Consider the following 135,920-nt stretch of genomic DNA (forward strand, 5'->3'; position numbering starts at 1 on the left):
GACTTTGTCTCTTCGCCTGTCTCATTAGTGCGCTCTTGGAGCCTGTTGCGACCTGTAACGGAGTGTCTGTGTATGTGTGTGTGACTGTGAAATTGTGTAATCTGTGAATTTCCGTACTGGAAGCAGTAAATATTTTACACCGATATTTTTAAATTAAAAGTATCGTACTTATGAATCAAATTTAAATTTTTTACAAGGTTAGGTTAGGTTACGGGGGTTGCCATTCTCCCTAAGGCTCTAGAGGAGGCCCACTTAGGACTGGATAGCCATTGTGATACCACAAATTTACTCTGAAGTTCCCAATTAAATCTAATTCCCAATGAAGTGAAACCACTTCGTTTTTCTGATGCACAATTTTTTTTTTTTTTTTTTTTTTTTGGCGGTGGGGTTGGGTTAAAATGCCCGTTACTACGTGTGTGGTGATTCCTCTAAAATCATCCCTCCTTTTCCCTCGGATTTTTTGCTCAACCCCGGGTCTTCATTGCTTCAAGGTAAAGGTCCAAGGCAGCGTCCTAAGAAGGGCACTTACTTACTCACCCTGCGTCCAGGGTCGCCTGTTTCGAGAAACCTATGCTCAATGCTCTTCAGCATAAATTTCCATTTCACGCCTCTTTTATCGGATAATATCCTTTACGCAATTTGCGACGACATTCCATTTTCCTTCGCCTATAATTATTTTCTCAATTATTTCTTCGAGTGTAAATACACCGCTCGCATTTGAAGGAAGTGTTCTCCGCATCATCATATTCAGTATCTCCATAAATGCAGTTTGATAGGTTCACCTTTTCTATTCGCCACGAATACCCATGTTCGGACAAAAACTGTGTGACGTAATAGTTGGCCTCGGTTATTAGTCTCGCTCTTCAGAATTCCAACTTGTGTGCCAAAGTGTGAGCATTTCAATTCTAATGAGAATTCTTGAGATTTTTGCCTGCCATCTCCATTTGCGCTCTTGTGCTAGAAGATCAATATAGATAGCTCCGCTGATAAATAAATTCGCTGCTTCTGGTACAATTCTGTGGTTTCTTCACCACTCTGAGAGCGCAGATGCGTTGCATCGATTGCAGAGTTTTTTGCCGGCATTTAACTCTTAGCGAATCTGCCCATATTTCGCATCCGTACAGAAGAATCGAGTTCGTCGTGTCCATTAAAAGTTGGTGGTTGCTCTGAGTTGGACCTCCAAGGTTTGCCATGAGCTTACTTAGCATGCCGCTTGCTTTGGCAACTCGTATAGCAACATGATTTAGGTGCGCCCAATAAGGTGATCTTGAGTCTAGTTGCACTCCCAAGTATTTGACCACTCTTTTTGTCGATAAAGTGGCCTCGAGTACTTGCATATCTACTTCTATTGTGATACATCTGTAGGTTAGCAGGTTAAGCTCTGTTTTCTCTGTGGCCAGTTTTAATTCGTGGCCCTCTGGCCATGTCTGTACGCGGATCATCAATTGATTTAACTTCCTTTTAGCTTCCGTCAGTGTTCCGAGCAATTATTTCAGCTGCAATGTTGTGTGCGTATCCAATATCGTCTGCATATCAAGTCCGAGTATTGAACCTTGGGCCGCACCTGTTGTTATTTGTTTTGTCTTGCACCCTCGCGGGTTTCGTATAAGAGTATGCGAGCTGCAAATAATTTTCTATAGATTATTCGGAATCTTGAATTTTGCCTTTAAGGCTTCAATTACGTCGCCCCATTTTAAACTGTTGAGAGCAATTCCAATGTAAACGATAAAGTACTGTTGACAATTGCCAGTTTGTTAGACGTCCAAAGAAGTAAGAGCTTAGACAGCGATATCACATTCTGGCAAGAGCTCGGCATTGGCAGAGGATGTGTTCAACACTCTCCACCTCCTCCTCGTTTCTGCAGCCGCGACAGAAATCATTTGAGCGTCAAGCCGCAAACGTTACCCATGGGTTCCCATTAGCAGTGCCTGGTGATGAGACCGGCCACCGTACTATAGAAAGGCCGATCTATGATAAGTTGATGAAGGACCTAGTTCTGTGCTGATGCCATCTAAGCCAAGCCTGTGTAGTTAACTCACAAGTGGGGTCCATTTTTTTTCTTTTCTAGAAATCACCAAACAAATTATAAAACCAATACGCAAAGGATTTGGGATCCTACTTTACTTATTTAATGTAGTTTCGCCATCTTGTATGGCGAAAATGACACCCTCCATTTCGGTGAAAATCGGCCTATCGGGGCAAGCGATAAGTGCGACAAATTTTGATCAGCATGTGAGCTCAACAAGTATTTTCGATAAACGCCGTAAACAGCCATTTCAGACCAGCTTTGAATCAGTTTTATCTGTTGTTGTGGCACTCTTGTTTCCATAGAATTGACTCATTGGAAGCGGGCTGAATTATCATCCGCAGCTTTAACAGCCATGTGCAGTTTGAATTGGGAACACTTTAGTTATGTGACCTTTCGGCACTTGTATAGTCCGTTGGGAATTTTAATATCTTTGGAGAAGATTTCGACACATTTCAAAAGGTTTTCTAGATGTTTGAGTTTGCTGACGTAAAGCTTCAAATCGCCTACTTAGAAATGGGCCGCTTCCAGGGTGTCCATATTTTAGCAAAAACCACATTTCGTCTCATTCACGATGTTGCTTGGGGGATTCATGCTGAGTACAAACCAGAGCGAACTCAACGAATCACCTTGGGAGATGACATTTCGTATACTGATTTCGCTTGTGTATTGAAAATTTTCAGAGTCGTGCATTTTTATTCTTGTCCTCTAATACTCCCGAAAATGGATGATATTGGGATCGAAGTTATAAAGATGAAGTACGTCTATAAGCCAGGAATGTGGAACTGGCCCAGATCTTGACGTCAACCTACGCTTGAATATAAAGCAGCACCACGGCGTTCAGCTAGAAGCCTTCTTAGATGCAATAGGCAGCCCCACTTCAAAATAACTATTTGATTACGTAACAAAGGGTGGTTAAATTTCAAGGGCCGATGTTGAATGTGAACCACACCTAAACGTCAATGACACTGTTGGACTTCTTTCTTTTGGGTTATTTGAAAGAAAAGGTGTACGTCGATAAGCCAGCAACAATTCAAGAGCTAAAGGATGAGATAATTCGGCACATTAACGGCATAGAACCTCAATTATTCCTCAGTGTCATCGAAAATTTGGACCATCGGATGGAGGTGTGCCGCCGAGGCCGGCACATAGTAAAGATAAATGACAATAATTTCTTAAAAAAATTGTATTTTATTCAAAATAAACACCGACCCTTGAAACTTAACCACCCTTTAGATTAACGAGTCATCACAGCCCCAATGGACTCCCCTAGACATCATTCCCTGTACTGGTACGCCGCTTCCATCTCATATAATTCTGGCGCAAATTTTAATAGTAAAAATAGTTCGCCGCACTTAAATTTCAATCCACCACTACAAACACATACACACGCACATAGTAAGTACATGTACACTCATAAATAACAACTCATACACACAACTGCCAGCCACACGAGAGAAAATTTAATTAAACCCGCTCGAGCACAGCCAACCAAGTGAAATTTGTTGCAGTCTTATCTCTATGCCACGTTCTTCGTTCTTCGCTTTTATGCCAAAAACTTTTCGGCTTGAAAGGCAAAACCATTGACTTTTGGTTATTTTATTGCCATATCAAGAACTTTTGCAACCATGCATAATTTGTCTAGTTATTGTTACCGTTATGCATTGACAACCTTTTTGTGATAGCTGCGTGTGTGTGTGTATTGCTGTTTTATTTCTATTGTTATTTCTATTACTGTTGCCAAATTTGTCATAAACTAACGAAAGGATATTCCAGTTAACTGGTTGAAAAACATGTTGCGACAAAGATTTCATTGCCTTTGTATTGTAAGCTCGTGTTTGTGGAACTGTGCTGCTCAAAAATATGTACACACATACATATACACGTGCCAGCGTCAGTTGCTCGTAAATTTAAACATTTTCTTCATGTATTTCTGTTTTAAGTCGTCAACTCATGCCACTTAACCTCGGCACACACGCACACGCACAGACTCGCTACTCTTGTCAACTTTTTCTAGCACCCACAATCACCCACACATGCACACACACACATCTTGCTGGCCCACACACAGCGCTCGCTTAACGGAGAACACATTTCATAGCGTTTTAAACTATAACAGAACATTTGTTGTGGTCTAATTGTTGTCAACTGCTCGAAATGGTTACAGCTTCCATATATTTAAGCTAAATTTGTATGTCTTTTATGTAACTGCCTTGAATTCTTGCGGAATTACCGGGTTAAGTCTCTCTCTAAATAGGTTTGAATGCATGACAGTCAGAATTCTCACTCAAGGCGCATTAGCTAGTGATATATGGCCGAGTATCTAATTGCTTATGGAATAATGGAAGAAGCAGGCAATTTATTTTAGTATTTGTATGTAATTTGGGAGACAATTGAGGCTATTTTTGTAATGACTCCTATGTGATATTAGATAGTTTTGTGTACTTAATTAATACAGGTCATAACTTGAAGGATGCCTGTGTCTTCAGTCTATACATATAATTCGAATTGAAGCATCTAATTTTGAAATAGATACCATTTTAATACCAAATATTTATTCACAAGCGCCCACAGGTGACATACAGGCATTTTTTTCTCAATTTTTGTGATTTTTGATAAATATTGACAGGCCATTCCCTGAGATGGCCGAGCACATTTTAGAGCGACCTGTGGGCTATCTTTTGCTTAGTACACACGCTAGATGGCGCTGATGTCGATATGTTACGACTTCTTCTTCTTCTTAATTGGCGCGATAACCGCTTACGCGATTTTGGCCGAGATTAACAAAGCGCGCCAGTCGTTTCTCTCTCGTGCTAACCGGCGCCAATTGGACACACCAAGTGAAGCCAAGTCCTTCTCCACCTGATCTTTCCAACGCAGAGGAGGCCTTCCTCTTCCTCTGCTACCACCAGCTGGTACCGCATCGAATACTTTCAAAGCCGGAGCGTTTGTATCCATTCGGACGACATGACCCAGCCAACGAAGCCGCTGGATCTTTATTCGCTGCGCTATGTCTATGTCGTCGTAAAGCTCATACAGCTCATCGTTCCATCGTCTACGATATTCGCCATTGCCAACGTGCAAAGGTCCAAAAATCTTACGCAGAATCTTTCTCTCGAACACTCCAAGCGTCGCTTCATCGGATGTTGTCATCGTCCAAGCTTCTGCGCCATACGTTAGGACGGGCATGATGAGAGTCTTGTAGAGTGTTAGTTTTGTTCGTCGAGAGAGGACTTTACTGCTCAATTGCCTACTTAGTCCAAAGTAGCACTTGTTGGCAAGAGAGATTCTACGTTGGATTTCAAGGCTGACATTGTTATCGGTGTTAATGCTGGTTCCTAAATACACGAAGTCTTTTACAACCTCAAAATTATAACTGTCAACAGTGACGTGGGTGCCGATACGCGAGTGCGCCGACTGTTTGTTTGAAGACAGGAGGTACTTCGTTTTGTCCTCGTTCACCACCAAACCCATTCGCTTTGCCTCTTTATCCAGTTTGGAGAAGGCAGAACTAACAGCGCGGTTGTTAAGGCCGATGATGTCAATATCATCGGCATACGCCAGCAATTGTACGCTCTTATAAAAAATTGTGCCTGAGCGATTAAGTTCTGCGGCTCGTACGATGCTCTCCAACATCAGGTTAAAGAAGTCACACGACAGCGAGTCACCCTGTCTGAAACCTCGTTTGGTATCAAACGGCTCGGAGAGGTCCTTCCCAATTCTGACGGCGCTGCTGGTGTTGAGCAACGTCATCTTACATAGCCGTATTAGTTTTGCGGGGATACCAAATTCAGACATCGCGGCATACAGGTAACTCCTTTCCGTACTGTCGAATGCAGCTTTGAAGTCGACGAAAAGATGGTGTGTGTCGATTCTCCTTTCATGGGTCTTTTCCAGGATTTGGCGTATTGAGAATATTTGGTCAATGGTGGACTTTCCAGGTCTGAAGCCACACTGATAAGGTCCAATCAGTTGGTTGACGGTGGGCTTCAGCCTTTCACACAATACGCTCGCTAGAACCTTATAGGCGATATTTAGAAGACTAATCCCGCGACTAATCGTATTTAATACGTGGACTGAAAAGTCCCGGCCCTAACACGTTTTGTTTTTTGTTCAAAATTATATTTATTCCATCAAGAACAACGCAATCAATCCAGCACCGACGAGACACTGAACCGAGTAGCAGATAGACGGCGAAACTTATTCCATCAATTGACAAATGGGTACAAAGGAACTTCGAAGAAGTGAACTACTTCCTAACTCAGTTCCTCTCGAGCGACGGATACTTCCGGAGATATCTATACCGTATGGGTAAGGCAACCGATTCCAAGTGCATATACTGCGAAGCGCTGAGCGATGGTTGTGAGGATATATGTAAATGACAATGAATATATGGCCACCCAAAATCAGTAATCACCGAAAACTCCATCGAAATTGTTTGTAAACTTATCAAAACTGAACCGAAATTATCGTTGAAGTTCATGGAATCCGAGTTAAATATCTCCAAAACATCGATTTATCGCATTTTAACTGAACATTTGAGCTTACAAAAGGACTGCGCACGTTTCCGTCCCACAAGTTAACTGAGGACCAAAAATTGCTCAGAATTCAACATTCGAACGATCTCATTAAAGAGGCGAGAAAAGGCGAGAACTTCCTTTACAATATTGTAATTGGTGATAAAACGTGGTGTTTCCTACATGAACCTGAAACTAAGCGTCAAAATGCCCAGATGAAGGCCCCAGACGACCCACCACCCAATTGAAGAAGTCAAAAATCAAATCCATGCTCATTTGTTTTTACGATTCCAAGGAATTGTCCACAAAGAGTTCATGCCATGGGCCAGACCGTCAATGCGAATTTCTATCTTGGCGTTTTGAAGTGTTGCGATACAACAAACGCGTTCGTCGAGTTCGCTATGAAGGAGGAAGCTGGCCACATCTCATCGATCCACTCTTGTGACTAATTTTTTGACTAGCAATCGCTCCCTGTGACTTCTACCTATTCGGAAAATTGCATTTGGCCATGAAAGGAAAACGTTTTGCGTCCGTAGAGTCCATCCAAAAGGCTTTTACCGGTATCCTGAAGGACATTCCGGTCAATGACCTGAAACACTCTTTCGAAGAGCTTTTACATCACGCAAAACAGTGTATCGAGGGGACTATTTTGAATAAATAAACTCGAAGTTATCAGAACAAAGCTCCTGTCGTTGCTATTTTAGCGCAGTCTTGTTTATTTTGGACCTCACCTTGTAATTCTGCCACCGGACACTCTGTATTATAGCCATAAAATAACGCAACGAGGCGGTGTACTCTCTCTCTCTTGTGTTATAAAAAGTAGATGAACTTCTGATCACAAAAAGCGGGTGGAACTGTGACGTCCTAGGCTATGTTGAGACCTGGCAGTCATAAATAGTTGCAAGAATACTGGAAAGTAGTGTCCCAGGAGCGGTTACGAAGAAACTTCGGACACCCTTTACATAATTTTTTTTGTTGTAATAAGCACTAATTTGTATTCAAAACGTACTAGGTTGTTTTTCCGCTAAATGGTGTACCGCTAAATGTCTCTCTAAAAATATATTGCCCTGTGGTGCAGAAATTACCCAAGACTATTTTTACAATCCACTTTCCATTTTGGTTAGAATTCAGATTGCATTTTACTTACATACTTGGAAATGTATATTTCTTCAAAACATTTGCCCGCTCAACAGCGCCTCTTCGTTTGAGTGTAGACTGCAATGCAAGTGCAGACTTCGCTACGTCGTAGAATTTTGTTCAGTGAGCTGCAAACATAACTGAACGCTTTTGCTCTTGATCCAACGCAATCTTGCCTCTAAGTCGGTGTAATAAAAACTACGTATTCGCAGGTACTCTGCTTGCAAACAATTTATAAATTTATGCCACACTTCCCCCCCTACTTTTCTCTCTTATGCTTTGCCTTACAGCAGCTACGCTAACGTTTGTTGTGCCCCCTTTTACGGCTTGGTGTACCCGTACGTGCACGTGCACGCATTGCAAGCGTTGAAAATTCATTATATTCAGCATCATAAATTCCCACATCCTTCTGCCAGACCTCGCCGCTCTGCACTCCACGCTGCACAGCTCAATGCTATCGAATTTAAAGTTCAATTGAAATGGGTGCACTGCACTCGTGGTCGCGCTTGAAATTCCGAACAGCACTTAATAATTCCATGTTTCAGGTGGAGCATTCGCATATTTTTACTTTGTTTTTCTGTTTTTTTTTTTTGTGATTTTCTCTTAACACTTCTTGTTGTTGTATGCAACAATTGTAGCAAACGTCGATGGCTGCCAATGTTGAGTTTCCACAAATTTTTGCCCCACTGCCACTGCCACTGCTGCTGTTGCTGTTGTTATTGAATTCCCATTAATGGCAAATGGCAATGAATTTAATTCCAGTTGTTTTAGTAGTGCAAGTATTTTTGGAGATGAAAAGAAAAAAGCGGAATTGAAAGTGTTTTTTCATGTTTCTGCTTAACACACTTTCTGCCAGTTGTTATTTTTCTTTGTTGGCAGACTTATTGCAGTGATTGCCTCATTGCAGCGCAACATGGAAGTGCAGGCGTGTGAGTGTGCGAGTGCGTGTGTTGAAGTATTGTCGAGTTATTGATGAAAAGACATTCAAAATTTATGGTTTTTATTTCACGAAAAATGTATGTACCTGAAGTGCCAGCAATACGTTGTTGTTGTGATACTGTAGGAAGAGCATATTTATGTAGATTTGTGCATACACTTTTTTCGGCATCGAGTGAACACAATTTTTCCACATTTCCTTAAGAGCCTTTGCCAACATAGCAGGAATTCTGAAAGTCATCGACAAGATTTACTTGCACGAAGTCACCCACTCTCCAAACAAAATTTTTAGTTATATATAGAAAATGTAAATATATTTAAATATACAATAGTTCAATAAGATATACATATAGTAAATATAGCTAAGTATTTTTCTCATTGTATACTTTCAGGTGTAAACCCAACCAATGTCATTTATGTGAAACCATTACTTTTTATGGTAAGTTTAATGAATAATTCAAGAAAATATTTAGAATTAGGGACATTTTCGTCGGCAAACACTCACCCAAAAATACTTTATGGTGTTGAAGCAACTCCATATCAAATGATCTAAGTATTTTGCACATTGCCGTCAGTTTTTCTGCAAATTTATTTATTGTTAGGCTTGAGTATAAAAGCAGTAAACTGAAAAAAATTAAAAAAAAAATTTGGGATAATTTTAAAATATATTCATCGTTGAAATTTTTTTAAAGTGTAGTGATTGATTTGCCATTTGCAGGCTGAAACACAATGGGAACTGGTACGGCCCATGTCTGGCATTGCAAAACAGAGAAGGCCTCGTCATGCTCCTTGACCCCATGCCATCAAAAGTCGTACTTGAAAAGAGATACAGTGGAGTACTGCCAGAGGCTCAGTTGTGGTCAAACACTGTTTTCGCATTTTCACGGATGCCTCCAGGACCGAGCATGGCTCCGGCTCTGGGATCTACGTGGAATCCAGCACAACAAAACTGCACTTTGCTCTTGGAATGCATGCATCTGTGTTTCAAGCGTAGGTGTATGTAGTTCAGGAAGCGATAAACTTTGTTGTGGAAAACCGATGCAGAGGCAGATCTATATGTGTCTGCAGCAACACCCAAGATGCGCTCATGTCCTTAGACAGCCCCCCAACCACATCAGAGGTGGTCGTGTGCTGTAAATCCAGGCTGAACTACGTAGGTAGACACAATAGCCTGATGCTAACATGGGTCCCGGGGCACGTGGGTATCGCGGGTAACGAGACCTCTGACTCCTTAGCTAAGATGGGCTCTGAGGCCAACTTCTTTGGCCCAGAGCCCGCTTTGCCACTCCCCTCTGCGCCCATCACGGCCACGGCTAGCAAATGGGTAACTACTACCCACAAGCGAGCTTGGCAGGCTGAGAGAGGCTGCAGATGGACAAAACTGATGTTACCTGTCATGTCCGATCGACTGTCGCAAACCTTTCTGTCAATAAGCAGAGGGGAGTGCAGACGGCTGGTTGGACTGATGACGGGTCACTTTCTATGGGCAAAGCACATGGAAAGGTTGGGCATCTCAGACAGTGTACTCTGCCCAGCTTGTGAAGAGGAGGATGAGACGGCGGACCATTTTCTGTGCGTCTGCCCCGCCTTCGCTCGAATCAGGTTTGAGGTATTTGGCACTGATGTGTTAAGAAGCGACCACCTTGGCTCCTTGGCACCACAAGATATACTCAGATTTCTTCGGAGATCGGGTAGATTTAAAGAAAATTAAAAGGGAATCCAAGTGTAGTACAATGGACTTGATTAATGCCTGAGTGCTACACTTGCTAGTTGTCCCGACAAAAAACAAAAAAAAAAGTGTAGACTGCTGCAGCCGAATGGGTTAGTGTATGACTATTATATATAGAAACACACGATTTTTTCTCATAGCGATTGGTACTCGGCAAGCAACGGCAAACCTCCCATCGCATTTCTGAAAAAGCTCCTCATAAAAACCCGTTTGTTGTTCGAAGACGAACTACAGTTTCATTTGGGAAAACATCAATACCCATAGAACAAATAGGAAGAGCAGCTCGGCGAAACACCCAACGATGGGTGTAAGCGCCAATTATTTTTATTATTGTTATTATCTCCGGTTCTTTTTAACATTTTTATACATATTCTTTCTAGTTTTCTTATAACTTTTTATGACTGTCAACATAGCATATGACGTGGCGGTTGTACCCGCATATTGTGATCGGAAGCTTATCTGTTAAGTATTATACCTATAAGGGACCACAACAAATGAACTCGTCGCTATAAGTTTGCACCATAATCTGCATCAATCCGTGCGCACGAGGGCGGCAGCCCTTGGACCTGCAAAGATTATGTAAAATTCTGGAATAATTTTAGATTTTCGCCTTTTCAAAGTTCAAATTGTGCAAGCGCCGAATGAAGCCTAACGATTACAATTTGCATAAAAATAAAGAATTGGAATTGGATTTTTTTTACACTCGGCGAGTGCAAGCAAGTTCTGTGGACGGCTTCTCTTAATATCACATGATGAACGATTATCTTCTGCCAATAATCTGATTATCCTGCCTTCAGTGCACACTCATGGGATCAGCAAGGTGGCGCCAAACCACACATCGCCAGAGAGACATGGTCTCTCCATGGGCGATACTTCGTGGCTCGCTACAAACTGATTACCCGTTGCGGTAGCCCGATCTTGACCCTACGGACTGTTTTCTGGTACCCCCATCAAAAGTAAGTCTAAGCAAACCCAGCACTAAAAGAAATTATCATTCCCGAGGTAAATGGCATACTAACATCACTTCTGCAGTGAGTGGCTCGGAGTACGGAGGCCAGATTCCAGGAGTGTATCCCATGTAAAGATCAATATTTAAAAGAAATAATTTTAAAAGAAATAAACTTCACACTTGTCTTCTATCTAATAGTTGTTGAACTAAACGTTTTTCATTGATAAATATTTTTTAATTTTGCTTTTAATTCCTAATTCTGCCACCAGCCCTGTACTCAGAGAGGCGTTGCTCAGAAACAAAATCCTTGGGTGTATATTGAGTATAGTAGTAAAAATGCAGTCGGAAATAGATTTGTAAATACTCTTACATCCTTAGGTCAAGATCGATGGATTACAAGAGTGTGCGAATTCAAAACTATATAATACGAAAAAGTGACCAGAATTGATTGTCATACTATATACTACTTGTATAATACCAATAACATATTAATAAGAGTACTTTACTACGAAAGAACCGATTATTTCTCACTAGCTCTTTCTAATGGATCGTATCGTTTTTATCGAAGACTTTTATTTAAACAAAAACAGGAACCTCTTTGTTATCGAAGCTAACGCCCTTCAGGGAGCGGAAAAGATGGTAATCGGTCGGTGTAAGGTCCAGAGAGTACGGTGGATGCTGAAGGACCTCCTATTCGAGCTCTTGGAGTGCGGCTTTGATTGCATGTACAACATGGGGCCTGGCGTCGTCGTGAAGGAGTATGATTTGACCATGGCGATCTGGTCTTATCAGTCGAATAGCCTCATTCACGCCGTGTAGCTGGGCAATGTGGAGCTCCATGTTAACCGTGACATTCTTTTCGAGCATTTCCCAGTGCACCATGCTTTCCCAGTCCCACTAAACATATATCTTGGTCTTCTTTGGATGACGATCCGGCTTTATTCCCGGCTTTGGCGTATCTCCTGAAGCCACCCACTTCTTTCTTTGCTTCATATGTATGGGCACCATTTCTCATCTCCCGTAACGACTCGGTACAAAAAGCGCTGTTTATGCCCGCATGTTGCTCGGTGGCGGGCGAGATGCTGAGAAGCTGAGAAGCAATCTGAAGGCGACTTTCTTTGCTTTCTTTCATTGTGCTCGTGCGGCACACAGACTCCCAATTTTTCGGTAAATTCCATTGAATAGAGGTGACAGAGAATCGTTTAATGATCGCAGTTCATATTTTCCGCCAATTCACGATTGGTTTGGGGGGGACCGCTCTCCTTCGAAAATGATTTGAGACGTTATTCATCGAATTCAGAAGGCCTTCCGCTGCGGGATGTGTCATCGACGTCAAAGTCGCCATTTTAGAAATTTGCAAACCATTTTCGTGCTGTAGACGCGCCTATGCCCCCATCTCCATGCACGTCGCAAATGTCCCGGGCTGCTTCGGCAGCTTTTTGACCTCGAAGAAAACCGAAGAAGAGCAGGTGTCGAAAATGCACGTCGCAAATGTCCGGGACTGCTTCGGCAGCGTTTTGACCTCGATGAAAAGCGAAGAAGAGCAGGTGTCGAAAATGTTGATTTTTGCCTCGTGGATATTCCATTTCTAAGCCTCAAAACTAATAAAACATTAAATAACTTAAAAATACAATTAACATAGTTTTGTAGAGCAGAAAGAGTTCTGTCGAATGAATTCTTACCCTTTGCTTAACACCACACAAATCGGTGTAAAATTAAAAAAAATATAAAAACGCTATGAACTTGTTCCTCAGCCCAATATTATCAAAGTTCCTCTCAAATGTCAAAGCAGGAACACAGGGCAACCTCTTATTGGAGCTTTCGATTCTACTTACCAGAATCCATTGATTTGCCGTTGCCCAGGAAGAATTGATGACTGATGGTGCATGTAAATGGAGAGGAACTTATTTTGCACCCAATATGAGGATTCCGTAATCTTTCGCAAGTTCTTAGCCTTAAGAAAGAGTGGAAGGAAGGCACTAGTGGGTTCATATGTTTTGCGCAAGCCGAGGACTCTTTGAGCAAACGCAAATGGCAAATGTAATATTTTGTGGAATGTGTACATAAATATTTGTGTGTTGCATTTCACGAAACTACTTCGACCGCAAATACATTGTTCGAATTGCTTCTAGATATCTATTCACACACACACATACACGGACATACATGCCTAAAAGCATATCTGGGCAAGCGCATATGCATTTGTGTACAAAGCAGCCAAAGTTACAACGAAATTTCGTTAAAGGAATTCGTAGCATTCCACTATGTCAGCAAGCGTTTGCCTTTCTATGCCACATTGAAAATATATACACAAATACAAACACACACATGCACACACAGACAACTAAAAGCGTGCAAAAGTTATTGTAAAAATATTTTTTACCATTTTTCCAAAAGCAGTTGAGTCGTGTACAAAATGTGTAACTCTCCGGAATGCAAACTGCATTTGTGTGCAATTTGTTGGCTGTTTGTGTGACCGCAGGAGCTGTGGCGGCAGCCAAGTGCCAGCGGCAAACTACGCCAGGTATAGGTTGTGTGTGCGCTTGTGTTCGTGGTTAATGCACATAGTCGCTTGTATATGTATACACACACATATGTGTGTATACAAGCTTATATATGTGTATACATGCTTATACCTGCACATGTGTGTGTGTGTGTGCTTATAACGCTTAATGTAGCTTATGCGCCTTGAACTCTGCAATATTTCACAGCTTGTTCCATATCTTGCCGCGTCCATCGCCTTTGCGCTTCTCGGGTATTTCTTCCTTTGCTTTATTTCATTTATTTGAATGACTTCCTTATTGTTGTTGTATCACATTTGCTGCATACGAATGTTTTTAAGGGGGTAGTATGGTTAATTCGGTGTAAAACAAGCATATTTTTCGAAATTTTTTTTGTCGACACAGTTGATTTATTCAAAATTTTAAAATTACTTCATTATAAAGTCATATTTAAAGAATATTGTGTGAAATTTTCATTGATTTTTATGAAGAAATGAGTTGGTGGCAGCGAATCTTCGCGGACGTCTCATAAAAAAGTTTTATTGCGGTGTCCCTCAGAACTCATTACTGGATCAACTAAAATCAAAAAACCAAATTGATTTCATCAGCTAATAAAGTTTCGCAGGTAACAACGTCGAATTTCTTTTTTTTTTTTTTTTTTTTTTTTAAATTTTTTAAAGCGCTTTGAAGTCAAAACACCGATTTTTCATAAAAAAAACTTGAAAACTTTGTTGTTTTAAAATATGACAAAATTAAAAAAAAAAAAAACTCGACGTCATTACCCCGTGAATAAAGTAAAGAAACAAAAAAACCAAATTTGAAAAGAATCGGTGCAGTAGATATGAATCTACAGTGGACACCGACCGTAAAAAAGGCAAGTGTGAGAAAAACGCGTTTAAAGATTTTCGGCAGCGTGAAATCCGGTTGGAGAGGTAGATACTTAATCCTTTGTGTCTTTGTCAATTTTACTCTAATGCACTTCAAACTTTCACACAATAATCTTAAGATGTTATAGAATAATTTAAAAAAAAAAAAAAAAAAAATGAAAAAAAAAAATACCATACTACCCCCTTAAACGAAACAGCGGCAACCAGAATAGCAATAACAGCAAAGTGTAAAAATATGTATGTGTGCGTGTGTGTGTAGTTGTGGATTGGCGAAAAGAAAAATTCTTGCGAAATTTTGCGAATCATTGGCAGCAGGGTTTGTTGCATGTGTGTGTGTATGTGTGCACATACGTGTGAAATTTTATTGGTTTCGAGGCAAAATATTTGCTTAAGTTGTGTAAGAAATTTTCAAAAGCGTTTATTCTCCAACTTGTCGTTTGAACAACTCGAGCGCGTAAAACTCCTTGCCAGGCAAATGAATACAGAATAAAACTCGGAGCGTATCGGGTGTTTTTTTAGCTGCGTGCGAACTATCGATAACTATAATTTGAGAGCCGAGAATGGCAAACTCTGTTGATATTTCTGCTCATTAAGGGGTCCCGGTGGTGTAGAGCTCGAAAATTTATGATATTTTCAGGATTTTTTTTTCAATAAAAATATGAAAAACGATTTTTAAATTTGTAAGGCCTTTTATTTCACTTCTTTTACATACAAAAAATAAAAAAAAATTTAATAATTTAAAAAAATTACGCTGAAGTTGGCCCACCCAAAAATTGGGCTTGGACGGTGTTGCCCATTTTGGCTCGTCTATTAATGCGAAACACAAAAACCAAGAAACTTACTAATCAGTGCGACTGCAGCTATTTCCTGGCATTTGACACTCTAAAAATTGGGTTTTTTCAGTTTTTTATTAGGTGCGCAACTAAGTTCCCGCTGTTTGTCAATAGATGCCGCCAGCAGTGTGTGCTAGTCGATGCTAACATAACCTAAACGTCATAAACCAAGCTTAAACATATGGCAAACAAACTGCTTCGACACATTAGTGATTTTGTTTTAGTATCAAATACTTTTGGTTTTGTGAAAATGTCTGGTTTTGTGCCGAATAATCGTCATTTGCGGGAAGTGTTGATGTTCCTCTTTCTTTCGAAAAAAACGGCGCCTAAAGCTCATCGAGAGCTACAAAAAGCTTGTGGAGATACTGCTTTAAGTGAAACAACGTGCCGAGATTGATTCCGTCGCTTCAAAGACGGTGATTTTAAAGTTGACGACCGTCCGCGTGAAGGAAAGCCAAAACCTTAGAAGACGTTGAATTAGAGGCATTGCTCAAGGAGGATCCGTGTCAAACGCAAGAAGAGCTTGCTTCATTATTAGGAGTTACCCGCCTATCCCTTTCCAAGCGATTGCATGCTTTGGGAATGATTCAGAAACAGGGGACATGGATTCCTTATGAGTTAAAACCAAGGGATGTTGAACGTCGTTTTTTCGCCTGTGAACAACTGCTCCAGCGGCAAGAAAGGAAGGGATTTCGTCATCGCATCGTGACGGCTGATGAAAAATGGATTCATTACAGCAATCCAAAGAAAAGAAAATCATGGGGACTGAATATTCACGCTGCAAAGGTTATGCTATGTATTTGTAAAATGTCATCTCGCAGCGTGGAGTGGCTGACTGTGAAAGCCTAATTCAGGTGTAGTGTAGTGCTACTAGGGCAGTCCACTCGCAGGGGCAGTTTTGGTTAAGCCCATGGTTTATCCTCGGTCCTTATTTCTTACGAAATGAGGACGAAGCTACCGTTACGGTGAATGGCGTGTGCTATTGAGCCATGCTGACTGAATTTTTGTTTCCAAAAATTAGTCAGCTGAACATCGACAACATTTGGCCAGAACAGGACGACGCAACTTGCCATACCGCGCGCTTAACAATCGATTTATTGCAATATTCAAGCCACCATTGACGTCATACGGCCAGATTTATTAGAAAAATTAGTCAAAAATTTTACTGATCCAATGGACCATATAAACTGGTAACCGCGGCGGACATGTTCAGGGTATCATAACCAAAAAATAAATGCCATGTAATTTTAATATTTCTTTGATTATAAAAAAAAATCATTCCAAGAATATTTCCGTTTTGTATTATCGTATGAATTTATCAAGCCCTTTAAAAAACACCCTATATAATGTATGAAATGTGTACTCGTATGCAAATATTTAATTTTAATATACTGAGTACTTTTTATTTCATACACTGAGAAATTCTTAATTATTTTCCATTATGAGTGTGAATTCAATGTGTGAGTCAATTTTTTTTCCTTATTCACTCCGCTCGGAAGCATAAGACCTCGGAAAGACTCTTGCATCGTACACGGTTCTGGGTTGTTGTTTTTCCGCTATCCGATATGATGTCGGTATCTGCTAACGCGCGAGTTATGTGGAATGGCCCCGCTCCCACACATAAAATTATCAAAAAGAAAAGAACCATATTTTAATTGTAAAATGAGTATTAGTGAAAAAGAAAACAATCATATTCCAATAAAATTTATGATTGTAAAATGAACCTTAGGAATGCCACTCAGCACTTTAGAGTTAGAAATATAAATATACATAAATATGTATATGCTTAAGTATAATCCGCTCATTGCATATACGAATGACGTGAAGTCATACGTATATGCAGATAACAAACATACTGGTGTCAACACTCAAGTATGCAAAACATACTTGAGTGAAATAAGAGGACACAGTAAAACAATTGCTGCAAGTCTAAACAAAAAGTAGACTATTTGGATGGTGCTGAGTAACATCACAAACACACATATTTAAAATCTAAATATGTATATACTAAGGCTATATTTAAGACCTAAAGATCTAAGAAAAGCCAGTTGTGGCTGAACCGCGAAGGGCGACTGGCAAAAGTCGCAGAAACTCCGTAATCTAAATTTGCAATAAAAGTTTCCATAAACTTAATAAAAAGTATTTATTATTTAGAGGAAGGATATTAAAAGGGGTTATGGCCGCAACTCGAGGTTTCAAAAAATAGACGGAAACCATAACTGGGGAGTCTATAGAAACCATAACTGGCGCAGTCGCGATACGGATGGCACCACCCCATTCGGCTACGGTGGTTGCTTATTAAGGGATCTTTAAAGAAGGAAAGCATTTACACATAAAAATTTAAAAACTGCACTATAAAATAGCAGTGAAAGAAGCAGCAGCAACAGATATCTCTGTCATCAAAGAGGTCGCTTGTTTCCTTGATCGCTATCAAACGCAAAAGCAACATCAGCAGCAAAACAACAGCAGCAACATCAGCAGCAAAACAACAGCAGTAACATCAGCAGCAAAACAACAGCAGCAAAATAACAGCAGCAGAATAACAATTTCAACAAGTACCAGTGAGCACTCCGGAAACATCAACCAAACCACAGCAAATAAGTGAAGACCAAGCAGAGCAGAGATCCTGAAAATTTTGATCCATCCATTGACGAAAGGAGTCTATGTAAGTAGCTAGTGATACATATATTTTTTAACATTTTGCGAAAAGTTATGATACTTGAAAACGACAGTGAAAAAAAAATTTTTTTTTTTTTTGTGAAAAATTGTTAATGTAAAGAGAAAATATGAAACATAGAAGAAATACGAAGTAAAAGGAAAAGAAACAAAAAAAAAATATAGAAAATGTGTCAAATTTAAAGAGGTTTATAATTAGTTAAAAAAAAAAAAAAAAAAAAAAAAATGACGTACAGTAATTTACGCCAGGATAAGAATATGATTGAATGGCCAACCCTCACGGAGGTAGATCCTAGTGCCACAAGATTCAGGAGGATGGTTAATCGATTTGCGGGCAATAATCTTCGCACTAATAGAAACAGGTTTAATATGTTTAATATTGTGGAAAGAGCCCCAGTGCAGAAAAAAAAATAGAGCAAGCGTACTTAATGCTTGGGCACGTTAAATCAATTAAGAAATTTTCTCGAAGCAAGTAAGCAAAAACTAATAATCAGGCATGTGACGTATGCCAGTTCGGTAAAAGCAAATCAATAATAATAAAAAAAAATTGAATTATAAAATATATATTTTTTCTACTCCTTTGTTGATTCGAAAAGTAAATGGCCCAAAATATGGAGGCTTGTTTAGTAGCGATAACGCAACTATTGCAGCAAAATGCTATATATCAAAGAACCACCTTAAGACAAAAGGTGGAGAAAGACTTAAAATATCTACATCCTTTTGAAGGCAACACAAAGAAGTTGCCCTATTTTATTCAAACAATTGATAGGATTTTGGGGGACTACCCAGAGCAACAGGACCTAGTGTATAGAATAGTTTTCGATCTTAAGATATCAGGATCAGCAAAAAATTTTCTTTCTCTGACCCCACCAGAAAATTGGGAGGAGTGTAAAACAAAGTTAAAGCAACATTTTCGGTCAACTAAAGACCAAATGTCGATAACGAACGACATTACACATTTAAAAATAGGGAGTATAAGTGAACTTAATAAAAAAGCTAGGGATATAATTGATAATATCACCGAATTTAGTGTTTTAAGTGAAAATGGTGATGCGATGAAGGAGATATTCACGGGAATGCTCATTCAAAGAATAAAACAATTGGCGGCAGGTACGTTTGCTTGCACCATAAGAAACATAGTGTCATGGCCGCAGATGTCGGCTTGTATATACAATTTTATTGGCTTGGATGCTGGAAACCTGAATCCAATGCTCATATCCAAAAATATAAACAGACAGTCTGGAAATTTTAATCCTCGCCCTGTTTATAATAATAATAATATTAGACAGAATGCCAATTTTAGGCATAATAACGGCAACAATTCGCAAGCCAATAATTCAGGCAGGTATAGCAGCCGTTCGCAAAATAGCACTGCTCAAAACAATTACCGTGCACCCAATTTTTCACGACAAAATAATAGACAAAGTAATTCGCAACAGGTAAATGGCCGTCCTGTATATGAACAAGGCCAATATTATAGGCAAGGTAGCCAACAATTAAACAATCGACCACAAAACACTCCAAATAGACTTAATACATCTCAGCAAACAAGGCGTTCAAATGGGCCTCAACCCATGGACGTCGATGCTGCGAGTCAAGGGGAGGCTGTAAACATAAACGAAGAGTTTTTTACAAACTAGCCTCGGGTGGTCAGAATAAAATTCTAATAACATTGACGTTATTCAATAAAAATTTTTTAACTTTGCTGGATCCAGGATCTACAATTAGTATTATGAAGAAAAAAACCTTCGATGAATATAATCTACCGGTTATTAAAGGAAATAACATAATAGTGAGTACCTTAAATGGTAATATTAAGGGCACAAATGAAAGAGTTAGTTCTCCGTGCCCATCAGAGTTTCAATATGTTGCCAAGGCTAGAATAAAGTGGGTGAAGATGGATTTTGATAAACCATACGATTTGTTGTTGGGAAATGACTTTATATTTAAAAATGTCAAGGCAATTGATATAGAAAAGGAGGAAATTGAACTCCTTAATGGTGTAAAAATACCATTCCTCTCAAAGACGATCCAAGAGCAGGTTTATGCATTGGAGTCTGGGAAATTGCAAAATATTCAACTTGATCATCTAAAATCAGATGAACGTAAAGGAGTTGAAAAATTGCTAAAAAAATATAAAAAATTAATTTTTAAAGATGGGGACACACTGACTAATACAAAATCAGTGGTCCATGAAGTAAAGACGGTCACAAACCAACAAATAAATTCAAAAATTTATAGGTTACCTCCGAAACATGAAGAGGAGGCGGTCAGGCAAATTAAAGAATTGGAAAAGCAGGGTATAATTCAAAAAAGCAGGAGTAGGTATAGCTCTCCTATTATAATAGTTCCGAAAAAAGAAGATAAGTCCGGAAATAAAAAGTTTCGTTTAGTGGTTGATTATCGTAGGCTTAATCAAATAACCATTGACGATAAATATCCCTTGCCAAATATTCATGGAATCTTAGACAAGTTGGGCAAAGCACAGTACTTTAGCACTATAGATCTTGCAAAAGGTTACCATCAAATTTTAATGGCATCTAAGGATATTGAAAAAACAGCTTTTGTTTCCCCACTAGGTTTGTATGAATATGTCAGAATGCCATTTGGGTTGAAAAACGCCCCGGCTACCTTTCAAAGGCTAATGAATGACATATTGAGAGACTACATAAATAAAATTTGTGTTGTTTATTTAGACGACATTTTAATATTTTCCACTTCATTGGAAGAGCATTTGGTTTCTTTAGGAAAAATCTTTTCAAAACTGCAAGAACACAATTTAAAAATTCAAGCGGATAAGTGCAGTTTCTTAAAGAAAGAAACACAATTCTTAGGTCATACGTTGACCAACGAAGGAATAAAACCTAACAAAGGGAAAATTGCAGTAATTTTGAATTTAAAGGTACCAAGGACCGAAAGGCAATTAAAAAGCTTTTTAGGAGCCACAGGGTATTACAGAAAATTCATAAAAGATTACTCAAAAATAGCGTACCCAATGATTAAATATTTAAAGAAAGGGGGTAAAATAAACCCCAATGACCCGCAATATATTTCGAGTTTTGAAAATCTCAAAGCTCTCATTTCTTCCCATCCGATTCTTAAGTATCCAGAGTATGATAAAGAATTTTCAATTACAACGGATGCAAGTGACTATGCTATTGGCGCAGTGCTGTCACAGCAAGGACAGCCGGTATGCTATATTTCTAGAACTCTTAACAAGCATGAGCAAAATTATGCTACCATCGATAAAGAGTTTCTAGCTATTATTTATGCAATCACATACTTCAGACCATACATATATGGAAATAAATTTAAAATAGTCACTGACCACTGCCCAATTGTGTATTTAAATAATAAATACAAGGGTAAAGAATTTTCACAACGTCACCAGAGGTGGCTGTTAAAATTACAAGAATATAATTATGAAATAGAATATGTGAAAGGAAAAAATAATGTGGTCGCAGATTTTTTGAGTAGAATCGAGAATGCTCCGAAAATAAACGAAAATAATGATAAAGAATCGAATTTTGAAATGTCCGATAGGATACATTCCGCAAAGGAAGAGTTATTGGAACATTTGGCTAGAAAAGAAGAGATTGTTAATAAATATAAAACACAAATTATAATAACATATAGCCCTGAAGCTGAAATTAAGATATCACATGGTAGGAAAATAATCGAGGTTGACCCACTGAATAGTGAAAACATATTAAGAACTATATTTGAAAGGCACATTAGGAAAGGTAAGGTAGGAATATTTTCTGAAGTTGAAGAGCAAGATTATCATAAAATTCAACTGTTGTTGATGTCCATGTTCTCCTGTAATAGCAAACTGGAATTCATAAAATGTACAAAAAGAGCAACAGAGATATCGCAGGAAGAAGAACTGCATAGACAAATCTCTTTGTATCACAGTAAGGAGTCGATGCACAGTGGCATTGCAGAAACAATTAATACATTGAAAGACAAAATATTTTATCCGAAACTCAGGGAGCATATTCAGTTAATAATAAATAACTGTGAAAAATGCCAACAAATAAAATATGATAGAAAACCTATAAAACCTAAGTTCAATTTGACAGAAACCCCTACGGATAAAAACGAAGTTATCCATATTGATATATTTCATTTCAACAAACATTCGTTTGTTACGACAATAGATAAATTGACCAAATTTGCAGCAGCATATATAATAACTGATAGGAATTGGAGGTCAAAGAAAACTATATTGCTAGAACAGTTCGCAAAATTCGGAAAACCGAAGAAAGTAATAATGGATAATGAGTTTAGAGCAGAACAATTGATACAATATTTAAATACTGAAAATATTGAGGTCCATTTAACAAAACCCAATAATCACACTGGTAACGCAGACATTGAGAGACTTCACTCAACCCTGTTGGAGAAATTAACAGGAATTGATGATACAAGTCTTTCAACGGAAATGAGGATGCAGATCGTTATAGCGAACTATAATGATCGATATCACTCAACCATCAAATGTTCTCCAAGGTTCGCCAAAGATAGCATTTGCCCATCCATATTACAAGATAGAATTAATTTGACAAAAAGAAAAATAATAGCAAAACATAATAGCAATAGAGAAGAGTATACAGAATACAGAGAATCAGGACCCACAAAAAATTACAAAAGAGTAAGACATAAGGACCAACCATATTTCCGAATTAATCCATTGCAAAACGTCCATCCATCTAATATAAAAAGACCACAAAAATTTGCGAACATACCTAATTTGGACACAGAAAATAATTACGATGATGATAGGTTTAGTATCATAGTCCATAATGGAGATACTGGTTAATTTTTTTTTATTGCCGTTTCCACTTGTAAGTTTTTTTTATTATTTTGCTTTCAGACTATGTGGCATATAATATTTTATATCATGCTAGTGAGCATGGCATCAGCGAGGGGATTTTTGCAGGTGACCCCGATACTGGACGAGGCAGGGTACACCATTGTACGAATAGGACAGGTGGAAGTAGTTAACGAGACCACAACCATATTGCATATTATCCAGCCACAAGAAATTTTAGAAGTTGTGGAGGAATTAGGAAAGGAAGTCAGAAACATTAATATGACAGAAAAGAAGTTTTTGCTAAATGAAATTGAGGCATTGAAGGCAAAGATAAGAACAATTCGACCCCAAAAGAACGGTAGATACAGGAGGGGATTATTGAACGCAGCAGGAAGAACATATAATTGGTTGTTCGGGTTAATGGATGATGAAGATAGACAAGAGATTTTAGGATATTTAGAAGTACAGAAGGAAAATGACCATAATATTATTGAAACAGTTAATAAGCAAATAGCAATAAATAATCATTTTAATGATAGTATAGATTTGATTAGAAAAACAATAAATGAAGATAGGGAGGAAATAAAGGAATTTGTAAAAAGTATGAATGAACAGAACAAAAAATTTTTACGAGCACATCCTATTTAATAATTTGATAAATAAATTGAGATATTTGGAAAGTAGGGTCAATGATATACAGCACAATATTGCTGCGGCTAAATACAATATGGTCCATCCAGGAATTCTAACTAAGGAAGAAATTGATCACTTCCAAATAGATTTTTACAAATTGAAAATGGCAAAAATGGGAGTATTAGCATATAAAAATCAATCACTTGTAATAGCAATAAAGATACCAAGAAGTTATGTTATAACTGATCTAAAGATGATCACTCCATTACCGAACAGAAATAAATTACAAATAAAAACAGAAAATGAGTATTTATTACAATTAATGAAATAAATCTAAGTTATAAGAAAGACATTGCCTTGAAAGATCTAAAACGAAGTAGAAATTGTATATTTGAAAATGATTGTTCTTTTGAAATAAGTAATAAAACTAAAATATTAAACATTGATGACGATACGATATTGATCGTCAATGCATACGAAACAATCTTAAAACAAAATTGTGACAATAGAAATATCGTATTAAAAAATAATTTCCTGATTACGTTTACAAATTGTAAAATCGAATTAAATAATGAAATGTTTGAAAATAATAAAGTGGAATTTGCAGAAAAATTCCACTACCCAGTAAAAATGTTAAACCAAAGTTACGAACAGGAATTAAAGTTTAAAATGATTGAAGAAAAAAATTTGGAAAACATTAAAGAAATTAAAGAATTAAAATACCATAAAAATGTTTCATATGGTATGAATGTAACAGTAGCAACATGTTTATTGCTCTTATTGATTATAATAATTGTATATTGGAAAAGGAAGAATATAAAAGTAAAAGTTGTTAATAAAAAGAATTATAATGAAGGGGGAATTATGTTAATGGAAACCAACCCCAAACAAAATGTACTTATTAATGAAAGAACTCAGGAGAGTTCTAACTCTAACGGTGGGGGAGTTATGTGGAATGGCCCCGCTCCCACACATAAAATTATCAAAAAGAAAAGAACCATATTTTAATTGTAAAATGAGTATTAGTGAAAAAGAAAACAATCATATTCCAATAAAATTTATGATTGTAAAATGAACCTTAGGAATGCCACTCAGCACTTTAGAGTTAGAAATATAAATATACATAAATATGTATATGCTTAAGTATAATCCGCTCATTGCATATACGAATGACGTGAAGTCATACGTATATGCAGATAACAAACATACTGGTGTCAACACTCAAGTATGCAAAACATACTTGAGTGAAATAAGAGGACACAGTAAAACAATTGCTGCAAGTCTAAACAAAAAGTAGACTATTTGGATGGTGCTGAGTAACATCACAAACACACATATTTAAAATCTAAATATGTATATACTAAGGCTATATTTAAGACCTAAAGATCTAAGAAAAGCCAGTTGTGGCTGAACCGCGAAGGGCGACTGGCAAAAGTCGCAGAAACTCCGTAATCTAAATTTGCAATAAAAGTTTCCATAAACTTAATAAAAAGTATTTATTATTTAGAGGAAGGATATTAAAAGGGGTTATGGCCGCAACTCGAGGTTTCAAAAAATAGACGGAAACCATAACTGGGGAGTCTATAGAAACCATAACTCGCGCGACACCGCCCTTCTCCAAGTATTCTTTGGCCGACCGCGATCTCTGCCCCCTTGCGGGTTTTAGTTCAGTGCTAATGTCGTGATGCTATCTGGTGGTTTTCTAAGCGTGTTACATATGCGTGCATAGCTGCGGATCACGCATGACCTCTATGGGCTAGGGAAATTTATTGAAGAAAATATTTTAGTCGTACTATAAATCTAAAAATTATGCATGGGCGCGGTTATATCAATTTTGGTTTAATTCTTCTTCTTGAATTGGCAAACTTCAAGGCACGCAACTTCTCGTTTTGCTCATTAGCGTGCTTTTGCGCGAAGGATGATAGATTGCCAAGTTTGGCCATCCGAAGCAAAATTGTGAGAATAACTTCGGCCGGGTACTCAGCAGCAGAATTCTGTTCGCTCATTTCACACACTAGTCTAATCAATCGTGGTTCAGATGGGAATAAAGTATATTAACATCAGCGGAAACTGGATTGATACATATTTTTCGTATATCACCAACACAATCGCAGTTTTTTCGTAAAAAAACCCGCTGTCATAACTCCTGTTACGTCAGCTAAACAGCTTATTCCTCCAAGTTCACTGAGAGCCGGTTAACGGTCTGATATTGGTCACACCTCAGCATTCTGTACATCATGCATTCGCGACTCATTTGGTACCTGTAGGCAAAACTGCCATTGCAGGTGCCGCAATCTGACTGAGAGGCTTCGGCTACAGGCTCAACCCCATCTATGGACACTCAAGTATCTTTAGAAACTTTAAGTTCATCCGCTTGACGATGGATCAATGTACACCCTCGCTTAGTCCAAGTGAAACGTTCTCCACTCTCATTCCTTCAAGCGAGGAGTGGACGGGATGCAGCTGTTGGAGACAAGGCCTGGTGAACCTGCTCACGTGTTCTACGAGGAGCTTGCCCTCAGACTCAAGTTCAAGTTACCGGATCACCACAATCAAACAAGCAGCTAATTGGCTATTCACTTGTTTAACAACTGTTATGAAAGTAAATACTTGCTCCGATAGCCAAGCACCAATTAGTGCTCTGAGCTCGATGACGATCTACTCGAAATTGGTCAGGGAATGCCTGTCTTCACTTTCGATCGCATCCAAATTCTTTGATGTATAGATCATCCGGGTACCTGGTCGCAGTGATACTGCGGGAAACAGCAAGGGGGATGGCATACCTTTGACCTGCTGCTCCTGGAAATGTGGGCTTCGTGTCAACTTAGCAAGCGCTGGGCAAATGCGCAAGCTTTTAAGGTCGCAACATCTTTCTGATCACGTGTGGATCGGAGGGGTTCCAATGATCTTCTGAGGTTAACAAAATCTCAGCTCTCGCATTTCGTGGATGCCCTCACAAAACACTATCCGCGAGGAATATACGCTGTGAGACTCAGCCGCTTTGCGTCAGCTGTATGGAGGATGAAGGGGAATATCTAAGCATCTTCTCTTTAGCTGCATTCGTCTGAGCTCCTCCTTCTATTTGAGGCGTGCTTCTTGATGCTGTTCCACAAATGGAGGGGCCTACAGTTTCAAGCCGACTCCGAACGGCAGATCTTTTTTATGAGGAGCTTTTTCATGGCAGAAATACACTCGGAGGTTTGTCATTGCCTACCGAGGGCGACCGTTATTGGAGAACCCTTTTTCTTTATTTTGGTGTTTCACAGAGATTCGAACTTACGTACGGTGGCCGCCCACAGATACTCAACCGATATTTGTTATCAATCCTTTATTGTGCTTCAATATTTAGGTAGGATTGCCCGCGGTAGGAAATCAAAGTTTCGAGTTTAAAAAAAAAACAAAGACCAACCTACTGTGCCACTTATGCTTTAGAGCAAATATTTAAACATTCTTACACACACATGCATATAATATTACATTCCATACACTACATTCATCCACAAAGCTGTCGCGACATGTGTCCTTGTAACATATTTCCACTATTTTCCCCCCTAACATTTTCCTGATATGACTCACTACAATTTCAAGCAGGAATTGTATAGTCCACACTTTCGTTGCCATTGGCTTGTGTCACTTAGTGACAAGTTGCGTCCTGGCGTCAAGTCACACCCGCCCACGTCCTCATACTCGTCACACCTCTGTCCATGCCGGATGTCAGCAGCAATACAGGAAATGCGATTCCGTCTGACCTGCTGCCAAATGAAATCGAAATTGCCAATTTTGTCTCGAATTGAATCCATTTAACGAACGTAAACCTCACAAACGACACTGCTGACCTTCTTACCGATGCTCGAAAATGTTTCTCTTTCCTTGCTGCGGCCATTTAACAACTGGAAGTAAGACTCTTCCTAAAATGAAAAACAGGAATACAAATAGGAAATTGAAAAAATCGGAAAAAATTGCTGTACAATCGTATATGTAAAGCAATAAAAATGATTTATATATTAACAGAAGAAATTTCACTTAAATTGTCATTCGCTTTTTTTCCTTTCTTTGTGCTCCTCTTTTTTTTTTGTGAGTGCAAGTCATTGTGATTTGCAAGTCATTTAGTGCTAACACATGTCCTTCGATTCGTTGAATGACAAGCGATGATAAACATTTGAATTTCAATAGTTTTCTTTTATCTAATCGTCGATATCGACTGCGACTTACATTAGTCATTCCGTTCTTCCCCAATTTATTGAGATTTGGTAAGCACTCGTATTAGGAGCGCGTGCCTTATGTTGCTTTTGTTATAGTTGTTTTGCCATTTCATAAAGAGCTACCGGTACGATGTAGCCACTAATCGCCATCGTCTATCTCATTTAAGACGTGCTGTTTTGACAGGTTGGGTCCAACGGGGGAGGGATGTTAGGTGAGTGGGTTTAAGGGGGCATATAAATAAGTAGTTAGTGTCGTGAGAGACATAATTGTACCAAGATGTCACCGATTTAACGAGACAGCTGAAGCTCTTCGTCTGCGATGGGTGGTGATTGAACTCCGACGACTACATTTAGGGGGCAGGAGTTCAACCATATGTCGGGCACCCAGGTCTGCCCAGACTTTTTCGACTTTGGACGTGAGTTTAACATATATGTCTATTGTATATTAGCTAAGTGCTTGAGCTTCCAGGTAGCTTCCTAGAATTTAATTTTCTATCGGTTTATGGATATAACCTCTTAAAAAAGATCCTCGAATAGGACGAAAAAAGCCAGACCCGGGGGCCCAGACGAAGGTTTTAAAAAAGGTGTCCAACGGAAGATTAATGCCCGTTTATATACTTTCTGGTCCAGTAGATGTGTTTGGTACTGGATCTCCTTAAGGCAGTTAAAGGAATGCCTTCTAACAAGTCTCGGAGGTGGCTCAGCCTCCAGCAAATGCCTGCAGGGGTGGTTTTTGTGATATCAATTCAGCAGAAATTGCTCGCTGATCATCTTGCTACGCTTCTTAACTGGGAGCGTAGTAGCCTCGCTGTAGAGATGTTGTCAAACAAACATCAGTAGGCAGCCTGCCTGCCTGCCTTAGCTTGAGATGAGCTTTGTTTTGACTTTTTGCATATTATTATAGTAAATCGGCTGAGGAAATCACGTGATCGAACAACAGGTTCTGGTAGAAAGGACAAATTAATCCATAGGTTTATCGGCGGTTTGAAAGCTTAAGTCCTTATTTTGTTTTAAGCTGGTCAAAGTTGTCCCCCTCTTCACGTTATTTTCTAAGGAAAAACCAACAGGGAGCATTTTTATGGAATATTTTTTACCCTCTAACTTATCAATAGATGGGCATTTGTCTCTTTTGCGGGAAAGAGCCAAAAATATACATAATTGAGGTATATAGCGGGTTAAAAGGTGCTACAAAAATATTTATCCGAAAATTTTGCCATAAGTCTCCTAATAAACAAAACTCAAAGTTCTATTTAAACAGCATACCTACAGGCAATAGAATTACATTTTTAAAGCTAAAAATCTAAGATTAGATTTATGGAGGGTTGGATAAGTAAAAAAAATCAGTTAGTAAAGCCACCCAAATATATTACAGTGGAAGGAATAGAGATACAAGAAGATACAGCATCGATGGTAAGACGGAAAAATTGGTTTGAGATCACTTTTCCGCGAATCTTTTGGATTCATTGATGAATCTTAAGAGATCCGGAAGAAGAAGATTATGAACTTTTCCCATATTCAATGCATCGCAATCCAACAGCCAAAGTCTGATTCTAGAAAACGGCGGCCAGCTACAGAGAAAATCCTCTGCAGAGTCCCCATTCCCGCAGCCGGATAGGCATATTGGTTCGCCAATGATTCCCATAGCCATATGCTGAGCACAGACGTTGTTGCCTTGTTATTACACCCACAGGTACTCTCAAATCCTTTTTAGTAAGTTTTAAGAGAAAGGTCCCTAATTTCCTCTTTAATTCCCTCGCTTTCTATGGGTTGACGTCACAAATTTGTCAATTCGTAGTTGAATTGATGCAGAATTAACACCTAGTAAGGGTTCAGAACCTAGGGGTGAGCTTGCAGAGCCTTCATTAGCCAGTTTATCAGGCAACTCGTTCCCTGTAATACCCCAATATCTAAGCACCCAAATAAGACAAATTTCGTTGTGTTTTGCAACACTGTTGAGTTTTGTCTTAGTGGGTTAGTAAGTGCCTTGACTGTCAGTACAAATTCCAATACTACTACCCTACATTCAAGATGGCATAGACTTCCGTTAAGAATAGCTTAGCCATCTATCCTGTAGCGTAGGAGTACTTGGTGTCTTCGACTAAGTGCCATCCAGATCCGCTACCATCACTGCTTTTGGATCCGTCCGTGCCGAAAGTGTGCTGAAATTCCGTTAATCTGGACTTACCCATTGATATCTAACTGGGATCAAAACATCATATATCCTACCGAAGCTAACGAAAGACATCCGATTGTCGTGGCATCGAGAACAGTGTGCACCGCTCCGATAACTGGTGACATATCTGAGAGTGGCCAGTGTGTTTTTCATTTCCCCAGACTCCATTAAAATTGTAAGCCGCCTTCATCTGATAACCTTTAGAGGTCCGACATTGCCTACTTAACTGCAGCCACCAGTTGACTTTCCGCTAATTCAAACAATTTATACTACAGAAATCAGTATTGAGCACACGCTGCGCTCTCCGTGAGAAATACTACCCAATAACCTCGAAAGCACTTTTTGAAGCTTGTGAAAAGCGCCTGCAGCCTTAGAGTTGATAGATTCTTTTAAATTTGCTCAAATTCAAGCAACTTTCTTAAACTCTTGAAACAAAAAAGAAACAACAACAACATTGTTTACTGACATTTCCAGTGCATTCTAACTGATTTACAAAGTAACGGCAAGTTGCCAGAGTTTCGAAAACTCGAAGGTGGTTATGCCCAAGGCAAGAAGCGAGGATATATTTTACAGCTGCTGGTATGTGTGTATGGGTGGATGTTTGCAAATTCAATGCACGTAAGATATTACAATTCAGCTTTGCAACAAAATTTTCACTTCCATAGCCATTCTTCTACCTAAACACGCATACATACATACATATACACGTACATATGCATGTTTGGTTTCTTTGGTGGACGAGGTCAGGCCACCAAGTCATTTATAAACAAGCGCCTTCAAAATTGTGCTTTAGAATTTTATTAGCCCGAAGGCTTCGCACTGAAAATTTCCAAACACAAAAACACCATATTATGCCATATATTTACAACTACATATTTACCTACTCGTATGTGCATGTGTATGTGTAAGAAAATGACTAAGAATATGAGTGGAGCGAAAAAGTTGAAAGACTTTTTGAAAAACGGTGGAAGCTTTGCATGTGCTTTGCCGCTGCATACAGAGTAAAGTACGTGCCTTATGCCCATACCCCATACATAGGCGAGTGCTCACTCATACATGCACAGATACATGCATATGTGTTTTAGGCGAGTATGAGCGTTGCCTGACTGGATGTTACTGACAAGTTACCAAGCGAGGTGAAAATTTACTGCTATGCGGTGTTATGTTTATTATGCAGCCTGAAGGTATAAATTTGTCTATGTGTACATCTGTATTTACATATGACATAGACATACAAACATACTTTTATTATGCAAGAAGAAGAAGATGCGCGAGTGTGTATGCCGTAATTCTTGAGGCGTAGTTTATTAGAACTTTTTCTAAAGTTTTCATACAAGCAGCCATACAGAATTAAATATGTCTTATTTAATGTAGTACAGTGAAACCTCTTCTAATGGACACGTCTATTAGATGGGCAACGCCTTTGGGCGGACACTTGTTTCTATGCCAAGTTTGATGTATAAATATCAGAACAAATTAGTTTCTCTCAAGCAGGCACTCTCCTGGCCGGATGCGGATAGTTATTTTCCCTAAAATTGGCATGAAAACCTCTATTGAACAGACTTATCAAAAGACATTAAGATTTCTTTTCAGAGCAAATAAAAGAAGAAGATCAAATCAAACAAAACCCTCTGTTGAGCGTACGCGTACTTCTCATAGGTTAGGTTAGATTGGGATAGTTATCCAAGTTGTGGGCACACTTGAACGAAGATAAATGGATTCGTTGTTTGTGATGGAAGTAAGGTGAAGGAGAAAGTGGAAGGGATTAAAGGAGAGGGCGGAGAGAGGTGGTGGTGGGATGGTTAGGAGGATGGATTTAGAATGTTTGGATTATGAACAATGACTGTGTTGCGTTTGCGTCAACCGCTTCACGCTGCTGTTGAAATTCATCAGATTTTTAATGTCAACGCCAGCTATATCAGTAGGCGTAGCAAAGAAATAAGAGCCAAGATGCCTAGATCTTAACCGCGCCAGAGCAGGACAGCTATGGAGAAGCTGCTGAGATGATTCCACCACATTCTCCATACATCTGACGCAAAAAGGGCTCGAGGCAATTCCAAGTCTCACAGCACGCATTCCTCGCGCATAGTGTCCTGTGAGAAAACCCACGAGGTTTGAAAGCTGAGATTTTCTCAGCCTCAGAAGCTCTTCCGAGCGGCCCGATCCACACGTGGCCAGAAGGATTTCGCGGCCTTCCAAGTTAGTGTACTTGCCCAACGCTCGCTGAGTTGCCGTGAAACCCATCTTTCCAGAAGCAGGCCGCAGGTAGTCAGGGGGATTCCAATCCTCTCCCTTTGCGGGGAAATCACCTCATATGTCCCTTGTCTGCCCAGCTCATCCACCTCCCAGTTTCCCGCAATGTAGCTGTGACCAGGAATCCAGATGAGGCTAATGTCAAAGACTTCGGACGCAGTCGAAAGTGAGGCCAAGTATTCCCTGACCAGTTTCGAATGCACCGTCACTGACTCGAGAGCCCTAATTGACGCTTAACTGTCGGAGTAAATATTTACTTTCTTGACTGTTAGTACGCATGTGAGCAGGCAATCAGCTGCTTCCTTGATTGCGGCTACCTCTGGTCCCGTAACCTGAATTTGAGGCTGATGGAGAGCTCCTCGCAAAAAACTTCTCCCCCAACCTTTCTTTCCAGCTTCGATCCAACCGTGAACAAGCTCACAAGGTCCTGTTCCCAAGTGTAGTCCCCCGTCTACTCTTCCCTAGAGGGAATATGGGTGGCGAAAGTTCCGGTTGGACTAAGCGAGCGTATACATTGATCCGTTGACAGGGGGATGAACTCGAAAGTTTCTAAGGATGCTTGAGTGCCCATAAGTGAGGTTGAGCCTATAGCCCGAGTCCCTCAGTCTGATTGCAGTACGTGCAGCTGCAATTCTCCAACGATGTCTATGGGCATTTAACATTTAACATTGCGTTGAGCGTCAGAGTAGGAGTCGTTCGAAGCGCCCCACAGATTCCAATGAGTGCCGACTTTTGAACTCTCTCCAGTTTCTTCACCAAAGTCATCCTCTCTAGTGAGTTCCACCGAAGTTTTTTGGAGTTTACGAATTGCTCAATTTGAAAAATTTTCTCGTCAGAAAACACAATGTCCGGAAATTCATCGCTTTCGGCCAAGCGAGGCAACTCCTTCGCTCTCTCAAGCCGGACTTGTTGAGGCTTTGGTGTGAGATCATGCACCTTTTGGATCTTGTGGAGCTTGACTTTGAGATCATTTTTTAGTTTGCAGCGGATGCTACAGTCAGATATTTTCAGTTCTTTCGTCATTTGATTGGCTCTTCATCTGGGATTTCGCTCAAGTCGCTTCTTCACTTTTTGCATCATTTCGCGTGACGTCGCAGTCTTTTGATGACCACCTCGTTGTCAATTCGCGATGCTACCAGTATCATTGTAATCAGGCCCGACGAGAGGGGGGGAAATCGGGGACTTTTTATCCCGGGCCCGGAGTTATCAGAGGGGCCCGGACTCGAGAGAATTCGAATTATATGAATTAGACATAATTGGAAAGGGCCCGTATTTGCAATTTTCCCCCGGGGCCCGGATATGCTCTCTACGGCCCTGATTGTAATGCATAATGGTTTATCGCTCCAAAACTTTATTTACTTTAAGGTGCTTGAGCTCACGAACAATCACTGGTTCTGATTTTCCAGCCAAATATAATGCAATCACACTAATACGATTGAAATCCTTACGGATTTTCTTTTTTCGCGTTTACTCTCGCAAAATGCTATCAACCTATGCGAGCGGTCTAAAGTTGGTTACACTTCGAGTGCCAGACCCTGTAGTTGTCAATCCGCATTAGTTGCACGTAATTCCTGAGATAACTCCGAATTAAGTCATTAATCCGGATTAACGCCACCTTCTGCTTAGGCTACATATTATTGTGATTAGTGTCTACTTTCTAAATACCGGCTTTCGAATGAACATTTCAAAAAAATCCCTGAGGATATTTTTACTGAGCTTTGATTACCATTGCCAAATTTTGCTCGTCTGTATTGCATGAATTTGCATGATAATTTGCCAGTGGACGCTCTAAGTTCTTGTAAACTTTAATATGAGTTTATTGTTGCATGCAAACTCCAACCAAATATTGGACCGAACGCAGATTCATTTCGGTGATTCGCCAAATTAAGCTCACACCAGCATTGCCCTCTCCACAGCTGTGGCGAACTTAAGCCAGATGTGTGTGTGTGAGTGCAGCAGATGCATGGAAACAGGCAAGCAGTTTAATTGGGGAAAAGGTAACGGAATATATAGGTTTGCGTGGGCATTTGCATTTTTCAAAGAGTAGATTTCCCCATTTACTGCTACTCCCGCTCAACCTCTCTCATTCCGTATGGAATAAAAAAATGTGTAAAAACAGAATTATCACTTGGCGCGCTTACATGCACGTTCATGCAAAGTCCTTGTAAAAGGAATTGCAAAGCGTGCGGTTTGGTATGAGAATCCAGTTCAGGCTGTAATTTAACTAATGTGAATTTGTATTTAAATGTGAAATTATAATTTGTCATTCGTTCTGATTGCTACTACGAGTAAATAGACTGTCTCATGAATACAATGAGAGTTTCACATTTACGCTGGTCATCAACAGTCCAGTTAATTAAAAGTTGGGCTAATGCAGCTGAAATTGCCTTTTTAAGCGCGTAAATTGAAAAGTAATTTCCATCGAACTTCGAACTCTGCTGGCAAATTTTTACAGCAATTATCTTTTCTACTCGCCTTTAACTAACAGCCCACATAAATCTTAATGCTACAGTTCTTCATGGCTACGAGTCAAGCCAGGCGTCAATATTTCTTCATTCCTTTATGACTCATCGACAGCCAATTTGTCAACAATGAATCATCCGCAGGCGTCGGACGACAGACGGCAGGCACATTTACCAAATTTGGCCATCGTTGCAAAACTTGAACGATGATGATTCACTATTAATTTGGCAACAGATTATTTGGCAAACTTTCAAATGGAGCTGGCAAGGCAGAGGCGAGAGAGGCGAGTAGCAGCTGCCTGGATGTGCTGCCGCGAGTGTTGGTGAAAGTTTAACGACTGTATTTGTAGAGATAAAAAAGTGGCGAAGGATATTCCTCTTCTTCTGCTTTGCATTAGCGCGCAAATTATACAACTTTGAATATTTTCCCTAAAAATTGGCATATCAACAGCGACAATCTGTGTATGTACACACGTACACATATGCACATGTTGCCTACTTTGCGGCGCTATGTCTATGCTGTAATAGTATATCTGTGCCTTTGCATGTGTGCATGTGGGTGTGTGTGTGTGTGGCTTAATCTTCAAAATAATTCCAGCAGATTACAACATTTTAATTAATTAAAAACATTAAACATAGGCAACTAACGAACGAGCAGTCAGCCAGTCAGCCACCCAGCCAGCCAGCCAGCCAGTTTGCAACAGTTGTTGAAAGCATTTACTTTCTTAATTCCCAGCTCAGCGCTGCTTGCGCCTTTGCTTGCCAATGAGCGAATTGCGTGCGTTTATGCGGCTGACAAGTGAAGGTAGCAGCAAAGAAGATAAAAGTTCTCATTAAGCCAAAGTCTTCGCAGAGGACAAGTGCAACTACAAAAAACAACGCGACGCACACACTCGCACACTTGCACATACACAAATGAGATCATAAGAGATGAACGCAAGCAAAGTTGTTCTTACCTTTAAAACAGCCTGCGCTTAATTATACAAGTATTTATAAATTAATACCCTTACTTGTAATTTCAAGGGAACGCTGCGTAGTAGAGCTGATGTGGAGTGGAGTTGCTCTCGCATGCGATAATTCGGCTCTCCTTATTAATTACATAAATAAGAAGTTTTTCACTTTGCTTGCTATTAACAAATCGTGAAATGAAAAGATTTACAAGCATTAGCGCGGGATGGTGAGTGAGTGAAGCGAAAAGCCTGCAGGCTAAAAAGTGGATACATAAAGGGTCTTTCAAGAAAAAGTAAAAGTAAAATGAAAAGTCTCACTATTTTTGTTCCAAATATAGCACTTAACAATTTTGTGAAATGTGAAAAATGGCATCATTCAAATGTCCACAGTGTCCACGTCTGACATTTCCAATATCTTCCCATATCTGGCCTAATCTCCCAAGCTAAGAACGTTGGCTGCATATCAATGTCAGGAAAACTAAGTCGATGGAATTCAATGTCTTGCTACAAAACAGATTCACAATTTATGGGGAACCCATTGATAATGTAAACAGCTTCACCTATCTAGGAAGCCAAAAACCCCAAAGCAGTTCATGCAAGCCTCAAAAACATCTGTTTCCCAAACAGCTAACAACGCGTACCAATCTAAGAATTTTTAATTCGAGTGTTAAATCCGTTCTACTATATAGCTATGAAACGTGGTTAGTGTCTGTATGAACAATGCCGTAGCTGCAGACTTTTGTGAACTGATGTCTAAGAACAATTCTTTCTATTTGGTGGCCCAACGATTGCTTGCCCTCAATCGAAACAAACAAAACCCAACTGATATTAAAATACGAGAGCGCAAATGGAATTCGATAGGCCATTTTTTTTGTCGGGACTCGACAGCCTTATTAATTTTCTTTAAATCTACTCGACTCCCGAAGAAATCTGAGTAGATCTTGTGGTGGCAAGGAGCCAAGATGGTCGCTTTTTAACACACCAGTGCTCAAGACCTCAAGCCTGATTAGAGCGAAGGCGGGGCAGACACAAGGAAAGTGGTCCGCCGTCTCATCCTCCTCTCCACATGCTGGGCAAAGTGCGCTGTCTGAGATGCCCAGCTGTTCCATGTACTTTGCCCATAGAAAGTGGCCCGTCATCAGTCCAACCAGCTGCCTACAGTCCCCTCTGCTTAGTGACAGGAGGAACTGTGACAGTCGGTCGGACATGACAGGTAACATCAGTTTTGTCCATCTGCAGCCTCTCTCAGCCTGCCAAGCTCGCTTGTGGGTTAGAGTAACCCGTTTTCTCACCGTGGCTTTGTTGGCTGCAGAAGGGAGTGGTAGAACGGGCTCCGGGCCAAAAAAATTGGCTTCAGTGTTGGCGAAAACAGTATTTCCCGGGCGCACTTTCTGAGTTTGACCACAGTTGAGCCTTTGGCAACACCACATTCTATCTCTTGTCGAGCACGACCCTGGAAGGCATGGAGTCAAAGTACATGGCAAGGATCGTTGGATCGAAGTCCATGCCTACTCTGTTGTCCCATGGCGTACAGAGGCCGTACCAATTCTCATAGTATTTCAACCTGCAGATGACCTTCAAGACCTCTCATTGGATGAAAAAATCAAGTGGTGGTAGACTAATCAGAGCTGGATCGGCCGTACGTAGAATGCCACTGGTCTACAACCCGCAAGGATCGCGCCTCAAGGGACGTCCTAAAAGAACTTGGCGCCGTAACATTAATGAAGAATTCTTAGAAATTAACGAATCTCCTTCATGGACCCAAATTAAGCATTTGTTTCAGCACCATGCGCTCGAAGACGGCGCGTTAGCAAGTACAGGCTCCGGCACTCGAAGTGTAACCAATTAAAAAACCCATAAATTTAGTTTGGAAAACTACTTGTATTCAATTCAAAGCAAAAAATGTGTGAAAATAATATAAGATTAAAAATCAATTTACTTTTGCTCGATATGACCACCATTTGCCTGGACTATGGCCTTGAGACGGTCCACAAACGAAGTGCAAGCTGCCTGAATGTGACTTGCAGGGTTTTTGGCCCATTCGCGAACAATGGCTTTTTTCAGCGCCTCGCGACTGGTAAAACCTTCAGCTCGGACTTTAGTCCTCAAAATGGCTCAAAGAGAATAATCCATCGGATTCGCGTCTGGTGATTTTGAGAATCATTGTGTGGACGTTATGAAGTTTGGAACGTTGTTTTTTAGCCATTCTTGGTTCACTCGAGCTTTGTGAGACAGTGCCGAGTCCTGTTGAAACGTCCATGGCCTGCCACAGAAATTTTTGTCTTCCCACGGTTTCAAAGCAACCTCCAGAATACTTTCCTGATAATATTTCTCATTTACTTTGACGCCAGGCTCGATAAAAACGATTGAAGAGCGCCCACCTTCGGTTACAGTAGCCCAAACTGTTATCTGGGGCGGGTGCTGCCTCGTGGTGACTAATCGATTACTCAAATGGTCATTTGAACGGTCGGTCAAAAAACCCTATTGTTGGGAGTTCACGAATTGCTCAATTTGAGAAATTTTCTCGTCAGAAAACCCAATGTTCGGAAATTGACTAAAGCAACTCCTTCACGCTCTCAAGTCTGACTTGTCGCTGCTTTGGTGTGAGTTCATGTGCCTTTTGGATCTTGTAAGGCTTGACTTTGAGATCATTTTTCAGCACGCGACCTATGCTATGATCAAATATTTTCAGTTCTTTCGCCAGTTGATTGGCACTTCGGCGGGGATTTTGCTCAAGTTGCTTTTTCACTTTTTGAACCATTTCACGTGACGTTGCAATATTTTCATGACCACCTCCATGACGTTTCGCGTTGCTACCAGTATCATTGTAACGAGTAATGGTTCGATAAACGAAAACTTGATTTACATTAAGGTGCTCAAGCTCACGAACGATCGCTGGTTGTAATTTTCCAGCCAAATATAATGCAATCACATTATTACATTTGAAATCCATTACTGATTTTCTTTTCGCTTGTAAACAATACTCTGGACTGTGATTTAGCCAACTGTACGAGCGGTTTGAAGTTGGTTACACTTCAAGTGCCGGACCCTGTAATAATAATAATGTCCACGTTTATAGGTAAAATCCGCCAAACAGTAAATTCATGAATGCCTAATTCTTGAGAACGTCGAGATATCGATGTTGTTGGGTGTACATTGTTCAGCGACACCTTGCACCACAGCACCTATATTCTCAACACAAAGAACAGTTTTTGGTATGCCAGGCCTTTTTCTATCTTCGACAGAACCAGCTTCTTGAAATTTTTTCACCAACCTTTCAATTGCCGACGCATTCGGACGATTATTTCTACCTAAAAAATCACAAATTTTACGATATTTTGAATGTCACAGATGGCATAAAAAACTACGGTCAAGGAATTATTCACTACTGACGTCTAAGCGTCACTTTTGGAAGACCCTTTATATCTGTGCAAGATATACTCATACAAATGTGGCCGCAAACGAAGGAATGCAATACACCAATGTTTGTATTGTTGACGATAAGCTCATAAACTTTTGTGGAGAAAAAAAATTAGCATTTACAGGTGTTTAATTTGCGTAGAGTGGGCTACTGTAGAAAGTAATGCTTACAGTTCGGATTTAGTGAATTGTGCGGCTTACTTTTTATGGCAAGAGGAACTATATATAAATTTTTGAGGGTTGCTCTTTATACAAAAGAGTAAATCTTAGCATCTTAATGGTTTGGTAAATTTCTTTCCTTGCGCTGAATCTTTGCAACATACATATTAACTCAGCAATGTATGGCTAAAGGCTCTGCTTATCTTCATGCAACTTGTTCGAAGCCCAGGAGGCTGCCAATGCAGCAGTGCTTCAGTCGTTCCCACGACAGTCCGTTCTACATTACCGGAATGAACCGGACTTACAACCGGCCAAGGACTGTCACTCTAGCAGCATTCCCAGTACACGTATTGGGGATGTTTATGCTGATACAACAACAACAACAACAGTTCTCTCAATTTTCATAGTTATATGTCTAGACTGCTAGGTAGGAAATCCGCTTATACATCGTTGGGTTTCCTGTTTTCGCAAGATGACAAAAAGATCATAGGAGCTGCTAACTGTAGAAAAACGTATCTGAAGACCTGTAGTAGCTGATACATTTTGGCAGACATTTCCTGAATGAAGAAGATGAAACTCACTTGGGTTTTCAAAAACAAATATACAGCATCTCACAGGAGCAATAAAGTAACACCCAACTAAATATTTCTCATATAGCCATCAGGTGCAAAGCTCCTCATAATACTTTTTTGTAGAAGCTGCAGTTGTGGCGAAGAGTTGGGGAATTCTTCTACTTTTTGTACGAATGCCCCGCACCTCGAAGAATGCGCTTCAGCTTTCTAAGAGCGTCACTTTTTTTGAGTTTGTGGGTGGAATTGTAATTTGAAAAGGTGAGCCAAGAAGCACCGAAGGAGTGGCAGCCCCTAAAACACACAGACTAAAAATTCCATTGTATTCGAAGTTCTGGAATGTAAAAGGATTGAAAGTCAAAGAAGGTTGACGTTGGTGTTGGTGCTGCTACAACAAAAACATAGTCAAAGAGGAAAGGGGAGAAGTGACAGGGAGAAAAAGCTAGGACAGAATAGAGACAGAGAAAGAGACAACTAGCCCCGATTCTTTGGCAAATCTCCTCCAAGGAGAGAACAAATTTTACTCATTCTTATGACGTCGGAAGCCAAAATTCTTAGCCTTGCTCTAGGAAAGGCAGGGCACTCGCAGAGAAAATACTCAGTGTTATCCACCTACTCTAAGCAAGGCAGGCAACTCGTGTCCTCCATGATTCCAATGGTGGTCATATGCTACCCATGAGATGTATTCTTTAAAAATAGCGACCATCAACCGAACGTCTTTTCTGCCGAAGTTTTAAAGGAAAATTCGACAGTTTTCTATTCGGGCTTGTCACAAAACACTTTGCAGTTCTGCAGCGTTCTAGACTGGACCATCGCTCTTTATGTAAATTACATACATAATCGCTTAGCTGATTCCTGTAGTACTTATTCCAATTATTGGCTTGGGTCCCTGTGAAATAACCGCTGATCCGCAGTTGCCAATTCAATCATCTGGGTTGCTTAGCACAGACTCCCTGGAGGCGCCAAAAAGTCAGGATGATTTGAGAGGGTCTTAGGATGGGAATAAAGAAATATTTTCGGCCCATTTTAATGGGTTTCAGTGGTCACCAAGTGGAAACATTTTCAGAGCAGCCCATGTAGCCTAAACTTTTATTTCCAACCTCACAATCTCACACTCTTACTGACACTTATATCCTTTGTTGGGTCTTGGCAAAACTGCTTGTCTAATTTGTGTGTTGCGTCTTGATGTTGTTCCACGCAATCCAATATCATTCTAAAAAAGATACGGCAGACAGTTTGTCAGCGACACTCTTCCTAAACTGTAAGGTCTAGGCAAGCAAAAGCAGTTTTGATTATCGATTTCAACTTTCGTTCATGAAACTGTTAATCATTAGAACCCAGTGCTGATCGCTATTAGAAAAAGTTGTTTCTATCATTTGATGTTTCAAGAGCGAGCATCGAACTCGTTACCTACCCAATATACTCACTTGGCAAAGTTTCCTCTTGATGTAAATAGGCATCGGATTTGTTGAGACAATTCCACTTTTTGTTCTTTTGAAAAAATTCTCTAAGTTTTCGACGTCATTTTTGGAACATTGGTGAGCAGTGCTGACCACCATAATGAAGTACAGAATGTCCGGTGGCAGACTCCATTCTTAACTATCAAATTGCTAGCATTCAGATCAACCGTTATTCCATTAATTTGTGAAACCTTAAGTTGATCCAAGGCCTTTGTGAGCTCATTTAAAGGTCGAGCCTTGAAAGCAGATTTTTAACGATAGTAAATGAACTTATGGCGTACGAAATTGAAACTCGAGCGGATACAACTTCAACAGAGCGAATAATATCCACCGTCACAATGCAAACGCTGCGACCAATAGTTGGCTACGCAAGACCCGATCTTGAACGAAACGAGGAGGTAAAAGAGATGTGCGAAATCATTGACGTAGTAAGGAGGAAAATAATTTAAAGTAAAGAGAATGGGAGACGACCCGTTGGCAAGATTGCGATGGAAGGTGATGATGATCTTTCTATAGCTTGATATGAACGGATTGATCCTAAAATTTTTTTGTATAACCATGGGCATCATACGTCACCCGTCACCACATTTCTTTCTCTTTTTTTAGAACTTTTGAAGGTAATGTAGTAAAAGTTCTTAATCTTGGCTGATTTCAGCTTGGGTACGAATCTGGGCAGTCAATGACAAACGTCCGACTGTACCTCTGACATGAAAAAGCTTCGCCTAAAAAACAAACCACTTGACTTTCGGAGTCGACTTAAAACTGTAGGTGAATCCATTTGTGGAACAACATCAAGACGCGCACCACAAATAGGAATAGGAGCTCGGCAAGCACCCATGAAGGGTGTAAGCTTCAATTATAGGTTATATATAGAGATTGAACCGATTGGAGGTGCTTTTTCCAATTCGGTTTTTTTTACAGGCCACGCGCGACTACTGTCACACTAAATACATGATTTTTTTCAGTATTCATTGGCATTTTATCATGGAAAGACTTGCGCTTCAACAACATTTACAAATCGTGCGATTGTACTACGAAAATCGACGCTCTGTGAAAAGATGAAGATCCGCATTTGGGACCCGAATTTTGTTCAGCGATGAGGCTCCTTTTTGGCTTAATGGCTACGCTAATAAGCAAAATTGTCGTATTTGAGCTGAACAGCTACCCAAAGCCATTCAAGAGCAGCCATTACATCCATTGAAAACAACTGTTTCGTGCGGCCTGTGAGCTGAAGGAATCATCGCCCTATATTTCTTCAAAGACGAGGCTGGCGCCAATGTAACAGTGAGTGGCGAACGCTATCGTGCCATGATAAACGATGTTTTGATGCCGGAAATTGAGTTCCGTGACCTCCATAACATTTAGTTTTAACAAAACGGCGCTACTTGCCATACAGCCCATGGAACAATGGATTTAGGTTAGGTTAAGTTGAATTGGCTGGCAGAAACCCATCACATAGACCTATTGGTTCTTAGTGGTATCAGATGGAGCTTGACCCTTACGTTTCCTTCTCGTAGGCTTCTTATAATAAGCCTGCGTCTTTTGCGAATCTAAGTAAGCTCTGAAGCTCTAATCCCGAGAGACACTCTAACCTCTTATATTGTAGAGCTCCTAAACATTTCATTCGGGTTCTAGCTAATGCAGGGTAAGAACATAGAAGGTGTTTAAGAGTTTTCCTCTCTTCAAGTTCATTGCAAAATCTGCAGCTATCATTGTTTACATTTCCCATTTTGTATGCGTGTGCAGCAATTTTGGACTTACTGCGTCATCATTTTGGAATTCGATGAGCAATTTTTCTCTCGTTCTCGTCTCGGACCAGTGGATTGATCACCAAGATCGTGTGATATCACACCTTTGAACTTTTATTTGTGGAGGTATGCAAAGTCGAGGTCGCAACGCATAAGTGACTGCTTAATACGGCTGAACAAAAGCAGCGGCAATAAAAAATATTCGGCCACGCTGCTGCTGCAAGTGTGGAAAGCATAAAGGATTTGTTACAGCCGTCGAAAGCGTTGCCAGTCTGCCCGTATTTATATGTATGTGTGCGTCTACTATACTAAATCCACTTGTGCGTGATACATTTGGCATGCCAATAAATGGATATCAGTGGGAGGGTTTGTGTTCATTATGCAATCATTGCTGCATTAGACAAAAATTTCGAAAATTATAATTCACGCAGAAATGCAGATATTAGTTGATACCATCAGCATCCGCGTTACACCTACACATCTACGCATGTATGTTTGTACTTATTCATGTGCAACTCATACGTATTCACCTAAAGGACTTGGCAATTTGGCACGCACGTGACTCAAATGATAATCAACTGACGCAAATTTATAGGGTAAATTAGCACAATCATGGCTAGAACTCATATGCTGAGCTCCCACTCAATATTTCGTCTGTAATTCGAAGCTATGAAATTGTTGAAATCCGCTTTGTTTTTCTCTCCTCATCAACTCATTTCCCTTTACATTTTTCCTTGTCTCATTTACTTTACGTCTTAAAACAAAAACGAAGAGTGCTTTTAGGCGGCAAAGTGAATTTATCGTTTCTACTTATTTATTTTGCTGGCTTTCTATTGCACATTCCATGATTCATAGTCCTTCGTGAGTGTGTGTGTGTCTGTTTTAGCATTAATGGACTCGAACTGAAAGCAAAGAGTTTAAAAGAAAAGTGCAAAATGGAGTAGGTTGAATGAAAAAAGGAAAATGATTAGCAGCAGAGAGAGATAGCAAGTGAGTGGAAGGAAGTAGCAGTAGCCTGCTCGTCTGTCTAGAGACAATTTATTGATCCAAGTAATTGAACCACTAATCCATCGCAATTCAACCGGCAAAATTCGTTCTTACCACCTCAGCGCAATTTCTCTTCTTAACACCCTCTTCATTGGGCGAATACTGCGAAAACGGAGGAGGTTATCATTTTGTCTAATGCGTTTTCTTGCTTATTCACAATGTAACGAAACATCAACGTATAATTAGAAATTTTAAATAATAGTGTTTAGCTTAGTAATAACAGCGCTTGCTCGCTAAATATAATGAAGGAGGGTTCATTTGAAAAAGAATATGCTTTTAATGCATTTTCTAGACAGGGTTTAAATAAAAGAAATGTCTAAGAGAGAATGTCAATGATTGTGATGGAATTACAGTACGACAGAAACAACAACATTCTGCTCGAATATTTTCTAGGCACACATTTTTATAAGATCTTGCCAGGATGTAGGATGTAGTCGATGCGTTGACTGAAAATTTGTACATTTCATTTATTGCTGTTGAAAAATTCGCAAAAAGTCAAACTTTAAGGCATCAACTTTATATGGGTTTTTTTGTAGTGTAATGACAAATGTTTTTTATATAAACTTCTTCTTAATTGGCTCAATAATCGCTTACGTGATTTTAGCCGAGTCTAGCAAAGCGCGCCAGACGTTTCATTCTCATGCTAACCGACGCCAGTTGGACACATAAAGTGAATTTCCTCTCCACCTGATATTTCGAACGTAAAGAAGGTCTTTCCTTGCTTCAGAAGGTAAGCGACTTTAAAAGAAGGTATCTTTCGAATAAAATTTGTAGCAAATTGCATTTTTCACTTGGGAATTCAGTGGTAATTTGCAAAGCATTGACGGCACGGGTAAATACTTTCAGAGCCGTATCAATTCGGACGGCATGCCCTATGCCAGCAGAGCTGCTGGATCTTTATTGGTCACAATGCCTGCAATACTCGCAGTCGCTAACGTGCAAAAGTTCAAAAATCGTTCGCAGAATCTTTTTCTCAAACACTCCAATGGACGCCTCATCGAATATTGCTATCGTCAAAGCTGCAAAAAAAACTCTGAATATTTTCAACTAGATCTCTATATTTAGCTATGTCTACGGTCACTCAGCAGAAAGGACCTGAGAGTACTGGTGGGTGTAATCACAGGGCACAACGACTGTGGTCAGCACATGGCTACCATGGGGGTCGTAGACTGCCCATTCTCCTGTCCTGAGAATGACGACACTGCAGAACATTTTCTGTGTAGCTGTTCTGCATTTTCCAGAATCAGACTTAGGATACTGGGTTGCGATATACTGAGTATGGATAAAGTTCATACTCTTCCTCTTGCGGATCTCTTAAAATTCATCAATGAATCCAAGAGATTTGTGGAAGAGTGACCTCAAACTAATTTATCTGTCTTTCCATCCACTTTTTTTATCTTTCCTATCTCTATTCTTTCTACTGATATCTATCCGGGTGTAGTACAATGGTCTACTGACTGAGTGCTTGGACGTGTCCAACCCCCCACAAATCTAATCTAATCTATGCCTACGGTGACCATCCACATCGTTTTTCGCAGGTCTCACTCTTTTTCAAACGCCTGCTTTTGGGTTACTTTTTCAGAACAGAAAGCCCCTGAAAATGTACTATTTTTTCCTAGTGGTCTGCCTTTGCACCGCATTTTATTCGGTATTAAAATTTTAATTTACCCTTTTTCTAATCAAAATATAAACAGTTATCGGTAATATGTAGCTGGCACTCCTATTGAAAATAGCACGGAAAATTTGCATACGCTTGTGGAGCTGTTTGCTTGAGCCCTTCAATTATCGATGATGATTTGCGGAAATTAAACTTTATGTTGTTCCATTTTCTCACTTGGATCCTTGATTTTTTTTTTCAAAAATTTTATAAAACTTTATCCATTTTTTTTAAGTTTTGTACAAAGTTTGAAGCTCAGATGTATGAGTTATGTATTAGCTATGTATTAGCTATATTGTTGTTGTTGTTGAAGTGGTTGAGTATTTCCACTGAAATAATCCTAACTAGTGACCAGCACCGCTTTACTACCACCGTCCTCGTACAATTATGCGTTTTCTTCCTTTTTTTTGTTGTTCTAAGTCAGATCCATTTAGTGAGGTCCAAGTATAGTAGCAAATTCTTTATCTCGATGTCTGAGGTCTCATTAATTTGCTGCAGGAAAGGCTTACCAAAGGAGAGGAGTCGTGCCCTAGCTAGCCCTGGACATTCACATAAGTAGTGGAAAAGATTTTCCCTCGCTCCTTCCGCTTGACAGTCCCTCAGATAGGATTGAAGGGTAGATTGAGTCTAGCTGCATGATCCCCTACTTTCCAATGACCTGTAAGGGTTGCAGTGATGCGTGAGATGTTTGGCCGAGAGCATCCTAACATATCGTTCGTCCTTTGGATTTTGTATGACGGCCATGTGTTTTTTGTTGTAATATTTACATGTAGTTAGTTGCTTCAATTTTCTTTCGGCTAAAGCATAATAATGTGAAGCAATGGATGCTTTTAATGTGTTCAGTGGGGTGGAGACTGCCACCGCCTCTGCTATTTCTAGTGTCGAACCTTTTCTTGCTAGCTCATCCGCTATCTCATTCCCCGTATATTCCTTGACCGGGAACCCATATCAGTGTGATTTCAAACCAATGAATAAGCATTTCCAGCTCCTCTCCACACTGTAAGACTAGTTTGGATGAAAAGTTTGAGTCCAAGGCCTCTATAGTTGCTTGACTGTCTGAGAAGATAGCTACTCTTGCACCAGCTATATATGTATATATATAATTGGCGCGTACACCCTTTTTGGGTGTTTGGCAGAGCTCCTCCTCCTAGTTGTGGTATGCGTCTTGATGTTGTTCCACAAATGGAAGGACCTACAGTTTCAAGCCGACTCCGAACGGCAGATAGTTTTATGAGAAGCTTTTTCATGGCAGAAATACACTCGGAGGTTTGCGATTGCCTGCCGAGGGGCGACCGCTATTAAAAACAACTTTTTTTTCATTTTGGTGTTTCACCGAGATTCGAACCGACGTTCTCTCTGTGAATTGCGAATGGTAGTCACGCACCAACCCATTCGGCTACGGCGGCCGCCAATAAAGCAAATAATACCTTGTGCTCAAATATGAACGAGACTTTATCAATAAAACGGTCCGCGGATGACATATGGTGAAAATAAATTTTTGTTGGATGGTAGGACTGTTATAAGCTTACATACCAAATTTCAGCGTGATATGTCACATAGTTTGTTTTCTGTGCTACTGTAAACAAGTCAAGCTCGAGTGTGTTTTTCGAATTTATCGATGGAAATTCAAGTTGAACAAAGAATTTGTTTGAAATATTGTCATTCCAACAAAAACAAATCGTTCAAAGAGGGCCGTACATTGGTTGAAAACTTGCCTCATGAACGTCGTCCAGCAACATCAGTAAACGACGAAAACATCGGAAAAGTAAAGGAAATTGTGCTTGAAAATCACACAAATCGCAAAATCGGTTAACGTTGAATATTATTTAGACGTTTTAAAGCGTTTGCGCGAGAACATTTGTCTTAAAAAGAAGGAAGGAATTGTGGGACAACAAGTCATGGTTCTTGCATCACGATAATGCACCAGCTCACACATCACGTCTTGTTCGCGATTATTTGAACAAAAATAATGTTAATATCGTTCCGCAAGCACCCTATTCGCCTGATATGGCTCCATGTGACTTTTTCCTGTTTCCCAAGCTCAAGTTGCCGCTCCGTGGAAAACATTTTGAGACATCTATATATATAAAATTCAAATTATGTATGTATGTATCTATAGATCGACTTGCGTCCTAAACGCATAAACCGATCGTAACCAAATTTGAAACACGAACTGGATACCTTACCGGGATGGTCATAGGCTAAAAAATATTTTCATATATATAGGGGGCGTGGCACCTCCCATACAAATGGAGTTTTTAACAGTCTGTATTTCTGAAAGTATTTATATTACGTTAGACCACTGAAATTTGGTAAGGGGTTATATGACATTAATCCTTACCACATCCACAAAAACTGCGTATAACTAAAAAGGGGGAGTGGCACCTCCCATACAAATGGAATTTTTACCAGTCCGTATTTCTGGAAGTATTTACGTTAGACTACTGAAATTTGGTAAGGGGTTATATGACATTAATCCTTACCATATCCAGAAAAACTGCGTATAACGAAAAAACTGCGTATAACTTTCATTCTCCACGTTTATGCAATGGCACAAGGCTAATCATCACGAAACTTTTACCGAATGTTACCGACGGATATACCTTTCAATTTTAAACGCCTCCAATTTCCTGTCCATAAATAAAGCTCAGGGACAATCATTAGCTGTAGTAGGAGTCAATCTAACCAACTCATGTTTTACCCATGGCCAATTATAGGTAGCCTGCTCCAGAGTTGGCGTACCGAAAAACCTTTTTATTTATACTCAAAATAATATAACAAAAAATGTCGTATATCCGATCATTTTAAATAATACCTAAACTGACTTAAAAAAGTTAAAGTTGTTTTATTTACATTGCATACTTTTTGATAGAAATGTGGGGTGAAACTCACGGGTATAAGCTAGTTGAAGTCATAAAAGAGAATTCGAAGAAGGAACTGAAATCCATACCGAAATCGGCCTTCCAGAAATGCTATGATGATTGGAAAAAACGTTGGCATATGTGTATCGCCTCCAATAGTGACTACTTTGAAGGAGATAAAATAAAAATCGAACAATAATTAACCGTTTGCGTTTTATTAAATCAGTCTCGTTCATATTTGAGCAGAAGGTACAGTAAAATATGACGAAAAGCTCTTACTTTCTGGACAACCCAATATTTCTAATCCGTAATGCTTCCAAATCCTATAAAATAAATTGACGCTTCGTTTACTCAGCTAACAAAGGCTAGTCTATACAAAAATTCGTCTCTCCTTAAACTGCGTCTTCTTTATAGAAATATTTAGATAACCAATTATTTTTAGCTGACCTCTTTTAATTTTCTAAAAAGGGTATTCCCATTCTAAGCATATCTGCAGTCACGTTTGAAGTGTAAGAAAGAAGGAGTCGGCGAATTTGTGCTTTCGGTTAGTTGTTGCCAACGTCCGTGGCGTTGGTGTTGCTCGTTGCTCGTTGCTATACATCCTTTCATTGCTGTCAATAAACTGCCTTTCTTGGCCGTGCTTCTAAGCAAAGCACACATACATGCATACATATTTACACAGGCACACACATGTACAGCGTTACTTGCTTACTATTACGTAAGTACATCGTGATGAGACAACAAGTCACTCGCAGTGGTGTGAAAGATAGAGAGCGGAAAAAACTTTGTTAATACCCATTGTCGTCGTGCATTCTTTCTCAACTGTGCCGCTTTAGCGTTCAATGAACTTGACGCAATATAGCCTTGCGTGTCCATTAGCAACCAGTGCACTCCAACCGACAAGCCATTTTTCGTACATACATACCTATATACACATACACTCAACCCATATTGACGACACCACATCCTGGCACCGCCAGCAATCAACCATATTTTGCTTGCTCACTTCAACCACATTGATTGTTCCGGTTGTCGGTACGGAGGGGGGGCGGGGGGACATTGTAAAAATTCTATTGTACTTGGCAAGTTTTTAATGGATTTGCATTGTATTTGGTTTTCGCAGCACGAGTATGTTCTAGTTTCCCCCACTTTCTCGCTTTATAGTCATTTGTATTTTATAGAATAATAAACTTTACACGCTTTTCTGCTCACCACAAACGATGGCTACCACAAACGCAAATTGGTTTGTGTTTATGAAATCCCAGATGGATTGAGTCTTTTTCATATTTTTCAAATATGTGGAATTTCCAGAGGAGCACCACAGTGTTGTGTGAAGCTTGTAGCTGCTTGAGCTTTCGTCAGATTCACACCATAACAGTTTATGCAGAATAGCAAGCAACAACAAAGCGCGCTATGTACCAAAATTAATTGTTGCGACAATGAACAAACACACATCCGAATGCCTCAAAGGAATCCTTGATGTATTTGTGATTGGCATTTTACTCGTTTCCTTTTTCTATACCCTTTATTGTAAATAAGGATATCTCTGCTTGTTATAACCAACACCAACTGTTGCTTGGCCCATTCTGGTGGCTGATAACAAATCCCGCTACTCTCACCATATGTTGCTGGTAATTTTCTTTTAATAAAATTAATTCCAGACCTTTCTCCGCACACACACACACATCATCCCTACAATCACGTCCAGAGTTTCACACTCTGCTTGTCCTGCATTTGCACAAAACAGAAAGTGGAAAACTCGGCGAAGTTAAGCGCTCGCAGCTCGCTTTTGTCTGGCGGCAAAAAGGCTAAAGATTTAATTGATTTATTTAGTTGAGAACGAACACTCACTCAGCCAGCAAATGAGAATAACAATAAAGGCAGCAGACAGACTACTTGAATGCCACGCACAAATCTTAAAGTTGGTAGCAGGATGTGGGCACAAGCGACTTACAGTGCATGAGCAGAGTGAAATACGAGGGTTGGGCAATAAGTATGCGCGCTAGCAATGAAACTTTCCTGCATTTTTTTGGATTTTTATTGACTTGGGATACAACTACTTATGTGCCTTTGGAGGTTTTGCTTGACGGTCAGTAGATTCTGATTTATCACAGAAAAAATTAGTTTTGTGTTGCACACCCATTAAGACGATTCCTTAGTTGAGCTACAAATGAATAATTGATTGCATATTTCGAGAAAACAAATAATTTACTGTCTGCCAGAAAGTTAGTGCTAAGTCCACATTCTTCTTCTTCCTGGCTGGTGCGATAACCGCTTACGCGATTTTGGCCGAGTTTAACAAAGTGCGTGAGTCGTTTCTTTCTCATGCTAATCGGCGCCGATTGGGTACACCAACTGAAGCCAAGTCCTTCTTCACCCGATCTTTCCAACGCAAAGGAGGCATTCCCCTTCCTCTGCTACCACCAGCTAGTACCGCTTCGCATACTTTCAGTACCGGAGCGTTTGCCCTCATTCGGACGGCATGACCCAGCCAACGAATTCCCTGGATATTTGTTCACAGCGCTATGTCTATGTCGTCATAAAACTCATACAGCTCGTCGTTCCATCGCCTGCGATACTCACCGTCGCCAACGTGCAAAGATCCAAAAATCTTCAGCAGAATCTTTCTCTCAAGCACTCGAAGGGACGCCTCATCGGATATTGTCATCCTCCAAACTTCTGCGCCATACGTTAGGATAGGCATGATGAGACCCTTAGAGTGCTAGTTTGGTTCGTCGAGAGAGGGCTTTACTACTTTAAGTCAGCATTAGTTGTTTCAAATAAAAGATATGCAATACTAAAATTATGAAAAAAAATTAAAGTTTGTATGTTTATGGGCTTTTGGCACAATGTAGAGAATGCAGAGGTGAAGCCGGTCTGAATCGGATGGCGAAACTTGATACTCTAACATCCTTGTAACCGCACCACACCAAGCTGGACAAATGTTCACCAGCATAACTGCGGCCTTACAGTGGAAAAACATGCACTGTACCTACTACGAAGGGCCAAACATTAGACCGTTAACCGGCACTCACCGAATTTGAATGAATCAGCTGAATGACTGACTTAACCAGGGTTATGACAGCGGTTTGCTTATTAAAAAACTGAGATTGTGTTGGTGATATACGCGGTAAGGTAGCAACCGAATTTACTCTCACAATTTTGATTTTCGCCAGAGCGAATGGTCAAACCTGGTGATATATCATCCGAGGGAAGGACGCAGGTAAAAAATGTGAAAGCGAAAAATTGTCACTCACTTGCTGTAAAATATATTGCTAATTCTTAATAATAACATCCGATGAGTTGCTCTTTCTTCGAAAATTTCATAGATCCGTACGGTTTCCCAACACAATACGCGACTGAGAGCTGCCGTAAGTGGAGGAAATAAAGCGAATTGATATCCCGCGTACAGTGCAGCTCCTAAACATACGATTTTTTGGCGATAGAAAAAAAATCTATATACAAGGGGAAGTCCTAAATAAACAAGACTGGCGACATAAACATGTTTTTAATGGCACCATCTTTTTAATGAGCTAGTGCGTTGGGAGCTACATCCCAAGCTGACATTCGATTCAGTGGAAGCGAAGATATTGGATCTAAAGTGTCAGTATGTTTGTGTCATCGGTACAAAAATGAGTTTCGAACAAAGAGGTGATATCAAATTTTGTTTTAAAATCGTTGAAACGTTTACCGAGACATTTGAATTGATGAAAAAAGTTTGTGGCGATGGTTGTCTATCTCGTGCCAGAGTTCATGAGTGATTTACACGTTTCAGAGATGGTTATGAGGACATAAATGACAATGAATATACGGGCCGCCCCAAATCAGTAATCACCGAAAACTCCATCGAAATTGTTCGTAGATTCATCAAAAATGAACCGAAATCATCGTTGAAATTCATGGAAGCGGACGTGAATATCTCCAAAACATTGAGTTATCGCATTTTAACTGATCATTTGGGCTTATGAAAGGTCTGTGCACGTTTCATGAACCTGAAATTAAGCGTCAAAGTGCCGAATGGAAGGCCCCAGACGAGCCACCACCCAAAAAATCACGTTTGAAGAAGTCAAAACTCAAGTCGATGCTCATTTGTTTTTACGATTCCAAGCGAATTGTCCACAAGGAGTTCGTGCCAACGAGCCAAACCGTCAATGAAATACTCTATCTTGGTGTTTTGAAGCATTTGTTGCATCGCATTCGTCAAATTCGCCCTTAATACCGTGAAGGAGGAAGCTGACGTTCATTGCATGACAATGCACCATCTCATCGATCCACTCTTGTGACTGATTCTTTAACTAGAAATCGCATTTTAACCATCAATCACTCTCTGTACTCGCCTGATATGGCTCTCTGTGGCTTCTACCTATTCGGAAAGTGCGTAGAGGCCATCCAAAAGGCTTGTACTGGCATCCTTAAGGACACTCCGGTCAATGACAGCTTTTGGATCGCGCAAAAGAGTGTATCGAGGTTGGAGGGGACTATTTTAAATGTCGTTTCTACTCTTGTTTATTTTGATCTTCACCTTGTAAATACGTTTTATTGAATGAATTAAATGAAGAGCTTTATTTTTGAGGAAAAGTCGTCTTTCTCATTTTATGTTTTATTCTTCGCCCAACCCATTCGAACTGAAAGTTTCGACTGCTAATCTAAGAAATGTGTTCATTGCGCAAACAAACCATATCCCTTCTGCTTGTTGTGTAGTTGTGCCTACGAGGGTATGGAATATGATGAACCTATTTCCGGAACAAATATATTTTAAGCTCTTTACAAGCCACATTTCTTCACAAAATATAGACATAGCAACTACACAGCTCGTTGTGCAGGTCTAATCCATTACGTGCAGTATATTTTGTCTTAATGTATATGAAATCATTTCATGCTCTACTCATTAGCCTTATGCTGTTATACCCTAAACCAATTCTTTTTTACTCTATGTGAGTTTACGTGTTCTGCAGAAAATGTGCACTATTGCGTACAAGGCGGAAGCCTCAAATATCTGTTTCCTTTAGAAAAAGTATTAAAGAGACAAACAAGAATGCGAGCACAAGAAGCTAACGATAAAAAAGTATTTTGGCAATGTGGTCAGGAAAAGCCCAGAAAAGCTTCAACAATTCCACGCATTTGTGGAGTGAATGGTTTTTATTTCATTTTTCTTTCTGTTGTTGTTGTTTTTGTCTACATACATACACATGTTAATACGAGCATATATCCTGCCATGTGCACGAGCATGAGCACGTCTGCGTATGCTATTGTCTCGTGCTGGCATTCAACTGCTACTTCCACATGAGGCGCATTCACACATTTCCGGCTTAAGCATTCATAAGCTGCGTATGTGTGTGTGTGAGAGAGTTTTTTTTTTCAGTTTTTGGTTTTTTGGTTTTTGCTTTTCAAAGGAAATTTCGATTTACGTAAAAGCAGTTAGTAGCCGTGGTCAGCAATATGTGTAAGTATGTGAGCTGTTTTTTCCGCATTCTGTGATAAAAGTGATTTTATTTTAGTAAATCTTTTTAGTTAAGTTTGCTTGCTGAAATTTCATTAAAACTTCACAGCGCTGCATCAACTCATTATCTGCTATAATCAACTTACCATTTTAGTTCATGGAAATTCACAAAATGAAGTGCTGTTGGTAAGGGCTCAGAGCGCATTCTTCGCTCTTACGAGTCCATTGCAAGTGCAGTGTCGTGCAGTTGAATAGAGTCACCGTTCGCTGGAATTAACTAAAAGCATACTTATTACAATTTAAGAGCGTTTAATAAAATATTTTAAGCTTTCATTCCATGTTAGGGGAAGTAGTACAATGGCACTTTTGCTGGTTCTTTTTAAGCCAAAATTAATTAAGGATTTTTGCATCTCCAATTCCGTGCGACAAAAATCAGATTTCTTTGTCATCCAAAAAAATTTGTTAAGCACTTGAAACTGGCGATTTTATTCGATAGTTACCTTTTAACCGAATCGCCTTTGCAACACTATGACCAGAGATGGAATTAAATCGTGTAACTTTTCGTGCGCTGATATATTACAACTTTCGACGTGAATTATCAAGACTGGAGTGCATTGATCAGATTACTTCAACTTTTGGCATTGAAGCACCGCACTTATTTTTTTATATTCTTGTTCACTCCGCTCGGTTCACTCCGCTTGACAAGGTCTCTCTTCCATCGTACACGGTTCTGTGCTGTTTTTTTTGCGTCGTCCGATGCGATGTCGTCATCTGTCGTCGGTGCTCGCGCAACATCGACCTTTTCCAAATATACTTTGGCCGACCAGGCCTTCTGCTATCTTTCAGATTCCAGTCCAGTGTAATTCTCGTGATGCTATCTGGAAGTTTTCTAAGCGTGTGACGTATCCATCTCCACCTTTTGCGTTCGATTTGACATAGGATCGCGTCGTTGCTGATAATGTTCGGCCAGAATATTCTACAGCTGATGCGGAGGAATTTGTTGACGAAGGATTTTAGCCTCTGTATGATGGTGTTAGATACCTGCCATGTTTCTCATCCGTACCCCAATACTGACTTCACAGATGAGCTGAATATTCGCAGTTTAGTGCACTTGGAGATTTACGAACTCGCCCATACTATATGCATTCGGCCAAACGCTGCACTTGGCTTGTTTAGCCTGTAGTTGATAGTGCAGCCGAGATAACAGAAGCTTTCGACAAATTCCACCAAACACCCGTCAACCATTGTGGATCTTGCTTTGTTGTGGTTGACTTTCATAGCCTTTGTCTTGGCGATGTTGACCTCCAGTCCGACAGTGCGTGCCAGCATGACTAGTCTGTCTGCCTTCGTTTGCATGTCAGTGAGTTTGCGAGAGAGGAGGCAGATGTCATCGGCGAAATCCAGGTCCTGAAGATATCTGGTGAAACTCCATACAATGCCTCTTTTGTACAAGGTCAATTGCCTTATGGCGTCGTTTAGGACCATGGCGAAGAACCTTTCCTTACGTCTGCATTGGTGGTGCATGGATTGCTGATGTTGCCGTTGTGGAGCACTGCTAGTTCTGAGTTATCGTAAAGAGCTCTGATGAGGCGAATTATCTAAGCGGGAATTCGCTTTCTACTCAGTGCCACTTAGCCACTGTGAAACGTTGTTACAACGAATTCCAACGTGGCCGTCCTTCTCTCCAGTTTGAGCTTCGTGAAGGCCCTCCAAAAACGATTGTTGTACCAGAAACAATCGATGCTTTGCGTCAACTCATATCGCAAAAACCTCATGTGTCATATCGAGAGATAGAGGCATCTTTATTGGCCTTACCGAAGGCAGTGCACATGCAATATTGCAAATATTGGCAAGAAAATTTATTCTCGTTGGACACCACATAGTTTCGCAATCGTCTGAAAAATGTCTTGTGTCGATTGATGTAAAGAAATGTCTATCGCAACAGGTGGTGAATCTTGAATCTATGCACCTAAGCAGGAAACAAAACGACCCGAATTTATGTCCGCCTAAGGACTATCAACCCAGCAGCATTCGCCGTACATGTTGAGGAATGTTTCATCATCATCATCATCATCATAGCATCACAGTTCGGAGTGAACCATTGCTTTCGTTACAATTCGTCTCCATGTCACTCGATCATCAGCTTTTCGTTTGATATCAGATACGCCCATAGCTCTAAAGTCGCACTCAATGTCATCTCTCTATAGTTTTCTCGGCCAGCCACTTCTTCTGTTTCCTTGTGGATTTCTTTCGAAGATCTTTTTTCGCTCTATCGTTGCTCACCCGTACCACCGAATCCTTTGCGCTTTGTGAGACTAGACAAACTTAAAACAGTTAATTTTGAGTGGTTGTATGACAGAAGTTTTTGAAGAATTAACCGGAGAGATCCAACCGCAGAAAAAAGAATCAGCTTTCACAAATTCAATGCGAGCTCCCCCGTATCGGCTTACACAAGAGAATTTTTCAGCACTCATTAAATTCGAATTGATGTATCATCCGCCTTACAGTTACGATTTGGCACCTAATGATTTCCTTTTGCTCCCGATCATCAAAAATAAAATGTGAAGTCAACGCTTTCAGCGCATGAAGCAGCTGTTGAAGCCTTAAAACAGCTCGAGTTGAAGGTATTCTCTTCTGAGTAACAAAGTTGCTTGGAAAATTGGTTCAAGTAATGCAGAATTCTATTGACTTTCAAGGATAGTATTTTGAAAAACATTACACCCATTTTCAATATTATTCTACGGTATTTTCTTTATTGGACGCAAAATATAAAAGGCAATCCTTGTATAGCTGCATACTCAGTTTTTTTATTTTCTCATCAATTAAATTTTTTAAAAGGCTTGACTACTAAATTAAAAAAAAAATGGTTATAATACTTACACTCACTTTAGAAGCAGAATCAGCATCTATACTGATGGTTCCAAGCTAAATGATCAAGTAGGCGGAGACCTTCATTCTGAAGGAATGAATGCTAGCATCTCATTCCGGTTACCGGATCACTGCAGTGTATTTCAAGCTGAAATTTTGGCTTTTAGGGAAGGCCTGCTAGCCCTAAATAAAAGTGTCTTCTCCACAAGAGATATAAACATATATTCAGATAGCCAATCGGCCCTGAACGCTTTAAAATCGCCTAAAATTAACTCGAAGACAGTAAAAGAATGTATCGACGTTTTGACAGAACTATCACAGAACTTTGTAATAAACCCGCTGTGGGTGCCGGGTCATAGAGGCATAGAAGGCATAGAAGGCAACTGCAAATCAGATGAACTAGCGAGATTGGGTAGCACATTAACGCTCCAACCAGACAAAGCGAACATAAATATACCTTAAGCAACTTGTAAGATGCTTATAGATATACAAACTATCAGTGCTTCCAACAGGCTATAGTCTCAGTCCCTAACCTGTGCAACAAGTAGAATGACGTGGCCGGAATGCAACATGGGCCGCACAAACCGACTGTTGAAACTAAACAGGAAAAACACGAGAAATATTCTCGGGGTCTTAACAGGGCATTTTCTGATTGGCAGGCATGCCAGTAGACTGGGAGCACCGTATAACGACTATTGCAGAAGCTGTAACGACATTGAAGAAGAAGAGAATATAGAACACTTTCTATGCGCGTGCATGGCTCTGGATAGAAGAAGGTTCAATATTTTAGGAGAAAGTTCCCCGAATAACTTGGCAGAAGTAGCTAATATAAAATTAACAAGTCTTGATATATTAATGCCACAAGTTGGTTCAATGAGGACAATGTAGAGTGAGGAGAGGGGACAGCCCTGGTGGTATCACAATGGGCCTACAGCAGACCTAGGTGTGTCAACCGACAACCACTATACCTACCTACCTACACTCACTTTATTATATTAATATGTAAATCAGTTTCATTAAAATAAAATATTATTGAACTTCTCTGCTTTGAAGTAAAGTATACGCCGTGGAAACCTCAACTTACGTTTTCCGCTTTGGAAGTTTAAAGTCATTTAAAAAATGAAACTGACAAGGAATTGAAAAACTGAGTATGCAACATGGCTATACCAAATCTATAGTTTCACGTGCATTCCATGTTTTTTTTCTTAATTACAAAAAAAGTGGTTTTTTATCGAGCTAAGAAAAAAGCACTTTCTTGTAACAAAATTGTTCACGTATTGTTCGTATTGCACCACATTGAGCCTCTGGCTCCGAGTCATTCATGTTTTGCTTCACCGTCGATGTTGACGTATGCCTAAGTAAACTGCAACAACAACAACAAAAACAACATGCATGCCTATGTAATCCACACAAATTTGTATTGCTTTAATTTATCTATATGAATCTACTTTTAATCGTCAACCACAAAGTATGCGCAAAAATCCAGTCCTTTATTGCCATCGGAGCAACTATTCAAATGCGAAAAAGTATATTCCGGCTTCCATTCGTACGGCACTCAATTTTCTCTTTGTTAATTAATTGCCAAGGCATTCAGATCATAGGCCAGAAATTGCTAATTGAATAGCTATTGAAATATATATATATTTTTTTTTTTCAAATAGGAAATAACTCTTTTTAGCTTTTGATGATAAATTTGAATATCGCATACGAAATCGTAAATTAAAACTGTCAACCATTTCTTATTTGTTTTTTTTTTTTTGAAAAATTAAGAAAAAAATCTTTTGTTTCTATTATCATAGCGGCCTCCTGTCCAAATTTGCACACCATCCAGGCTGTTTGGCGTCTCACCCGTTCGCTGAGAAGAGCGTGCGGACTATTTTGTAAAAAATTAAATACAGTTTAAATATTTTAAAGAACATTTAAGCCACAGATAGTGACTGTGTAAATACCTGGTGGGCTAACTTTTACTAAATACTGGCAAACGTATGCATGAAGCCTCAACACCCACACCGCCCATTACACGTAAAGTAGCTTCATTAAGTAACTTTGCCATTTTATCGCTTCATTGCCGCTACATGCAGCCAACCACCAAGCTACAGCCAACGGTATTATTAAATTTTTAATTTTAACACACTTTTCGCGTACTGCCGGCTACCTTGGCAAAGCTTAAGGGCCCACATTCTCGTATATGTAGAGGATACAAGCATAAATATGTGTGCTCTGTAGTAAAAAATTGTATGTATGTGCGTACGTAAATCTGTATGCGTATGCGTGGTAAATAGTGTAATTTGACTTTTGTCCCCTCCGGTAATACGGCTTATTTTCCACAAGGGCTTTTAAATGAATTTTATAAATTATTCACTTTTAGTTGCAGTCACATTTGTAGTTGTAATTGAATTTCAATTGCCGGATTATATGCACTTAAGTGGTGCTCAAAAACGTATTCAAAGAACTCAAGCACAACTTGGCCTATGATGAATGATATTTCAAATATAAATAATTAAATTAAATAAAGTGGCATTTAGTTGAGTTGACAAAAAAATGCTAACAGAAATAGTTTGCCAGAATGCAAAGTTGTTCTGCGTAGCTCTTCGAAGTTTTGATTTTCAGAAAACCATTAACTATCAATTTGATATATGTATATGTTGAAGTTAATGACCTGTGAAGTGTGCCAGTTGAGTTTGTAAACACCCAGCATACATTTTTCACGTACGGAAAGACTAGTTTTCGAAGCATTTTTACTCTAAACTGTTTCGCACTTATGTACTTTCCACCGACTTTCACGTTATTTCCACCGCTGTTCAAAGTGCAATCAGGTTAAAGGAGGTTGGAGGAGGCAATGTCTCAAGGGACATGGGGGCATTTTTAGGCAGTTAACCCCGTTTTTCTCTGAACTTCGGGCAGATCTCTCTGATCGCAAATTGGACTTTGAAAGCCGTGCAAGGGCAATGCTTCCAAGTAAGTAGGACTGGAACGAGGGGAAAATCTGCAACGAAGCTGGCACCGAAGCTGTCGGCTTCAAAATGGAATATCAAGTTTTCTCTAAACCAGCCAATTTATTTATTTTCCCAAAGTATAAGTATAAGTATAAGTATAAGTATAAGTATAAGTATAAGTGTAAGTATAAGTATAAGTATAAGTATAAGTATAAGTATAAGTATAAGTATAAGTATAAGTATAAGTATAAGTATAAGTATAAGTATAAGTATAAGTATAAGTATAAGTATAAGTATAAGTATAAGTATAAGTATAAGTATAAGTATAAGTATAAGTATAAGTATAAGTATAAGTATAAGTATAAGTATAAGTATAAGTATAAGTATAAGTATAAGTATAAGTATAAGTATAAGTATAAGTATAAGTATAAGTATAAGTATAAGTATAAGTATAAGTATAAGTATAAGTATAAGTATAAGTATAAGTATAAGTATAAGTATAAGTATAAGTATAAGTATAAGTATAAGTATAAGTATAAGTATAAGTATAAGTATAAGTATAAGTATAAGTATAAGTATAAGTATAAGTATAAGTATAAGTATAAGTATAAGTATAAGTATAAGTATAAGTATAAGTATAAGTATAAGTATACGTATAAGTATAAGTATAAGTATAAGTATAAGTATAAGTATAAGTATAAGTATTAGTATATGTATAAGTATAAGTATAAGGTGCAATGTTTGGGGAATACGGCGGGTCGTGCAAGATTTCCAAATTCAGTCCCTCTAAATATTTCTGGACCGATTTAGCAACGCAGAGAAATCAGTTTAGCAGATCTACCGTCTCATTCTAGCCGCTTTTCTTTGGCGTTTCGATTCAAACGCATTAGCAGCAGTCGGTAACGATCGTCAGTGATGGTTTCAGATGGTTTAAAGAGTTCATAATAGATGACACCCTTCTAATCGCACACAACCTCCTGATGCACGAAAGAACCTTTGAAGCATGAATATTTTTTTTCGCTGTCGATAGACCTGGTTCACCTGGCAGGCTCCAACTTTTTCGACGCTTAGGGTTATCATAATAGATCCATTTTTCATCGTCAGTGACGATGCAAAGAAGAAAACCTTTTCTTTTCTGCCTTTCAAGAATGACCTCACACGTCACCAAACGTCTCTCGATATCCCTCTCCTTCAATTGATGTGGCACCCACTTACCTGTTTTCTGGACCATTCCCATCGGATGCAAACGTTTACCGACGGTTGATCTGTCAACATCAAACTCTTTAGACACATCATTAAGGGTGCGACATGCGTCTTCATCCAATAATTATTGTAGTTGAGTATCTTCAAATTTATTCGGTCGGTTCGATCTTTATCACTCACGTCGAAATGGCCACTTTGAAAGCGTCGAAACCACTCTTTACAAGTTGTATTTGATGGAGCGTGATTATCGTAAATATTGATCAATATACGACACGTTTCAGCTGCACTTTTCTTTACAAGGTAATAATGAGGTATGACTTCGCGCAAGTGCGGTTTTTTTGGGACGAACGTAGACGTCAAAATTTTTGACGTCAGATAAAAGAATCTTTACTCCAACTACTGCGATAGAAATCTCACATATACACCTTCAAATCTCCAGTATATTACTAGAGCGAACACAAAACAAGTACCAGCAGCTCCACCTCTTTTACGAGGGCGGAAACTTATTCCCATACCCAATAAAATAAGACGGCTACGTCTTGTCTAATTCAGCGTCTGCTCGTGCATAGTGATACAGAAAAAAGGTTGATACTTAACCCTCCGTAGGGCACTCGGGCTGGCCAGACTTTTCGACTTTGGACGTGAATTTCACATATTTCTATTGTAGCTAACGACTTCAAATTCCAGGTGGCTTCCTAAAATTTAATTTTCTACAGATTTATGGATATATACTCGTACTTATAAAAATGATCCTCAAACTGGGCGAAAAAAGACCAGACCCGGGTGCCCATCTTCGGTATTGTCGAAGGTGTTGTTGCTTGTGCTGTGCTATTCTAAGTTTATTTATTATACGAGTATAAATATTTTTTTTATAATTTGCATAAACCCACACACATACACTCCCAGCATTTGCAAATATATTTCATCAAAGTAGAGGGTAATCTGATATTTCTCAAATTTCCAATTCACTAGAAAAATCTGTATTAAAAGAAATTGTTTCCGTAAAATCCTTTTTTTATACTTCACATGTTCCAGGTGGTAAAACAGAAAACACAACAACAAAAAGTTATTGTGGCTCGAATTCATATGCTTGTGACCAAAAGTACATACTTGATGCAACTAAATACCCTATGATCAGAAAGTACTGGGAATATTTAAACAAAACAAAACAGATTTAAATTTCTGGCAAATTTATTTTATCTCCTTCAAAATATGACCCGTCTAAAGCAACACACATGTGCCAACGCTTAAACCAGTCCGCCATGCACCCCTGGTACGTCGAGGAAGGAATGGCCTTCAGCTTCTTCATCGCATTCTCTTTGATTTCCTCCATCGACTGAAATCTCCTTCCACGAAGTGGTAACTTCAACTTGGGAAGCAAAAAGAAGTCACACGGGACCATATCAGGTGAATACGGTGCCTGCACGATGGTATTTACTTGGTTTTTGGTCAAATCATCCAGCACAATTTGGGTTCGGTTATCATTATGCAAAATCCAAGAATTGTTTGCCACATTTCCGGACGTTTGCGACGTACAGCATCTCTTAAACGCTCCAAAACGTATAAATAATATTCTGTATTGACTGTCTGGCCCGATGAAAGGTACTCATAGTGCACTACGCCTTAGAAATCGAAGAAAACAGTCAATTTAACATTCCCGGTACTTTTTGATCAGAGGGTGCACACACACATACACACATATATTGCTTTAGGAAATTCTAATATACCGAAATTGTTGTTGCATAAATAAGAAGAAAAGAAGCTTACGAGCATATCCATTACTTTACTACTCCACTACGCTCTGCCAAAAGAGTACTCATACGAAATTTGCTCAGTCTAATCGAATTATATCGAGTTTCTAAAGAAAGTCGGTAAACAATTGCACAAGCAATAACAACACAGTGCAGTGCAGCAAATGCCCAAAGCTATTATAAAAGCGTAAGAAGAAGAAGCAGATAAAATTACACGCTAACATACACACACACATAGTGAGCCAGCCAAAATACCCCAAATAGCTTTTAAAGTCAGGCAACAGTGCAAACACAAATCGGCCAATAGACAGCCAGTGTGGCGGCAATTGCTCGGCTACCGAGCGAGGCGGCAACGGCAAACTCCTCAAGGTAAAGCACCACGAAGGGTTAAAGTGGTTAGCAAGCTTTGCGATTGAGTTGGTATTTTCACTTTAAAATCGATTACAGAAGTTATGAGAGCTGAAGGCAGCAGGATGGAGGTGTGTATGAAAACATGTTCAAATGTATGTCTGTGTGACTACGTTACAGACGCTTGTAAGTGCCTTTAGGATAAAAGATATGAAAACTAAAGGATGTTAAGGATACTATGCAGAAGCGACTTCGAAATAGCGACTTCGGCATAAAATCAATATTTTATTTGAACGCGTTTGTTCCTACATTCTTTGAATTGCATATGCATACATATATATATCTTTATATATATATGTGTGTCTGTGTATACACTTGTAAGTACTCGAAACTTCTTTAGCGCTCTCTAACTTACTATCTTCTGAACATCGCTTCAGACGCTCTAAATTCCAAGTGCTTACGTACATATATAGATATGAATCCGACGCGCTATCGCTTCCTTGCCCACATTCCATTGACACCTCATAGCTTGAACAGACATACATACATTCACACCTAAGTATGTATATGTATGCATGTATATACAAATTGATAGGTACACTTTAAAAGCTTACAATTTTCTCACTTTCCTTATTTGTTTGTCCTGTCGCATCTTTGCAAAATCATCTCAGCTGCTTAATCTAATGTATTTACATAAGCTCATATGCATAAGTATGTATGTATGTATGTATTAGGGTGGATCAATTTTTTTCGACATCGTTCCTAGCACATACGGATTCGGAAAAATTTCACTAGTGTATGGTAGAAGTGGCAGTCGGTCTCTAAAACAACTCACTTGAACTGTTGCCGATCTCCTAAACCCATTGATCAGGCTTATATCTCTAACGTTATCAATATCATTTAAGAACGATGAGGCAAAGTATCTAAACCTAGTGGCATGCCATGCGGGACAGTAACAGAGAAGATGTCTGACAGACTCTTCCTCCTCTTTCTTGCAGCGTCTGCTATAGTCGAAATGTGGTACATTCAATCTTTGAGCATGTCCGCCTATGAGACAGTAGCCTGTGATCAAAGCAGCTAACATAGAGACGTTATTCCTTGACCGATTAAGTAGCCCCTTTAAGCGCCTAGCGTCCAATTTTGACCAAATTCTTTTTGTAGCATTACCTGTCAGACTATCAACCCATCTCGTGTTGGCTGAAGTGACAATGCTACTTGTAGTACGCATTTTGTAGGTTGAGAGAGGTATACCTACAATCCCTCCATATCACGAAGGAAGCGAGGCCTGGCACCCATATCCATTGGATGTGGAAATGTTCCGCCGTCTTGTTTAGGAATCTGGAATTAGTGACAACACTACCAAGAGATGTAATCGCCGCTTGGATATCAGAGTAAATATAAACTTCCCTAAAGCTAGTCACATTATTGCCTAACCAAACTGCTACCTTACTAATGGCTAGAATTTCAGCCTGAAATTCACTACTGTGATAAAAAAGACGAGCCGAAACGCTTATATTTGGCTTCTCAAGCTTTGAGACATCAGTAAAGAACTAGGTATATTGCCAACCCACTCACATCTAGCTGGAACTCTAATACTAAGTAACCTATTAAAGTATGGTCCATTCAAGCAATAGTTTGACCCATACCGAGTGTTATGGCAGAGTGTCCAACCCCTAAATCGCGCTATTGATTAGTTGCGGCAAGCAGAGCAATAGTGTTACCAGAATTTTGTTTACCAACCAAATCCAAGAGAGTTAAGAAGAAAAGAGTATTCAGCGCATTAGGGGGTGTGGTTCTAAGCGCGCCGCTGATACATTTAAGCGCCATACGTTAAACCCTCTGAAGCCTGTTTCTAATCATTGTCTTGTCGAACCGTCCACCAGAATATAATCCCGTAAACGAAGATGGGTCTGGTAACGGACCTATGCAGCCAGTGCACTCGTTGGAGTGCCAGTGCACTCTTCGGAGAAAGACCCCTCCTGCGTCGAATTGCCTTTTTTCATAAGAATAGAGCCACAGTAGCTTTCCTTTATCTGTCCTCTACATTCATGTTCTAATTTAGTTTCTTGCTGAGATTTACATTTAAATATTTGGCGCTAACTCCTATTTCTAGACCTACACCATTAAATGTTGGTTTCACAAATTGTGGAATTTTGTATTTCCTCGAAAATAGCACTAATTCCGTTTTCTGAGGATTCACATTTAAACCGCTATAGAGAGCCCATAGAGAGCACAGCCTATTAAGAGCGGTCTGCATTAGATTGCTTAGAGGCGAAAGAGATTTTGCACATAAACTTAACTCGAGCGTCAATTTCGAACTTCGCGAAATTTAAAGCTTTAAAATTTAATAATGTTTTTCTTAGAATTCGCATCCACTAGAAATAATGCAAAGAAAAATATTTCCATACAAATTAATCCACCCTAGTATGCATATATGTTTGTATATATGTACTAAAGCATGTTTACCCTGAATTGGTGTTATTAATGGTTTTTAAACGCAACTGACAGGTGCCAGTAGCGATTGGCAATTGGTAACGCCTTAGGGCAATTTTCTCCCCTGGGACTATGCATAGTGCTAAACAGTATTTTTATGTGAGAGAATACATACATACATACATATATCTATGCACATCTGCTTAAATATGCACAAAGGGTGCGGTGGCGGTGGTGCGAATATGAATACAGTGTCTATTAAATATATAGTACATACATACCTACATACATATAAGTATACCTGGTTTTTCTTAGCGACAGGATAACATTTTCTAACTTAAAGAGATTTTTAGTGTTTTCGATAAAATTAAGTGGCCTGTTATATTAGATTGAGGAATAATTTCGTGGCGTTTATTTTAACAAAAATCGATAATTATATCAATAAGTTAATCAATTTTATATTCGCCGTTGCTGTTTACAACCTTTTCCCACCTTTCCTACATTTTGTTGATGAACAGCAAAGAAGAGCAGGTGTTGAAAATGTTGATTTTTGCCTCCTGGGTATTCCATTTCTAAACCTCGAACCTAATAAAAAATGAAATAACTAAAAAATATAATTAACATAGCTCTGTAGAGAAAAAGTTCTATCGAATGAATACTTAGGACCAAAGAGCAAACAAATTGTTGTAAAATAAAAAACATATATACAAACGCCATGAACTTATTCCTCAACCCAATACTTTCTTACTTACTTAGCTGGCAACTACAACCGATGGTCGGTCTTGGCCGCTACCACTAAGAGCAATCACATCGTCGACTTGGTCTGTCCAACGTTTTTTGCGAGTTCCACCAGTGCATTTCGAAAAGGGCGCTTTCTTTGCTAAAGCGTTATTGTCCATTCGCTCAACGTGACCTAGCCAGCGCAGCCGCTGAATTTTAAAGCGCTTATTCGATATGCATCATTTACGCAAATCGGACCATAGATCTTACGAAGAATCTTTCTCTCTAAAGCCCCTAATGGCTGCCCATCGGTGTTCGTCAATGTTCAGGACTTATCGCCATACAGTAAGACCGGTAGGATGAGTGATTGATAAATATGGCCTGTTCAGTGTTCTGTTAAGAATGGAACATACCAACTATATGATTACATAATAATACTAATAATGCTTACACACTTTGTTGTGTGTTTGGCTGAGCTCCTCCTACTATTTGTGGGGTGTGTGTATTGATGGTTTTCCACAAATGGAGGGTCTTAGAGCTTTATGCCGCCTCGGAGCAACATTTGGATTTTTATGAGGAGTTTTTTCATGGCAGCAATACACTCGGAGGTTTACCAATGCCTACCGAGAAGCAATTGCTATTAGAAAAAACTGTTTTCTCTCATTTGGTATTTCATATGCGGTTTGAGTCTGGACTCTACAGAATGGTAGCCACACACCAACCACTGTCCAATCTGAGTAAATGCTCTAAAGCTATATAGCGTGAATGGAGTTTCTATTCAACAATAATCTCTCTACCTCCTCACAATAGGAAGCCGCCGTGTGACTACCATTCGCATTCAACACCGATAAGAAACATCAAATGATAGAAAGAGCTTTAACTAGCAGCGGTCTGAAGTCTCCCATGATAACATCCAAAGACATTAAGGAACTCTTCGCTGCCCTCAATACCTTGGGGCCAACAAAAACGTCCTTGCTGGGTTAGGTACCAGAACATGAAAGTCATGACGGCAACTAGCAGGCGAGCAGTGAAATAGACAATAGACAGAATTCCAACCTTCCGATCCACATTAAGAAAGTTATTAACGACTGGGAAAACAATGAACCCACGCGATATTGAATGAAGCAAGCAAAACAGTCAGATGGTGACTCTAAATCCATTGGTGACGTAGATCAAAAAGCAACCTACCTAAAAACTTGAGAAAGAGCTCAAATTCATTAGAAGCATCCAATTATAGGCTAGCGGTCTTGGCTCGGTTTTTCTCTCCATTTTTGTAGGACTACATCATGACGCACACCATAAATAGCAAAAAAAACTCAATCATGTATAAACTATTCCAAAAAAGAAAGAACTGTTTATAAATAAAATAACTTACGGCGCCGTCTTTCGAAATATTTTTGAACTCAATCTACTGGTTGCCTACTTCAATCTCAAATATAGGCTTCCGGACCACTGTAGTATTTTCCAAGCGGAGGTAGCCGCAATGAAGGAAGCATTGGATTGGTTGCTTACTTCTGTAGTTACTGTAAAGGAATTTGATATCTACTCCGACAGCCCAGGGGCAATTAGGGCCTTGGGCTCCTAGTTTGTGCGTTCGACATTAATCGGGGAATGTCCAATTGCCCTCTCGACTACATCCGAATACTTCAATATTCGAGTTATTTGGGTTCCCGGTCAACGCGGCATAGAGACAAACTGCTGGGCAGATGAACTGGCTAAAGAGGAGCCCCTGGAGACGGTTTCATCGCAAGACCAGAGGATTGGAGTCTCTTGAGAACTTGTACTCTGGAAAGATGGGCTTCGCGTCAACTCAGCGAGCGCTGTGTTAGTGCGCTAATGTGGAAAGTCGCGAGATCATTCTGCTCACGGGTAGATCGCAAGCGCTTGAGGAAGCTTCTAAGGCTAACAAAGCAGGACCTCTCGAATTTGTCCATTGTCCGGTGTCTATGTGGAGAGACTTGAAATTGCTTCAAGTCGCAGATGCTCTCTGGAAGATGCGGTTAAAGCAGCTCAGCATCGTCTTCCCAGCGCTCATCGGGCAAAAATTAAGACATCTTTTTGCTACACCCACGGATATTGCGGGTTTAAATATCACACACCTGCTGAAATTCATCGGTAGCTTGAAGCTGTTAATCCTCTAATCCAAAGCCCTCTTCTTCCTTTTGCCACCAGTTTGGTTCTTTTCCTTTCCCACCCCCAAAGACTCTAAATAACTTGAAATTATATACATTTCTGGAGATATCTTAACGACGAACACTCCATTCAATAAATCATTGGCTTTGAGAGCAGACACACATATCTTTCAGACTATTGTCTAGCAAGTAATTTGTAAGAAAAATTTGTATACCGATCCCCATGAACTAGGTTTAAGCTTTTTCATTTTTGAGGAAGTGCGCATCCCTTTTTTCTTCGAATGACAAATCGCACAAAACAGTGCACCTAAGCGATTCCATTTCAAATTATCCAAGTGCAAGGTGGCGCAAACAAATTTTGAAAATTTTGTAAAAACATTTCATAATTTTGAGATTTATGCAATGTTAAAAATTTTGGCTCAGAGTTTTTTAAAGTGAAATTTCTTCGATAGTTTTTAACATTTTTATAAATTTTTGTATTTTTTTACATATCTTCTTCTTTCGTATATCTATTTTTTAAAACAAATATTTTTGGAAAATAAAATTTTTTTTTATTTTTGGGAAATAATATTCTTGGAATTTTTGAAAAACAAAAATTCAGGCGTAAACGTTTTTGCAGGTGTTGAATAGAGTTTTTAAAGTGAAATTCTTCGAAAATTTTTAACTTTCCTATAATTTTTTTTATGACAAAATATACTTATAAAGAATTTTTTTTAGAAAAGATTTTAATTCTTAAAAAAGAATATTTTTTGGAATTTTTTAATAACAAATGTTAATGCAGGCTTAGTAGTTTTTGCTATTTTTGGCGTAGATTTTTTTAATGTGAAATTCCTTCCATAGTTTTTAACATTAACAGGAGCAAATGTACTTTCCAAAAAATTTTTTTTACAAAAATTAAAAAATATTTTGGAAAAAGTGTATAAAATAATTATTGGCAAAAATTAATAAATAATTATTGGAAAAAATTGAATAAACACTTTTTGGGAAACAATTATTAAAATAATTTTTGGATAAATTAAAAAAAAAATATTTTTTTTCAAAAAAAAAAATTGGAAAAAATTAAAAAAATAATTTGGAAAAAATAAAGAAACATTTTTTTGACAAAAATTAATAAAATAATTTTTCGGAAAAATTAAATAAACATTTTTTTGACAAAAATTAATAAAATAATTTTTGGAAAAAATAAAACAAAATTTTAATTTTTTTCAAAAAAATTTGGAAATAATTAAAAACCATTTTATTTTGTTTTTGAAAAATTTAAAAATTATTTTTTTGAAAAATTTATAAACAAAACTAATTTCTTTTTTTTTTAATTTTTGGGAAAGAATATATTTTTTGGAATCTCGGCACACTAATGTTCATGGATGCGTAGAAGTTTCTGCTATTCTTCTTTGACTGAATAATAATTTTAATCTAAGCAAATGTTTCTCAAATAGTCACTACTGTACTTTTGCCCTTTTAAATATGTATGAGTGTGCACGAAGTACGCACTAATATCTCTCTACCTATTTTTCTTCTTCGACATCTTCTGCTTATCCTTTAGCGAACGCTCCGCTCGCCTCTTTCAAATTCTCAGCTTATTGATTGTGTGCCAAGCGAAGGTTTGGCCTCCACCGACATTATTAACCCAAAAGTATTGTAATGATATTCACCTCAGCGCACAAACGTACAAAAAGTGTGCAACAGAATAGCAACACCCCTTACCGCTGCTGTTTGTCGTTCAGCTAAGGAATTTACATTGTTGTTGTTGCCATCAGGTTTACTTTTGAAAAATTATTTTCATCGCCTTATTATTGTTAAAGTTTTACCGAGGCTGGTTGCTATTCTTATTCATTGTTTTTTGTTTTTATTATTGTTATTGTTATAGGGGGTTTCTTACGCTTTCACATCGCCTTCGACAAAGCTTTGTTACAAAGTTTTCCGCAGCAGCACAACAAAAAAGTAACGCCGCCGGTTGATTAATTGCAAATTCCTTTTTCTGACAACCATAGGCGGCAACCGATGTTGAGTTGTTGTTGTGCTTCCCGAGTTTTTTTCTGTTTCTTTTCGGTGTATGTTTTCGTTTTTGGTTTGCAAGAAAGTGAAAATATTCAGTGAGCTTGAAATTAAATACCAACTGAAGATGAAATTGCATTTTTTGGTTTTATGCCTTCGGTTTTTCCCTTCGTTTTTTTTAGTTTAATTTTATTTGTGCACTTCAGTGGAAGGAAAGTACACATTTGATTATCTTTACTTAAAGTTTGGCTACTTCACTTTGCAATTAATCACATTTTTCGTACTTTTACATTTTTTAAGAAGCCGTGTTTCATACAAAATATTTGAGCGCTTGGCTGAGCTCCTCCTTCAATTTAAGTTGTGCGTCTTGGCGTTTCCCCGCAAATGAAAGGCTTGCACACGTGTATATGTACATTAGGGTGCGTCACCAAAAAAGTTGCGGGTGTTTTGTTGTTATAATTTGTATTATTCCTTGAAAATATATAATATTAAGTTAATACTTTTTCTTACTCTCTGCTAAAATGGTATACAGTTCAGTGACTCCTGTTTTATTTTTAATTAGATTCTTATATTTAGAAATAACTTCCTCTTAATAGTTTGCTTATGTTAAAGTATATTCTGCATGACCACACCTGTTGACGTCCAAAGAAAAAAGAAGGTTTATTTTAGCTAACATAAGTTAGCTGCGGTTCAATATTAAACCTCGCTCACATTTTACAACATCTCGTTCAGAGGAGATAATTTTATCATATGTTGTGACATGAACAGCGGGTTTTCTATTATTATTACTTTTTTTCATACTAATTTTAGATTATTACTTTCACAGCTTTGATAAAGCTGTTGTTTGAAATTCTGTTCACTTTATTGGGACTCTTAAGGAGTTCAATCCAATTGTGTTTGAGAAGACGGTTTCTGGTTTCTTCGAGATCACTGCATTCAGAAAAAATGTGCTTCAGAGTCAAAACATGTGGACAGAGCGGCAAGTGGTGGTGGATTGCCTATTAGAAGGTGTTGATGGGTGCAAAGAGTGTTACCTAGGCGGAGTCCTATGAACGTTTGAATGTGATTTTTTTGCAGCATTTGTTGGAAAAGTAGGCGTCGTGAGCTCTCGGTTTATGGCTGTGTAATGGTGGTTGAAATTAAACCAATTCCGTACTCTTGCGTTTCGAATGTGGTTTAGTACAAATCCCCTGACATCTACTTTTTCGACTGTTGATCTTTGTTGTTACAGGCATTGAGTTAGTCGATTGTGCGACACGATCTGCTGCTTCGTTGCCCATGATACCAATGTGTCCGAGTATCCATAGCAATTTAATCTTTTGGTCGTTTTCGATGAGCATATCTCTAATTGAATTGTCTGTAATCGAGACATGGGTTGGATTTTGGACTGCTTTCAGGACCGAAAAGCGGTCGGAACATATGAGGACTTTGGAAGCCGTCTTTAACGCCATAATGATTGCGCTGCGGATGGCGGTCGCTTCAATGTCTGGTAGTATATGCATTTTTAGGAAGTGTCAGATTTAGAGTCATCTGTGTACCATAACGCCCATTATTCCGCTTCATAGCGAGCTTTAAGTTCCAGGAATAACTGACGAAAGACACCAGCAGAAACATTGGATTTTTTTAGTCTTGAAAGACTAAGGACACACTATATTTTTTTAATAATCCAATGGTGGGTGGGTTGAAATGCGGTTTCCCTCGGGCCAGTGTAGATTTAAGTTCTTTACGGTCTTAAGAACTACATAGGTGCAAGGTAGAGGGAATACTTGGGCTGTTTTTTGTGAGCCGTATGTGTTTGATATTGTTGTCAATAAGTAAGTCTGATGAAAATGGTATTTTAAGTACCAAGCGAGCGTAGATTTCGCGTATTCTTTGCTGTAGTGTTGGTAGACCCGCTTTTGACAAAATGTTTTTTAATCGAATTAAAAAATGTATAACATTTTCAGACTTTCAGCCAGATATTTCGGAAAAATATTAATATTTATGTACATGAGCTGGGGCTCAACTCTCGCTCTGTATAAACGGAAAGTGAAAAAAAAGTTTTCATTTTTGTTTTCACAGACACTTTTCACTCTCTCTTTTCACCAACGATCAATGTCAAGATAAACTCAAAAGCGTGACTCGGTGAATTTGCTGGGCAGTTGAATGTATACATCTAAATCCAAATTGATGTTCAGGAATCGCTTTTTTGTTATCAAGAATGGGTCTTAGTTTGTAGATTATTAATTTTTAAAATGATTTATCAGTCTACACATTAACTAGAATTTATATTTATAAGCCAGCACAAGGGTGTATGTATGTATAATATTTATTCTGTGTATACATATAACGAAGAAAGGTTTCTCAGAGAAATTCCTTTTCGGATCACAGGTTGATCATTTTCGAAATCAATTTCGCACGGGAAACTGGGAGATATGGAACCCTAAAAGAACTGACTAGTCTCTGTTCAATATGGTTTTAACAATAAATTGAACAGGCGAACTTTTTCCTACTCATCCACTGATCAACAAGCAGGTGGAACACTTGCAGCGATCCTATCGGACGGCAAGAAAGACTTCCCTCAAGAGCAAGACGCTGACCGACTTGAAAAAGAAGTTTAGGAGGGTTTTTAACGTATGCTACCAAACTAAAAACTTGAAAAATTACCGTGTAATTTTGAATGAATACAAAAAAGCCATTAAATATGCGAAATGCAGCTCCTGGAAGGAGTACAGCGAGTCCATTGATTGCGCTTAAAAATGTGCTTGTATTCGCTACATCGCTATCTCTGCGGAAGAAGATTACAAAAGTAAGCTTCTCATTCTACCTACAACAACATACAGTCAACGCCAAAAATTCGTATACTTTCAAAGAAAATTTAAGTTGTGAAACGTGAATTTCACCATCTGAAGGAAGTAATTGCCAAGAAGTGGACTGTTGTGGCCAATAGCAGAGAGGTTGCCTTCCATGAGAACTACGTTGGGGTACACATATTGATGACGATTCGCCAGAATCTCCATGACCTTGTTTGGTAGGTTCTTACGCAGTCACCTTATTGACCAGACCAAGCAATTACAACATGTCCCTGTTCGTGGCAAATGATTGTCATGGAGAAAAAAAGAGAAAAGCTTGGGAAAGTCGACTGTCCCAGGTTTTTGGTGATGATAATAAACGGTTCACTTGACAGGGCTAGTTGGTTCAACAGAGAAAGAGACATAGTACAATTACCATCATAATGGCAACGGATCGTTCTAACTAAATCGTTTCAAGCGAAATAAATAATTCAAAGTCTTGCAGAAATAATAAATTGTTTTGTACTACATTTTATATATATAAAGAAAATAACCAAGTAATTCAAGTCGCCTCGTTCATTTGCCTCGCAACAGAGTATCTATTCGCAGCAGTTTGCTAAAACTCTCAATCAGCCACTTACTTTAAAATCACTGAGAGCCGGGAAACGTTCTGATGTTCTTTCCCCCTTCACTCTGAATTCTTTGCCCCCTCTTACAACCCATAGGCTTTCCGACGGTGTAAGAAATGTAAAAGTCGGGGTACTAGCAATTTTTAAGTGATGCTCTTTCGAAGATTTTCTACGCTTTTATATTTATGTAGATATTATTATAGAAAGGTTCGGTGACCCAACGAGCAGAGAAGAATTGTCATAAATAAAAATTGTGGGTTTATAAATAAAGCTTTTTAAAAATATTCATATTTTTTATTTACTTATTTAATATATTTTTTAAATTTATTTATGATAGCTCCACAGGCTCATACCTTCAAATATATATAATCACATGCATACACATGTATAACTAAGTATGCGTATGTGTATGTGTGGTTTGTTGTTATCCTCAAATACATCATCGCACTTTGTTTCTCATGAAATCCCAGAATATTTGCAAAGCGTCAAGATGTCATTTCAATGGCAATCAGAGATATCTTTTCAACACAAATAAGTCAGTGCATAAAAAACTTGTACAAGTATGTATGTAACTATGTAAATGTTATGCAACTGATTTCGTAAATTTATATATGTACATACATAAATGTGTCAGGAGTGAAATACATCAAATATAATAGGAATTGGTGTAAGCTGTCACTTGGTATTCAGAAGAAAAAAATGAAGGATTTGGCTTTCCTAAGAAAATCTGAATTTTAAAACGCAATGACACATCCAAGAAATCTTCATAAATGGAATTCAATGGAATAATGTAAGCGCTTGCAGCAATATGTGTAGCGTTACAATATTTTTATTTGTACTGCGCATACATAAGCATATAAGTACATGCACATATACATTTAAATAATAATACATATCAATATGAATGCATGTATGCAAGAGCATTTGTAAGTGATACGGCGTAATGTGGTTTAAACAGCGAAGAAGATTTCAGGAAAAGTAATTTGCTTTAATTTATTAATTTTATGATGTGAACCCCCCGGAACCGCACGGTATTTGTAAATATCGTCAGTATCGACAGACACACGATTAGTTCTCGGTTGTTGTATTGGGTTGCTCGGAAAGTAATTTCGTTTTTTCCCGACAGAGGATTTAATTGTATATTTTCACAGCTAATTTCACACTTAAGTCGCATTGTCATTATACGTTTTGACAGCTCATATAGCAAGGCTCATGTGTGAATAAATTCAATTGATTTTACAGAGTAGTTTTTGGTCGGTGCCCTTTTAAATATGGAGAGCAATAAGCAGCATTTTCGTCATATTTTACTATAGAAAAGGTAAAAATGCTGTTCAAGCCAGAAAGAAATGAACCGATGTGTTTGGAGAAGATGTGTTGACAATGCGCTAGGGCAAACCAGTTCTGCAAAATTTCGATGTCGAAGATGGGAAGATGAGGAGGAAGGCCGGTTGAAGCTGATAAAGATGCGATAAAGGCATTAGTTGATACAAACCGGTGAATAACAACACGTGAGATCGGTGAAAGGATAAATTTATCGAATGTAACTGCTTATGACCACCTTAAAGGACTGGGTTTAACCTCGAAGCTCGATATATGGGTTTCGCATGTCCTCATGGAAAGAAATTTTTGGCGTCGCGTTGACGTCTAAGCTTCACGAAAATAATCCATTTTTGAAGTGCATGAGTTGTGCATAACAATGTCAAATGCAAGAAACCATGCAGCAGAAAAGATGGGCCGGCTCAAAGCATTGCAACAGCCGATATTCATCAAAAAAAGGTGATGCTGTCTGTATGGTAAGATATTAAAGAAGTCACTTTTTTTGAGTTTTTACCAGATAACACAACAATTAATTCGGAAGTCTACTGTCATCAGCTGGGCAAACTGAATGATGCAATTCAACAGAAAAGGACAACCAGAAAAACAGAAAAGATGTAGTGTTCCACCAAGATAATGCGAGACCTCATACAAGTTTGGTCACTCACCAAAAAAGTTTACAGCTTTGAGGGGATAGTACATCCCCACACCCACCATATTCTCCAGACTTGGCCCCTTCAGATTATTATTTGTTCCGGTCACTGCAAAATTTTTTGGACGGTAAAACACTTTACCTCAAATGAACACCTTAAAATTCACCTGGATCAGTTTTTTTCCAGCAAAGACCAAACATTTTATGAGCGAAAAGATGGCAAAAGCTGTTGGATCAGAATTGGCAATATATAATTTAATTAAATATTTCTTCATTATACGAAGATCGTCGTTCATTTTCACCACAAAAAAACGAAATTACTTTCCTAACAATCTAATAGTCTTAGCAGCATTAATATTTCCCACACATATTTGAGAAATACTGCTGGAGTGGCAAACCTTTACCAGATATAAATTCGGGTGGTTCCGGTAACGTAGAACTGACTATCGTGAGAAAGACGATTGCTTCTCTAAGTTGAGTCCATTTAGTAAACATGACCACTGAATCATGCATGGTATAACTACTTTATCATTCTGTATTAGTAGTTTCCATATGCCTTACTTTATAAATGGATTTAAAAAGTGCAAGGAACTTCAGTCCTTATCCTTAGCAATACAAATCAGCTATGAATTCATAAGTAATCGGTTTTTGGAATGGAAGTTCTGAATTCAAAGGATATTTATTTGCATTTGAAAGTTCTGCATGCACTGTGCGCATAGTTTTATTCATTTCTCTTTTTTTTAATTTGTAGTTTGCCTTCGCCATCAGATTGAGGTGCTCAGGCCATAAGCTAGGCTTAAGCTACAGACACTCTAGTATTCTTAAAAACTTTGAGTGCATCCCCATGGTGCTGGATCATTGTACACCCTCGCTGGGTCCGAGCGGTACTTTTCCAATTCATATTCCCTCATGGCAGGAGTGGGCGGTATGCAACACTTGGAGACAGGGTACGGCAAACATGTTTACGGATGGCTCGAAGTTGGACGGAAGAGTTGGTGCAGAGTATTCTGCGAGGAGCTCCCCTCCAAGCTCAAATTTAGGCTTCCGGACCACTGCAGTGTTTTCCAAGCGGTGTTAGCCGCAATGAAGGAAGCAGTGGATGTGTTGCTTACTTCTGTAATTATTGTAAAGGACGTTGATATCTAATCCGACAGGCCATCGACAATTAGGAGAATGCCTGACATATCTCTCGATTGCATCCGAATTTTTCGTTATTAGACTCATTTGGGCTCCCTGTCACAGCGGCGTAGAGGGAAACTTCTGGGCTGAGGAGTTGGCTAGACAGTGAACCCAGGAGACGGTTTCATCGCCAAACGAGAAGATTGGGGATTGAGATTGATTGAGAACCTGTGGTCTACTCCAGGAAAGATGGGCCTCACGCCAACTCAGCGAGCGATGGGCCACAGAAAAATCGGGGGCGCTTAAGGAAACTTTTAAGGCTAGCAAAGCCGCATCTTTCGAATTTGGTGGTATCCTTACTGGACATTGTGAGTTAGGCTTCCATGCGGTGATACTTGAAATTGCTTCAAGGTGTTTCTGCACAAGCTATCTGGAGCATGAGGTGGAATCATCTGAGCATCTTCTTCTCAGCTGTCCCGCTTTCGTCGAGCAAAGATATAGACAACCGGGCTCTCACTGTTTTGCTACACCTGCGGATTTTGCGGGTTTAAATATCACACACCTGATGAAATTCATCAGTAGCTTGAATCAGTTATACGAATGTAATTAGCCAATGTCGGTCGTCAACCGCTAATGCAAAGCTCCTTCTTTTTTTGCCATTTGTTTGGTTGTTTTCCTGCGGGAAAAAGGGTGTATTTTAAGGTTTGTGCTTTTACATTTTTTTGTATAATATAGGTTGTTGATGTTGTTGGTTTAGCAGATTATCAGCAAACTAGCCCTGTCTAGTGTAAGTTTATTCACAGTTCACTTTCATATAATAACTCAACATTTTAGCAATATTCTCCTAAATTTTCTTTTCAAAATATTGGAGATTGAGCGACTGAGAGTGAATCTCCAGAGGCGTCTCGAGAAAAAGTTGTTTTACGGTGTACATCATTTCCCACAACAGAAACATCTGAAATAAAAAAATCATTTGTTAAGGGGTTGCGAGTAGCCAGGGGCTCGAAAAAATGATGATTTTCAATACTTTTTGTTTGCTAGTCGATCGCTTTATTTTACAAAAATAAAAATATAGGATTAATACATCTTGTTTCGACTTGACTTTAGCAAAATTTCAAAAAAAAAAAAAAAGAAATTAATAATTTTAAAAGTTATCGCTGTTTGTGTAGAGCCCGTTTCTCCACAAATCCCTTCACAAGTCCTTGGAGATTCACCTAAAATCAGCCGACAAGAGAAATTAGTTTTATTAAAAGATAATATTGTGCCTGATCGAGGAACAAAATGGCGGCCTCAGGAAATATTTTTCGGATTTTCGAGAAAAAAACCAACAATTAATTGTTTAAAAAAATCGAAATTTTTTGAAAAAAAAATCCTTCGATCAGGCACAAGTTTCTTATGTTTTTCAAAAGCAGTATACATTTTATTGAAATCTACCAAGCGGTTTTGAAGTTACAGTGATCACCAGTACAAAAAACATAGTTTTAAGGTTTTGCTATCGGCTCCGGAGCGCCCGAGCGCCCTTTGTTAATTGTTGAATAACTCGAAAAGTCGGATTCACTTCCAATTTTCAGACAATTATTGTATTTTTAAGAAAATGCAAAAAAAAATCTAATTTGTTGAAAATTCTGACTACCTCTAACCCCTTAAAAGAGATGCTTCTTGAAGTATATTTTCTAAAAGTATTTTTTTCCATTTTCAATTTTTCCTAGAACTTTGTAGCCAAAGTTGGTAAAACATCGGTTAATTTTTTATTGTAAATTTACAATTATTTTGTTATTATATTTGATGTAGATTTATAACAAAGATTTTTGTAACCAATTTTCGAACGATTCCTTTTTAGACAATTTTTCAAGTTTTTAAAAGATTTATTGGTGAAAAATGTTAAACAAAAAAATCGGCATAGATTTTATTTTAATTTGGAAATTTTTTTAAACGTGCGTTTACGAGATGTGTTCAAAAAGTATCGCGAATTTTGAGTTTTTGCAAAAATTATTTATTTATTCATTAATATATTTTTTCTCCCCTTCAAAGTAATCACCACGAGATATTATGCACTTGTGCCAACCTTTTTTCCGATCTTTGAAGCACTTCAAAAGCAAAACTTATACATTCGACCGAACTTGGTGCGCCTTTTTCGGTCTTGGTTCGTGCGGCAGCTTCTATTGAGATGACTGAGCTTTAGTTTCCACGTCATAACCATAAACCCACTATTCGTCACCAGTTATGACCCTCTGGAGCAAATTTGGGTCGTCGCGGACAGAGTCCAACAATCCATTAGCAATGTTCATGCGATGCTGTTTTTGGTCGAAATTGAGCAGTTTTGGTACGAATTTTGCGCCGACCCGTCTCATGCCCAAATCATTGAAAAAAATCGAATGGCACAAGCCAATCGATATGTCTGATATGTCTAGGTCCTCAGCAACTTCTCCAACTGTGATTCGACGATTGGCCAATACCATTTTCTTCACTTCATCAATTTTTTCGTCTGTTGTTAAAGTGCTCGGGCGTCCGGCACGCTTTTCGTCGTTCACATCTTCTCGGCCTCCTGGGAACATTTTGTACCACCGATAAACGTTGCTTTGGCCCAAAGTAGCTTCTCCGTATGACACAGTCAACATTGGGAATGCATCCGCTCACTTAATTTCGTTTTTCACATAAAACTTTATACAAGTTCTTTGATCCATCTTTTTGAATAGGTAAAAATCGAAGACGAGCCGAAACACGTGCAAGCAAAGCAGCTTTCAACAATTAACTGAACATTCAAAATGGCCGAACTCGTCGGCATGAGTGAGAGCCATGAGTACCAACGTATCGCCACAAAAAAATTAAAATTCGAATATACGTAACTTGCGAAAATTCAAAATTCGCGATACTTTTTGAACACACCTCGTATACCGATATGTCGCGCATACGCTTATAGCTATTTATAGATATCTTGTGTCACCGTAAATTATGGGTAATAATTTATATAATTTACAATAAGTACAATAAAAGACCCAACGAAAAGTTTTCTATTAATTTCATCTGCCCTCTGAAAAAATTCCCAAACTATTCTATTTTTCTCCACCGCTAGAGTGGCGAAAATCCCTTAAGTGATTTTCTACTATACAAAATATCTAAATACACATTTACCAAAAACAAAATGTTCATGAAAATTACTCAACTACCGTTACATATTAAAGTCAGTATTTTTTTCTGCTCTCACTCTCTTTTCCGCTTCCATTTACTCATCCTTCAACTAACCTACGAAAAATGTCAAACACCGTTACCGTTATTGTCGACACCAATGCAACAGTGCACTGGCAATAATAATGGTAAGCACAACTACAATAACAACAATTGCTGCTGGACAACCAACGAGTAGCTTAAATCATCATCCGCATCAACAGCAACAGCAACCAGCGACGACACTAGGCTCAACCATAACCGCAACTGCAACCGCAAACAATTCCAATTACCAGAGATCAGCATCCCAGCAGCAACAGCAACAACAACATACACAGGCGTATCACCATCCATCATCGTCAACAGCGTCATCGTCAGCGACACATAACAGCTATTACAACTCATTAACATTAAATGGTGTTGGTACTGGCGTTGGCGGCAACAACAACATCAGCAGCAATAGTAACTGTGCCATAAACAACAACAACGACACCGGCAGCAACGTCAAAAACAGAGTTGCCGCAAAAAACATTTCACTAAGTGGTTTCGTCACCACAGCGGAGCAAGAGAGTTGTGGTGTTGTTGTAGACCACAATTCATCTCACTACTCAACGCGACCTTCGTCATTGTATAACGGCAGTGGTAATATTGCTGACGACGGCCAGACTGTAGGTAACAGCGGCAGATCCACAACAACAATAACAGCAGCAGCAGCAGAGGAAACCGCAAGCGTAGACCAACAACAGCCACAAAGTCATGAACCGGCAGCAGTCGCAAAGTCACCAACAAAAACTGTGAATTTATCGCAAGCGCTGCTCTCCACATCACCACCGCTGCTGAACGATCAAATATCGCTACTATTTCCAAAGTGTCGACCACGTCAATCATCGCCCAATAGCAACGCTCCAGCCAGTCGCAGCAGCAACACGCAGAGTAAAAGTCAGAATAGTTGCGATAGTGAAGTCTTGAGCGTTACGCGAACGCTCCAAAGCGAAGCATACATTTCAAACACCGTCAACAGTCACAATAAGCGCGTGAACTCTTCACTTGAGCACGACGTGGGCAACGAATCTGCAACGAACGTGAGAGCAGCACCACCACAGCCGCCGTCATCACCGCCGACCACTACAAACTATTATAAAAGCGTCAATATTATCACCCAATCACCACCACCGCCCTCAACGTCTTCGGTATCATCCGAGTCGCTGTCGTCGGTGACGCCGCGCATTTCTACGAATCCCTTTCTCAGTCACACAGACAGCGTAGAGAAAAAACCACTCGAACGCGCATCACGCCATCAGCACAAATACAGCGACGAAGAGAGAAGTGCCGTAAGCAATCGTCGCGCGCGCAACGACAAACGTGACGCTGTTCACTACAACGATCACGGTATCTGCGACGACGACGAGGACGAAAACATTAACGATAACAATATCGTAGAAGACGAAGAGCTGCCAGTGCCCTCGTATCCTCCAACATTTTACTACCATACCGAAACCAAACATTCACAACCACAAACGCGACAACGTCATCATCAAACCGGCGACAGCAGCAATAGTTACGAAATGCCGCGCAAACGCGCCAGTTATGGGTCGCATCACCACGCCCAGCAGCCGTATACACATTTCGCAACCTCAGCGACACAGCAGCATCAACAAATACAGTTGGCACAGCATAAACAGTCAAACCATAACTCGAACGCAGCAGCGGGCAGCTTGAATCAAAATCCATTCATTAAAGATGGCAACTATTGGGAAGGACGTGAAGCGCCAGTATCAGCGCATAGCGCAGATAATACTGAACGTGCGCGTTTACCGCCCCACTATAATGACATAGACGACGCGGAGTCACACAACATACCAACGCCTGTTAGCACACAATCGTCAACGTTCGGTCCAACGACCACGACAGCACCAATTGCTAGCGCAGCGTCCAGCACCTCCGCTCGACGCGCCTATCACCAGCAACAGCCTTATACAAATAGTGTCCCACCCCGGCAACATCATCCACAGCAGCTGCAGCGGCCACAAGCGCACATCAGCCGACTTAGTCGAACTACTGTTGAACCAGGCACTGGAGAACATTTTGCCGAAACGGCTTCAAAACACGGATTCCACCAGAAACAGCAACAGCAACAAAGTAGTCTACAAGCCGTGCAAAATTCATGTTCCGAAGGTCTCACTCCACTCGCCAGTCATTATTTGTATGGCAGCAAAACATCGCTGGAACAACAGCACCAACAAAATGTCATTAATGTCGGCGATAACAGTATACTCGTCGAGCGTGAAGTAAGAGAACGTGATAGAGAACAACGCGAGCAGCGAAAAGCGGCGGCAGCGTATGGCGAGTGGGAAAGAGAACGTGAACGAGAGCGAGAATGGGAACTGGAACGTGAACGAGAACGAGAAAGGGAAAGAGACAAGGAAAGAGAAAGAGAAAAAGGGCGAGACCGCGAACGCGAACGCGATTTTGAAAGGGAGCAAGGCCGTTTCAGTGAGCTCTACTTGGGCGGCTCACAACAGTATCAACCAGCAAAACATCGTAATTCCAGAAAAAACAGCACTGTCGGTGATACAAATGGGCATCCTGCGGTCAGCAATGGTGAAGTGGTAGTCTTTGATGATATCACCGAGAGTTGGCAAAGTGAGTATGAAAAGTATTGTTCGTGGGCAATAGGTCCAAAGCGTTCGGTCACAAGAGAAAGAGGAATGGGGTTGGTTCGTGATTGGTAATAGTTGAGCCTTCTGCTTTTTTCCCGAAAGTAACATATGTAGGTCTCACGAAAGCGCTGAAGCTTTTGGTTTCCGACTTGTTTAGGAGGCGGAGAACGTCTTGTGTATCTCCTTCCGGAACATACCAATAGGAAATGCATCAAAACAGGGTATAGTGTTATGCCCCACAACTTACTGTTTTGCGTGTGGTAATATGGCATCGGTAGTCTAGCGTAAGTGGACGTTCCTTGCATTTTTCCCAATTTACCAACTTTCCCTGTTTATAAAACAAAAAAACAACCCTATCCTTTCCATCCTTACTCCCGCACAATGGTCTGCGCATTATTTGCATTGTGGCTACTAAAAACAAGCAAAAACAAAGCAAAAGCCACAGTTACACATTGCATCAAGTTGCGCCAGCAAGAGGAAGCGGGCAGCCGCGGTAATAGCGCAGACACACAACTTCACCGAAGTCCTCAACTATATGTAAGATTCTTCTGGTAGAAAAATGTGGCACACAGATGGCGCTCCAAGCAGTAAGAAGGCATTGTTCCTAAGCAACGACAGGTGGGCATTCCCACTACTTAGGACTGATCACGGCAGGCTAATGACCTACCCTGTCAGAAATCAAATAGAGTAACGAATCTAACGCAAGACAAATCTTGTCGAGGCCCTATGCTCCCGAGAGGACTGAACAAGAAGAAAACAAAAATATGGCCTAGCCAGCTGATCGACTTAAATGCCACCAACAACTTTTCTTGGCCCTTGTCCTAAGTGATACGGAAGCTTATTGCGTAATCAAGGAGAACAATCGCGTGCAGGAGAACTAACTACCCCAATAAACTTGGGGAATTTTCACTGTAAGCTTCGATGTGTCATCGACCTAACTCGTGAGCCATATGGTGATTAGGGATGCAGTAGTTTTAATAGTCCAAGTAGCGTGAGGTTAAAGAATGCTCAGGAGAAGACACCATCCTGTTGGAGGGAGCCTCTGTTTAATGCTTCTTTGTTTGCTATCGAAAAATTACTCATGGCTATCGATTACGTGGATAATTCGTCGATTACCATTTCAATGCCAATAATGTAGAAGGGATCTCGATATTCTTTAGTGGAGTTTTTCCATAGTTTTTAGGCTTAGTAGAATCGAAAACTTTCGTAAATGTAACGCTACTGAGACAGCTTGTTACAGGAACGCTTTTGATTTAGTCCACCGAGATATGTTGTAAGAATGGAAGTCCTCGAGAAAGTACGCTCGTTTGATTCAAAATTCATCCCAATGGAACTAATTACGATAAGGACTACTGAACAAGGGCAATTATTTTATATTATGATTAACAAGATGGAATCGTTATATAGTAAAAACTTCGCTGTACATTTTTAAACCATAAATCAAAAATACTGCTTCTCAAATTTTTGTGTCTGGTTGGCCGGTGGAATAATTGACTACCCCACTCAATGACTCCGTCGATTCGTGGTAGTCAAATAAACGTTTATGTTATGGCGCCTAATAGTTATCCATTGTATATAGTGCGACAATAGTAAAATTTAAGCACATGAGATGGCAGAGCTTATCCAAAGTACAATCATTGAAGTCTGCCAAATTGCAGCATTCCATAAAATTTTTTTCACATTTACAGCAGACCGTAACAGTACGGCTTCCGCATTTATCTAACCTACAATCATCAACATTTTTCTTAACTATTTTTTGCTCACAGACTTGAGAGTAACAACCGACACAAGTGTCCCAACAATGCCACCTGCTTCGACTCGACAACACTTACAGCAGCAACAGCAGCAGCAGCAGCAGAGCCACAGACAGCCCACATCCTTGACACTGGTTGACGACAAAGACGAATACGTTGAACAAGTCATCAGCCAGCATGCCGATGTGGAGGTAGCAGGAAATCACAACACTAGCAACAATAACACGTCAATAATGTATAAGGATCATCCAAAGAGATACTTGGAGCGAAGTAGCTACACAATGCACGCAGTGGAAACGCGACACGGCATCATAGGTACGCTAGTCTTTGGGGACTACACCTTTTACTTTTTTCAGTGGATTTATTGCCAACAGCCACCAATGACACTATTTTATATTTTGTGCACAGAATACGAGGGCTCACCACGTCGCATTGGTGCGCAAACACTTGGCGTTATGCCCGCGGATGATGAAGCCGAGGAAGCGATGGCGGTGGCGGCGGCAGGTGCAGAGGAGGAAGTAGAAGTGGATGTAGATGTGGGACTGCCAATGCAACCAAATTCGTCGCACGTACAGCAAACGCATAGCCAGCAGCACTCAACAAAGGTAGCTACAACGGCAACAACCTCTAATAATGGCGGTGGTGGCAGTCAATATACAACAGTAACAACTACGCACAATTCGCCACAGCAACAATATCCGGCGCGTCCCGGTTTCCCACAGGTGAAGCCATCGCTTGCTGGTGTTTGTTTTTTTTTTTTTGTTTTTTGGTTTACTATTTCACTATCGTTGACCTCAACATTTCTCATTGCAGCGTATTATTTCACCGCCGCGTGAGAGCACTCCGCCAATAATGCTGCTGAGCCATAATAATTCTAAACAGCAACAACAACAACAGCAACAGCTAGATTATCAGCAACAACTGCAACCACAAGCGTTGCCGCAACGGCAATCGTCACCGCCCACGGCTTGCACTTTGGACAATAACGCCGAGGATACAAGTAATGATGTATCCGAGATTGGCACAATTTCCGATTTGACCACACCGGAGGCAATATCGGCAACGGGTGCGCCAACAACGCCCACACGTACCACCGATTCACCGGCGGTTAATGCGACCAACAATACAGCAATGCCACCAAGTACGAGCGCCATGGCGTGCAAACCAGTAGCGACGTTTAGTAGCAGCGCCTTTAGCATACCAACCAAGTCTTCGACGTTCGACTACCTCTACGAATTCTCCGAGACGCGCAAAGTGCTCGAGGAGTTCTTCAAGTGCCCCTCGATGGACGATCGGCCGGTTGAAAATGGCAGTGATGTTGATAGTATCGTAAGTACAGAAGGGTTATGGGTTATCAGTTATAAGTCATAGATTATCGCTCATGGGTTACAGGTTAAAAGTGATAGGTTATACGTAAGAAGTTATAGGTTACATGTTATATGAAAACAATATACATACATAATATCATTAACTCCAGGAGTAGCGTGGGGCCAACAAAAGAAAAGTGAGTGGAATGTACTATATTAAAACTTCATTTGTATGGAAAAATCAAAGCACACAGAGCAAACAGAAGTTCGGCCAAGCACCTATCAAAGGATGCACGAGCAATTTCTTCATGTAGATTATAAATTACGTATTATAGATTATGGATTATAGGTTATAAGTTATACCACCTTGATTAAAAAGTTCCCGCAATATATTCATAAAATTCGAAATACAGTATGTGTCAGAAAAAAAGAAACGCGATTATTCATGAAGTATAAAATATATATATTTAAATTTTTTTTTTCATGAAAGTATGTACAAAACTACGAGTCGCAATTACTCAATAAGCCGTGTAGCCTGGCATCTCCTTCATGCTTTGAACCAGCTTTTCTGGGTAGCTCGTCGACAAAGAGGACTAGATTTTGCGAACTTGACGTAGGAGTTGCTTTAAATCATGGGCTGGCCTTCCGACTAGATGCGCTTTCAGAGTTCCTCACACATTCTAAATGTGGTTGGCGTCTGGGGACTGGGAAGGCCAGTCCAATACTGTGACGCCATTTTCTTCTTTTGTTGTTTCTCAATGTGTTTTCTGAGAGCAGCGGTTTTGATGATGTGGGACGGTAGGATATGTTCGCCGTCTTTAGACGACGTTCAATGGTGTTGATACTCATTCTAATCTATTCCCTTTTTAACCAGAACTGATTGTGCTTGGCGTAGTCACAAAGAAGAGTCATGCAAAAAAAGTTGGACGATCACTTTATCCTGCTTTTTTGTCGTCATTCGCTTCAAGCCGCGCTCGGAAAAGTCATCAACATTTTTGTACACCTTATACCGATGATTCCACATCACAACAAACTTTTTAATCACCTTTGCAGCGGAGGCGTGAGATAAAAATACCGCCTCACAACGATTCGCGTACTTATCATCACTTGTTTGGTTGCGTTTACGGGAAAGTTTCGAACAACACTAACCTGAGCTAGGACTTGCGTCGTAGCTCTTGAGTGGGACTATTATGCAGCAAAAAGCAGAACCAAATATATCTTCTGACAAAGACTGTACAAGTTTATGCCTCAAAAGTGATATTATCGCCTACAAAGTACTCCCCCCACCAAGTGCAAGGTACTTAGGCCAGTGTTTGATCCAGCGCTCGAAACATTTGTGGAACTCTATTTCCGGTATAGCCATCAGAGCCATCTTCGATTTTTCCATTACTTCCTTTCAGTTGTTAAAACGCGCTCCCCATAGAAAAAAGTCGAAGGGAGCCATATCAAATTACGGATAAGAAATAATTTTCTCCATGAGGTCAATAGGCCATGAAGAGAAGAGAATACTTATGTTGCAACCAGACTTATTTGGCCGCATATAGCTTAAAAATGGTCAGGCTGGAATCACTCAACTTCTAAAGAAAAAACATTTCAAAGGTCGTGGCTTGTGTCACCGGTCATTGGCTGTTGGGTGGCACTCTTCTATGCTAGGAATATTTTCGCATGAATACTGCAGAAGTTGCAGAGACGAGGAAGAGGAAGAAACCGTAGAATACTTCCTCTGCAATTGTCCAGCCTTGGCTAGGAGTAGAGCGAGGTTGTTAGGAAAATACTATTTTGACTCGCTTGCCGAACTATCCGGTGTTGGGATAAAACTTTCTATGCTTCATAAGAGCGTCGAAATGGTTCCATGATAAATAAACACTAAAGTTCCCGTGTTACACCATCGGACCGCAACGGACCAATATGGTCTAAGTGAGTTGGCTACTCTGGCCGAGAGCCACAAAAACCTAGCCTAACCCTATCAGGTGAATTCGATAGGTGTTGGATAATATTCGTTTCGTTCTTGGACAAAAATTCTCGGACAATTATGGTACTGTGCGACGGTACATTATCGTGGGGCAAAATTCACGAGTTACTTTCCAACAAATTATTTCTCTTTCGTGAATTGATTGACTTAAACGTCTCATAACGCCCAAATAACAGTCCTTATTAGCTGTCAACCCTTCAGGCCAAAATTTGTGGTGTAGAATGCCATTGTAATCCATAAGAACCGTTAGAACTGCTTTCGTTTTAGGATCAAAACTATGTGGTTTTTCGGAGCTCTCCACTCACTCCCACGTCACTTCATAAGCCCACGTCCCATCTCCAGTAATGATGTTCTCGGATCGATCGGATCGGTCGGATTCAGCCTTGCAAGTTATGTCTTTGGCGATATCAACGCGGTCCCTTTTTTGTATGAAATCCAGTTTTATAAGCAACAGGTAACAATAACTTTTTTTCATAATAAAGTTCAAGCCACAGGTACGGTATCTTTAGGGCCGATCCACGCCATAGTGCCCATGACGGTTCGTTCTCGACTCGTTCTTGGCTAAGTAAAATTGTATGAGATACGAAACAATGTACCCATTCATAGTATCCGTAACAGTAAAAATTCGGTGCGGTCCTATTCCGGTCACGATAACTCTCAAATAAATTTTTGTTCTAGATAAATGAAACTTGGAATGACATGGCCTCTAAGGAGAATTCTACTTACTACTTACCCCATGAAACCTAAACTGAGTCAGATTATTTAATGTGAATATCGTAACATTTTACCAGACTAAAAACGCAACGAGAATGAACCGTTATTGGCACTGCGGTGTAGAGTGACTCTCATTGTCGTGAGCACTAGGTCAATAGCATAATTTGTGCAATCAGCAGTCTAGTAACTCATCTGTTAGATACAAATCGAAGACAGATGGTTAACAATTGCAAATCATTCATATTTCATTTTTATTCTTAGGACATTCAATACGAGTTCCAAAACAATTTGGATCGTGGCGACGATGATGATTTAGACTCCCACTCAAATATTAATGTAGATGCAGAAGATGAAGACGATGAGGAGGAGGAAGACGAAGATGATGATGATGATGGCCTAATGGGTGTGGATATGGATGATATACATCCCCAGCACCACCACCACCACCAGCTACAGCAACAGCATAACAACCAAATGCGGCAGCTGCAAACGACATTGCAACAGCGCAACAGTCATCGAGAATCACAGTTACATTTGCAAGCATCACCAACGCAATACCGCCATCAGCAACAACAACCACAACAGCAACATCAAAAACAACATCAACAATACCTCCAGCAGCAGCCACTGCAACAATTGCAATCGCAACAGGAGGAACAACAACAAAGATCAACTAATCATCGCAATCGTGCACAACGTCATCAACAACAAAACAGCAGCAGCAATAATAGCACCAACAATAGCAACATCTACAATAATTCAGGGCATGCACATCGGCGGCGCTTTACCGCTAGCCCATTAATGCGTGACTTTGATTTCTTCCTGGATTCGGCCAGTCGCAGCAGTGGCGAACAATTGGATCAACAAGATGGTGTCAATCACAATCAGTTGGACACACCGAGCACTTACCGTTATTCGCCTGAGACAACGGACTACGACTCAAATTGCGGAGATTTGGATAGTGAGTATTAGAGATGTGTGCGGGATATGCTTTGATCTTTCTTTTTGTGGTTGGAGGACTCGTGACAGAGTTCGAAAGAAAGTAAGAGTCAGAGTTCCAATAGCGGCATGCCACTGCAATTTTTATAGCTTTTGTTTTGGTAAATGAATAAAAATAGTGAAATTAACGCGAACTGTGATGAGAGTGCATCTGAAAATATTCTCAAAACTAATTTGATCTGAAACATTGACTGACAGCAAACTGGCAGCTGCATAAACCAGCCTCTCCGGTGAAAGCTACGATGCGCTAGACAGGGTTAGTTTACTGAGAAGGCAGCCTTTGATCAGGAAAAATCCGAGTCATTCCGGTAACTATTCTAACGAGGTGCAGAACAATACGAACCGACAACTACTGGACCGGATAGTATACAGACAGACGCTAAACGACTGTCTTCGTTCCCACTATAGTCGGTTCTACGTTAGCGGAATGACCCGGACTATATCCGGTCAAGGACTGTCACTCCAGCAACATTCCCCATATCTGTATGGGAAATGTTTATACTGCTACAACAACCACAACGCTAAATGACATTCATCGGAAGACATCTACCACTTTCCTAAACGCCCGACCCCCGAATGTCTTTATCGAACTCCAACCACCACCTATTGTAGACGAAGGGTTTCATCTGCCTCGCGAGATCTGTGTAAGTTTTGCCCAATTACGTTCTAGGTACTGTAGCAGATTAAACTCCTACCTATTCAGAATCGAAACCGACATATCCAACTTATGTCCAGCATGCAAAAGCACTCCGGATGATACTAACTACCTTTTGGCATGCCCCATAACCTACTCACCTAATACTCCTCTCACTCTGGACCCAACTTATCGAAGTTTCTTGAGAGATGGCCGGTAACTTCATTGCACTGACAGGGTTTAGTAAGCTGCTATAGTATAACAACAACAACCACCACCTTCTCCGGACTCTAGAGTCTACGTTAGTACAATTGAGATTTTTATCCATCCAAAGAATGTTAAGCAATATTCTCGAAGTGAATAGAAATCACTAGTTCTCACCCATGTCTACCGAAGACGGATATAACTACAACTGATTTCAGTATCGTAAATCCAACGGATTAGGAAATAACAGACCCAAAAATCTAGATTTGTGTTTACTTATAAGAGACTTGAAACGTTTAGTAACTCCCTTTGCGAAAAAACAAAAACCTTTAATCTTTTTTTTAACAGGTCTCTCGGGCGAAATAAATGGCGTCTCAACATTCTGTTCGAATTACACAAAATACTATGCCTCCAGCATGCCCGTGCTGGAGGACGGTCTCTCGTCGGGGCATACCTCCGACACGGAGAATAACAACCAAAATAATCTCAACAGCAACTTGCAGCAGCCGAGCACTGCGATACATCACAACCCCATCGGTAGCGGAGGCATTTCGATGCTGATGGACATGAAGCGCTTATCCACTAATAATAGCATAAATAGCATGAATAATCTCACTATATCGACAGCAGATGGTGGGGGTAGTGTTGGTGCTGAGCCGCGGAACAACTCGATATCGTCGAATATTTTGCGCGATACTCCCTACTTGCGCAAAAATGACAGCCCTACTGCAATAGTGGGCTTACAGGAGGATTCCGGACGCGATTCGGCACGCTCGAGCTCGAAACGTGATGGACGGGGAGGTGAACGCGAACTACTAGGACAGAGTCCTACAAATAACAGCAACAATAAAGTATTCAAGAATATTGATCCTGAGCTGGATTCTCTTTATTCGATTAGTAAGTATTGTGACGATCACATTTATGTATTTATATGTTTTTTATGGAATTTCAAAGAGCTCACAGAGTTTCGTATCTCCTTGCTACACTAGGTATTTTCCATCGGCCTGACATGGTGCAGATGACGCCGCCACCACCCGCACCAGCGCCACATCGCAAACCGAATATACTCAGTCCAGAACCGAAAATCTTGCAACCCACGCCCTACAAAGAAAACCTGCACGCTGCACCTGCACCACCCAGCGCAACTTCGCCCATTAATGCACTCGGCGCAGCCACTGGTTCAAATGCGGGCAGCGGCGTTACATCTGTGGCTTCAGCTATAAGCTCCACACTTAACCGTGGCAAAATACACACACAGCAGAGCAGTTCTGCCATCTCACCGTCAGGCCACAGCTCCGCACTACGCTCCAACCAAACACACGCGCAATCACAACCACCGCCGGTGCCATCACAGCCATTGCCATCATCGCAGACCCAATCACAATCACAATCGCAGCCACCGCCACCAATCCCAGAACGCAATATGCCGCGTACGCCTTCGCCTGTGATGAACTCACCCGTGTGGCTACCGCGCCATTTGGATAATAGCGCTAACAAAAGTCTGATCGCATCCTCGCCGGGACATCACTCGAAGAATCTGAGCGCCGATGAAGACGATGTTGATACCGATCTCGAAACAGATCGTCTGCTAGGCCATCAACGGCTGGACGATCAAGGTTATTACGACGAAAATAAGTCATGGGAATCGCGTAAGCTGCGCTCGTCTCTACTCGCGAAAATCTCGCCCAAGCAACAATTGGCGAGCACAAAAACACGCAACGGCTACAATGCTTTGCTCTCGACCACACCCGAAATCCCACCGCCGATACCACCGAAGAACACCACTAGCAAACTGCTCGACATTGATGGTTCCATGTCATCATCCGAGCATAGCGATAAATCGCCAATTAAATCGATCGACACACAAGACTGTGTTGTGGCGATGGGCAGTCCAGGCGGCTCGGATGGCTCCGCTTGCATTAGCAGCAACTCAAAGAAGGAGCTCGACTTGTCGACGATCAACTCAAATGGGCTGCCAAACAGCGGTGGCAGCAATAGTGGCAGTGGCAGTGGCAGCGGTAGTGGTAGCGCAGGTGGAGTTGGCAGTATTGGCCTCGTTGGCACTGGCAATGCGAATGGCAGCGTTGGTGGCAGTGGCAGCGGCAGTGGCAGCGGTGGCGGCAGTGGCATTGGTAATGGCAGTGGTGTTGGTGGTGGCCACAGCAGCTCGGCTGGTTCCAATAGCACCAGCGGCGAAAAAAAAGTGAAAAAGAGTAAGAACAAAGAAGGTAAATGTATTGGGTTTATCTTCGCGCAAGTAGTGTCGTTTCACCAATTTTAGTCAACGTTGTTGTTGTTCCTATTAGAATAGCATTTTTGTGAATGGGCGTGCGGAATACTGCAAATGAATTCGTGTAGAGTTTGCTAATCATTTTCAAAATTGCATCAATTAAATTGTTGTAGTGTCTTTTTCCAAATTTCGTTGTACAAACTTGTGTTTTTCAAATATATTTATATATATATACATACATATATACTTTTGTTGTTTCGCAATTCGTTTGTAGTATTCGCGAATGCGCTGAATTTGGTCGCTAAGTGACGCGCCCATTTGCAGTTGTTATTTTTTAATTTGTACAACATCGATCAACAATCTTCTAACTACAATTTTCTAGTACAACTGAGATATTTTCAACATTCTGCTAATCTGTGATAACTCTTATTTTTGCATGCGTTCCGTTACGTTTCGTTTGTAACGAAAAAAATTATGTAAAACTGCTTTCAAACCGCCGCATACTTTGTAAGATAATATTTCTAAATGTTTTTTCAATTATTTCTAGTGTAGTGTCCGTGGCGAGAGAGTGGGAGTGAGACTTGTGTGTACTAAAACATGTGCATTTAATAATATGTAAAATATGTAATAATATGTGACTGATAGTAAAAATGCCTTTTGAGCTTCATAATTTACCGTTTCATTAAGGGGGGATTCTACTGTAAAAATCAAATTTTCATGGATTTTGTTTTCATACTTGTATTAATTTAATTAGTAAAAAAAAGTTTAGGGTTACATAAACACAGGTCTTGAGTGTACAAAAAAATTTTTTAAATTTATTTTCATTTCAAAATGGCAGCTGTACAGCCGCTCCCCCGAAACGCCTTTTGAAATCTGCCCACACTGTCGCGCATTTAAAAAAAATCTGAAATGAAAAAAACCAAATTTTTTTTATTATATATCATTATTTTTAGTTGTTAAGCCTATTACTTGCAAAAAAAAAAAATTTTTTGTAAAATTTTTGAAGTTTTTTAAAAAATCGACATTTTTTTGTTGTCATTTTGTTATTAAAAAAGGGGTTATAAATAATAAATTTTTTCCCACCATAGCTTTAAAAACTAGTAAATATTGTTAAAAATATACTATCAAAGTTTGAGCTTGATATGTTAATTTTTCACGGAGCTGTGATGTGGGCAATTTTGAAAACGTGGTTTCGAGAAAAACACGCTTAAACAATTTTTCATACTTACAGCATATGACCGTAAACCGCTCGAGCGCTCAGTTTATACCTGCTTTGCTAAAACTTTTATAACTTGAAAACTATTCAAGATTTCTTTTTAAAATTTTCATGGAACATTCTGGAGTTGTTTCTGAGTATGTTTCAACAAAAAGTAAAAAATCGATTTTTTTTAAGTTTTACAGTAGAGGCCCCCCTTAAGTTTAGGAGGATAAATTAAGCGACAATTTCTAAATGAGCATCGCGAAACATAACAAATGAAGTGTATGCCGTCAAAAATGTGATGTTTACGAGAATTATTTGAATTTTATTAAGGAGTTACATACGTCCAGCAGCGACAAAAATGCGCTAAAAGAAAAACTGGGATAACAATAGAACTAAGATGATTTTAATTTTTCTTAGTAGATAAAAAATCACATGAACCTCCTTGAAATGTTGATGTATCTGTAAAAAATAAAAAAAAATCTTGTAAAATAAAGTTGTAGTTATAGTCTGTCGAGCCGAATTTTTGAATTTCGAATAATTTTGCAATTTACGGCATTTAAGGGGACTGATTTTCATTAAAATTATTTAAAATGAAGGAGTCAATATATTTTTTTCAAAATTGACATACAGTTTATTTATACACTAAAATAATATATTTTTTTTTATTTTAATCATTTAAAATGGCGGCTGTACCCTCAATTCTTCCACGAAAAATGAAAAAAAAAATTCGCGGAATAAAATGCTTAAAAAAAATTAATTTTGGGCGAATTTTCCTACTCCTTTTGCTTCGAAAAAAAATTATTTTTAAATTATTTTTTCAAAAAATGTTCGAAAACTTGAAACACGTAGAAAGTAATATCATAAAAAAGATGTGTGCAAAATTTCAGGGAGATCGGTTAATAACTTTTCGAGTTATCGTGTACGCCAATTCGAAAAATATAGTTTTGAGAAAAACGCGTCTAAAGTTTGAATACAACATAACTATACCTCTCCCAGCACTCGATCGCAAAGAATAGAGTCTTCACGGTTGACGATCTATAATATAAGAAATACTTAAATTTACATTCTAAAAAATTTTGATATATTCGTAAAGGATTTTATTAACATTTTATGAAAAAAAAAATTTTTTTTTTCGAAATTTTACAGGTATAGGGTGTTTTTTAGAGGTTAGGTTTTCAAGTTGGCACTACTTTTTTCGTAGATGGTCTTTTTGACAGCTGTCACTTGATTTATGCTCAGTTTGGTTTGCCATTTCATAATGAATAGACTTACACCTGAACAACGTTTGCAAATCGGGCAAATTTATTACGAAAATAATGGTTCGGTTTGCGCGACGCATCGAAGAAAATTTTGTTCAGCGATGAAGCTCACTTTTGGTTGAATGGGTATGTCAATAAGCAAAATTGTCGCATTTGGAGTGAACATAATCCACAAGCCATTGCTGAGACGCCGTTACATCCTCAAAAAGTCACTGTTTGGTGTGCTCTATGGGCAGAGGGAATCATTGGTCCATATTTCTTTAAAAATGAAGCCGGCCATAATGTTACAGTCAATGGAGAGCGCTATAGAGCCATGATTAATGACTTTTTCGTGCCTGAATTGGACGATGTTGATGTGGATGACCTTTGGTTCCAACAAGATGGCGCTACATGCCATACAGCCAACGCAACAATCGATTTATTGAAGGAAACTTTTGGTGAGCGCATTATCTCGCGCCGTGGACCTGTGGCGTGACCTCCAAGATCGTGCGATATAACACCGCTGGACTATTTCTTGTGGGGCTATGTGAAGTCGCTTGACTACGCAGATAAGCCCGAGACGATTGACGTCTTGGAAGAGAATATTCGGCGCGTTATTGCTGACATACGGCCCCAATTGCTGCAAAAATTGGTCGAAAATTGGGCCTCTCGGCTGGAATTTATTCGAGCCAGCCGCGGCGGCCACTTGCCCGAAATCATTTTTAAAACATAATGGCAAACCCTTATCTTTATAATAAAGCTAAATTCTTGGCCATAACATTAAATTATATACGTTTTATGTCATCTTGAAAACCTAACCTCTAAAAAAACACCCTGTCCCCTTAAAAGAAAAGTATGAGTTTTACATTATAAATGTCACACTTTAATTATGTTTATAACATTTTTTAATAAAAATATCAAAAATGAAATCTATAAAGAAAACACTTTCGAATATTTAAAAAAAAACCGCATCAACAAATATTAAAAACTGTATAAGTTGTCATGCAAACCGTACCGGAAAAAGTAGTTTCGAGAAAAACGAGTTTAAAGTTCAAGGTACAAGAGCGCACAGTCCGCTCTCTACGTAGTTAATGGTTTGATTTCATTTTATTTTATTTTTTTTTGCACTTGTTGTAATTTTATTTTTTAATTTTTTTTTTGAGTTTTCTTTATTTTATGTGTTATTTTATTTTTATGTCCTTAGTTATTTTTTTTTTGTTTTTATTTTTGCTTATATTAATTTTATTTTATTTCTCTTTTTGAATTTGATTTTTTTTTTGTTTTTTAAGATTTTTGTATTATTTAGTCTACTGTATATCATTGAATTCTTTTATTTTTGTTTTACTTTTATTCTTTTATTTCCTCAGTTATTGCTTTTTATCTTTTATTTTTATTGTGCTTTATTTAATATATTGAATATTTTTTTTTTTATTTAATTATTCTTTATTTTATTTTTATTTGATTTTATTTTTATTTCATTTTATTATTTTTTTTTTATTTTTTTACTGTTTTTTTTGTATCTCTATAATTATTACTTTTTAATTATGTAAATCTTCTATTTTATTTTATTTTAGCAATATTTTTACTTGTTATTTCCTTTTTTATTTTTTTTTTTTTTTTATTTTTTTTTTTTTTGTTTTGCTATTATATTTGATCTTCCACTTTATTCGAATTAATTAAATTTTATTTTATTATATTTTTTTGCATTTGATCTTTTTTTTTTTTTTTTGTTTACTTTATGTATTACTTTATTTTTTATTTCCTCAGTTATTACTTTTATTTTTTGTTATATTTAGTTTTCAACTTTATTTGACTTAAATTAATTTTATCTTATGCTATTTTCGTGCATTTGATTTCATTTTTTTTTTTTTGCAGTTTACTTTATTTTTTATTTCCTCAGTCATGACTTTTTTAATTTTTTTATTGTTATGTATAACCTTCCACCTCATTTTAGTATATTGTTTTGCATTTTATTGTTTTATTTTGGTGTTTTTTTAGTTTAGTTTATGTGTTTTTTTTTTTAATTTATTTCCTCCGTTATTATTTTCATTTTATTTTTTTTTATTTTTTTTTTTTTTTTTATTTAGTTAAAGTTTATATTATTTTTCATTCGATTTTTTTTTTCAAATTTTTCCTGTTTTTTTTTTTTGTTTACTTTTTTTTTGTATCACTTTATTTATTATTTGACCTTTTCTTATTTCCTCTATTATTATTATTTTTTAATTATGTGGATCTACTTCTCTTTTTTATTTAATATAATTTAATTTTTTTTTTCTTTTTAATTCTGAATTTTTATTTTCTCTTTGTTATTATATTTTACCTTCTACTTTATTTGATTTAATTTAATTGAAATTTATATAATTTTTTTTAGTTTACTCCATTTTTTACTCTACTGTGTTACTTTATTTGTTAATTAACATTATTGTTTCTATTTTTAGTTATAATCTACTGTTTTATTTGATTTAATTTGTTCAAAAAAAAAAATTTTATTTTAATTTACCTTATTCGATTTTATTTTATTTTTTAAGTTTTTTGCTTGATTTATTTAATGTGCTTTTTACTTTATTTTTCATTTTACTTTTTTATTTGCTCAGTTATTATTTTTTGCATCTTTTATTATTATTTATACTTATTATTTTCTAATGCTTAATCGCATACTTTATGTGATTCAATATTATTATTTTTTTTTTATTTCAGGTTTTCGTTTACTTTTTTATATCTTTAGTTACTATTTTTTTATTACATATATTAATTTATTTATTTTTTTTATTTATTTATTTTACTTTATTTTATTTATTTATCAATTAGTAGTAGTAGTCAAAAAAAGTAGTTATTGTATTATATTTGCTTTTATTTGTACTATTTTTTATTATATTTGTTGCTCTATTTAATTAAATTTTTTCAATTGGTTTTCTTTTCTTTGTTGTGTTTTATTTTTAGAGTTGTTTTGTTTTACTTTATTTACTTTTTTTAATATGTTTAGTCTCATACTTTATGCATTTCAGTTTTTTTTATCTTTTTTATTTTTTTTTTATGTATAGTAATTAATTTTTTATTATATTTGATATCCTGCTTTATTAATTTAAATTCTTTCATTTGATTTGATTTTTTTTTATCTTATCTTATCTTTTATTAGAGTAACTGCGGGTATTGTGGTATACCCATTTTATTTTCGTCTATAAAATCGTTAAATTTTATTTGATTTGAATGAAAATTTATCAATAATATGCTACCGTTATTAAGTTCAAATAAACCTAGCTTCAAAAGCCTTAGAGCCGCGAGTTTCAGAAATATTTAAGAAAGTACTGCAAAAGACGGAAACAAGCCCTTGAAGAAATTGGCGGGTAATGTGGTATACCTTATTCTGGTAATGTGGTATAGTATACCACATTACCCGCATATGATGCTTTTAATAATAAGTCAGTTACTTTTGATTGATAACTAAAATTTTATTGCGAACCATTTAAAAAAGGAATATGAACTGAATTAAAACATATTGAACAAAAATATTTTAAGCTTCAACTGACAAAAACGCAACAATAAAATTCATAGCACTTGTAAGAGTATTACTTACAATATTACTTACAAGAATCGCAAAGAAAAATAGCACTTCGATTGGGAATACACTTTTCGTGGGCCCAAATTTGTTCGCATTGCAGACAAGAGGTCCAAGGCTTCATTATTATATCCTGCCCATAAATTTTGCCACAGTAGTTGCAAGACGATTCTTTTGTTGGTGGAACATCTGGAAACTCCTCTTCACTGTCACTTGAATGCGAGTCAACAAACGATTTGGTAGAACTATTTTTTTTATTAGAGGGTTTTGGGGATGGATTAATGTTACTGCTTTCAATGCTCTGTAACAAATTACACTTATAAGGCGAAGTTGTTAAAACAGTTGCCTTTGTTTTCCGGCCTTTCCGATTAGGTGGTGGATCTCGTAGCTTTGGTGGTGGAGATATTTCCCAGGGAGTAACGAGTCTTCGGCTTGTGCTTGCTTCTATAAACAAATTAAATAGCGTTCCTAAAATTTCCATAGATTTTATTTCGAAACTTACGAATTTCAGGATCAATTTCCATGGCTGATGCGCTTGGGGTTTCTTCTGTCGTTGAATTTATAGTTTCAACTGGATCCTCTGAGAAGACAATATATCTAGCAAGATTTTTTATATTTAAAACTGAATTGTACCTGATGATGATGAGTTCCCAGCTATAAAATCTGCATCTGTGAAAATATGTTTATCAAACGGATAAATTCCCGTGGCTTTAAAACCATTTATTGCAATTTGTCCAGTTTGAACCCTCAAATAAGCCTTAGTAAATAGTCCTGTTCACGCATAAATCGTCTTATTTCGCCATTATAGTACTTCTTAAAAGGTCCTATAAAAGCCTGATCCAACGGTTGAAGTTTGTGTGTTGAATGGGGCACAAAGAAAGTATAGTCCCATTGTGTTCGCGAGCTAGATCAATAACTTCTATATTGCGTGTGTGGCTATAATGCCCATCTAATATAAGAAGCAGAGGTTCAGACGGAGATGGTTTCGTTACGCTTAAAAAATGCCTGAACCATTTCGTGAAGATGGGAATCTGAACCCATCCAGACAAATGGCACGCCGAGCTTGAGCCAGGGGGAGCGTCTTTCATTAGAAGAGGGTTATGGTTTTTTCGTGGAAAGATGAAAAATGGTGGTACGAAACCACCTCCTGCGCTCATGCAAGTGATGACTGTAACAAGCGATCCTCGCTCAGCTGAAGTCATTGTTCCAATCTGTTTTTTTCCTTTCCGAGCGATTATTTGTGCCTGTTGCGAAGGAACTACTGATATTCCGGTTTCGTCAACGTTCCAGATACGAGAAGGCGGAAAATTATGTTTTGCGTTTTCTTCTTCCAGCAATTTGAAAAATATATCAACATTTTCTCGAGAAAAACCACGTGCACGGTCGACGCTTGTTCCAGTTGGCTTTCGAAAACTCAGAACATTTCGGTGTTGGTTACAGAAGCCTTTTAGCCAATCCTTGCCAGTGCACTCTTTAATAACGGAGAACTTATTGGGAATGTTGTTTTTTGTGGCAATTTGATAACACAATGACCGCACGTCTGCGCGTGTTAGTCCCCAGTACCTTAACTCCATTTCTAGTAAATATTTAACTAAGTCATTTTCAATTTCCGCTGTTAAAATCGGAGCCCGGCCAAGTTTAGTTGTCAACAGCTCCTCGATGGATTTCTCGCTTCTTGCCATGCGCTGCAGAGTGGTATGGGGGACACTAAATGTCTTGGAAGCCAAGAGAATACCCATTTCACCTTTTCTAACCGCTTGGATAGCTTTTTTCATATCCTCTGCTTTCCATTTTGGTATTTCACCTTTCTTCGGCATTTTTTTGATCGAGAGGGTAATATGGTACACTATACCACTTTAGCCGCCTTTACCTATCCCACAATAGCCGCATTAGAGTTTGAACAAATTAATTTTGAATAATTAAATATCGACCAAATATACAAAAATATTGCTTATATGCTTCACTAGTATTAAACTCACTTATTACTTCCCGATGGATAAATGCAGTTTAAAGCGCAGGATTTTAATTTGCCAGAAATTTTCCACTGAGCACAAAAAAATGTCAACCACACGACCACGCGATTTTTTTACAACTGACTCATTGTATGCCTTGCAAAACACAAATCAAATCACGCGTTCTTAAGATTCTGAGAATGCCGAAATATCTAACTTGGTCCCGTTATTTCCACGACTTTAGTTTTCGAATAAAGCTGCTATACCACATTACCCGCCTATACCACAATACCCGCAGTTACCCTACTTATTATTTCATTGTTATTATTTTTTAATTAGCCTCCAACATGACTTAGGTTTGATTTCATTGCCATTTCATTTATTTATTTACTCTATAAATATAGTAAAATAAGAAGTTCTTTGCTACATTTTTATTATCTTCGCTTTTTCAAAACTTTATTAAACAGTAAAGAGGAAATTCGGCGTAACATTTCGGTAATGAATTGCACTCGAATCCACACACTCAGGCACGGACACTTAGAAAATGCTTTATAATAGAAAGTTTCTCATGCTCATATTTAAAATATATTTATACAAAATTAAATTTAGTTTCTGATTAACTGTTTAATTTTTCCACACATTTCTACCCTCGCCATCCCTAATATGTAAACCAACACCGTTTACAAATAATTACACACACACATACACGAACGCTCACATAATAGGTGGCGCAGTGCTGATTGAGGGTGTACTCTTTCGCGCCAAGTATCTGGGTTCCACACAGCTGGTTTGTGAGGGTCAACCTACGAAATCGACGCGTATGATGCAAGCCGAAGAGGCGGTCTCACGCATTAAGGTAAGTCACCAAGTGAACTCTGGAAACCAGAGAGTGGCCCATATTATTCTTTTCTTAATTTTAATTTTTTGGTAGTGCTCATTGGCCAAGACCCCGCAATTCATTTGCATACTTTTACCTGCATGAAAAAATTATCTAGACTTTTTGACACTTTTGGACATTTTTCACATACGACGAGTATACTAAGTACACTTTTAGAGAACCTTTTTTTTCAGAGTGACCGAAAAATAATATAGCAAAAATGTTAAAATCGAACTTATAAATTTCGGAACCGAGAGTTTTTTATTAAATGAAAAAGCGATATCCTTAAAAAAACATATTTTATATTATAAATCTTTTATCTAGTCGAAGGTTGAACTTTCGTAGAAATGTAAGAAATCTGTAAAAATTATATTTTCGAAATATTTGATTCAACATTTAAAATTAAAAAAAAATATTAAATTATAAAACAAATCAAAATACTTATATACCTGTTATCCAAACTACTGTTTCCAATACAGAACCATTTTTGGTGACGTCACTCCTCCACTATTCAAAGTAAATGCAATGCTATTCTCTCGCTGGCTCATTACATTATAGCCTCTTCAATAAGTGAGAGGTATCTAAGGTGAAATTCCAGTCGATTGTGAATCTTCTTCTTCTGCTTGATTGGCGCGATAACGGCTTACACGATTTTGGACGAGTTCCCCAAAGCGCGCCAGTCGTTTCGTTCTCGTGCTAACCGGCACCATTCGGACCCACCAAGTAAAGCCAAGTCCCTCTTCACCAGAGGGACTCAGGTGCAGGCATTTCTCTCCCTCTGCTACCACCAGCTGGAACCGCATCGAATACCTCGTGATGCCTAAATCTTTGTTTGCTATCACACAGCTCGGAGAGGTCCTTTCAAATTCTGACGGAAAAAATCAACTTCATTTTGCATAGCCGTATTACTTTTTCGGGGATACCAAATTCAGACATCGCGGCCTGTAGGCAATTCCTTTTGGTGCTGTCGAATACAGCTTTAAAATCAACAAAAAGATGGTGCGTATAGATTCTCCTTTCATGGGCCTTTTCAAAGACTTTAAGTATTGTGAATATCTGGTCAATTGTCTATTGATTGTGAATTTACTTTTTCTAAAAGTGAAGCTTTCAACAACAACCGAAGACTTGCTCTCTGTATATTACAAATAAAGAATACCGAATACCGAATATTATTAGAAAATGTCAGCAATAGGTAGAATGCATGTAAAACAAAAGCTCTTAGCAACCGACTTTACAATTCGGCAGGCGGCTGATATCCGAAGCTGTAAGAGCACAGAGGTGCTTAAATTAAAAATTTAGATTCGAATTTATGTTGAGCCTGATCGTGTGAGTTCTCATCGAATAATATTCAGTCCAGACCACCACCAGTATCGAGGTATGTGGCTTGTTAATGCCGAAATATGGTTCGGCAACCTCCGATCTACCCGTGAACAAAAACACTTTACAAGTCTGCAATTCAGGATGGTCGCCCAGTGCTTTCGCTTTCTAAGCAAACTGGAGATCCATCTTTTAAAGAAAAGACCGCTGATAACCAAAGAAATACCTTCTCTCGTTTTGCTCGATGAACCCAACTCATCAGTTTCACATTTTTGTGCAATATCACCGGGCTGATCGGGTACCAAAACGGCTTATCGCAAATTATTTAGATGCCGTTTGTAGGAAAATCAGATATTTCCCGCTTCATTTAGATGGCATCATCAGCAAGTCCAAGGCTTTGATTGCAGCTAAAGGATATTTCTCTAGTGAACAGTATAACAACTCTAATTCTGTTTGGAAAGTCTTGCAAAGATCCGAAAGTTCGAATATGCGCTGAATCGAAAGTTCATGACATAAAACTCAATCACCAAATTTTCCATCCATCTTCGAATTGTACATGAACAAATTCACTGGGATTTGTTATTAGACACCTATTTTTCATTTGAGAGAATGTGGGTGAATAAGGTTCCGTATGTACCTAACCTAAGTGCGCACCGGTCAGTCTAAGCGCAAATGAAACTTTTGTGAATTTTCAAAAAGTCCGTGGTATATAAAGGGTTTTCCAGTAAGAGGTGTTATTTTGATATTTAAAGAAAAGTGCTATTTTTTAATATTATATAAATGATCGGTTGTTTAATTCATTATAAAGAAGAAAGTATGGTGTTAATAGTGGAAAATAACATCAGGCAAATGACCACCACGACCACTCTTACAGGACAATATCCTTTTCATGAAATTTTCCATAACCGAATTGCAAAGTGGCTGCCCTATGTCCTCGATAGCCTCACGAATTCTATCTTTGAGGTCTTGAATCGACCCTGGACTGTTGGCGTAGACCTTCTCTTTCTCGTTGCCCCAAAGAAAAAAGTCACAAGGTGTTAAATCACAAGATCTCGGTGGCCAATTGTGATCACCTCTTCGAGAGATAACACGGTCCGAAAACTTTGCCCATAAAAGCTCTATGGTTTCGTTGCTTGTGTGGCACGTAGCGCCGTCTTGTTGAAAATAAACGTTGCTCAGATCAATACCATCCAATTCCGGCCATAAAAATTCGTTAATCATCTCTCGATAGCGAAATCCATTCACCAAAAACACCTGTTATTGGAAAACCCTTTATAAGTATAAATAATATAATAAACGATAACATTTTTTTCTATATTAAACTATACTTTTGCATGTGCCTATATTCACCTTTTCGAAATAAGCCAAACATTTTATAAAAAAAACAAAAATGTCGGAATTCAATTATTACCTGTAAGAATTAGCAGTCGGAAATTCACATTCCCGCTAGTTAATAATCATGTACGAATACATTTGAATAAAAACATGTATGTGTAATTCTTAACATTGAATATGCTTTGTATTTTCATGAACATTCTTAACTGTGCTGGACCAACCCTAAGGCTCTGGTGAGTATTCGACTCATTTATCATGCTTTCATTTGCTTCTAAAAAAATTGTAAAAGTAAATTTGCTCGCATTTCTTTATTTCACTTAGGTGGTTAACCTTAACTTCACTTACGTTTTAATCGATTTACGAAATTCTCCTCTGTCTTATCTTTCAGGCACCAGATGGCGATGTACAGCCCAGCACCGAGGTGGACCTCTTCATATCAACGGAAAAGATAATGGTTCTCAACACAGACCTCAAGGAAATCATGATGGACCATGCGCTGCGCACCATCTCCTATATTGCGGATATTGGCGATCTGGTTGTGTTGATGGCTCGGCGCCGTTTCGTGCCGCAGGATATTGATGATGCGCCCAAACCGAATCGCACACCAAAGATGATCTGCCACGTCTTTGAAAGTGATGAAGCGCAATTTATTGCACAGTCAATTGGACAGGCATTCCAGGTGGCTTACATGGAGTTCCTTAAAGCAAATGGAATTGAGGATCATAGTTTTGTCAAAGAAATGGACTATCAAGAGGTACTCAACAGTCAGGAGATCTTCGGTGATGAGCTGGAGATATTCGCCAAGAAGGAGCTGCAAAAGGAAGTGGTCGTACCAAAGGCCAAGGGCGAGATATTAGGTGTGGTGATTGTGGAGAGCGGTTGGGGTTCAATGTTGCCAACTGTGGTCATTGCGAATCTCATGTCGTCCGGTGCAGCGGCGCGTTGTGGTCAATTGAATATTGGCGATCAGTTGATAGCCATCAATGGCTTAAGTTTGGTTGGACTGCCGTTATCCACGTGTCAAACGTACATAAAGAATACTAAAAATCAGACTGTGGTGAAGTTTACGGTAGTGCCGTGTGCACCTGTGGTCGAGGTTAAGATTAAAAGACCCAATACCAAATACCAGCTGGGTTTCAGTGTGCAAAATGGTGTGGTGAGTAAATTGACGCATGAAACTTGAAAATACTTGAACTTCAAATTGCTTTTCGAAATATTAATACACTTTTTTCCCCCCTCAAAACTTTTACAGATCTGCAGTTTATTGCGTGGCGGCATCGCTGAGCGTGGCGGAGTGCGTGTGGGTCATCGTATAATTGAAATAAATAATCAAAGTGTGGTGGCAGTGCCACACGAGAAGATCGTCAATCTGCTGGCGACTTCTGTGGGCGAGGTGAGCTTGTGTTTCGATTTTATTTTCAATTAAAAAATAACTCATTGAACTTGTAAAAAGTAGTTATTTAATTCAGCTTTTTTATTTTTATATAAAATTTTATCTAAAAGCCTAAAACACATCACAAAAAGTGCTAATGTGAAAAAAGTCGAATTTAGTCCACAAACAAAGTTATTTGATAGGCTGTGAAAATCAGCCATCGATTTATTCATGCAAAATGGATTCATCCATGTATAATGGCTCTGCAACTCTGATCCGATCTGAAATTAACAAAACAGCAGCATTTTTGACTAAAGTATTCAACGATTTTTTAGTTCTCACGTGCAGTTTTCTCGCTCTTCAACTGAGGACAATCGTCCATGACAAAGTTTACCTAGGCCTGTAGTATTGCCATTCTGAGCGAGTGTATCAAGAAACTGAATTTGTAGGTTAGGTTAGGTTATGGTGGTAATCGGTTCATATGACCAACTCACTTAGACCTTACAGGTCCGTTGTGATACCACTGTGCGACACGGGAACCTTGTTTATTTACTTTCATGAAACCATTTTGAGGCTCTTATGAAGCGCACGATTGGTCTAATCCCCGCGCCAGATAGTTCTGTAAGAGAATTGAAAACATGTTTACCTAGACAACCTGCTCTGATTTTAGCTAAGGCTGGACAATTGCAAAGGAAGAGCTCTACTGTTTCTTCCTCCTCCTCATCTCTACAGCTTCTACAATACTCATGGGAGAATTCTCCTAGTCTCAAGGAATGCTTTCCAAATAGCCAGTGGCCGGTGACACAAGCCACGACCTTCGAGATATCTTCTCTTGAGAGGTTAAGCCATTCTTTTGTCCTTTTTTTGTTTATTGCGGCCATAGTAGCCTGGCTGTTACACATGTTCCCATGACCTATTGGCCTCTTGGGTAATGTTGCTTTTTATTATTAATTTCCTCGTGGCCAAAGGTATTCCAATGGTATTTTTATCACGGAACAATTGAAGAGCAGTACTTTTTCTGGCTAGCTCATCAGCTCTACAGTTTCCCTCAATATCTCTGTGTCCCGGAACCTAAATAAGGCTGACCTTGAATACTACGCTAATATCATTTAGGGCTGCTTGGCATTCTTGTGCAACCTTTGATCTTAGTATAGCCGCATTCATTGATTTAATGGCCGCTTGGCTATCCGAGAATATATTTATAGTCGTTTTTGTTACGACCCGCATATTTAGGTATGTAGCTACTTCTTTTATGGCTAGAACCTCTGCCTGATAGACGCTGCAGTAGTTTGGTAGTCGAACGGATAGTTCCATTCCTAATTCCTTCGAAAATACTCCATAGCTAACCTTATCGTCTAGCTTGGAACCATCTGTATAAAAATTTAACCCCCCGCCCCCTCTCTCCTTCTACCTGGCCTTTGTGTCTGCCACTCCCTTCTTGACGGTATACTTGTCTTGAAGAGCTTTTGGAAGGTTAGTCTAGGAGTAGAATAGTCTATTTCTTGTTTGTGACTGTTCAAAGTGTGCAAAATACAGGCGTGACCAAACCGCCGTTCTTTTTCATAGCGCCATACTTTTGAGTCTAAGCGCTGAGGCGGCGGTCACGTTTTTCTCTACGAGATTTAGAGCAGGCAAATTGATTAGCACTTCTAGCGCTTGAAACTGAATTTGTAAGGAACGCTCAATCGCACCCGGCTAATTTGGGTCCCAGAACTCAGGAGTATAACTGGAAACGAAGAAGGGGTGGTATTGACTAGAGGCGCTTTGGCCTCGTGACTAATAATACTCGAGCCCTTCCTTGCTATGGGACAACACACCATCACGGATAAGATTAGAAGTGAAGAGCAAAAGCTAATAGGGGTTAACTGGTACCAAACTATGGAGTTACGCCAGGCGAAAGCCTTACTGGGGAGTACAACCAAACAAGGTTCAAAAAAAAGACTGCGCAGTCATCTGCACATTATCGGGGTTTGGTCTAAGGACTCTTGTCGTATGCTGCGACCAATCCCAGGAGACTGCCATGCACCTTTTGCTTGAATGCAGTGCTATAGCGCGGAAGAAAGGCATATACGCTCAGTCCAACTCAACTCTATCTTAAGTTTAATAAGGGAACTGGATCTGGATGAGGTACTGTAATGAGTAGGGGGTACAAAAGACCATGGGGTTGAAGTACAAACCTTCAATAAATCTAAATCTCAAAATCTAAACAACAAATTCGAGCTCTAAAACCAAAACTGGGAAGAAATGATGGCACTTACAGACTCAAATCGGCCTTGTAAGTAAGTCATCTGAGATCTATGCGGAAACTTTTTAGCAGTTTGGTGCAGTTGATGATGATTGTAGAGCCGCAAGTGAAGTTGCAGTCTTTTGATGACCACCTCCATGACGTTTCGCGATGCTACCAGTATCATTGTAACGATTAATGGTATGATAAATAAAAACTTTATTTACTTTGAGGTGCTCCAGCTCACGAACAATCGCTGGTTGTGATTTTCCAGCCAAATATAATGAAATCACAATATTACGTTTGAAATCCATTACTGATTTTCTTTGTCGCGCGCTTGTAAACAATACTCTGGACTGTCATTTAACCAACTAACAGACACGGGCATCAGCTGCGCGAGCGGTCTGAAGTTGGTTACACTTCGAGTGCGTGACTCTGTAAATTACCTATTGCTTCTCTTTGCCTCTTCTTCCCTTCGTTAAGAATAATAATTCAGACCAAAAACACTAAAATATTCCTCCAAACTAATTTCTATGAAGAAAAACCTTGACCAGTCTTGACAGCTGATCAGATTTGAAGCTAATCGCCATATGTGAACGTACTTTTACTCAAGTTCTGCAATTACTTTCTTCCAGATTCTAATGAAAACTATGCCGACATCAATGTTCCGATTACTTACCGGCCAGGAGAATCCAATCTATATTTAAGGCAAGCGTATTTGAATAAAAATAAAAAGTAGCTATTTAAAAAATAAACAAAACTTTAAACTGGCTATAACACATATTTACTATGCTGATGAATAAACCAAAAACTTATACTTACCTTAACAAATACATATAAATGAATAGTTGCGAGTCACCTTTAGCAATTTAAGCGAAACTTCACACCTGTATTTCCAAAAACAATAAAAAAAAACAAAAAAAGTAAAACCAAAAATAAACATAAAAAAAGAAAATTAATATAAAAATAAATATAAAAATAAAAAATAAAAATAAAATAAAAATGAAATAAAAATAAAAATTAATCTAAATAAAAATAAATATAAAAATACAAATACAAATAAATGAGGCATTCAAATATTAAATTAATCAATTGTAAATTACAGTTTGTTAACTATTCTAAAACAACAAGAACAACAATAACTTTGGCAAATGTAAAATGAAAGTATTCATTAGAACTTCATAAAACACACACACACACACATAAACGCATACAAATATTTCTAAATATAATTGAAATGCATAAAGCGAAGCAAATACGCAAAAGCGAAATGAAGTTTGAAAAATACTCGAAGCACTTCGAAAACACTTAAAAATACACGTAATTGCAAATAAAGAAAAAAAAGGAAAGACAAAAAACAGAAAACAAAAAAATAACGGGAAGCCATAAGCGTTCTCAAAACCCAAAATGAACTATAAATTAAACTGCAAGCAGGCAAAATATTTCTATGTATGTATTTACTCTGTTAGCTGCCTAACTAACTAGCGTTCTCTGCTCTAATATTACGCATACACACCCAAACATACACACACACACACACACTAATAAAATATATGCATATAACCATGCGAAAAATTAACAAACACCGCCATTAAAAACATAAACTCACGTTTTACATTCACATACATATACACACATATATAGCAAAACAAAATTAAATAAAAAAAATAATAATAATTAATGCAGACCATTAAGAAGATAAAAGTAATAATGACTTTAGTTATACTAATTGTTAGAGTACTTACATAAATAGTGTTGAGATATATTACAAAAATACTTGCATACATACAAACATACATGAAAATTATATATAGCAAAAATCATAGCAGAAATAAAAAAAAATAAAGTTAAGCTACAACCGCAAACCGAAAACCACAAATTGCAAACACAAAAAATCAATCGAGAACACGTTGACCTTTTGCAGAATTCGTCCTTACAGTGCTAGCGTTAGCTTAGTTGCTATTATATACTTAAATAAAGAGAAGAAAAACTAAATAAATTCATATATAAAAATCGATGCATACATACAAACAAGCATATATATTTTCTAGTTTAAAATAATACAAAGGAAAAATGTAAGAAAATGTAGAAAGAGTAGCTGACTTATTTTCAAGGCGCATTGAAATGCTTCGCACTGAACTTTATTTATAAAAATTATGCGTACTATTTTTTTATTATTATTACTTTTTTTAAATTTTTGAGAAATTTCAAAACACCTTTTCTGCTCAAATCAAAGCTGTGCATTACTAAACATTGTCTTTTTAATATTTTCTTATATTTTAAGATTTTCTTATCAAAAAACGGCTAACTAAAATTAATTTATAAAAATTTTGCGTACTATTGTTATTTTTTTTTCAATCATCAAATTTCAAAATTTTTTCTGCTAAAACATTATTTACATACTAAATTTCATTCCTTTAATGTTTTTTATATTTAAAAATTGTCTTATCCTCAAAAAAAATCGCACTAAACTTTATTTATAAAAATTATGCCTATTATTGTTTTTTATTTTGTTTTTTTAATTTTTTGAGAAATTTCAAAACATATTTTCTGCTCAAAACAAAACTTTGCATAACTAAGTATTCTTTTTTTATAATTTTCTATTTTTAAAATTTTCTTATCCAAAAAACTCCAATTAAAATTTATTTATAAAAATTATGCACACTATTGCTTTTTTTAATTTTTTGGGAAATATCTGCAAAAAAACCACTCCGCATAACTAACCAATATTTTTTAAATATTTTAAAACTTTCTTATCCAAAAAACTTAAATTAATGCCTACTATTGTTTTTTTTTGTAATTTTTTGAGTAAATGCAAAACATCTTTTCTGCTCAAAACAAAAAATTCCATAACAAAGTTTAATTTTTTTTTTCTATTCTCAAATTTTTTTTTATCCCAAAAACTCTAATTAAAATTTTTGTATAAAAATTGTGCCTACTATTGCTTTTATTTTTTTTAATTTTTTTTTTATTTTCGAATATTTCAAAACATCTTTTCTGCTCAAGACAAGGCTGTGTAAAACTAAGTATTATTTTTTTATATTTTGAAATGTATTATCCAAAAAACTCTAACTACAATTTATGTACAAAAACTATTTTTTTTTTTAATTTTGAGGAAATTTCACAACACTGTTTCTGCTGAAACATTTTTTTTATTCTGCATAGCAAAGTATTATTTTTTTTTAATTTTTTTTATATTTTAAGATTTTCTTATTTAAAAAACTCTGACTAAAACAAAAATTTAAACCCTTTTTTTTTAATTAATGCGTATATTTTTTGCTTAATATTTTTAAATCATTTTTCTTTCAAAACTTTTTAACCAAAACTTTTTTTGAGTGTATTTTTAGTTAGCATTATTTTTTTAAATAATTTATAGTTTTATATTACTTACTTAACATTTTTTTTTTAATTTCTAAGAATTTCCTTGCCAGAAACACATAAACATAACTAAACATTATTTTTCATGATAATGTGGCTTAATTGTCTTTTTAATTTTTTATTGCGTTTTTTTTTTTTAACTAAACAAATTTTTAAGGCACCTTTCTGGTCTAGAGACGTTGAAGGCGGTGAATAGATGAAGAAAAACAATCGGTATCAATTGAAAATCATTTTTATTCATTAGATCAATTCTGTATTTACAAAAAACAGAAAACAAAAAAATATTTTTTTCAATGACAATAATAACAAAAAATTGCTCCCCCTGACGTAACACATGCCACTGGCGTAACTGCTCAGGTACGTCTGAAAAAAAAGTTCGGTCGATTATTCATCAGGAGACATGTTGCTATGGTGGCTGGCAGATTTACAAAAAATAAAATTTGTTCTAGATATTTTATCTGTTTATTGGAAAAACCAAGAAAAAAAGGATTTTTTTCACGTTGTCGCTCATACAAATGTAGAAAATTTGATTATAAAATTATAATTCTGCTACCCGCGAGAAATTTTTTTGAAATTCAATATTTCAAAAAGTGTATTTTTTGTTTTCTAACTTTTCCCAAAGCAAGAGAACACTTCAAACTTCAATTGAGCTGAATGCCCAGTAGCAAAAATTCGAGTAATAAATTTTTGAGTAAAAAACCTGTTTCGCACTTTTTGTTTTTTGCAAAATAAAAAATTTTCAACCACTTTTTTGCAATTGTTTCTACATGAAGTCCCTCGTGCAAGTAATGACGATCATTTTGAACCCAGAATCATTAAAATCGGTTCATTTTTGACTAATTGTGAGCAATTGAAAAAAATTTTCTCATATAATTAAAAAAATAGATTTTGAGCCAAAAAATAAAATTGCCGATAAATCTTGAAAAAAAAATTTTTCGGGCGAACAAAAAAATACCTGTCCCATTATTTTGACTATAGAGCAACATATTTGAGTTACATCGAAATCGAAGAACATAACCCGAATAGCCCGGTTGAATTGAAATGGAAAGCATCTATTTTGCTTAAAAACTTTGATTTTTCCCATTTTTTATGAAAATAGCAAGTAAATTTTTATATGTGTTCTATGTGCTTTTGAATTTCTTTTCAACCTTTACTCGTCCTTACAAATTAATGGAAATTCATATAGTTGCGTGCGCATGCACCCACACTCACACAAGTGTACGATAGCAAAAAACAAAAAAGAGTATAGTTTTGATAGAAATATGATAAATTTGGTGTATTAGCAATGGCAAATGTAGCTCTGCAGCAGATTACAGAATATTTGGAATTTTATATGTAAGCCTGGAAATCATTGTCGATTTGTCTTTGTAATTAATTTGCCCATATGAAGCTTACACACGTACGCCATTTACAAACATACGCAAGGTGTGGAAATTGTTTGGTTAGCAACAGTGACGTATTGAAAGGTAAATTAAAAATATGAAAGAATATAAGAACGTGCGATTTATGAGAAATGTTAATGGAAAATAAAAATTTAGAGATGTAATGGAACCACCTTATTGTTGTATATCCTGAAAAGAGTTAATACAGTCCGTTGCAAAGTTATAAGTTCACCACCTATTGACAAATTTTGACTTTTTACTAATATAATTTAATTTTTAAGTTCAGTTATTTTTTCATATAAAAGTGGAATCCATTCTGTAAGAAATACCATATGCATGTAAGTTAAAATCTTTTTTGCAACTCAAAAGAAAAAAAATTAAAAAATGTTCTTAAAAATTTCAAAATCATTTTTCAGAATTTTCAGAAATATTTCGAGTACGCAGTTTTATAACACATTAAATTTTACTTAAGGTTTATAAAGGGGTTTCCAATAAGAGGTGTTATTTTGATATTCAAAGAAAAATGTTATTTTTTAATATAAATGATCGGCTGTTTATTTCATTATGAAGAGGAAGGTATGCGCAAATATAATAACATCAGGCAAATGACCACCACGACTACACTTACAGGACAATATCCTTTTCATGAAATTTGCCATTACTGAATTGCAAAGTGGCTGCTCTATTCCTCGATAGCCTCACGAATTCCATCTTTGAGGTCTTTAATCGACCCTGGGCTGTTGGCGTAGACCTTCTCTTTCACGTGGTCCCAAAAAAAAAAGTCACAGGGTGTTAAATCACAAGATCTCGGTGGCCAATTGTGATCACCTCTTCGAGAGATAACACGGTCCGGAAACTTTTCCCGTAAATGATCAATGGTTTCGTTGCTTGTGTGGCACGTAGTGCCGTCTTATTGGAAATAAACGTTGTTCAGATCAATACCATCCAATTGCGGCCATAAAAAATCGTTAATCATCTCTCGATGTCTCACCTATATTTATCAGTATTAGTGGATCTAAATTCAGATCACTCACCTATATTTCTCACTATCAGTGGCGTAATAAAACAGAACGTAAGAAACTGTGCGCTTTCAAATAAGTGTACGGACTGGGAGTTCTTCAAGCACAAACTTGACACCTATGTAAATATAGATACATCAATTACTAACGCGTATGACATCGAAAAGGAAATAACAGATTTTACAATGCAAATACAGAAATCTGCTGGTTAAGCACAACAAAATTGACCCAAAAATAAATTCCCTATAAATATCCTCGCGAAATACTATGCCTTCTTAGCAAAAAGAGAAAAGTAAGAAAAAAATGGCAAACAACAAGATTTCCTCCTTTAAAAACTGAGCTAAACAAACTGACCAAATTGCTCAAAGACAAAATACAAGAACATAAAAATCGAGCGTTCAATACAAAAATACAAAACCTATCAGCAGATAAAAAAGCTTATTATTCGCCTTGGAAAACTACAGCCAGTTTAAAAAAGCCAATTATCCACAATCCTCCGATCAAAAAAAAAATAATTCCCAAGTTTGGGCAAAAAGCGACATTGAGAAAGCCGAGGTCTTTGCGGAACATCTTGAAAAGATATTTCAACGCCACGAAAGATATGATAGCTTCACCCCACCTCCAGCGGTTCAAGAATTTTGCGAAATTGAACTATTTACGCAAGAGGAAATATCATCACAAATATCTTAATTAAAAACAAAGAAGAGTCCCGGTTTTGACCTTATAACTTCGGCTGTTCTTAAAAACCTAACATACAAGGTATTAATTAAACTACCAACGATTATAAATGCGTGCATCAGCCTGGAATATATCCCATTACATTGGAAAATTTCAGAGATCATAATGATCCCTAAAGCAGGAAAAAATGCAAACGAGGCAGCCTCATCGCCCAATTTCATTACTACCACTCATGGGAAAACTTTTCGAGAAACTATTTGTCTTGCAAGAAAGAAAGAAATAATTTCACTCAAGCAACTAATCCCAACACATCAAGTTGGCTTCACAGAAAAACACGCGACGATAGACCAAGTTCATCGAATAAACTTTTGACAAAGTCTGGCATGAGAGGCTGGTCTATAAACTTAAGACGTTACTTCCGATGCATTTTACCGAATTATTGACTTCTTGTATTGAAGATCGATATTTTCGCGTAAAACATGGACAGGCATATACCAGCCTTAAAAAAATCAATGCAGGCGTTCCGCAAGGCAGCATTCTTGGACCTGTATTGTACTTGTTGTATACTTCCGATTTGCCTGTTCCTAAATCCTGCAAAATAGCGACGTTTGCGGACGATACGTGCGTCCTCGCTGTTGGCGAAAACGTGAATGAATCTACTGCGAAGCTACTAGAATCGATTACTGTAATAACAAACTCGACTAGTTTGTGGAATATTAAACTTAACGACACTAAATCGGTACACGTAAACTTTACAAACAAAAAAGTTCTCTACAAACCCATTCAAATATTTTCCGCAAACGTTTCGTATGCTTGTACAGCAAAGTCCTTGGGCATGACATTAGACACTAAGCTCAGGTGGAAGGAACATGTCAAAACTAAAGTCGCTCAACTCAATTTAAAATATAGAAAATTGTACTGGCTTATCGGCAGAACGTCTAAATTACGCATTGAAAATAAATTGATAATTTACAAACAAATCATTAGGCCGGTGTGGACTTATGGAACTTAACTGTGGGGATGCACTGCAAAAAGTAATGTAGAAATCATTCAACGTTTTCAAAACAAGGTAATCCGGGACATCGTAAAAGCCCCCTGGTATATACGGAATGACGACCTACATAGAGACCTACAAATGCGTACAGTCAATGAAATGATAAATCTCTGAGCTGGCAAGCATGCCAATAGAATTGAGCAACACATCAATGCTGAAGCCTCATCTCTTTGCGATAAAGCAATATATACTAGGAGGCTGAAGAGGACGAAACCACTGGACCTAGTGGTTATTAAAAATAAAACAAAATCTCTCGTTAGCACAACCATTTACCAATAACACCTGTTATTGGAAAACCCTTTATTTCGAGAATATTTGTTTACCGCACGATCAATCGTTTTTCCTAAACGTCTGAAGGGACAGACAGAAAAAGAAGTGGTCGTTCTCGCGTGGTAAATGCCGGTAAAAAATTGCCAAAAAAAATTCTACACATTTTCATAAAACTTTCAATCCTTTTCTTTTGTCAAAATTTTTTACAATATTTTGAGTATAGCCCATTAATTTTTAGACCAATAAAGCGCAAGTTACAAATGGCTCGGAAATCGTGTTGATTTTTGACATTTGTTTTTTTTTTTTTGTGATCTGACGGTATTGTGCTTTTTCACATATAATGAATGGACGACATTTCTTTGTATTGAAGGTGTTGGGTGTACCTTCAGCAAAAAAAATTGTCAAAAATCAAAGCGAATTTTTAGCCACTTCAAGTTTGCGTTTTATTGTACCAAAAATCAATGAACTATAAAACTGCATACACGAAATTTTATATAAAATTATGATTAAAAAGTTTGAGATTTGTAAGAAAATTTTTTTTATTTTTTTTTTATTTGCAGGCAATAGCTCTTATTAAAAAAAGTATTAAAATTAAATGAGAAATAAATATGTAAGTTGTAAAAACTTGTCAATAAGTATCTGTGCTACAGCTTTTTAAGGCAGTACATACGAGACTGTAGCGGGCTATCAGCGAATGGAATACTAAATTTTTAACACAAAAATAATTGTATTTAATTTTTTACATTAAATATAAATATAAATGATTTTATTAGCAGCAGAGGCGGGTATGATCAATAAAGCTTTTACTATTGGATGCTTCAGTCAAGTTTTCAAATTTAATAAATCTTAACATTTTTTTAAAATAATTTTTTTCAACTTTCTAGAGCCATTTCCTATAGTCATTTTTCGGTATAGCGCAAGAACACTATGTAAAAGACCTTCATTTTTTTTTTTTGATATTAGGTTTAATGGCTTTTCAAGCACTGACTCCGTGAAAAAGTTGACAATTTGCCTCAAATCAGCAAAAGAATACCTTCTGGTGCAGAAATGAGCTGAGTGAGAAAAAAAATTTCAACCGAAGAGAAGCTGTTACTAATTTTCCATACAAAAAATCTGAGATCCGCGAACGTACAACTCTTCACTGAAAAATTAATATTTCGGATTACGACATCCAATGATCCTGAAGGCAACTGAGCAAAGTATTTACAAGAAGGCGCAAAATTGATCATCCAATTATGTTCTTGAATAACTTCTTTACAGAATAAAAACAAAAAAATGTATTTTGACGGATGGAAATCTTTCGCGCTCCTTTGCTTGTCTATTTGTGTACAGCGCCGCTCTAGTGCCGATAAGGTGATTAATTTTGCGCCAGCTTGTGTAAACCTCAGTTTTTACAAACTTACAAATTTCAGCGGAACTTTGTTTATTCACTAATAATTACGAAAAATGGTGAAAATGCATGCAGAGACTAAAGTGGTGAAGAAATTTTGGAGGCCAGACTCAATAATTTCTATACTTTTTCTTACTCCTATCTGAATATTAACATACTATAAAACGGCGATAAATTAGCAAAATAGTAAAAATAATTTTTTTTTTATGTACAATTTTCTTTGAATATTAATCAAAAAATAAAGAAATATACAACAAACAAACATACATACATACATCCATGCATAGACTATCTGCCTTCTGTTGGTGTGTCTTAGAGTAGTTGAAATACAGATGTATTTGTGTGCTTGTGTTATTCTCTTCTAGATAACGGCTACTAGAGAGACTCGTAAGTTGATAGATGATAGAACAGAGAACTTTTTATTAGCAGTGCTCGCATACACACACGCACGTGCACACATACCCATACATATATGTGCTTATAAATCTGATGGTTAAATTCAGAGAACGTAAATGTATTTACATTCTCTGGTTAAATTGACCACAGGGTGTTGGAAATAATTTAAAATTCCAATTGGTTCAAGAAATGCTATAAACTACAATAACAAAAAGGGATTGCCTGTAACGTCACTCGCTTTTTAGCTATGAGTTATTGTAAATACATACATACTTACATACTATACATTTAAGGCAATAATTATTTGTATACATAGAAACTTGTATGTATTTAAGATGCAATATTTTCTTTGCCAACAACTACCGTTACACGCATTTTCACTACTCGTCCCCATTATAATTCTGTATTTGTAATTGTACCTATGAACACACACATATACACATACTCATACACACACACACTATACAAATTGTATAAGCGCCTAAATGTATATTTTGCAAATACGTACTTTCGGAGTTGGAGCTAGGAAAATATGTTGAAAATTAAAAACACAAAACACAAGAAATAAAAGCGAAGAGCATTAAAAGAAAAAAAATAAAACCGATTAAAAAACAACAGTTCATTTCCAAATGCAAAGAAATAAGTGGAAAATTTAAGAAAAAAAAAAACAGAAAAAATTTCATATGCTCCTAAAACGCGACACAGCTTGCAACAACAAAATGTTGCGCATAAACTTCGCCCTCCCTCCCGAAACAAAAACAAAAAAAAGCAAGAAAAAACAAAGCTATCAGGCAACTATGAAAATTTGTTAAGTACCGAAGTTGTTGATGCGGCAAATGTATGTAGGTATGTGCAAGAAACAAGCATTAAATATATGAACATACACATACATGCATACTTACATACACACATACATATATATGAATATATAAAACTTTATGTAAATGTATATGAGAATATTCGTATTATTGTAATAATCATTAAAACGTTTATTTAGAATCTATTAAAATTGTATTGAATTTGCAAATTGATTATGGGCAGATTTCTCATAACCGAAGCTACTATTATACATACACACCTATACACGTACACACACACACACAAATACATACACATGCAAAGTAAACTTACGTGCATCTACTGATATAAATTAGTGAAAAGCTGAAGGAAATATATACACTAATACATGGGCACATACCCACACACACAGCCATACACATACACCTATGCATTAACACACAAACAAACCAAATATAACCACATAAATATACAAGATTAATATTTAAAGTATGTAAAGTTGTTGACGAGTTTCATTTGAGGCAAGTGAGGTGAGTATGTGTTACTAATGCATGTAACGGGTGATTTTTGTTTGTGCCTGTCGATAAGCCCATATTTTACACAATTTTGTTCAGCAAACGACGACGGTGGACATATTAAAGTGATTTTATACGTTCGATAACCAATTAAAAAATTCATGAAAAATTTAATGACAGAAATATTTTTAACATGACAAATGCCACAAGCAATTTTAGTTCCTTTCTCGTTTTAAATTGGCACACTGCCTCCGCGTGGCGCCCCTGAATAAGCTACGGATAACCAGGCATGGTGAATTAATGTGTGCAGTGAGCCTACAAGCTTTGAGGGGCGATAAACGATTAACTGACAGAGCTAGATTACTGGGGCGGCAGCCCTTGGTCGGGAAAAACCCGAGTCATTTCCATAACGTAGAACCGGCTGCCATGGGAATGAAGCTCTGAAGATCTTACGTCCATGTGAAAAATCACTCCAATGGCAAATCCAAATAAGCCCCCTCCTCTTACGCTATAAGGACAACGAATTGAGGCTTTGCACCTGGAGCGTCAGAACCCTTTACAGACCGGATGCCACTATTCAGCTAGTTGATGCCCTGAATGAACAAAAGGCTGACATAGACACATTCCAGGAAATGCGATGAACTTGGCAGAGATGCCATAAAACACCGCACGAATTCGGAGTAGGCTTTGTGCGGCAGGTGGGACACGTGGAATACGGTATACTAGACAGGCCTAGTTTACTGTGTAGCAGGTCGGAGACTTCGCCACCTCGTCTACCAACTCAAGCCAGTGAAAGAAAAGATTGCCATACTCCGAGTCAAAGTTAGATTCTACAACCTGATCATAAATTGCGTGCACACAACGACGAACGAGAAGGGCGATGAGACCATGGTTTGCTTCAACGAAAGTCTGGAAGAAGCCTACGATCAATGCTCCTGCTACGATGTAAAAATCGTGCTTGCCGACTTTAAGGCCACGCTGGGCAAGGATATGTCTTTAGCTCAACAGTCGAAAAATTCAACCTACACGACGAAACTTCCGAAAACGGTATGAGTCGAGTGACTTCGCTGAGGTGCGTAACATAGTAGTAAATAGAACCGAATCCCAACATCGCAACATCCACAAAGCTACATGGCTATATTCAAATCAATCGATCAATCACAGATTGAATACATTGTGATAGACGAAGGTCATTGCTCCACATCTCGCATGTGCGCAAAATCCGAGGAGCCAACATCGATTCCGACCATTACCTTCTCGCGGCCAAGATTCACACACGTACGCCCATGTGTAGTAATTGTGTGGTATCCATTAGGCGACTGAAGGACAATAGTGAAAGTCGACAGATTTCCGCTAGAACTGACAGAATTTCCGCTGAAAAATTCAAAACTGTAAGCGAAGAGCTGACAAATCGCATGCATCAGCCATTACGCCGGATATGGTCGGATAAAAACATGCCAAGCGACTAGAACCTGTCTGTGCTTAGCCCCATACATAAGAAGGGTTATCGTACAAGCTACACAAATCTACCTCGGGATAAGTTTGCTTAACAGCACATGTGAGGTGATGTCGAGCGAATTGTGTGAGAGAATGAAGCCTCCCGTCAACAATCTGATTGAGCCTTATCAAGGCGATTTCAGACTTGCTAAGTCCACCTTCGCCAAGGACTTCGCAATACGCCAAATCCTAATGAAGACCCACCAAAAACAACTCGACACACACCATCTATCGTCGATTTTAAAGCCGCCTTTGATAGCGCAGATAGAAATCTCCTCTATGCCGCTATGTCTGAGTGAGTTTAGTATCCCCGCAAAACTAATATAATACGGCTGTAAGTAAGGCAGACAATGAAAGCGGCGTACAGGCTCAAGTTAAATGGAGTCTGGGGAAATGAAGAAAGCACTGGCCACTGTCAGATATGCCACCAGTTGTCGCATCGATGCACACTGTTCTCGATGACAGTGGACAATCGGGTGCCTTTCGGTAGGAAGTATGATGTTTTGATCCCAGATAGAGATCAAAAGTTAAGTCCAGAGAACCTATTAATGGGATATCAGCACACTTTCTACACCGACGGATCCAAAATCAGTGATGGTAGCGGATCTGGATGGTACTTAGGCAAAGACACTGAGTACTCCCATGCCACAGGACAGATTACTACGGAATTCTAACTGAAGTCTATGCCATCTTGAATGTCGCAGTCAAGCTGCAATGAAAGCCCTCGCTAACCTACGCTGCTCTCCGAAGTTAGTCGGTGAATGTAAGACAAAACTGAATAGTAAGACAAAATTGAGCATTGAACATTGAGGTATTGCAGGGAACGAGTTAGTTGATAAAATGTCTAATGATGGTTCTGCAAGTATGCCACTAGGCCCTGAACCTTTTCTAGTTGTCAATTCTGCATCGGGTCAACTATGGATTGACGACTTAATGAGGTCATTGGTGTATAGAGGACATTGGTGTGGTGTGAACTCTTGCAGAGTAGCCAAGTGCTTTGTGAAAGAACGACAGAGGAAAATAGCGTCCTTTCTCCTAAAACTCAGTAGAAAGGACCTGAAAGTACTGGTGGGAGCACAACGCCAGTGGTCAGCATATAGCTGCCATGAGGGTCGTCAACAGCCCGATGTGCCTACCCTGTCTTGAGGATGACGACACTGTAGAGCATTTTCTCTGTAACTGTCCGGCGTTTTCCGTAATCAGACTTAGAATATTGGGTTGCGATGTATTGAGTATGGATAAAGTTCATACTCTTCCTCTTCCGGATCTCCTATAATTTATCAATGAATCCACATTTTATCCTTCCTATCTCTCTATTATTTCTACTGAAATCTATCCGGGTGTAGTCCAATGGTCTCCTTGGACTTGTTCAACCCCCCACAAATCTAATCAATGACAAATCGTTAAGTGCATTTCTACTATGAAAAAACTTCACAAATCTCAGCTGCATACAACTATTTCATAAAACAACAACGAACCGCACACTACGAAATGGAAGAGACTTAAGCACCTAACAAAGGTTGTTAAGCCCACAAAACTTAATCGGTTTCATGTCTAGTTCAAACCGCATAGGGAATACAAAAAGATCTCGAAATAGATCAAAAACTAAATCAAGCAGGCCAAATAGCAGACGAATTAGAGCGACCAGTTTTTTTTTTAATTTTTGATTTAATTTAAATTTACTAAAGAATACTTTGCTGAATTGGGGAGCTTTACTTCGGCCTACTCTTAAACTTTTTCTCAGCCACCAGAAATAGTTAGACCAGCCTTAAAGTTAGGCCATATTGCCATCCACAAACACGCGAAAGGCACTTAGCTGCTGTGACAAAACCACACGATCGTTACTTGCAACCAACGACAGGATTGGCAGTCAACGAATGCTGTAGTAGCTAACCAGATTCTGTACCTCTTTTAGGGGAACGGTTTTGCCGTCAAAAGTAAGCCCATGCAACCACAACATCTCTACGGGTACCGATAAAAAAGTTCTGTTTGACCTCTACGCCAATCGATTCAAAAAGTCACTTCCAATTTTTTGAAGTGTATATTTCATTTTAGTGTCACATGAAGCACCCGCTACTTCGTTGCCGCCAGATATCGCTGCGTTTCGCTTTTAGCCGAAACACTGATTCTTGTAGCTTAGACACCTACCTTGGAGCAATGACGCCCACCAAAAAATTTACTTAACGAAAACTACAGCCCACCGATTATCAGCTGTTTTTGTGGACTTTTTTGGATTGCGACTCGCGAAAAGATTTAATTGTTTGAGTATTTAAATTGTCCGATGTGTAAAATGCAAATAACTCGGATTCTGTTTCAGATATCGAATTCGTGAGAATACTCGACGATTCACTACACTGGGATAAGTAGAGGAATCTGGAACTGCGTGTGTGTGTGTAATTTCTCGTGTTTAGCAGTTTTCATTGCCTTCGCTTACTTTTTTCTTCACAAATAAATAATTTTATTTCCTCCTGTTTGAATATTCGCAGCGATGGTGTCGCTGCTGTTCTATTTTTCTTGCTTTCAAATACATTTTTTTTTTGCTTCTTTTGACGATGACGCCGTGGCAAGAAAGTGGTGGGTGTGGGTGTTTTTTTTTTTTTTTTTTTTTTTTTTTTTTTTTTATGGAGGTGGCACAAAGCATTGAAAGCCGAAAAGTGTGAGACTTGCCTTTCGGCTCACCCACTAAAAACCCACCCCAGCTCCGTTTCCCTCCCGCGGGACAACCGTTAAGTAGTACTTCACGGAAGGGGGAGCGGCCTATTGCCTCTTCATGAAGATCTGCGCTGTTGTTCAGCGCGACGCAGTTTGGACATTATTATTTTTGCCATATTACATACAGCGGACCAATATTCTTCGGACTCTAACATCATATCGACTAGGTTATCAGCCGTAATTGGCTTCCCCACCCTAGTGCTTAGTTCCTCCCTTTCTAACGCAAATCGCGGACAGACAAACAAAACATGTTCTGCGTCTTCTGCAGTTGGTGCACAATGAGAACAGTACGGGTCGTCTTCGTGCTTAAACCTGTATAAGTAGGATTTGAAGCACCCATGTCCTGTCAGTATTTGGGTCAGGTAGTAATCTAACTGTCCATGTTCACGGTTAATCCATTTGGAAATTATGGGAATCAAGCGGTACGTCCAGCGTCCGTTGGGAGACGAGCTCCATTTTTCCTGCCATGAAGGCTGGCTACGCTCTCTTGCTATCCTGCGGATTGTCGCCCGTTCTGAAGTAGCTTTTTTTTTGTAGATTTCAGCATACTCTGTTGCCATTAGGTTGATTGGGAGCAGACCTGCTATAACCATAATGGCGTCTTCCGATACCGTGCGAAACGCGCAGCACACTCTGAGGGCACTCAATCGGTACACCGATTTCATACACTTCACATACGAGCTGTAGTTTGTGGCTTCCGCCCGTGCTGGAGCTGCGTACAGCAAAATCGATGAGACCACAGTGTTAAGAAGTCTCCTGCTGTTTTGTCTAGGGCCTCTAATATTCATCATTAGTCGTGTTAGTGCAGTTACTGCTTCTGCTGCCCTGCTACTCGCGTACACCAAGTGCTCTTTGAAATTGAGCCTACGGTCAATTATTACGCCCAGGTACTTAATGAATGGCTTCGATTCTATACCATGGTCGCCCACCATTATATTAGCTGACTCCACAATCTTCCTGCTGCTAATTAATACTACTTCAGTTTTATGGTCCGCAAAAGTTAGACCACTGTTGCATAACCATCTCTTTACCATACCGACAGCCTGGTTGCATGTTTCTTCGGCTCGACGGAGTGTTTTGGCCACGACCACAACAGCTATGTCGTCAGCAAATCCAATGATTTGCGACCCTAGAGGCAGGCTGAGGCGCAAGACTCCATCGTACATGACGTTCCAAAGTAAGGGTCCCAGGACTGAGCCTTGTGGAACTCCGCCAGTTATTATGTGCTCTTTTATCCCAGCATCGGTTTTATAGCGCAGGGTTCTGTCGGAAAGGTAACTGGCGTCAATCCTGCGAATGTACCTTGGAATGTGGAAGTTATCCAGCGCGATCAGAATTTTGCTCCAATTCGCCGTATTGAAGGCGTTCTTGACGTCTAGTGTCGCAATTAGGCAATACTCCTTGCTACCGTTTAGCCATCGAGTACCTTCTATTGCCTTCTGCGCAATGGTCTTGACTGCAGACACAGCATCTGTTGTTGAACGGGCTTTCCGGAATCCAAATTGTCGGGGTGATAGGCATGTATTGTAGAGATCTACAAAAATGTCGGTACGACTTTGAATAGCAACTTTTAAGGCCTCGTTGGGGATTCCATCCGGTCCTGGATGGGTCCTGTGGGTGTGGGTGTGTGTGTGTGTGAGTGCATAATTTCTTGTGTTTGGTAGTTTCCAGTTGTTTCCGCTTACTTTTCCTCATCCTTTAGTTTAGTTTAAATTTTCGCCTGTATTTGGCCGAGTTTCTCTGATCAATCGTGAAGTGAATGAAGTGGTCATCCTCGCGTGGTTCGAACCAGTACAGCCACAAAAGCCGTTCGAGAAGGAATTCGCAGAAATCCCCTTAGAATGCAGAAAATCATATCCAGGCAAATGAATGCGTCGACCAGATCCATATCAAAACTAATTAGAGATGATCTCCACATGAAATCCTTCCGTCGCTCAACGGCTCATCTTTTGGTAATGCGCTTGAAAAAAATTAGACTCGACAGCTGCAAGCAGCTTTTTCGATTGCAGGCGGCAGCATTCCCCGTATGTAAGTATGGGGAATGTTTATGCTGCTACAACAACAACATGGCACGTGGGGTATCCTTCGACAATTTGCTCTCCTTCTCTGCGCATACAATCGCTATTGCCATTAAAGTCCAAATTCGCAACAAGGTCCTCAAATCGCTTGCCGGCAGCACTTGGGGCAAAGGCAAAGATATGTTGCTATCGACATTTAAGGCAATTAGCCAGCCGGTCCTAAGCTGTGCTGCGCCTGTCTGGTCGTCAAGAACTAGTGATTCGCAGTGGACGAAGCCTCAGACATCTCGAAACACTGCCATTCGGACTGCAACGCGATGTCTAATGATGTCCCCACTTCAACACCTACACGGCAAGGCTCAGATGCTTCCTGTAAGGGAGCACAACACACTGCTCAGCAAACAATTTCTGTTAGGGTGCTAACGTAGGTCCCACCCATGCAGACACCTGCTTGAGCCTGAGCCGCCTCCCAGGCGCGTCAGGAGACACCTCCTCAATTACGCCGACGAGGCGCAGAGAACGTTAATGAATAGAGAAGTCTTATTGACTGGAAAGTGTTCATTTTCGAGGGGTACTCGTCTCGCGAAGACAATTTCACCACAGACACATTTTTCAACAAAAATTAACAGTAAGGGGCTGAATTATGTAAATTTAGCAGCAGTCGATAAGGATTTGTTGGTGATTAGAAGCAAAGAATGCTAGGTAGCTTTTTAATATGACCTATATATTTGAATTTCTCCAAATCATCCAAATTATGTACATATGTTATGTCTGTCTGTCTGGTGTCTGTAAAACTTTGTTGAATTCCCTTCAACTGAATCAAAATCCTCTATAGCAAACGCTTCATTACCAGGCGCACAGGAAGATGGCATATGCAAATGTAAATTTGTGAATTTATATACATTTGCGCATATGTATATGCTGTGTGTATGTGTGCTCACCAGCCACAGCTCAAGATAAAACGGTAAAACTTCGCAAGAAATCCAGCGCGCATTCAAAGGCGCAGCGCACATTCATAGGCACAGCATTGTATGTACAGTAACCTTGACATGTTTACAGGCACCTACAAATGCTCTGATTTCAGAGTAAGTTTCTAACTGCAGATATATGCATATGTTTTGTGCACTTTTTATCAATTGAAAAACTACATACGTAAAGTAATCTACTAATTAACTATTTGTCTACTATCAGTTAACATAAAATAATTGTTTCCAAATTTTATCTTAGTATTAAAATGTCCGAATCAGACCTGTTTTTTAAGCTACTTGTTTTCTTCTGCAACTTACTGTATGCTCATGCGCGCACTTGACGCACAGCAGCTGCGGCTGTCGAGCATTTAGAAAGACATATTTACATACATATATTTTTGCATACATATGTACGATGCCGCGGGCACTCGACTTGACAAAAATTGAAGATTTATCAAATATTGGCAAATAATTCTACGCGAAATATTCCAATATTGACTATTTTCGAATTGTCGAGAAAATTGGCATATGGGCGGCTCGTTTTATGAATGAAAGTTCTTGCTCTTAGAACTATGAGCTCGAATTTATCAATGAATTTTTTGAAGATGAGTTTTTGTTGCACAGTACAATAGTTGAAACTGTTCGGCGCCGCCGCGACTGTTCAGCGCTATGGCAACTAGAATGATGGCCGCTACGCCTGCGTCTATGACTGCATTTTGTTCTTGTAGTCGCTAGGCATAGAATTTTAGCTTTGAACGACATACGCATTTTGAGGAATAAAGCGAATGCCCTGTGTGTGCGGTTGTATGTACATGCATATGTGTATATTAATAAGCATTGTTTTGCTTGAATTCAATATTTATATTTGCATATGCCATCTTCCTGTGTGCCTGGTAATGAAAATGTAATGAAGCGTTTTGTATACAGAATTTTTTGATTTGATCGATTGATTGATATATAGATATAGTTAGGGATCAGGTGTGCATATACATACGCACATGCACATGCGTCGATGCATATGCAGAAGAAGTTGTTTTAGCATTTGCAGGAATTCGATCATTCGAATATTTACATCCTAATTATTGCATGAAATATGTAAGGCGATGCTCGTGAGGTAGGTCATGTTGCTTCAGTGCATACATATGCGTGCAACACTATATTAAAGATGCAATAGAACTTAGTTGTCCCATATATGTATGCAAATACGTTTCTTTGAAGTTTTCTTTTATTTATTTTAAATTTTAAAGTTTTGTACTATCTATAAAATGCATACATATATGAATTATTCCCTGTAATATACATAGGTAAATTTAAAAAATTTTCGTTTGGCACAGGACCAAAAAATGCATATTCAAATGCACATAAATATGATAAGGCAATGCGTCGTGAGATAGGTCATTGTTGCTGCAGTGCATGTGCACATACATACATTTCTAACACTATAAGAATTGAAGATGCAATTGAACTTTTGCACAAATATAACTAACAAAATATATGTATGTATATATACATATATTGATATACATACATATATTCAATGCTCTTTGAATTTTTGTCTAAAATTAATTTCGACTCGAAAAATTAGTAAAAATTTTCATCAAATTTACTAAAACGCACACAACAAAATGTGTGCATTAAAGTTACTTTGATTTTAAATCTTGGATTTTAAATCTTTATTTGGTTGTATTTGTTTGAAAATACAAATTGAATAAATTTTCGTTTACCAAGGGAACATAAAAATGCACAAGCAAATGCCTTGCAAAATGCCGTCGGCATTTGTCAATTTGATTTCATACAGAAACCAAAAACTGAGCAGAGCCAATGTACTTGTACATAATTCACTGTAATCAGGTCTGTTAAGAACTTCCCCGCCTTCGAGTTAAGCGAGGTGAAATAGTGTTCGCGGTTTCACTTCATTTTTGACAATTCACACTATTCGTAGCTCGTGAGAATTCTCTATATTTAACGTTCTCTGCGAGGCGAAAAACCAAACGCCAGAACAAAACAGACCGACAATTACTGGACCAAACAGTGTAAAGACAAATAATGAACGACCTTCATTGGGAGACACTTACCCCCTTCTTAAGCTCCCGACCCCGAATGCCGTCATTGGAGTCCAACCACCACCTATTGTAGACGAAGAACTCCAGCTTTCCCGAGAGTACCGTGTAACCTTGGCACAATTACATTATGTATACTGTGGCAGGTTAAACTGCCACTTATCTTGAATTGACGCCGACATACTAAGCATATGTATGTCCGGATGTGAAGGCACCCCGCACGACACTAACCACCTTTTCACATGTCCCATCAAACCCACTCATCTAACACCCCTCTCCCTCTGGGCCCAACCTGTAGAAACACCAAGTTTTCTGGGCCTACAGTTAGATGACGGCCGGGGATTCGCATTGCACTGACAGGGCCAAGTATACTGCTACAATAACAACATTATTATGTACTATTATTTTTTTTTTTTGGTGGGTGAGGTAAGGTTCAAAATGCCTTCGCACTAACAGCGACCGTCGTCAACTGCGTCGAGTGGTGAAGCCATTAAAACAATCCATCCTCCTCTCATGGGGAGATTCCCTTCCCAGAACTGCTTTGCATTACTTCGGGAAGGCCCAGAACCGTGTCCATTAAGTGGACCAATACTATTCACCCACGTCTGGCCATATGTGTAGCCAACTTCATGCTATAGGCTCGTCTTCGAATGCCTCTGTGCCGTCATAGCAGTGGTATATATGGCATGCTCTCAGGTTCTTCAACAGCAACAACAACATGGCACACGGTCAACGACCATGAAAATATTCTTTTCACAGATAAGAAAATTTTCACTGTTGAAGAAGTTTCTAACAAGAAACACTGCAAAATCTAAGCTAAAACTTCTAAAAACGCAAAAAATAATTGCTCCAAGGGTTCAGCGCGGCCACCATCCAGCCTCCGTAATGATGTAATGTAATGACTGGGAAAAATGTACCAGGAGGATGTCTTAGAAGGCGTGGTGAAGCAGTTGAGCAGGGCTGCCTTCAATGGAGAGCCTTGGATCTTCCAGCAAGATTCCGCTCCAGTTCATAAAGCGAAAACCACCCAGCGGTGGCTAAAAACAAATATTCCTAGGTTCACAACCGCGGACGATTGGCCGTCTGAAAGTCCAGATCTATACTTATTGGACCACAGTTTGTGGTCAGAATTAGAGAACACGGCGTGTCGAGGAGCTTGCAGAAATTTGGAGAGTCTCAAACAATCGTTGGTTCGAGCAGCAACGTCAATGTCCATGGAAACCGTGCGTGCTTTAATAACTGAATGGAAATGGTGCTGAAAAACCATCATTTAGGTTTAAGGGAGGTAGCTGGTGGCCTTAGCGTGTCTCTCGAATCAATTCGCAAGATTTTACACCATTAAATGGGCATGAGACGCCAAGAAGCGTGGCTGGTCGACTTGTTCCAAGAGAATTGAATTTCTTTCACAAAATTCATCGGAAGAAAGTGTCTGAAGACATGCTTGAGTAAGTGAATTCGGACCCAACGTTAATCCAGCGCATCATAACAAGTGATGAGACGTGGGTAGATGAATTCGACATGCAAACCAGTCAACAGATGGCTGAATGGCGCTATCCACATGATCCGAAACCCAAATTACCACGTCAAAGTCGGTCAAAAGTGAAAGTCATGCTATTCGTTTTCTTTGATTACCCTGGTGTTGTGCACTCGGAATTCCTTCGAACTGGTTCTATGGTAAATAAAGAATATCATTTGGCAGTTATGCGACGTTTGAGAGAGAATGTGCGTAGGAAACAGCCCAAATTGTGGAAAGAAACCTCGTGGATTTTGCACCATGATAACGCACCGTCCCACAAGGCTCATATTGTGAACAATTTTTTGATCAAAAACTCGACAAATCGCATCGAACAACCACCGTTTTCACAGGATTTAGCCCGCCGTGACTTTTTCCTTTTCCCAAAACTTCAATTGCTACTCTGCGCACGCCGCTTTGAGTCGATAGAGACCATCATCATCATCTTGGCGTTACAGTCCGAGTTGGACCATTGCCTCTTCTACAATACGCCCCCATTCTTCTCGACAGCCCGCTTTCGCTCTATGTTGTGAGATTCTCATCTTACGTATGTCGTCTTTTACGTCTTGCAACCATCGTCTCCTTGGGCGGCCTCTCCTTCTTGCTCCTTCAGGGTTTGCTTCAAAAACTTTGTTGGTTGCTCTCTCGCTGCTCATTCTTAGGGCGTGTCCATAACACCGTCATCTTTAGGACTTTTACAAAGTCGATAGAGGTCATTAAGGAGCGAATACTCCTGAAGGAGCTGAAGAAAATATTTTCAAACGCATTTAAAAGGCGCTTTGATGACTGGACTAATCGTCGGCATATCTGTATTGCTTCGAATGGAGCCTATTTTGATGGCGACAAAATAAATTTTGATGATTAAACAATTTGTTTGCGTTTTATTGAAAAATTCCCGGTACTTTTTTGGCAGAATGTGTATGTATAATAATTAAGAAGACACAAAGAAGCATATCCTTGTTGGTTGGTAGAAAAGGAAATGAGGTCAATGGCTTCTACGGAGTTACTTTTAATATTCCTTTGCAAAGAGAAGACGTGTTTTAGTGTTACGAATAGTGAAAACGAATTTTCCTTAGCTCGCATGCGCAACCAGTATTTGAATTAGTATTGATAATGTAATGTAAAGGTCAGTCGACTCGCAATTATCGAAAAACAACCCCTTAAAGTCCATAAGGTTTACTGGTTGCGCGACCTCAGAAACGTCTGCAGTCATTTTGGAACACAAAAGCAAGATATTGGCAGGTACGACAGTATTTCTGCTGTTTTTGAAGATTTCATTTTATACAATTTTTCTCCCCCATGTGTGTGTGAGGGAGCGTAGACGAGCATGTGTACGCATCATACATAAAACACAGTGATGCCTGCAACATCCACTTTTTAGACCATTCAATCATAATACAAAAATTTTAAAATTAATAAAAATGATACATAAAATTAAAGGAAATATTTTCTACTTTAACCTTGTAAACAGAAAAGTAACAGTAAATCAATTCATAGAGCGAAATTAAAAAAAAAATTAAAACATATTAAATTCTGCCACCTGTCTGCCATCTTGTTCGAGAATTCCTATATGACTCGGTATCCAAAGTAAGCGTAAGGTAGCCTCCTTCCCAATCAGCGTATCTCTTATTCTACTAATGGTGGGTGTATTGGATAGAGGGTTAAGAACTGCTTTTAGAACAGATTTGCTGTCGGTGCATATGAGAGTTTTACTGTAATTTTGCAAGGCCATGTTTACAACATGACAAACGGCGACTGCTTGTGCAGTAAAAACAGATGCACAGTCCGGCAAAGTTTGCACCCGTAGAGTGTCTCCGTTTGTGTAACCACTACAAAAGCTGGCTGGTACGTTATCAGATTTTGAGCCATCTGTGAACCACAAAGTCCAATTGTCAGCTTCATAGTATGTTTTAGGTTAGGTTAAATGGCTGCCCTAGCTTGGGGTACACTTGGACAAATATTCAAAAGGAGAAGGAAGAAAGAGCCTTGGGATTAGAGGATGATGACCATGCACTTACGACTACGCCAATCCCAAGTCTCACCGCATGCACAGCTAACGGACAATGTCCGGTAAGGATACCACCAAATTCGAGAGCTGGGGCTTTGTTAGTCTTGGAAGTTTCCTGGAACGTCCCCGATCTACCCGTGACCAGAAGGATCTCGCGACCTTGCACGTTTGCACACTAGCCCAGAGCACCACAGTTTCTTAAGGGAATCCGAAACATCTTATTTCGCGACAAAACCGTCTCCAAAGTTCCCTGTCTAGCCAGCTCATCAGCCCAGCAGTTTCCCCCTATGCCGCTGTGAACGGGAACCCGAATGAGCCTGATATCGAAGTATTCGGATGCAATAGAGAGAGAGAAGCCATACATTCCCCGACCAATCTCGAACGCACAAACAACGAGTTCAAGGCCGCTTGGCTGTCGGAGTAAATATTTCCTACCTTAACGGTAATTACCAAAGTAAGCAACCAATCCACTGCTTTCTTAATTGCGGCTACCTCCGCTTGGAAAAAACTTCAGTGCTCCGGAAGCCTGAATTTGAGCTTGATAGGGAGCTCCTTACAGAATACTCCCCCACCAACTCTTTCCTCCAACTTCGAGCCATCCGTGAATATGTTTGCCATGCCTTGCCGCCAAATGTTACACCCTGCCCACTCATCCCTTGAGGGGATATGAGTGGAAAAAGATCCGCTCGGATCTAGCGTGAGTGTACAATGATGCAGCACCATGGGGATGAACACAAAATTTAGTATGTCTAGCGCTTCTTGAATATAGAAATCCTTTCATCGATGAATAACAGAAGTAACCTTTTGTGGGCTATTAGATCGGTTTATATTTGAGATGTCTTTGTCGTTGATTGAGTTGAATAGAAGAGAAGTTTAAGGATGAGACTCGCCAGCCTCTGCTAAAAGGTTTTTTATTGAAGTTGTGCGAAGTGCAAAAATATTCGTTCGCGCCACTAGGTTATACACCGGCCTGAAGATTAAAGCCGATTTTGGTGAGTTCGCAAAGAGGAACAGCCCGTAGTGGAAGTCGTAGTCAAAGGGCAATATATTAAAGAATATCCCTGTGAAATTTTAAGTTGATATCTTGATTACTTTTGGAGTTATATTTGACAGCGCGGAAAAAACGTACTTCAAGAAAAACGCGATTAAAGTTTTCGTTCTTACTCATCTTTCGTTCGACGCTCATCACTTCACTGACTTTTTAGGGGCTTTAGACTTTCTATAAAGCTTAAAACATTCAAAAGATATTCTTTAGATTGTAAATGAACTTTTAAAGCAAAACAAAAATTGAAATTTTCAAAGTGCTGGAGGTGCCCCCCTCCCTCTAGCTAGTGAATTTGCAGAGCAGAAAGACGAAACCTGCTCTATGTATCGGAATGACTCGAATTTTCCCCGACCCAAGGCTGCCGCCCAGTGAGCTAGCCCTGTCAAGTGCACTAAACTCCATCCCTCGTCTATCATCACCTCATCTTAGGGCTGGCAGCGACCGTAACCCTGGAGCCGAAGACTACTTCTGTCGCTTTTGCCAAAGACGGCTCCACCCGAACTCAACTTCAGTTACATGCAAACCATCTTAAGACAACAAGTTCAGGCCTTAACACTCACAAGAAGTGGACCACATGGTGCTCTCGCTTTCAGGCGTCTCCAGCTTCTACGGCTTCTACTTCCCACAAAGCGCCAGTGTCTCCGTTAAGCACCACAATTGGGGCCTAGCCGTAGCTACTCGGAAACATTTTTGGTTGAAATAAAGCACACAGCAGCATTGCACTGAATGAAAGTAATTTTTATTAATCTTAATTATGCTAAAATTACACTCGGAACCCACCAGTGCAGCACCAAACCCATCTCTACCCCCATCGCACTCCAATATCCATGTGTGGACCAACCACCAGCTATTCGTGCCTATATTGTCGGTTCCATGTTTCAGTCCAGAGTACCTTAGAACCTGAGATCAGTCAAGAGCATTTCTTCCAGTGGCTGGTGCCATCTTCGGAAATGCTTTGGCATGCGGACCGCTAAAGATTGGAAAAGTGACTACGTTGTGTCCCTGCTGTAGAGCTCTGCACCCGCAATTGTCCGGTATGATGCGGCCCGTCTTCCACCATCAAACCACAACAACCACTGCGGCAAACGAAGCAGACCACCTCACGCGTACCTCACAACCCGAAACCCAACCCTCCTTCCGAGGAACTTTAAGCCCTTGCAATTCAACTACAACGGACTCTCGAGCAAAATTGACGAAATAGATAATTATATACCAGCACGGAATATTGTCAAAACTGACTGCCAGTGAATACTAAATTGCGAGCGAGACAGTGATAGCAGTCTAACGTTTAACAAATGTTTCAGTACTCTCGGACCTGAAAATCGAATCTCTCATTAAATTCTCGAAACGAATTAATATCTTGGACCAAAATCTATAGTAAAAATCTTGGTTAGGTGGGGAAATCATATAATATAGTGAGCTCTAGGGCAACGCAACGGACCCAACTTGCGGTCTATGTGGCACTCCGATGCGGGGTCACCCTTAAACCAACCAACCAACCAACCAACGTTTATAGTTCACCAGACTGTGCAATATCGTCTTCGACACCTCGGTCATGCCAATGTCTGGCTGACCGACTCAATATCACCCTAAGATTGATACACTTATCAGAGGTGAGAAACGTTTGGTAGTTGGTGGCTTCAATGCATGGCCGATTCAGGCCGATAGACGATTCAGTATGCAGCACAGTAAACAACAACGCCTCCAATTGGGTCTACGTTACCGCAACGACCCGAATTCAAATACGGCCAGGAACTGTCACTTCCCACAGCAGCATCCCAAAGCACTTTTAATTTGGTTAAAAGTGGAAAATAGAAAGAGTGGCCCACTAGCGAAATCTGGCAAACCAGCCAACAAGGCAAGACATCGCCCGATATCTCTCCTGTCTCCAGTAGTGAGACACTTCAAGAACTCCGACTCCTACAAAAAATAGACAAATAAAGAAAAGAAGAAGAAGATGAAGAATAAGCGAAAATGAAGAATAGAATAGAAATAAATAGAGAAGAATTGGGAATAAATCGTGCATTCATCTGCACACAAATGTCTGTTTATTTTCTGTACTGACGCCACGCCATTGTCAAATTTCCCTAAAGTGTCATAAATTAAACAAAATTGTATATTTCTGTGTGTCACGTGATTTTCCTTTGAAATCAAGCCAACCCCGTAAGCGATCACGATGTTCCAACAGCTCTTTCAAAACCATTAGGTTCGCTACCTGCTTGCAACACAAAATCAAGGCAATCGCAGGTAGGGAAGTATCTCTGCTGAATTTCTAAAAATTCTATTTCCACAACTTTAGTGTCCTATGTTTTGCTATATCCTCCCGTTCACAATCATTTTTTATGAGTGAGCGTAGGCGAGCATTCGTTATAGTGTTCACCCGAAGGTTCGGCTTACGTTCGGTATTCGCCTGATTTTTTTATCTCCGGCTTCGGTTTTCGGCCAAAAATGCCAAGGATTGACGGTTTGTTGGTTTTAATTGAGCGTGAAATAATACTCGGAATGATGGCGTTCCCACGACAGTCGGTTCTACGTAACCGGAACGACCCGGTTTTATATCCGGCCAAGGGCTGTCACTTCAGCAGTACTCCCAGTATATGTATGGGGATTGCTTATGCTGCAACAACAACAACAACGACAACTCTGAATGATATGACTTACTTACTTCAAATGTCATCACTTTCATTTAGTCCCGATTTACACAGGGAAACATTTTGCTTGTGAGAGAAGAACCGATGAGGAAGAGAGAGGAGTTTTTGCGACACGTTTGAGCTTCCTTATTGTATTATCAAACTCAAAGAAGTAAACGTCAAAAGCAACAAATTTTGCCAAAAACCATTTTGCCTGTGTGAGCGCGAATGAAACATCAAAAGGGAATTTTTAGTGTCTCCCTAACAAATGTCTATGTGCGTAAATCGGGACTTACGCGTGTTAAGATGTGTATCAGATATTTATTCATAGTCCATCTCTAGGAGCCGCAATTTACTTTTGTAAGCCCAACGAATAACATCTCTGAATTTGTAAGCTATTTTTATGCTTTAGGTGGGTAGGTAGGTAAAATGGCAAGAGTGCCACAGGCAAACTTCAAGTAGCACTAACGTGCAGTTTTGAAAAAATTATTGGGAGGAGAAAACCTTCTACAGCCATCCAGTGCTGTTGATGTAATGGAGGAGAAAAAAGGGATCGGGGCTGGAGAATTTCTTCAAGTCATCCCCAAAGGGCACGCTAAGGAATCTCAAGCGCCTACCCGCCAGAGCCGGACATTTGCAGAGAAAATGTTCAACAGTCTCTTTCTCTGTAGGATCCCCACAGCTTCTGCAATAGGGGTTGTACGGAATTCCAAGCTTCTCCGCATGAGTACCGATCACCCAGTGACCAGTGAACACCGCAATGAGTTTGGAAATTGAATGGGGGGGGGGGGATTTCCATCACCTTAAGCGTTCTGTTTCTATCGTATTGGGCCATAGTGTTTTCGAAATAGCGCACGATGAGACAGACCTCCATCTGTCTTGCGCTTTTCTTAGAAAGACATTGTTTAGTTTTTTATGCTTTAGAAATAGATTTCTTTTCCCTTGTTCACTCCTCTCGGGAGCATA

General features: G+C 38.8%; 1 protein-coding gene across 3 annotated transcripts; it reads left to right on the plus strand.

Moving 5' to 3' along the window:
* Window positions 1-9,003: 9,003 nt before the first annotated feature.
* On the plus strand, window positions 9,004-109,945 carry LOC128857276 (uncharacterized). 3 transcript variants are annotated; one of them, XM_054092960.1, is made up of 12 exons: window positions 9,004-9,055; window positions 80,208-82,720; window positions 84,504-84,806; window positions 84,900-85,213; window positions 85,305-85,820; window positions 88,746-89,445; window positions 90,670-91,218; window positions 91,311-92,549; window positions 101,224-101,354; window positions 104,416-105,183; window positions 105,280-105,420; window positions 108,259-109,945. In XM_054092960.1, exons 2-12 carry the CDS (start codon window positions 80,224-80,226, stop codon window positions 108,328-108,330), a joined length of 7,230 nt encoding a protein of 2,409 aa, XP_053948935.1. In that variant the 5' UTR covers window positions 9,004-9,055; window positions 80,208-80,223; the 3' UTR covers window positions 108,331-109,945. The 3 variants fall into 3 exon arrangements, with proteins under 3 accessions (XP_053948935.1, XP_053948936.1, XP_053948937.1); XM_054092961.1 differs by having other exon boundaries at window positions 91,311-92,534; XM_054092962.1 differs by having other exon boundaries at window positions 91,311-92,534; window positions 101,233-101,354.
* The last annotated feature ends 25,975 nt before the right edge of the window (window positions 109,946-135,920 follow it).

Source organism: Anastrepha ludens, chromosome 3 (genome assembly GCF_028408465.1).
Source record: "Anastrepha ludens isolate Willacy chromosome 3, idAnaLude1.1, whole genome shotgun sequence".
In the NCBI taxonomy this organism is placed as follows: domain Eukaryota; kingdom Metazoa; phylum Arthropoda; class Insecta; order Diptera; family Tephritidae; genus Anastrepha; species Anastrepha ludens.

What these genes read in the sequence shown, in the direction of transcription:
- LOC128857276 (XM_054092960.1), top strand. Translation starts at nt 80,224, where the DNA reads ATGGTAAGCACAACTACAATAACAACAATTGCTGCTGGACAACCAACG. An exon ending in TATCACCGAGAGTTGGCAAA is followed by an intron (nt 82,721 to 84,503) that starts GTGAGTATGAAA and finishes TTTTGCTCACAG; the next exon opens with ACTTGAGAGTAACAACCGAC. An exon ending in AACGCGACACGGCATCATAG is followed by an intron (nt 84,807 to 84,899) that starts GTACGCTAGTCT and finishes TTTTGTGCACAG; the next exon opens with AATACGAGGGCTCACCACGT.